The sequence below is a fragment of the Somniosus microcephalus genome, chromosome 31 (genome assembly GCF_052327205.1).
Source record: "Somniosus microcephalus isolate GS21.2 chromosome 31, FLI_Smic_1.0, whole genome shotgun sequence".
NCBI lineage: Eukaryota > Metazoa > Chordata > Chondrichthyes > Squaliformes > Somniosidae > Somniosus > Somniosus microcephalus.
Genome location: NC_141017.1, coordinates 19,212,239 through 19,356,417, shown reverse-complemented (window position 1 = coordinate 19,356,417; position 144,179 = coordinate 19,212,239).

The following is a 144,179-nucleotide window of genomic DNA, read 5'->3' as shown; positions in this document are numbered from 1 at the left end:
CCGCCCTCCCGCCAGAATCAAGCATCTACTGAGAGAGGGGCGGGGGAGAGAGGGAGAGAGGGAGGGAGAGGGAGGAGGGGGAGGGAGGAGGGGGAGGGGAGAAGGAGAGGGGGGAGAGGGAGGAGGGGGAGCGAGAGGGAGAGAGGGAGGGAGGGGGAGGAGGGGAGAGAGGAAGGGAGGAGGTTGGGGGGGATGGAGGGGGAGAGAGGGGGGAGAGAGGGGGGAGAGAGGGAAGGGGAGAGAGGGATGGAGAGAGGGATGGAGAGAGGGATGGAGAGAGGGTTGGAGAGAGGGAGGGAGAGAGGGAGGGGGAAATGGGGGAAAGCGGGAGGGAGAGAGGGAGGGAGAGAGAGGGAGGGAGAGAAGGCGGAGAGGGAGAGGGAGGGAGTGATGGAGGGGGAGAGTGGGAGAGATAGAGGGACAGAGAGGGAGGGAGATGGGGAGGGACAGAGAGAGGGTAGAAGGGGGAGGGGGAGACATTGGGAGAGAGGGAGGAAGTGACAAAGGGAGGAATGGAAGAGGGAGGGACAGAGAGAGGTAGGGATGGAAAGTGGAAGGGGGGAGAGGGAAGGACAGAGAGAGGTAGGGATGGAAAGAGGGAGGGAGGGGGCGAGGGAGGGACGGAAGAGAAGGGGGAGGGGAGAGGGAGGGAGGGAGAGAGAGAGGGATAGTGGGAGGAAGGGAGGGAAAGGAGGGATGGAGGGAAAGGAGGGAGGGGCCAGCAAGGAGCAGGAAATAAAGAGGAAATATTATGTCCATGATCCGGAGATTTCCTTTCACTTATCCCTGGATTCTAATTATCTTGGAGCTGTCAGAATCAGGAAAGTGTAAGGAGTGAGGCATATAAAGGAAAAACTGAGAACAGTTTATGTAGATAGAGTTGGGCTTATTTTGAGAAACTGGTCACAGGGGAGGAAGGATGTGACACTTTAAACTCCCAGCACTCACCCCACCCTCTCACCCGCCAACCCAATAACAGCAGAGTGAAAACAGAGAGGAAAATGATTGATTGCACTATCTATCTATCTGGCAGTGCCGTGTCCTGAGAACGTTAATGCCAGGACACGTGAGCGTTGTGTACAGTCAGCTACTGAGCGTGCTCACATAGCACCCTCGATGGGCCAATGTGTAAAGGTCCCACCTGGTGTCGGAGTCCAGGAGGAGGTCTGTGCACGTTAGCCCTCCCCAACAAGTGGTCCTGATTATTTTCTTCAGCATTCCTAGGCTGGTGTTAGGAATAAAGAGGGAATATTGTGCCCAGTATTCCTGAGATTGAAGCAATTTGCCTAGTGCCCACTCCTTTCCTTCATTCCTTCAATCCAACTATCTTCGCAGTGTCAAAATCCAGCAAGTGTAAGGAATGAGATATATGAAGGAAAAGACTGAAAATTTCCTTTATTTCTTCCTTCCCTTTCTCCCTCCATCTCCTTCCTTCCATCCCTCCCACACTCTCCCCTTCCTCACTCCCTCCCTCTCTCCTTCCCTCCTTCTCTCCCTCCCTCTCCTCCCTCACTCTCCCTCCAGCTCCCTCCCTCTTTCCTTCCCTTCCTTCCTCCCTCTCTCTCCCTCCCCCCTCTCTCCCTCCTCCATCCCTCCCACACTCTCCCCTTCCTCACTCCCTCCCTCTCTCCTTCCCTCCCTCTCTCCTTCACTCTCCCTCCAGCTCGCTCCCTCTTTCCTTCCCTTCCTCCCTCCCTCTCTCTCCCCCCCCCTCTCTCTCCCTCCTCCCTCACCCAGCGCTACGCGGAACGGCCGCGTAGCGCTCCGGCGCTACTGCTCTTTGCGCCCCACGCACCACCCCGAGAGGAAGTGGCATGCCCAAGATAGCGCTCCGCTTCCTCGCCGGGGCGGTAAGCCCAATTTAGCATCCAGGGCGGTACTCCCGCCCCTGGCGTGAAATGTGAGGCTCTAATTCGGTTACCACCGCTAAAGGGGGCGTAATGGAATTTTGCCCCCTTATACGTGTCAGCACTGACATCCCTCACTCTGATGGGCGTACAAGTGTTAAAAGTGAGAAAACAACTTTGAGAGGGGAAGAGGCCCAAAGCCAGAAGGATAGCATTTCTGTGAACAAATTCTCCAGTGAGGGTGAAAAATACTGTCAAGCTTTCCCCATTTGTTGTACTGATGATTGTTTTATGATTTCCTCCCATTCATTTTTGTAACAACAGGAGAGTCTGAACTGCTACGTGGCCACCAGTGTGAGCTCTGAAAGGAGCTGGAAATGTTTGCAGGGTCTTTGAGGAGTTCACAAAGTGTTAAGGAACAATCATTCACCCATTAGGTGTCAATGATCCAATATACCGGCAGATGCGGAGTGTGAATGCATCACAGACACCAACATTTACATTTATATACAGGAAACTTCGCGATATCCGGCACCGACGGGACCGAGCTGCTGCCGGTCTATCAAAACTTCCGGATAGACCAGCGCTAATGTTGAAGGATATGGAGGTTTTCATCTCCGTATCTGACAACAAACACTGTTGCTTAGCAACAGCTGGTAACCACTCAGCCCATACCTTGGAAGCGTCTCTGAAGCTGTTGCTAAGCTACAGAGATGCTTTCCAGAGCCTGACTGTTAAAAAAATGCGAGGAGAAGAAAAAAAACCTAACCAAAACGGCTGCTGATTTCTGCCGTTAGATCGAGGTTTCCGGACAGACAACCTCCGGATAAACCAAAGTTTCCTGTAGCGCCTTTAAAATGGCAACATTTCCTAAGGCACCTCAAAGGATCAGACAAGAACTGACACTGAGCCAAAGAAGGAGACATTAGGACAGGTGACCAAAAGCTTGGTCAAAGAGGTAGGTTTTAGGGAACTTCTTAATGGAGGAGAGGGAAGTAGAGAGGCGGAGAGGTTTAGGGAGGGAATTCCAGAGTTTAGGGCCTAGGCAGCTGAAGGCATGGCCGCCAATGGTGGGGTGAAGAAATTGGGGATGCACAAGAGGCCAGAGTTGGAGGAACGCAGCGTTTAAGGAGGTTTGTAGGGCTGGATGAGGTTACAGAGATAGGGAGGGACGAGGCTATGGAGGGATTTGAACTTGAAGGGCCTTGTGTTTTGAATGTTTCTCACAGATGGTACCACCCGTATTCTCAACCCCCCCCCCCCATCAGTTGGTTTGAACCTAGATTATTCCAGTGGCTCTGAAGAACATTCCAGAGATTTGAGCGCATAATCCAGGCTGACCCTCCCAGTGCCGTTCTGTGTAAAAGCTGCACTGTCGGAGGGGCCGTCTTTCGGATGAGATGTTAAACCGAGGCCCCGTTTTCCCCCTCAGGTGAACCTAAAAGATCCCATGGCTCTTCTCAAAGAGTCTCCCCGGTGTCCTGGTCAATATTTATCCCTCAACCAACATCAATAAGAAACCAGATGATCTGGGTCATCATCACATTGCTGTTTATGTGAATTCATTTACACCCCTGCCTGGTCTGGCTGACATATACTTGTAGTCCACACTGTGCGGTTGACTTTCAGTGCTTACAGAAGTGGCCGTGGAAGCTAATGAGCAGTACAGACAGTTACTAAGAAGGCCCACCACCACCACTGTCTCATGGCAACTGGGACGGGCAATAAACGCAGCCTTGCCAGCATTAAGGTTAGGGTTAGGATGCCCGCATCCCGCAAAAAAATATATAAAATGAGCTCGAGCAGAAGAACACTCGAGAGTATTGATACTGGAACTGTCCTTCAGAGGAGGGCGGTGCTATCCTTTTGCCGCTAGAACCCAGGGCCAATGGGAAGAAAGTCTCTGGGATTGGAACCGGAACGAGGTTGGGACAGTGCCAATCCAATTTTCCACGAGCACTCGGCTCAGCTCCAACCAGTCAACAAAAAAAAGAAAGGAAAGAAAGACTTGTGTTTCTGTAGCGCCTTTCACGACCTCAGGATGCCCCAAAGCGCTTTGCAGCCAATGAAGTATGACGTAATAAAACTCACTCCGCACTTGGTTTGAACATAAAGCAAGGCTTTAATCAACTTGTTTCAGAACATGGAGGTCTAGTTGTACTTCACTTGTTCCTTGTCTTACAAAATGTCCCTGGCAAGCTGGCGCCCACGCCCGAGTATTTATACTCCTTGGACCGCGCCACCAGCTGGCCGTCCAGCGTTATTTCATGAGTAGTTTCTTGATGATGATGAGATTTATAACAAAGTACTTTTGGAGTGTAGTCACCGTTGTAATGCGGGAAACGCAGCGGCCAATTTGCGCACAGCAAGCTCCCACAAACAGCAACGTGATGATGATCATCCGAAAGGCGGCCCCCTCCGGCCAGTGCCGCTTTTCCACGGAACGGCACTGGGAGGGGTCAGCCTGGACGATGCGCTCAAATCTCCGGCGTGGGACTTGAACTCACCAACTTCTGACGCGAGAGGCGAGGGCGCTGCGGCTGGAGGGCTCGTGCTCGGAGTTGCCACATGGAGATGGCTGGTGTTGAACAGCAAACGCCACACCGCGGGAGATGCGGGCGCTGGAGCTTGTGATCCTCTAAGATTGGGACTGAGGTGCGTTGTGAGGGGGAAGTGTGGGGAGGAGGAGTTGTTTTTTTTAACTCCGCAGCCGCTTATGCTGTGCCGACCTGGAAACGTTTGACGGGGGACACTCGGAGGATGTGGCAATTTTGTTACAAAAAGCCTCCCAAGATGGAAATACATTACTGTGGTTGTGTTACCCAGGCTCCTGAAACAGAAAGGGAACACAGAGCTTCCTCTCCCCACATCACCTTACTTTGCTGACTTTTTTCTTCCCAGTTGGGGAAATGAGAATCGGCTGTGTTGCAACATGACGAGTCAGCTGCGAATCAAATAACACAAATAAAACCTGAGCAACAGCCTTGTTGCCATAGCAAATCCCTCAAAGTTAAAGAGCCCCCGCCATTTTGAATAAATAATAATTAAAGGATCGCCTTCATTGAGGCGTTGGGGAGGGGAGCGGGGATGAAAGCAAGCTTTGGCAATCTGGGGGAAGAGCTTTATTTTCATCCATTTTCCTTCCCCTAGAAAAGAAAGACTTGCATTTGTATAGCGCCTTTCATGGCTCAGGACGTCCCAAAGCGCTTTACAGCCAATGAAACACTTTTTTCTAAAGTGTAGTCACTGTTGTAATGTGGGAGACACTACAACCAATTTGTGCACAGCAAGCTCCCACAAACAGCAATGTGATAATGACCAGATCATCTGTTTTCATGATGTTGGTTGAGGGATAAATATTGGCCCCAGGACACCGGGGAGAACTCCCCTGCTCTTCTTCGAAATAGTGCCGTGGGATCTTTTACATCCACCTGAGAGAGCAGACGGGGCCTCGGTTTAACGTCTCATCCGAAAGACGGCACCTCCGACAGTGCGGCACTCCCTCGGCACTGCACTGGGAGTGTCAGCCTGGATTTTGTGCTCAAGTCTCTGGAGTGGGGACTTGAACCCACAACCTTCTGACTCAGAGGCGAGTGAGAGTGCTGCCCACTGAGCCACAGCTGACACAAGCGGGCTGCTTGCTATTGGGTACAGATCCACAAGCAATAAATAAAGCCTCCAGTTCCTTCACATAAGCAGGGAGTGAGGCGAGGTACCAGAATCATTTCTTTTCATGGGAAGCCACACTGGAGCAGACTCGCTGAACATATGGTTGACACGGGTCTTTAAAGGGGCACTTCACAGGTGCCTGAGTGTAGAGAAAGGGGGCAATTTCGAGTTCTAGAGGGTGAGTTACTAGTCAGTTGCGATTGTGAGGTGTTACATAGAGTTTACAGCACAGAAACAGGCCATTCATAGAAACATAGAAACATAGAAGATAGGAGCAGGAGTAGGCCATTCGGCCCTTCGAGCCTGCTCCGCCATTCAACGAGATCATGGCTGGTCATCCAAACCCTAGCACCCAGTCCCTACACCGACAGCCATCCCACCCAAGCCCTATCCCCGTAACCCCGTAACCCAACTGGTCTATGCCAATGTTAATGCTCCACACGAGTCTCCTCCCACCTTACCTCATCTCACCCTATCAGCATCTCCTTCTATTCCTTTCTCCCTCATTTGTTTATCGAGCTTCCCCTTAAATGCATCTCAGCTCTTCGTCTCAACCACTCCCTGTGGTAGCGAGTTCCACATTCTAACCACTCTCTGGGTGAAGGAGTCTGTCTTGAATTCCCTACTGGATTTATTAGTGACTCTCTTATATTTATAGCCCCTAGTTTTGCTCTCCCCCACAAGAGGAAATATCTTAAACATCCGCTGTTTTTGAAAAAACTCTTTCAAACATCCCCTTCAATGTAAAAACTAAAACCACAGCCAGCAGGTTTCCTGGATTCCGGATCATGGAATAATGTGGCTTGTTACAAAACACTGAAAGGATTAAATTATGAGGACAGGTTGCATAGACGAGGCTTGGATTCCCTTGACATTGAAGATTAAGGGGTGATCTAATTGAGGTGTTTAAGGTGATTAAAGGGGTTGATAGAGAGAAACTATTTCCTCTGGTGGGGGGAGTCCAGAACAAGGGGGCATCACCTTAAAATTAGAGCTAGGCCCGCTTAGGGGTGATGTCAGGAAGCACTTCTTCACACAAAGGGTGGTGGAAATCGGGAACTCCCTCCCTCAAAAAGCTGCTGAGGCTGGGGTTCAATTGAAAATTTCACAACTGAGATAGATTTTTGATAGGCAATGGTAGGGAGGGTTACAGAGCCAAGGCGGGTAGATGGAGTTAGGATGCAGATCAGCCATGATCTAATTGAGTGGTGGAACAGTGTCGAGGGGCTGAATGGCCTCCTTCTGTCCCTACGTTACCTTGTATATAAAACAAAGGAAGTGCTAAAATAAACATCTAGCAAAACCGAGGGCTGTCTCCTGTTGTACTGTGTTCAAAAATGGTATGTTGGCCTTCGTACCGAGAGAGTTTGAGTACAGGAACAAGGATGTCTTGCTGCAGTTGTACAGGGCCTTGGTGAGACCACACCTTGAGTATTGTGTGCAGTTTTGGTCGCCTTATCTGAGGGAGGATGTACTCGCCATGGAAGGAGTGCAGCGAAGATTCACCAGGCTGATACCTGGGATGGCAGGAATGACGTATGAGGAGAGATTGGGTCAATTGGGCTTGTACTCGCTGGAGTTTAGAAGAATGAGAGGGGATCTCATTGAAACTTATAAAATTCTAACAGGACTAGACAGACTAAATGCAGGAAGGATGTTCCCGATGGTCGGGGAGTCCAGAACCAAGGGTCACAGTCTAAGGATAAGGGGTAACATAGTAACATAACATAGAGATAGGAACAGGAGTAGGCCATTCGGCCCTTCGAGCCTGCTCCGCCATTCAATGAGATCATGGCTGATCTTCGTCTGAGATCATAGCTGATCTTACCAGTTCAGTACCCCGTCCCCGCCTTTTCTCCGTAACCCTTAATCCCCTTAGCCTTCAGAAATATATCCAATTCTCTCTTGAAAATATTTATTGAATTAGCCTTCACAGCCCTCTGTGGCAGGGAATTCCACAGGCTCACCACTCTTTGAGTGAAGAAATTCTTCCTCATCTCTGTTTTAAATGATTTGCCCGCTATTTTTAGACTGTGGCCCCTGGTTCTGTGCTCCCCTGCCATTGGAAACATTCTCTCTGAATTCAGCCTGTCCAGGCCTGCCATAATTTTATATGTTTCGATGAGATCCCCTCTCAATCTTCTAAACTCCAGTGAGTACAAGCCCAAACTATTCAATCTCTCCTCGTAGGTCATTCCCGCCATTCCAGGTATCAGCCTGGTGAATCGCCGCGCACTCTTTCCATGGCAAGAACATCCTTCCGCAGATGGGGCGACCAAAACTGTACACAATACTCCAGATGCGGTCTCACCAGCACCTTGTACAGCTGTAGTAAGGTATCCCTATTCCTATACTCGAACCCCCTTGATATGAAGGCCAACATACCATTTGCCTTCTTAATCGCCTGTTGCACCTGCATGCTCTCCTTCAGTGACTGGTGCACAAGAACACCCAGGTCCCTCTGCACTTCCCCATCTCCCAATCTATTGCCATTTAGATAATAATCCACCCTCCTGTTTTTACCCCCAAAGTGGATAACCTCGCATTTATCCACATTATAGTGCATCTGCCACGTATCCGCCCATTCCCCCAACCTGTCCAAATCGCACTGTAGCCTCCTGACATCCTCATCAGAGCCCACCCCTCCTCCTAGTTTAGTGTCGTCAGCGAATTTGGAAATATTGCATCCAATTCCCTGATCCAGATCATTTATATATATTGTGAACAGCTGGGGTCCCAGGACAGATCCTTGCGGCACCCCGCTGGTCACTGCCTGCCACTCTGAAAACGAGCCGTTTATTCCAACTCTCTGTTTTCTATCCGCCAGCCAGTTCTCTATCCACGTTAATACTTTGCCCCCAATCCCATGAGCCTTAATTTTGCATGATAATCTTTTGTGTGGAACCTTATCGAAGGCTTTCTGGAAGTCAAGGTACACCACATCCACTGGCTCTCCCCCATCTATTTTACCAGTTACTTCCTCAAAAAATTCCAGCAGATTAGTCAAACACGATTTACCCTTTGTAAATCCATGTTGACTCTGTCCGATCCTTTCCCCATTTGTCAAGTGCTCCGCTATTTTATCCTTAATAATGGACTCTAGCATTTTGCCCACAACCGATGTAAGGCTTACTGGTCTATAATTCCCTGCTTTCTCTCTACCCCCCTTTTTAAATATTGGGGTAACATTAGCTACCCTCCAATCCACGGGTACTGTTCCCGAGTCAATGGAGTTCCGGAAGATGATCCTTAGAGCATCTGCTATCTCCAGGGCCACCTCCTTAAGTACCCTAGGATGTAGTTTATCAGGCCCCGGGGATTTGTCGGCCTTCAGTCCCCTCAACTTACCCAACACCATATCCCTAGAGATACTAATTTCTGTCAGCTCCTCCCTCTCATTAGTCCCTATGTTTGTCGATATTCCTGGGAGGTTATTTGTGTCCTCCTTTGTGAATACAAAACCAAAGTATGAGTTTAATTGGTCTGCCATTTCCTTATTCTCCATTATATATTCTCCCGAATCGGACTGCAAGGGACCGACTTGGGATTTTACCAGTCTTTTCCTCCTGATATACCGATAAAAGCTTTTGCAGTCTGTCTTTATGTTTGCTGCAAGTTTACTTTCGTATTCTATTTTCCCCTTCCTGATTAATCCCTTTGTCCTCTTTTGCTGTATCCTGTACTGCCCCCAATCTTCCGGTCTGGTGCTTTTTTTTGCCAGTTGATATGCCCTTTTTTTTGATTTTATGCTGTCCCTAATTTCCCTCGTTATCCACGGTTGAGTCACCTTTTTAGGTTTATTTTTATGCCAAACCGGTATAAACATGTTCTGGAATTCTTCCATTCTATCTTTGAATGCTTGCCATTGTCTATCCACTGTCAATCCCCCCAGAAACACCACCCAATCAATCTTACCCAATTCCCGTCTCATACCCTCGTAATTCCCTTTATTTAAGTTCTGGACCTTAGTCTCTGATTCAATTTCCTCACTCTCCATCTCGACTGAGAGCTCGATCATATTATGATCGCTCTGACCCAAGGGGCCTCGTACAAGAAGATTGCTGATAAGTCCCTTCTCATTGCACAATACCCAGTCTAAAATGGCCATTTAGGACAGAGATGAGGAGGAATTTCTTCACCCAGAGAGTGGTGAACCTGTGGAATTCTCTACCACAGAAGGCAGTAGAGGCTAATTCATTAAATATATTCAAGAAGGAGTTAGATATATTTCTTAAGGCTAAAGGGATCAAGGGATATGGGGAGAAAGCAGGGACAGGGTACTGAATTTGGATGATCAGCCATGATCTCATTGAATGGCGGAGCAGGCTCGAGGGGCCGAATGGCCTACTCCTGCTCCTACCTTCTATGTTTCTATGTTTCACACAGAGTCTTGACTCCCCCCACGTGGCCTGTAGGTTTGCCCCTTTGTATGAGCCCAGATAAGAGTGTATGGGTAAGCTATTTGACTTAGGGGGCGTCACAGCCAAGCCCAAGCCTATCGTCGCTCGAGGGATTACTGGACACTGATGAGGAGCAGAACTCATGGCTAATTCCTCCACCCCCCTACCCCGAGGGTTACTGCTGCCAATCAAAGGTTCCCAACTACATTCATCCCATCTCACACCGACCATGATGGGCGCCATTTAACAATTGTATTTAAGCTTCCCCTAGAAGGCTCCCTTGGCGAAGATAAAGTCTAACTGAATCATGCAGACAAGACGTTCTCGATTCCTGGGTCGGGGGGCCTCAGCTGATTCCGCCTCAGGTTTGGGGGGATTGAAAAGAAAAGACTTTCATTTATATAGCGCCTTTCACGACCCCAGGATGTCCCAAAGTACTTTACAGCCAATGAAGTACTTTTTGAATTGTAGTCACTGTTGTAATGTGGGAAACACGGCAGCCAATTTGCACACAGCAAGATCCCTCAAACAGCAATGTGATAGTGACCAGATAATCGGTTTTAGCGATGTTGGTTGAGGGATAAATATTGGTCAGGACACCGGGGAGAACCCCCCTGCTCTTCTTCGAATAGTGCCATAGATATTTTACGTCTACCTGAGAGAGCAGACGGGGCCTCGGTTTAAAGCCTCATCCGAAAGACGGCACCTCCGACAGTGCAGCGCTCCCTCAGCACTGCACTGGAGGGTCAGCCTAGGCTTCTGTGCTCAGGTCCCTAGAGTGGGAGTGCTACAATTGAGCCTCGGCAATCCTGGGTTCGAGAGGAGGAAATTGGGCAGACTTCCCATCCCAGGTGGACATCCAGGCAGTGGCCCCCCCTGCCGGAATGGGCACAAACATGGGCATCAGGTGGGGGGGCTTGGCGAGGTTTGACTGCGAAGCCCTCTGCGGCCAAATAGTCTAGACTCGCACACTCGCACTGGGCGGCGGCTGAAGGAGGAAAGTTGGAAGTGGGGGCGGGGGGTAAAAGAAATTATAGTTATCATGCATCGGCAAATATTTGCCTTTGTCCCAGCTCGGAATAAAGTATTTCCGCAGTTCCCGGGGCCTGACTTGCATACTCCTTTTAGAAACGAGCCCCTCTGTTTCGTCCAACATTTCCAGGTCGCCGGAGCAGGAGGAGAAGCTGTCAGCCAAATGTTTCATTGTGATCGGTTGCATCTGGACTGAGCAGTGTGGAACTGGCCCAGTTTCAAGCCCATCAAAGCTGTGCAGGCAGCTAACAAATCGCCTCCCTCTGGCGCAGGTAGGGGAGCTCATGTGGGTATCAGGTGCGAGCTGGGGGGAGGGACGTGTTGGGAGCGGGGGGGGGGGGGGGGGGGTCGTGCTTATTGCATTGGAGCGGACTCAGAATATCTAACGAAGCACCAGCATGAGAAGCAGGAATAATCTCCGATTGTTTCCAGTCTGTGCGGCTTAAATGGAGCCAGATGTTGGGCAGACAGCTTGACACAGATTGTTGAGATTGTTGTGGGAACGCAGGCACTTTTATTCAGCGGTTTCATCTTTTTTTGAAGGATTATATTACCCGGACCAACTTGCAAAAGTATTACCTTATCAGGAACGCCGGTCTCAAGCCAAGGTATGGGTGAGAGAGAGAGAGAGACATTTCGATATCTTGAGGTGCTACTGGATTGAACCCAATGCAATGGTGATACACAACTGAACTCCTCTTTGATCGCAAGAACTCACTGAGCAACTCCCCACCCCACCCCCAGCCCAAGATGCTACATCGAAAGACCTGCATTTGTATAGCGCCTTTCAAGACCCTGTCAGCTGTGGCTCAGTTGGTAGTCCACTTGCCTCGGAGTCAGAAGGTTGTGGGTTCAAGGGGCTTGAGCACATAAAGCTAGCCTGACACTCCCAGTGCAGTGCTGAGGGAGTGCTGCACTGCCGGAGGTGCTGTCTTTTGGATGAGATGTTAAACCGAGGCCCCGTCTGCTCTCTCAGGTGGACGTAAAAGACCCCATGGCGCTATTTCGAGGAAGAGTTATCCCCGGTGTCCTGGCCTAATATTTATCCCTCAATCAACATAACAAAAACCAGATTATCTGGTCATTATTACATTGCTGCTGTGGGAGCTTGCTCTGTGCTCATTCGCTGCCGCGTTTCCCACATTACAACAGCGACTCCACTTCAAAAGTACTTCATTGGATGTAAAGTGCTTTGAGATGTCCGGTGGTCGTGAAAGGCGCTATATAAATGCAAGTCTTTCTTTTCTCAGGACGTCCCAAAGGGCTTTACAGCCAATGAAGTGCTTTTGAAGTGTGTTCACTGTTGTAATGTAGGAAACACGGCAGCTAACGTGCGCACAGCAAGATCCCACAAACAGCACTGAGATAATAACCGGATCATCGGTTTCAGTGATGTCGGATGAGGGATAAATATTAACCAGGACACCTGGGAGATCTACCTTGTTCGTCTTCGAAATACTGCCATGGGATCTATAACAGCAACCTGAGAGGCTAGACAGGGCCTCAATTTAACATCTCATCCAAAAGACGGCACCTCCGACAGTGTAGCACTCTCTCAGTACAGCACTGGGAGCGTCAGCCTAGATTTTTGTGCTCAAGTCTCTGGAGTGGGACTTGAACCCATGACCCTCTGGACTCAGAGGCGAGTGTGCTACCCACTTTTTTTTAATTTGTATTATTTATTAACAAAAACAACAACCTGTATTTATATAGCACCTTTAAAGTAGTAAAACGTCCCAAGGCGCTGCACAGGAGTATTTTAAGACAACAAATTTGACACCGAGCCACATAAGGAGAAATTAGGGCAGATGACCAAAAGCTTGGTCAAAGAGGTCGGTTTTAAGGAGCGTCTTAAAGGAGGAGAGAGAGGTAGCGAGGCGGAGAGGTTTAGGCAGGGAATTCCAGAGCTTAGGGCCCAGGCAACAGAAGGCACGGCCACCAATGGTTGAGCCATTATAATCAGGGATGCTCAAGAGGCAGAATTAGAGGAGCGCAGATATCTCGGGGGTTGTGGGGCTAAAGGAGGTTACAGAGATAGGGAGGGGCGAGGCCACGGATGGATTTAAAAACAAGGATGAGAACTTTGAAATCGAGGCGCTGTTTAACAGCCAATGTAGGTCAGCGAGCACAGGGGGTGATGGGCGAACGGGACTTGGTGCGACTTTTGGATGACCTCAAGTTTACGTAGGGTGGAATGTGGGAGGCCAGTCAGGAGTGCATTGGAACAGTCAAGTCTAATGGTAACAAAGGCAATTTAAACATTAAAAACATTTACAACATCGCGATCATTCCATTGCATCATACAAATCCATTCCGCCGCTCTGCACAGCCATCCCTCCACCACATATTAACATCAAAAACTGAAGTTTAATTTGTCTCCCATAACATATCTGAGGAAGGATGTTCTTGCCATGGAGGGAGTGCAGCGAAGATTCACCAGGCTGATACCTGGGATGGCAGGAATGACGTATGAGGGGAGATTGGGTCGATTGGGCTTATATTCGCTGGAGTTTAGAAGAATGAGAGGGGATCTCATTGAAACTCATAAAATTCTGACAGGACTGGACAGACTAGATGCAGGAAGGATGTTCCCGATGGTCGGGGAGTCCAGAACCAGGAGTCACAGTCTAAGGATAAGGGGTAAGCCATTTAGGACTGAGATGAGGAGGAATTTCTTCACCCAGAGGGTGGTGAACCTGTGGAATTCTCTACCACAGAAGGCAGTAGAGGCCAATTCATTAAATATATTCAAGAAGGAGTTGGATATATTTCTTGAGGCTAAAGGGATCAAGGGATATGGGGAGAAGGCAGGGACAGGGTACTGAATTTGGAGGATCAGCCATGATCTCATTGAATGGCGGAGCAGGCTCGAGGGGCCGAATGGCCGACTCCTGCTCCTACCTTCTATGTTTCTGTGTTTCTGTGAGCAAGAGCTGACCTGTACATTAGGAAGGGCCCATGTTCAGCCCTGTGCCGAATTAAGTCGCGGTCCTGTAATGAGCCTGCAGTGAGCTGGGGTGGTGAGGGGGAAGTAAATCAACCAGCGTTCCTGCTCTCGACCGTTAGCTGGTGACACCTGCTGGAAAGTTGGATGAAGAGAGCATTGAGCTTGGCACTGATGTCCCCCCGCCGCCCACCTCCATGGTTAATAGTCTGCTGTCCAATCACTCACTCACAAATGGCGCTGCCATCGAGGGAGGCACGCTTAGCACTGGTCTTCAGAGGAGAAGACGATGAAATCGAAGAGTCAAGGCTCCACATTCAAACGGAAGCAATGGGCACTTTAGTCCCCCAAAGGAAATCTCCCAAGTATGACAATTGGAAACAGTTGAAAAGCATTCGTGTCCGTCTTAAAGAGCAGAGGGAACTGCTGGTGCCTGCCGTTAATCACACAGCGAGACATATGATATCATAATTATAGAGTCATAGAGTTATACAGCACAGAAAGAGGTCCTTCGGCCCATCCTGTCCGAGCCGGCCATCAAGCCCTGTCTATTCTAATCCCATTTTCCAGCACTTGGTCCGTAGCCTTGTATGCTTTGGCGTTTCAAGTGCTCATCTAAATGCTTCTTGAATGTTGTGAGGGTTCCTGCCTCTACCACCCTTTCAGGCAGTGAGTTCCAAATTCCAACCACCCTCTGGGTGAAAAAGTTTTTCCTCAAATCCCCTCTAAACCTCCTGCCCCTTACCTTGAAACTATGCCCCCTGGTTATTGACCCCTCTACTAAGGGGAAAAGTTCCTTTTTATCTACCCTATCTATGCCCCTCATAATGTTGTACACCTCAATCAGATCCCCCCTCTCAGCCTTCTCTGCTCTAAGGAAAACAACCCCAGCCTGTCCAGTCTCTCTTCATAGCTGAAGCGCTCCAGCCCAGGTAACATCCTGGTGAATCTCCTCTGCACCCTCTTCAATGCAATCACATCCTTCCTATTAGTATTCAAGCAAGGAGCTACAGGTTAAGAAGAGTCTCAGTCTTGCTAACAGGGCTGATTATTACACACGCTTCGATGTGAAGGTGCAGGGCCTCACATTCACCTTTTCCAACATGCCAGTCGACCAGCAGCCAGTATGACAGGAACGCTGCATGAGACTGTTTGGCATCTACCAATATTTCCCCGAATGAACTTGTACAGACATCCCCTCACACCAGCTCCAGTAACAAGCAACAATGTACGTCTGGGCCGACGAGCCAACTCTCCTTAAAAGGCTTCTTCAACCCCTGTCTGCATACCGCTGCGGCGTCTACTTACTTCCCCTTACAATAAATGCCTTCCTGGCAAAGGATAGCGGGATTACAAAGAATCCTGCCCTGGTAGAGGTCCCCCTCTCCCAGGTCGGAATCAGCTCGTTGCACATGCGACTGTTGTAATGTAGGAAACGTGGCAGCCAATTTTCACACAGCAAGGCTCCACAAACAGCAAGGTGATCATGACCAGGTTTTCTCTTTTGTTATTGATGTTAGCCGAGGGGTAAATGTTGGCCAGGACACCGGAGAGAACTCACCTGCTCTTCTTTGAAATAGTGCCATGAGATCTTTTACATCCACCCGAGAAAGGGTTGTGGTTTCTTTTATATTCGCTTATGGGATGTGGGCGCCGCTGACAAGGCCGGCATTTATTGCCCACCCCTAGTTGCCCTTGAGAAGGTGGTGGCAAGCCGCCTTCTTGAATCGCTGCAGTCCGTGCGGTGAAGGTGCTCCCACAGCGCTGTTAGGTAGGGAGTTCCAGGATTTTAACCCAGCAACGATGAAGGATCGGCGATATGCTTCCAAGTCAGGATGATGTGTGACTTGGAGGGGAACTTGGAGGTGGTGGTGTTTCATGCGCCTACTGCCCTTGTCCTTCTAGGTGGACGAGGTCGCGGGTTTGGGAGGTGCTGCCGAAGAAGCCTTAGCGAGTTGCTGCAGTGCATCTTGTAGATGGTACACACTGCAGCCACGGTACGCCGATGGTGGAGGGAGTCAAGGTTAAGGTGGTGGATGGAGTACCAATCAAGCGGGCTGCTTTGTCCTGGATGGTGTTGAGCTTTTTGAGTGTTGTTGGAGCTACACTCATCCAGGCAAGTGGAGAGTATTCCATCACACTCCTTACTTGTGCCTTGTAGATGGTGGAAAGGCTTTGGGGAGTCAGGAGGTGAGACACTCGCCGCAGAATACCCAGCCTCTGACCTGCTCTTGTTGCCACAGTATTTATGTGGCTGCTCCAGTTAAATTGAATGTCTCATCTGAAAGACGGCACCGCCGACAGTGCAGCACTCCCTCAGTACTGCACTGGGAGTGTCGGCCTGGATTATGTGCTCAAATCTCTGGAGTGGGATCGTGTTTAGACTTGCTACATGAATGGCTGGTGTTGAAGATTAAATAACAACAGAAAATGCTGGAAATACTCAGCAGGTCAGGCAGCATCCGTGGAGAGAGAAACAGAGTTAACGTTTAAGGTCTGGGACCCTTCATCAGAACTGGAAAAAGCTGGAGATGTAACAGATATTGCACCTGTTTAATATCTGTTACATCTCCAGCTTTTTCCAGTTCTGATGAAAGGTTCCAGACCTGAAATGTTAACTCTGATTCTCTCTCCACGGATGTTGCCTGGCCTGCTGAGTATTTCCAGCATTTTCTGTTGTTATTTCAGATTTCAAGCATCCGCAGTATTTTGCTGTTGTGTTGAAGATTAAGGCCTAGAAATTCAGTTGTTAGTGCCAGCCGCTAGCGCCTTAGGAGGAGAAGAAGTGGGGCACTAAGTGGCTAGCGCCCGGGCGCGGCGTGATCTGCGCCTCTCGCGAACTTCAGTCAAGATTTAGCGGCGGCGCAAAACCGCAGCGCCCGCTCAGCTGCGCGCGCAGATCCTGACATCATTTCATGGTGCAACGCCCTTGTTGCGCCCCGATCCGGAACTTCAGTGGCGCCCCCCTTCTGTGCGCCTGGCGCCCCCAGCGACTGGTAAAGGGGAACGGTTCCCATCCGCTGCGGGGCGCGGAGCGGGCGCTATCTAAAGGGGACTCCTCCTGCATTATAAGTGGCAGCCTTTTTGTGCCAATCCTTCTGTGTGAGAGACAGATATTTGGAGAGAGACAAAGGGAGAGAGCTTTCTGCTTTGACTTAGCGCTTGCACAGATATTCTGGCTTCAGGCCAGAGCTTTGCACTTGAATTTTACTTTCAGTGCCATAGCCTTGAGTTGCCACATATAATGGGGGCTGCAATGGGTGGAAACTTTGGCTTTCTGCATTGCATTCAAAGGGCTCAGAGACGCCGTGAGAGAGTGCCAGTCATGGCCAGATGGAGAAGGGCCAACAGGCGTCGGCACAGGAGGCCTTACCCACCCAGGGTATACAGCCAGCAGTTCTCATATCTGAACATGTCTGAGGAGCAGTGTGTTCGGAGGCTGCGATTCAGAAGGGAGGTGGTCACTGAGATCTGCCACCTGCTTCGCAGAGATCTGCAGCCACAGCTGAGGTGCAGGGCGTCTCTGTCGTTGGCAGTGAGGGTGACGGTGGCTCTCAACTTCTATGCCACCGGCTCCTTCCAATCCGCTACTGGGGACATTGCCAACATCTCCCAGTTCGCGGTACATTGGTGCATCCGTCAGATGACTAATGCCCTTTTCAGAAGGAGACGTCAGTACATCTCCTTCCCCATGACGCTGGACAAGCAGCAAGAGCGTGCAATGGGATTTGGAAGAATAGCGGGCTTCCCCATGGTCCAGGGCGCCATTGACTGCACGCATGTGGCTTTGCGGGCACCTCTAGAGAATGCCGAGGATTACCGCAACCGGAAGGGCTACCATTCGCTCAACGTCCAGTTGGTGTGTGACCACAGGCAGCTCATACCAGCTGTCAATGCCGGCTTTCCAGGCAGCAGCCACGATGCCTTCATCCTGCGCCAGGCTTCTGTGGCAGACATTTTCGAAGCCCAGGCTCACCTACGAGGATGGCTTCTCGGGTTCAAGGGCTATCCTTTGTGCACCTGGCTGATGACCCCGCTCCATGCGCCCAGCACCCCTGCTGAAGAGTGATACAATGACAGCCATCAAGCTACCAGGAACATCATTGAGCACACAATCGGCGTGCTCAAGCAATGGTTCCGCTGTCTGGACCGTTTCGGAGGAGCCCTACAGTACTCGCCTGAGCGAGTCTCCCATTTCATTGTAGTGTGCTGCATGCTACACAACCTGGCTATCCTCAGGACTCAGTCACTGCCAGCAGATATTGGAGGACCACCAGAGGAGGAGGAGGAGGAGGAGGAGCACCAAGACGGGAGGGAGGCACAAAGTGCAAGGGCCTTCCGTCGGCGGCTTATTGCAACTCGGTTCTAGGCCCCCTCTCAGAGAATGGCTTGTGCCAATGAAAGAACATGAATGGAGCCGCTCCGCAAACCCTCAGCCGGTCAAGGCAACAAATAGTTCAAAGTGCAAACATGGACAATGTGAATAAAGAAAATGTTTTATTGTGCAAACTCTGTGCCCTTCCCGCATGACAAACTAATTCAGATAAACTCCCCAAAAAACAGTCAGAGACATAACTGGCTCTCACAACCTTGAGAAAATGAAAAAAACAGTTAAACAAAAATAACCATGATCCTCGGCCTTCATATAAAAAAAAAACACAACAGTCTCGGCCTTCATATATAAAAAAAAATTCTTGGCCTTCATATATAAACACAACATTTGGCCACACCTTCTACTTTTTCCCCTGCGAGGGTGCTCTGCCTCGCTTCCATGAGTGGCCCCTTCCCGCCCTGCAGCTCCTCCTCAATGGGACCCCAGTGGCTGCAGCAAGGCTGGGGGAAGGCTGCTGAGGGTCAGATGGTGAGACGGCAAATGCCCTTGGGGGACGGCCTGGACCAGCTCCGAGCCTGGAGGGCCCGGCTGCTGACTGCTCCAACTCTGCTTGGGCGACAGCAGTCTGTCCTACGGGTGGTGGCAGCTGCAGTGGAGGAGTGACAGTGTTGGCAGCAGGAATGCTGCCAACCTGACAGAGCACAGGCACTCCCTGGTTGGCTGATACACTAGCACTCGCACGGGCCAGCACTGCAGCTGGGCTGCTGCGGCGCGGCGAGGGCCCCGGCGATGCCTGGCTGATCTAGCGAGGGTGGCAGCAGTTAGTGTCCATATGGCCCTGATCTGTGTCTGCATCAGACCAGCCAGTGAATGCAAGGCACGACTGAGCACTTGGCTGCAAGCCGCCTGTGATGCAGCGAAGTCCTGCTGACTCCTCGCCTGTGCTGCCGCGAAGTCCTGCAGACTCCTGGCCTGTGCTGCCCTGAGTTCCTGAACACTCCTTGCCAGTGACTCTATGGAGTCAGGCATCCTTGCCACTGCAGCCATGAGCTCAGTGTGCCTGCGGTCAGCCTGGGCGCCCACTTCACCAAGGAGCTGCACGGTACCTTTCTACCTAGACACAATTTAGGACTCAGAACTCAGAGATTCAAACATGAAGTGCTTTATTGGAAGGAAAGGAAGTTCTGGCAAGTTCCGAACAAAGAGAGCTAAAACTTAACAGAGAACACCCAACCATTTATCTCCTGTGACAGCGCCACCACAGGTGGGAGGAGAACACACAATACATAACATATTCCTCCCCTCTTAAATGGAAGGTCCACATTATTCCTCAACAGGTAAGTTACTTTCAATGCACTCAATGAACCTAGGGTAGAGGTAGACTGCCTCACACCCTGACTTTACCCTGGGGTTTATTCTGCCCCAGTCTTGTGGGTAAGTCACTAAGCCTACAGATCCAAGCGTCTTGGAGGCCGCCGCTCTCTGACAGGATACCGGCGGTCATCGCTGGCTTCCACAGCAGTAGGCATTGACACAGGCCTGGATGGAGAAGGTGCCTGTGTCAGTTGAAAGTCAGGAGTTTGCACAGGTGGAACAGTCTCTTTGACTTCCTGTGTTGGAGAAGAGCACTGTGGCAAAGAATGCTGGTTTGCGGTATCATCCGGAAACAGTTCAGGCCAACCAGCCGTTGGAGCCTCTGTGGCTGTCTCTGCTCCTAGCAACAGTTGATCTGTGTGTCTTCTCCAGACGACGTCCTCAGCAGTCTCAACCGTGTAAGACACAGGGCCCGTCTGCGCGATCACCGTAGCAGGAACCCATTTCGGTCCAGTGTTGTAGTTTCGAGCTAGGACGTGCTCTCCCAGATGAAATCGTCTCTCCTTGGCTCTTTTCTCTCTCTTTTGAACTTGAGCTTGTTGTTGACAATGGACAACCTGTTCTGCCCTTGGAGGTTTGAGTAAGTCAAAACTTGTCCGCAACTGCCTCTTCATCATGAGCGAAGCGGGGGAAGTTTTGGTTGTGGCATGCGGCTCGTTCCTGTAGGACAACAGGAAGCTGTTCAGACGTTGGTGGATTGAGCCCTGACCTTGCGATGCCTTCAAGGCGTGCTTCAAAGTTTGCACAAACCTTTCTGCCTGGCCGTTAGTAGAGGGATGATAGGGCGCAGACCTGATGTGTTGCACACCATTCACATGCAGGAAGGTTGCAAACTCCTGTGATACAAATTGTGGACCGTTGTCACTTATGAGTTGTTCTGGTGAGCCATAACGGCTGAACATCTCACCAAGTTTCTCAATTGTTTTCTCTGCCGTGGTAGACCTCATCACAGCGACCTCCGGCCACTTGCTACGAGCGTCCACAACCACCATAAACATCTTCCCTTCGAAAGGACCGGCGAAGTCCACATGTACTCGCTGCCACACTTCTGCAGGCCAATCCCAGGGGTGTAGGGTTGCCAGCTGTGGAACATTCCGGACCCTTTGACATGGGGAACATGTTTTGGCTTTCTCCTCAATATTCCCATCGAGACCTGGCCACCAGAAGTAGCTTCTTGCCATTTCCTTCATCCGAACCATCCCACTGTGGCCTGTATGAAGTTGTTGCAGTATAGGTTCCCTCAGAGGTGGTGGAATGATGACACGGCGTCCCCAAAGAAGACAACCTGCCTGGACGGATAGCTCATTTCTTTTTGAAATGTAAGGTTTCAAACTAGGAGAATCTCCTATCGCTCTCCCTCGAATGACATTGTCCATTACCTCAGACAGGACTGGATCGTTGCGGGTGTACCTTCGCACCTGAACTGCAGTGACAGGTGCTCCCTCCACTTGTCTAAAGTAGAAGATGTCTATTTGACGAGGCTCTGGGGGAGTAACAGGCAAGGGTAGCCTCGAGAGACCGTCTGCGTTGCCATGCAAGTCTGATTTGCGATATTTGATGTCGTATGTGTGTCCTGACAACAGTAAAGCCCACCTTTGCATCCTGCTTGCAGCGAGAGACGGAATTCCGGTGTGGGGCCTGAAGATTGAAGTCAATGGACGGTGGTCCATCAGGAGTGTGAACCTTCTCCCAAACAGGTACTGATGAAATTTTTGAATTCCAAAAACGATTCCCAAGGCCTCGCGCTCGATCTGCGCATAGTTACTCTCGACCTTGTTCAAGGTGCGTGATGCGAAGGCGATAAGTTTCTCTTCACCCAAAGGCATGATGTGGGATATGACTGCTCCCACACCATATGGTGATGCATCACATGCTAGCTGCACGGGTAGCTTTGGGTCGAAGTGTGTCAGGACCTCCGAATTCAGCAATGCTTTCTTTGCTTGGGCGAAAGCTTTGTTGCACAGTTCAGTCCATTTCCATGTTTTGCCTTGACATAGGAACTGATGTAACGGCTTCAGCAATGTTGCTAAGTCTGGAATAAACTTCCCATAGTAGTTAAGTAGCCCCAGAAATGAACGTAACTGGCTCACATTCTGGGGTGCTGGGGCCTCCACGATCGCCTTGACCTCTGGCGGCGCCTTATGCAGGCCAGTAGCGTCAATCACATGCCCCAGGTACTCAACTGAAGACTGAAAGAATTCACATTTGTCTTTACGAACTCTGAGTCTGTACTCTTTCAGTCGTTGTAGTGTCGCATCCAAGTTCAGAAGATGATCTTCCTCATTTGTCCCAGTGACAAGGATGTCGTCCAGGTAGCACTGGACTCCTGGCAGTCCACTCAAAATCTGATCCATTGCCCTTTGGAATAGAGCAGGGGCTGACGTAATTCCAAACGGAAGGCGGCAGTACCTGTATAGCCCCTTGTGTGTCACAATTGTCAGCAGCTCCTTTGATTTGTCATCGACATGCATTTGTAGATAAGCCTGGCATAAGTCTATTTTGCTGAACTTTTGCCCTCCAGCCAGGCCCGTAAAAAGATCATCAATGAGGGGAAGAGAGTACTGTTCCACAGACAGCACTGGGTTAATAGTCACTTTAAAACCCCCGCAGATTCGAACAGATCCATCCTTTTTCAGGACAGGAACAATGGGTGTGGCCCATTTGCTCACGCTCACAGGCTCCAGGACTCCATTCTCGACTAAGGCCTCCAAGTTAGCCTCAACTTTTGGCCTAATTGCATAGGGTACAGGTCGGGATTTGTGAAACTTCGGCTTGCTGTCAGGTTTAATGTCCAGTCTCACGCTGATCTTTTTCATGCTCCCAAGTTCCCCATTGAAGAGTTCTGCATGTTTGTTTAACACTGCAGTCAAACCTGACTCCCCTTTTGACATCATGCGGACTGCAGGCCAGTCCAGCGTGATTTTCTCTAGTCACGCACGTCCCAGTAGCGATGGGTAACTTCCCTTTACCACATATAGTGGCAGTTTTGCAGTCTGTCCGTTCAATTTAACTGTCACCTCAATGACGCCTCTCATGGCCACAGGTTCGCCGGTATACGTCTTTAGCACAATGTTTGTTGGCTGAAGGGTAAGATGCTTTAGCAGTTTGTTGTAAACAGTGTCTGAAACAAGGGACACAGCCGCGCCTGTGTCCACCTCCATCCGCACTGATTGTCCCTCCACCAGTGGTGACACCCAGTAGCCATTTGAACCACCTGCAACCGTCAGTATGTGCACCTCTTCCTCCTCAGAGGTGTCGCTCCCCTCTGTTTTGCTTGTTCCATCGTACTGCACTGAATGAACACTCTTTTTCCTCTCTTGTCCAAATACAGACATTTTGCTTCCATGCTTCCCAGCTCTGTCTGTTCTTTTTTTACCTCTACAGGCGTGTTCAATGTGACCCTTTTTGCCACAATTTCGGCATTCCAGCTCCGTACACCAGCAGTCATTAGCGTGATGGCCCGTTTTCCCACAACAGTAACATGTGCCGTTCCGTGCACCTTTAGGCTCAGACGACACCTTGTGAACTCTCCCTGTTGAACTCAGCTGGTGAGCTTCCTTTTCCGCCATCTCCATGGAGACACTAACTTCAATGGCCTTTTCAAGAGTAAGGTTGTCCTCAGTAAGAAGGCGCTTCTGTGTGGCTGCATTTTGCAGACCACACACAAGTCTGTCTCTAATGGTATCCTTCAGCACCTCCTTGAACTGGCAGTGTTCCGACAACCTTTTTAAAGCAGCAATAAACATCGTCACTGATTCCCCCTCCTCTTGATTCCGTTTGTGAAATCTAAATCTCTCAGCAATAACCAGAGGTTTTGGTGAAAAATGTACTCCAAGAATTTCCACTAGTTGCTTATATGTTTTAGTTCCAGGCTTATCTGGCTGCACGAGGCAGCAAAGTAAATTGAAAGTCTTCGGCCCGATTACACTCAAAAAGGTAGGCACGACCTTTTCATTTGCCACCGCATTCGCCAATACAAAATAGTCAAAACGTTCCGTATATGCGCTCCATTGCTCCACATTTTCATCAAAATCACCAATGTTTCCTAATATAGTAGCCATCTCACGTTTCAAATTAAATTTTCTGTTTACTCACTGCACCCGTAACGTACGCAGATTCATCCGCTCCTCGTTGCCACTTGTTGTGTCGGTACCTTTCTACCTAGACACAATTTAGGACTCAGAACTCAGAGATTCAAACATGAAGTGCTTTATTGGAAGGAAAGGAAGTTCTGGCAAGTTCTGAACAAAGAGAGCTAAAACTTAACAGAGAACACCCAACCATTTATCTCCTGTGACAGCGCCACCACAGGTGGGAGGAGAACACACAATAGAACACACAATACATAACAGCCACTGCAGCCATGAGCTCAGTGTGCCTGCGTTCAGCCTGGGCGCCCATTTCACCAAGGAGCCGCACCTCCTCTGCGCTCACCATAGCAGGACTGGAGGCCGCACTCACCCTCCGGGGAGAAGGCCGCCGAGCTTCCCCACCCCTCCAGCGTTGCTGCAGCTCGCTGTGCCCCGGAGCTTCACTCTCCTCAGACCCTTCCTCCCTGCTCCCCTCCAGGGAAGACGTGTCCCCATCATGGTCATGGGCTGCCTCGGCTGAGGGTGGCACTGATGGGCCGGCTTCCTCTTCCTCCTCCTCGAATTCAGAATCACTGACAGTGGCAGCTTGAGGGGCCGCCTCCTCACCTGGCGAATCAGCATCTGAAAGCAGGGAGGCACAAGAGTTGCTTTAGAGTGCGGACAGGGCGGCAGCGAGGGAGGCATGAGTGCTGCTATGCACTGCATTGGTTCGATAGTGGCAAAGGATGCTGGTGTGAGGCACAAGTGGAAAGAGAGCGGTCAAAAAGGTGACGACCTTACCATTGCTGTCCAGAACAGGGTCGGCATCTCCACTGGCGACGGGGCCAATCAGCCGGCCTGCCATAATGCGCTCCACACGCTGCTCCAGGTCGCTGAGCTCTTTCAGGTCAGGATGGCCTCCCCCGGTCTGTAGCTGCTGCCTGCGACTGTGAGCCAGCTTGCCCTGCAAGAGAAAGGACGGCCTCTAAGTACAGTGTCAAGCCCTGATTTTGCCTGCACTGCCTCCCATGGTGGAATAGCCCTGACATGGTCAAGCCCTAATCTTGCCTGCACTGCCTCCCATGGTGGAGTAGCCCTGACAGTGTCAAGCCCTGATCTTGCCTGCACTGCCTCCCATGGTGGAATAGCCCTGACAGTGTCAAGCCCTGATCTTGCCTGCACTGCCTCCCATGGTGGAATAGCCCTGACAGTGTCAAGCCCTCATCTTGCCTGCACTGTCTCCCATGGTGGAATAGCCCTGACAGTGTCAAGCCCTGATCTTGCCTGCACTGCCTCCCATGATGGAATAGCCCTGACTGTGTCAAGCCCTGATCTTGCCTATGCTGCCTCCCATTGTCGAATAGCCCTGACAGTGTCAAGCCCTCATCTTGCCTGCACTGCCTCCCATGGTGGAATAGCCCTGACAGTGTCAAGCCCTCATCTTGCCTGCACTGCCTCCCATGGTGGAATAGCCCTGACAGTGTGTAAAGTGCTGAATGTGCAAGTGATTTTCATGAGAGTCCCATAGCTCTTGGGTGAGGGCTGGGCATTGGGGCTTTGATACGCTTATCAATTACTTCATAAAAGGTGATGAGTCGAAGAAGAGATGATGAGTCGAAAGAAGAGATGAATAAGGCTTTTATTAGCTAAGAAGAGACCATGCTTCTTCGTGAGTGACTGAACAAGTCTGAACGAAACCCACACAGTGGTGGGTGGAGTCAGCTGAGGCATGCCTCCATACACAGCGCCACCCAGAGGTGGCAATATACAATACAGTGGTTTACCACATTCACCCCTTGTTTAATGTGAAGTCCGGCAGGGTGAAGGGTACTACAAGTTAAGTCTATCAGGAGGCCTTGTCTGACGTCCTGATCATCGTGGTGGCGGCGGTGGTGTTGCAGCATCCGACGTCGGGTCTGGTGTCTGGGTGGTTGGCGAAGATTCCTGGGGCTTTGGCATGCCGTCTGCAGGGGTTGGGTTGGGAGGGGTGGTGGGGGATAACAGTGGTAAGGGGGATAACGGTGGTAAGGGGGATAACGGTGGTGATTCAGGGGTACCCGAGGGTGCGAGATCTCGTATGGAGACCGTGTCCTCCCGCCCGTCTGGGTATGTCACCCAGGCATACTGGGGGTTGGCGTGTAGGAGGTGCACCCGCTCGACCAGGGGGTCCGTTTTATGCGTCCTCACGTGCCTCCGCAGTAGGACGGGCCCAGGAGAAGTCAACCATGCCGGTAGCGAGGTTCCCGATGTAGACTTCCGGGGGAAAACGAACATTTTCTCATGAGGGGTCGCATTAGTGGCAGTACAAAGCAGTGACCGAATGGAGTGAAGCGCTGCAGGGAGGACCTCCTGCCAGCGGGAGGTCGGAAGGCCCTTAGATTTTAGTGCTAAGAGGACTGCCTTCCAAACCGTCGCGTTCTCCCTTTCCACCTGGCCGTTCCCCCGGGGGTTGTAACTGGTGGTCCTGCTCGTGGCGATACCTCTTGTTAGCAGGTACTGCCGAAGTTCGTCGCTCATAAACGATGAGCCCCTGTCGCTATGTATATAGCTGGGGAACCCGAACAGAGCGAAGATGTCATTCAGACACTTGATGACCGTGGTACTGGTCATGTCTGGGCAAGGGATGGCAAAGGGGAAACGGGAGTACTCATCAACTATGTTGAGGAAGTACACATTGCGGTCAGCGGAGGGGAGGGGCCCTTTAAAATCGACGCTCAGGCGTTCGAAGGGGCGGGTGGCCTTGATCAGGCTTGCTCTGTCCGGCCTATAGAAGTGCGGTTTGCACTCGGCGCAGATTTGGCAGCTCTTGGTCATGGTCCTGACCTCCTCGATGGAGTAGGGCAGGTTACGGGATTTGATAAAATGGAAAAACCTGGTGACCCCCGGGTGGCAGAGGTCATTGTGGAGGGACTGCAGCCTATCACTCTGCGCGTTGGCGCATGTACCACGTGATAGGGCATCTGGGGGCTCATTGAGTTTCCCTGGCCGATACAAGATATCATAATTGTAGGTGGAGAGTTCGATTCTCCACCTCAAGATCTTGTCGTTCTTGATTTTACCCCTCTGCTTATTATTAAACATAAAAGCTACTGAACGCTGGTCAGTGAGCAGGGTAAATCGTTTCCCGGCCAGGTAATGCCTCCAGTGACGCACCGCTTCTACAATAGCCTGGGCCTCCTTTTCGACGGAGGAGTGTCTCGTCTCGGGGCCCTGGAGGGTCCTTGAGAAAAAGGCCACGGGTCTGCCCGCCTGGTTAAGGGTCGCGGCTAGGGCGAAGTCGGAGGCATCGCTCTCCACTTGGAAGGGGATGGACTCATCCACCGCGTGCATTGCGGCCTTCGCGATATCGTTCTTGATAAGAGTGAAGGCTGCACATGCCTCTGGTGTCAGGGGGAAGGAGGTGGCTTTGATGAGGGGCCTGGCTTTGTCTGCATAGAGGGGCACCCACTGGGCGTAGTAGGAGAAAAACCCCAGGCATCTCTTCAGTGCTTTTTGGCAGTGGGGAAGGGGTAGCTCCATTAGGGGGCGCATTCTGTCGGGGTCGGGCCCGATGACTCCGTTCTCCACCACGCAGCCGAGGATGGCCAGGCGCTTGGTGTGAAACATACATTTTTCCTTATTGTACGTTAGGTTCAGCCGTTGGGCCGTACGGAGGAAATTTGCTAGATTAACGTCGTGGTCCTGCTGGTCGTGGCCGCAGATGGTGACGTTATCCAAATAGGGGAAGGTTGCCCGCAGCGCGTTCTGGTCAACCATTCGGTCCATCTCCCTTTGGAAGACCGAAACCCCGTAGGTGACGCCGAAGGGGACCCTAAGGAAGTGGTAGAGGCGGCCGTTTGCCTCGAAGGCAGTATACTGGCGGTCCTCATGGCGGATGGGCAGCTGGTGGTACGCTGACTTAAGGTCGATGGTGGAGAATACTTTGTATTGCGCAATCTGATTGACCATATCAGATATGCGAGGGAGGGGGTACGCGTCCAGCTGGGTGTACCGGTTTATGGTTTGGCTGTAGTCGATTACCATGCGGCGTTTTGCAGTGGTTTTAACGACTACAACCTGGGCTCGCCAGGGGCTAGTGCTACCTTCGATAATGCCCTCCTTCAAGAGCCGCTCCACCTCAGAGCTGATAAAAGCTCTGTCCCCGGCACTGTACCGCCTGCTTTTGGTAGCGATGGGTTTACAGTCGCGGGTGAGGTTAGCGAACAGGGGAGGGGGGGGGACTTTTAATGTGGAAAGGCTGCAGGTGGTTTGCAGCGGGCGATTTAAAAGTTGTTGGTTGCACACTGTGAGTGGGGGGAGGGGTCCACCGTATGCTAGTGTGACACTCTTAAGGTGGCACTGAAAATCCAACCCTAGCAGGACGGCAGCGCAAAGACGGGGCAGGACTAGCAGTTTAAATTTTTGATATTCAGTGCCCCCTACTGACAGGGTCACCACACAGTAGCCGCTGATGTCCATTGACTGGGACTTGGACGCCATAGAAATGCGATGGTGCGTTGGCAGAATCGTGAGGGAGTGGCTACGTACCGTGTCGGGGTGGACGAAACTCTCTGTGCTCCCGCTGTCGATCAGGCAACTGGTGGCGCGGCCGTTTACCGCGATATCCATCATGGAGCTGGATAGATGGTGAGGGTGGCCTTGATCCAGCGTCACGGAGGCCAGTATGTGGCTTAGTGAGTCACTATAGTCATCCGCCGAGACGGTGGTCGGTTCCGGTGACGAAATGGCGGTTGAGTGCGTTGGATACGATGGCGGCGGATGCCATGCGGCCGGGGGTACACAAAATGGCGGATAAGATGGCTGCTCCCACGGCCCGCACGCTGCGCTGCTGGCTGGCTTCCCCTTGCAGGCGTTAGCGTAATGGCCTTTCTTCCCGCAGCCCGAGCAGGTAGCTGTCTTAGCTGGGCAGTGCGCTCTGGGATGTTTTAACTGGCCACAGAAATAGCATTTTTGGGCCTGGTTACTGGGCATCGAAGCAGTTCTTACCGGAGGCTGCTGTCTCGGTTGGGTCGCTGCAGCGGTTGGTGCCGGGGGCGGCGGTCCCGTGTCCCACGGTTTCGATTGCCATGTCTCGGCGCCGTTACGGGGGTATGCCTCGAGGTTTCGGTGGGTCTCCTCTAACGAGAGCGCAAGGGCAATGGCCGTCTTCAGGTCGGGTTCCTTGCTTTCTAGCAGTCTCTGCCGGGTGTGGTCTGACTGGAGGCCCCTGACGAAGGCATCACAGGCGAGTCCCTGCACGTGCTCCACAGCCGTTACCGCTTTACAATCGCAGTCTCTGCAGAGTGCCAGTAGCGCCCGTGCAAATGCCCCTACCGATTCTCCCGGTTGCTGCCTGCGGGATCCCAAGAGGTGTCGGGCGTAAATTGTGTTCACTGGGCGCGTATATTGCCCTTTTAGTAGCTCGAGGGCCGCCACGTACGTATTAGAGTCCCGGATTAGCATATATACTTGATGGCTCACCTGGGCGGTCAAAATTTTCAGTTTGTGATCCTCCTCTGTAACCTGTGAGATTGCGAGGAAGGATTCAAAGCAGCTCAGCCAGTGTTCAAACTTGGCTGATGCACCCACATCTTGAGGGTCGAGGTCCAGGCGTGGTGGTCTGAGGGCTCTCAGCAATGTCTGCTGTATCCGTTGCTGTTGTTGCTCCTCAGGTGTCGCCATTTAACTTTTAGCTAATAAAATTGATACGCTTATCAATTACTTCATAAAAGGTGATGAGTCGAAGAAGAGATGATGAGTCGAAAGAAGAGATGAATAAGGCTTTTATTAGCTAAGAAGAGACCATGCTTCTTCGTGAGTGACTGAACAAGTCTGAACGAAACCCACACAGTGGTGGGTGGAGTCAGCTGAGGCATGCCTCCATACACAGCGCCACCCAGAGGTGGCAATATACAATACAGTGGTTTACCACAGGCTTTCAGGTCCCTTTGGCCAGAAACTTAGGTGCACATGCAGAGATGAAGAGGTTGTGGAAAGGGTACTCACCCTGACAACCCGAGTGAGGTCGTTGAACTTTTTTCTGCATTGAACTGGAGTCCTGGCAACCATGCTGTTGGTGGTCACCCTGTTTGCCACCTTCCTCCAGGCTTTTCGGTACTCGCTGGGAAGCGGCCTCCTCCCACTGTCAGGGAAGAGGACAGGTCGCCTGCGCTCCACTGCGCCAACCAGTAGCCTCAGGGCACCCTCGCTGAAGCGCTGCGCTCGCTCCCTGGCCTTCTCCATTGTCCTGGGCGTTGAACTGTTGAACCAGCAATGGTCAGGCCTTGCTTCAGGGCTGCAGTGTGCAGGGCGTGTCAGCCAAACAAATCGACCCCCTTTAAGAGCTGACCGGCGCCAGCGTGTCTGCCTTCAATCAGCAACTCGCCGCACCTGCGCTGCGCCCGCCCTTGGTGTTAGCGCCTTGGCTCGCCGGCTTAGCGCCTTATGATAGTCGTGCATCGCCTGCTTTAGCGCAGCAGCAACCTCTTGGGACGATGCAACTTCAATTTCGGCGAAGGTGGCGCTAAGTTGCGCCGGGCGCTAAATTTAGCGAACGCCCGGCTGTAGCGCCCCAAACGTGGCGATACTGAATTTCTAGGCCTAAATGTTACACTGTGGGAGATGGGGTGGGGGTGGTGGGAGTATGCGGTCCTCTAAGATTGGGGCTGAGGCCTTATTGTCAGGGAAGAGTGGGAATACTGCACGGGGAATGTCAGCCTAGGTTATGTTCTCAATTCTCTGGAGTGGGACTTGAATAACAAAATGTTTTAATTTGCTGAAGGCCCCTTATCGCAAGGTGTCACCTGGTGCACATTATGATCAAGGCAGACGTTGTACTTTTGATAAATATGTGTCTGTTTGCTGTGTTCTCCTCTTCCTGGCACACACTCTGCTGAAGATCAGGCTGATTGCTAACAGGCTAGTGCTAAGTACAGTAAACCGCATAATTAAGTTAAAAGATCAAAATCAGAACCATTTGCTGAACACTATAGACTCTGTTCTCAGCTCATTCTGTGGGCTTTTTTTTTGATGTGTCAAGGGCCAGGCCCACAGCCTAGGAGACCTCCAAGGCTGCAAACTGTAGAAGGGAGGGCAAGAGTGAACCAGCGGTTCAATGAGAACAAGCTTGGGCTATGAAGGAGTGCGGGGAAGATGAAGGATTGAGGGCAGGGTTGCCACCCCTCCATGATTGCCCTGGAGTCTCCGGGAATTGAAGATTAATCCCCTGGACACTGATGTGGGCGACACCCAAGAGAACAATCATAGGGGTATTTAAGGTGATTGGCAGAAGATTCAAAGGCGACATGAGGAAAATCCTTAATACGCAGCCAGCGGTTAGGATCTGGAATGCACTGCCTGAGAGGGATTGGAGGCAGATTCAATCGTGGCTTTCAAAAGGGAATTGGATAAGTATCTGAAGGAATAAAAATTGCAGGGCCCAGGGGGAAAGGGCGGGGGGAGTGCGACTAGCTGAATTGCGCTTATAGAGAGCCGGCACGGGCTCGACGGGCCGAATGGCCTCCTTCTGCGCTGTAACCATTCTATGATTCTATGAACCTCTGCAAGAAATTGGTGTGTTTTTCATTTTATTTGAATACTTGTGTCTATTAGTTATAAAATATTGGAGATGGGAAAATGCGTTGTTTGACAGGGCGAGGCGGGCGGAGGTTGGTGGTCATGTGATGAAACCGCCAGGAATATGTCCCAATCAGAGTTAGCAACCCGAACTGAGGCAGAAAATAACTTCATGAAGAGATGGGCAGGGAAGGTAAGATGGTCTCCAGAGGGTAATTACCAGCATGACACGAGGGAGCAGGTGAGGGGTAAAGGGAGAGAGCAAATACAATGGGGTGATCGGCTCTACCAAGACTCAAACGTTCCTGTGGAACTTACCAGTGCCTAATAGACCACTGCTGATACAAATCAGGAGATCCATGAAGATCTGCAATTTTCTTCAAGACTCTTTCGTACTGGACAAAGGATGCCTTGCTCACAGTGGCCAGTTGGTATAGAGCTCTCAACACCCCCCAGGGAGCGTGCCATTAAGAAGACACAATGGGGGAAGAGTTGTGCACGCTCTGCTGTGTTATTTCAGAGGGACACGCCTGTTGAAACGTTAAACCTCCAGGACGTAGCTCCCCCCGATGGCCTAGTTGGTAATGTCAACTCCATTAAGTTATATAGACCGGAAGGTCCCAGGCTAGATCGAGTGAGCAGATCACCGCCGGGATAGCAAAGAGGATGGGTTACAAAATTGGGCTCGGTGCTTCAATGTTAGAGAAGGGAATAAATCACCCAGGGTTCCCACTCTTGAGTCTGGTGCAGTTAGTGGTCAGATTGCCTGGCGCCGACAGCCCAGGTTCAGATCTGAAACATGGCCACTGGGGTGAGGTCAGTCAGTCATAGTGGAACTGTATGCAGCAAGGCCTAGAAGTTGGCCTGCGTAGTGCCCATTTTTCAGGCGCTACGTGGCCTCCTAAGGCCCCCAAATGGCGAACAGGAAGTGCTTTGCCCGCCACACTGGGTAAAGACTAACAAAAGGCACCCTTTACCCACGCCTGAAGCAGGTGTTAGGCCCTTTCCATGTGTAAATATGGGGCATAATGCCTGCCTGAGGCCCCCGCTGAAACATTGGTTTGCCCAGAGGTAGCCGGCGCCATTGCGGGAAACCAGTCCTACTGAACACCTGCAACTAAGTCAGTAAGTAATTTAGAACATAAGTAAGATAAGATAAGAAATAAGAGCAGGAGTCGGCCATACGGCCCATCGAGCCTGCTCCGCCATACGGCCCATCGAGCCTGCTCGGCCATACGGCCCCTCGAGCCTGCTCCGCAATTCAATAAGATCATGGCTGATCTTCGACCTCAACTCCACTTTCCCGCCCGATCTCCATATCCCTTGATTCCCCCTAGAGTCCAAAAATCCATCGATCTCAACCTTGAATATACTCAAAGGCTCAGCCTCCACAGCCCTCTGGGGCAGAGAATTTCAAAGTTTCACAACCCTCTGGGTGAAGAAATTCCTCCTCACCTCAGTCTTAAATGGCCGACCTCTTATCCTGAGACTGTGACCCCCTAGTTCTGGACTCTCCAGCCAGGGGGAACAACCCTCTCAGCATCTGCCCTGTCAATCCCCCTCAGAATCTTTTATGTTTCAATGAGATCGTCTCAATGAGTGCCTTCAAGCGGAGACAATGGGAGAAGATTGGGAAAGGAAACGTTGATGGTACCAATTGAACAGAGCTCGTAAAGTAGTCATCCTGGGGATTTGTACGTCGACAGCTGATGATAGTGTGGTGATTTTTCAAAAGTTGCTTCATCACTCCGCTTGTGATGACAGATAGGAATGTGCGCAGCGTCCTGGGAATGTGGCCTGGTGCCCTTCTTTTAATTAGAAACACATTTATCAGCCTACTTGTACATACTCAGGATTTGTAACTACTCAATGACTCTGAATGTTTTGGTGTTCGTAAGCTTGTATTATTGTAGTAATAGAGGGCCCTGCAAATATGTCCCTTGGCTAGAGTAAGAGACAGCAGCTTAGAGTTTCCAATCAGCATTATTTTAACAGGTTAATGCCAATAATAGGATTTTAGGAACAGGAGCAGGCCATTCAGCCCCACATGCCTGTTCCATCATTCAATTAGATTACTCTGAACTCCGACACGGCAAGAGAGCCCCAGGTGGGCAGAGGAAACGCTTCAAGGACACCCTCAAAGCCTCCTTGCAAAAGTGTAACATCCCCACCGACACCTGGGAATCCCTGGCCCAAGGCCGCTCAAGGTGGAGGAGAAGCATCCGGGAAGGCGCCGAACACCTCGAGTCTCTTTGCCGGGAGCAAGCGGAAGAAGCGCAGGCAGCGCAAGGAGCGCACGTCAACCCAAGCACCCCACCCACCCGCCCCTTCAACCACCGTCTGCCCCACCTGTGACAGAGGCTGTAGGTCCCGCATTGGACTCATCAGCCACCTGCGAACTCATTTTTAATGTGGAAGCAAGTCATCCTCGGTCCCGAGGGACTGCCTAAGAAGAAGAGAAGATCATGGCCTAATTCTAATTTTTTTTAAATATTCGTTCATGGGATGTGGGCATCGCTGGCAAGGCCAACATTTATTGCCCATCCCTAATCGCCCTTGAGAAGGTGGTGGTGAGCTGCCTTCTTGAACCGCTGCAGTCCGTGTGGTGAAGGTGCTTCCACAGTGCTGTTAGGTAGGGAGTTCCAGGATTTTGAACCAGCAACGATGAAGGATCGGCGATATACTCCTAAGTCAGGATGCTGTGTGACTTGGAGGGGAACCTGGAGGTGGTGGTGTTCCCATGCGCCTGCTGCCCTTGTCCTTCTATGTGGAAGAGGTCATGGGTTTGGGAGGTGCTGCCAAAGAAGCCTTGGCAAGTTGCTGCAATGCATCTTGTAGATGGTACACACTGCAGCCACAGTATGCCGGTGGTGGAGAGAGTGAAGGTTTAAGGTGGTGGATGGGGTGCCAATCAAGCGGGCTGCTTTGTCTTGGATGGTGTCGAGCTTCTTGAGTGTTGGAACTGCACTCATCCAGGCAAGTTCAGAGTATTCCACCACACTCCTTACTTGTGCCTTGTAGATGGTGGAAAGGCTTTGGGGAGTCAGGAGGTGAGACACTCGCTGCCGAATACCCAGCCTCTGACCTGCGCTTGTTGCCACCGACCCTTCTTGGTTCCGTAACTCTTTATACCCTTACCTAACAAAAACCTAGCAATCGTGAAGGATTTGATAGAGTAAATAAAGAGAAACTGTTCCCATTGGCTGAAGGGTCGATAACCAGAGGGCACAGATTTAAGATGGTTGGCGACATGAGGATAAACTTTTTTACGCAATGTTCGGATTACAAATACAGGAAACTTTGTGCTATCCGGAGGTGAGCTATCCGGCAATCTGGAGCCACCGGCAAAAATCAGCAGCCATTTTTTATTCTTTTTGTTTTTTGTTGTTGCTCTGTTTAAGCAGTCAAGCTGTGCAAGGTCTGTAGCTATAGCAACAGCTTCAGCTACAGAGCTTTAGGGCCACACCCAAGTGTTTAGAAGCTGTTGCTAAGCAACAGTGTTTGTTGTCAAATACGGAGATAAGAATCTCCGTATCTCTCAACATTAACTCTGGAGAGTACGGCAGTTTTGAGGCAACGGCAGCAGCTCAGTCCCATGGGTGCCGGATAGCACAAAGTTTCCTGTACACAAATCACTAAAAGTAGTGACACAGGTTAACAAGGCCAAAAAAAAGCAAACCAGGCACTAGGGTTTATTTCTAGAGGGATAGAATTGAAAAGTAGTAAAATTATGCTAAACTTGTATTGAACCTTGGTTAGACCACACTTGGAGCACTGCGTACAGTTCTGGTCGCCATATTATAAAAAGGATATAGAGGCACTGGAGAGGGTGCAGAGAAGATTTACAAGGATGATACCAGAAATGCGAGGGTATACCGATCAGGAAAGGATGAACAGGCTGGGTCTCTTTTCTCTTGAAAAAAAGAAGGCTGAGGGGTGACCTAATAGAGGTCTTTAAAATTATGAAAGGTTTTGATAGAGTGGATACAGAGAGAATGTTTCCACTTGTGGGGAAGAACATAACTAGAGGCCATCAATATAAGATAGTCACCAAGAAATCCAAAGGGAATTCAGAAGAAATTTCTTTAACCAGAGAGTGGTGAGAATGTGGAACTCGCTACCACAGGGAGTGGTTGAAGCGAATAGTATAGATGCATTTAAGGGGAGGCTAGACAAGCATATGAGGGAGAAGGGAATAGAGGGTTACGCTGATAGATTTAGATGAGGAAAGACGGGAGGAGGCTCGAGTGGAGCATAAACGCCGACATGGACTGGTTGGGCCGAATGGCCTGTTTCTGTGCCGTATATCCGATGTAATCCTATGTATACACAGCCTGATAGTGTGCTGGAAACAGATTCAACAGTAGCCTTCTAAAGGGAATTGGATAAATACTTGAAGGAGAAAGAATTTCAGGGATATGGAGAGTGGGACTAACTGGATTGCTCTTCGAAAGTGTCAACACAGACTCGATGGGCTGAATGGCCTCCTTCTGTGCTGTACTATTCTACGATTCCATGATTCAATCTCAGTTTTGAAATAATGAAATGCCACCCACCGAAATATCTAGACCAAAGAGTTTAAACTAATGGGATGAAGCCAGTTGCTGATTATCACCCTTTCGCTTCTCTCTTCGTCCTGTAAGACATCGACTCCTTGGTTTGGCCAGGTTCTAGGAGCGCCTATCCCCCTCTGGTACTTTTTCCATCGTGAGCTTTAAGATTGACGGTATATTCAACCTGGCGGGGCATCACAGCCCAGCTCGATCCTGTCCTCGGCCAGCAGTTACCCACGTGCACCCCAGCGGGGGGGAGGGGCTCACGGGGCAGCAGTCAACAGCACTCACCCCGGATGGCTTCTTTCGGATGAGACGATAAACCGAGGAGAGGAGGACCTAAAAGATCCCACGGCGTTATTTCGAAGAAGAGCTGGGGGAGTTCTCCCCGGGTGACCTGGGGCCAATATTTATCCCTCAAACAACATCACTATAAAACAGATGATCTGGTCATTATCACAGTGTTGTTTGTGGGATCTTGCTGTGTGCAAATTGGCAACAGTGAAAACACTTCAAAAGTACTTTATTGGCTGTGAAGCACTTTGGGACATCCTGAGGTGGTGAAAGGCGCTATATAAATGCAAGTTCTTTCTGTCTATTTGCTAAATAGGTATTTTAACTTATTATTTTGTATAAAGACATGTAACAAAACAGTGCTATTTCGATCTCTGAAATCTCAGTGGGAATGTTATTGAGATCCCTCATCCGGCATTTATATTTGTCATTGCCTGGAGAATCATAGTGCTATTTATGAACAGCAGTGTTCCTCTATTTTCCTGTGTTTCCAAAAATAATCTAGCCGGGCCGCAGCCTTTAGAGGGATCGCGGCGTTTCCTTGGCAACAGCCGGTGACTGGAGGCTTTCTTCAAGATTGAGGAAACCTGGGTGAAGGGGGCAGGACAACAGCAAAGGTGAACAGGGTTTCGGGGAGGGAGATGGGCTAAAGCAGGAGGTGGGCGAAAGCAGGAGCTGGTTCAGTGGCGCCGAGTTAGGATTTTAGTGGGCCATGGGTTTTGGGAGGGGGACAAGGAGTCCCATGGTTTCTGAGGTCCTCGGAAATGAAGGCGGCAGTGCGGTGACACCTAAAACAGAATGTAGGAATTGATGTATTCCTAACTAATAACTGAGGTCGACTCAGGAGAACAATCAAACAGGTCTTTAATTTTAGATTTGACGAATTCCAGATGTAACCCCTTCACGGTTCTCTAGATATATGTGAGATGTGGTCTCTGTAGTAGACAGTATTCTATAGTCCAGTAAGGAGATCACTACTACAATGGCTTAATTCTAATTATCTTACTTTATAGTTTTAACGTCAGACAGTATAAGAAGATTACGGGTCAATGACCTAAATTAGACATTTGCATACATGAGAATGAATCTAGACATAATAAACATACATTCTCCATTTACATGGATTCAAAGGAGAATCTGTCCCTGTGTCCAAATTCGAGTGCACTCTTTCGTTGGCGCGCTTAAGTTGGAGCTCGTGGTATGTATAATGTCTGCAAGACTTACGACCCCGAACCCCTTCGTTGAATTCTCTTCACGATCACTGAATCCCACTTTGAGTTCTGGATGCAGAGCTACTAATACAAAGGGCGGCGGCCGAGTTTGGAAGCCCGGGACGGGATGCGGCAGCCATTTGCCTCCTGAGCCCTCTTTTCAGAGCTCCTGCCCTCTTTTCTTCCAGTCGCTCGCGTTTCCCGCTCGAAAAACCCGACTCCACCCCTTCCTCCTGGGGTTTCTGCCTGGAGACTGCGCAGCCTCACTGTCTGCAACAGTTGATACTGGTGCAGAATTATGGAAAGTCTGCTCTTAGTCACATTGTGCCCTTAAAAGTTCTTGCCATACCTTCACATGGGCAACTTTAACCCAGGGATTTATAACAATGATAATACAGTGTCTAAGTTAAAGATTGATAACCATACTTAGCGTACATAACATTTCCAGTGGGTATTACACAGAAAACAACAAAGATCGATGCAGGAGAGACATGGAGCAGGTCTTCACCCAACGGGGACGCCACGAGGACTGACTCGGCAGCCCCGTGGTTTGCGTCGTGACGTAATCACGTTTTCCCGTGCTTGGGTGGTCACGTGATGTGCGGCGTGACGTCATCGCGTTTACCCGCGTTTGGGTGGTCACGTGATGTGCGGCGTGACGTCATCGCGTTTATCTGCGTTTGGGTGGTCACGTGATGTGCGACGTGATGTCATCGCGTTTGCCCGCGCGCTCTTAAAGGGGCCATGCCCCGTACATGCCAAACACTATATACAAAACCCAGTAATGCCCAACACAATAGTACAGGTGTAGGCTGGTGTTAGAACATCGTTAGAGGAAATTATATACAATTAGCTTGATTAACTCAGTGGTACCGCTACAACCTGCTCATTATCACATTGCTGTCTGCGGGAGCTTGCTGTGCGCAGATTGGCTGCAGTGTCTCCGACATTAAAACAGTGACTGCACTTTAAAAAAAAAAGTATTTCATTGGCTGCAAAGCGCTTTGGCACATCCTGGGGTCATGAAAGGCGCTATATAAATGCAAGTCTTTTGAAGGAGAGGAGAAAACTGGATGAAAATAAAGCTCTTCCCACAGATTGCCAAAGCTTGCTGTTAGGCTTTCATCCCCGCTCCCCCACCCCTCCCCCCCAACGCCTCTATGAAAGCGATCCTTTAATTATTATTTATTCAAAATGGCGGAGGCTCTTTAACTTTGAGGGATTTGCTATGGCAACAAGGCTGTTGCTCAGGTTTTATTACAACAGTGACTGCACTTCAAAAGTACTTCTTTGGTTGTAAAGCACTTTGAGACATCCTGAGGCCGTGAAAGGAGCTATATAAAAGCAAGGTCTTTCTTTTTATGAGTTTTGATCTCAACAGGGTGAAGCCACAGAGCGGAGGTGGAAATAGTTGGGAACCCAAGGCGCAACGCGAACAGGAGGAACAGTTCTTGACGGAAGGGTCATCGGCCTGAAACGTTGACTCTGTTTCTCTCTCCACGGAGGCTGCCTGACCCGCTGAGCGTTTCCAGCATTTGTTGCTGTTGTGTCAGGAAAATGGGGGGGGGGCGCGGGGGTGGGGGTCAGCCCAGGGTCTGAAGTTGTGTTGAAGCCAATGCTCAGAGGAGAGGGCTGGAGAGAGCCCGGGAGGAAGTGGAGACAACCTGCTGCATGTTTCTCTTTTATATTTCAGATTTCCATTATCCCCATCGTTTCATTCTGTCAAGTCTGATTATCAAACTTATCTGACTTGAAATAAGCTTCTTGACGGAGGATGGCGAGGCTAGTGATACATCAGAGCATTTTCCAATTTCCAGACTGGAGGAGGAGAGAAATGGTGAAACAATAGGAAATAGTGATTTTTTTTTGTAACTCTGCAGAATTAAGTCATAAAACTTCTGAACCTTGAACCCAAGCCACAACTCGTGCATGTTAAAGCACTTAACTCTCCCACATAGCCCAACCTCCCCCACAACTCTCAGGATCCACCCTTACTTATGTTGCTCCCAGTCCTGTTGCCTCACTGCAACTCTCGACCTTCAATTCACTGACTCACCGAATCCCATCGGGCCAGCTCTATTCCCAGTGCAGTTGATTCACTGCCTTTTATGTCCAGATGCTGCAGCTCTGACTGTGCAAGTCAGTCACTGGGCATTTCATAGACCTACATGACGCCACATCCCTCGTTGACATCCACCCTTCGCTCTTTGATTTGGTTGAATGGTGCCTGGTTGATTGAAATGATGGAGAATTGAACAGTTCTCCTCTGCCCCTTTGTATCATTGCCCACCCTCCACCATGACTCGCTGGTGCTACAGGTTTAATGCAGTGCCACAAGTCCATGAGGGGAATTTCATTTTGCCCCTCACCACACCTTCCATGGCACTTCTACCCAGTCTGGCCATCTCCCTAGTTTGTGCTTCAGCTGTGGCTCCGTGGTAGCACTATAGTCTCTTGTTTTGGCCCAGGGCAAATTATTGATCCGGTTAGGAGATGGGTTAAGCGGTAGAAGACAGAGAGTAGGGATAATAGGTATGCACTGGAATTGGAAGGAAGTGACTAGAAACATCTCACAAGGATAGAAACATAAAAGATAGGAGCAGGAGTAGGCCATTCGGCCCCTCGAGCCTGCTCCGCCATTCAATGAGATCACGGCTGATCATCTAAACTCAGTACCCTGTCCCTGCTTTCTCCCCATATCCCTTGATCCCTTTAGCCTTAAGAAATATATCTAACTCCTTCTTGAATATGTTTAATGAATTGGCTTCTACTGCCTTCTGTGGTAGAGAATTCCATAGGTTCACCACTCTCTGGATCGTTGCTGGGGCCTCAACTATTCACTATAATGACTTGTGTAACACAACAAAGAGCCACACATCAAGTTTTGCCGATGACACAAAGATTGGCAGCAGAGTGAGTATTGTAGACGGAAGCGCAAAATTACGAAGAAGACATTGCTAGATTAAGTGAGTGGGCAGCAGAATTTCAGCACAGGTAAGTGTGAGGCCATCGATTCCGAACCAAAAAAGGATCGATCTGAATATTTTCTAAACGGTGAAAAGTTAGGAACAGTGGAGGTGCAGAGAGATTTGGGGCTCTATGTACACAAATCAATACAGTGTAAAATGTAATTGTCAGATAGAAAAAGTAATCAAAAAGGCGAATGGAATGTTAGGGCTAAAAATTGAGGGGCGCTAACTTCGCCGGGGCGCTAAAAGTGGCGCCCCGGAAAAATTAGCGTCCCTGCACAGGAAATCGAGTGGTTGCGCCCCAAGAGGAAAGCGGGGCTCTACTGGAAGCGCCCCGCATCCCTCTTGGGGTGCTGTGAATCAATATTGCGCCGTTATGTGCCGCAGCGCCACAAGTTGCGGCACGTCGCGCCGCGGTATTGCAGGCCTTCCTCCCCTTCTTAAAGGGGAGGGGCCTTGTGCAGCGCGACCTGGGGCCCAGCTGGGCCCCCGGGGATCGGGAGCGCAAGCAAAAGAGCCCGGCACGCAAGAGAAGTGCTGGACTCTTGGAGCACAGCCAGCACTCCACGGGGCGGGGGGGGGGGGGGGGTGGGGGTGGTGTTTCAGGACGTCTGGGACGGGAGCGCAGGCAGGTGCTGGCAGGCGGCCAGCAACAAAAATGGCTGCCCCGCACGTTGCCTTTAAATTGCGCCTCCCCGGCCGCAGGTACACCCCCCCTGACATAACATCCGGCGGTAAGTCAGGGGGCGCTCCCGAAGATCATGGCCGGGGCGTTGCGCACGCCGATGACGCCGTCGCCGCAGCGCGCTACCACTAGCCTCCCGCTGAATTTTGCAGGAGGCGTGGGCAGTGCCGCACCCAGGCACTAGTTGCTTTGCATCCGTTAGCGCCCTCTTAAGGCGCAACCAACTGAATTTTTCCCCCTTAGTCTTTATATTGGGAACACTAGAATGTGGTGGAAGTTGTTTTTTGCAGCTATACAAAGTCCTGGCTCGATCACATCTGGAGCGCTGTGTACAGTTCTGGGCACCACACCTTAGAAAGTATATATTGGCCTTGGAAGGAGTGCAGCGCAGATTCACCAGAAAGAAAGACTTGCATTTATATAGCACCATTGGCAACCACCGGACATCACACAGTCAATGAAGTAAAGTCACTGTTGAAATGTGGCAACCAAGTTGCACACAGCAAGCAGCAATGTGATAATGACCAGATAAATCTGTTTTTATTTTGGTTGAGGGATCAATGGTGGCCACGACACCAGGGATAACTCCCCTGCTCTTCTTCGAAATAGTGCCATGGGATTTTTTACATCTACCTGAAAGAGCAGACAGGGCCTCAGTTTAACGTCTCATCCATGAAAGGCAGCACCTCCGACAGTGCAGCACTCCACTGGAGTGTCAGCCTAGCTTTATGTGCTCAAGTCTCCTGGAGTGGGACTTGAACCCACAACCTTCTGACTCAAGAAGCGAGGGTGCTACCAACTGAGCCACAGCTGACACTGGTTAACCGTTGACGAGAGATTACACAAACTAGGCTTGTATTCCCTGGAATATAGAAGGTTAAGGGTCGATTTGATTTAGGTTTTTAGGATTTTGAAAGGAATTGATAGGGTAGATAGGGAGAGAGAAACTTCTTCTGCTGGTGGGAAGTCTAGGACAAGGGGACATAACCTTAAAATCAGAGCCAGGAGAGAAGTTAGGGAATACTTCTTCACTCAAAGGGTGGTAGAAGTGTGGAACTCTCTCCCACAGAAAGCAGTAGATGCGAGCTCAATTAATAATCGTAAATCTGAGATCGATAGATTTTTGCTAGACAAGGGTATAAAAGGATATGGAGCCAAGGCAGGTGGATGGAGTTAGGATACAGATCAGCCACGATCTCATTGAATGGTGGAACAGGCTCGAGAAGCTGAATGGCTTCTTCCTGTTCCTATGTTCCTTTCATGACCTCAGGATGTCCCCAAAGGCTTCACAGCCAATGAAGTACTTTGGTAGTGTAATGTAGGAAGCGTGGCAACCAACTTGCGTACAGCAAGCTCCCACAAACAGAAATACGAAAATGACCAGATCATCTGTTTTGTTTTAAGATGTTGGTGGAAGGACAAATATTAACCAGGACACCAGGGAGAACTCCCCTTCTCTTCGAAATACTGCCATGGGCTCTTTTGCTTTCCCCTGCGAGGGCAGACAGGGCCTCTTTTAATGTTTCATCCAAAAGATGGTACCATCTAACAGTACAGCTCTCCCTCAGTACTGTATTTCATTGGAGTGTTCGCACAGATTTTGTGGCCAAGATTCAGGAAGTCGGACTTGAAACCCCCAACCTTCATGGCACAGAAGTGAAAGTGCTGCCACTGAATCACAGTCGACATCTTAACTAAAGTTAAGTGAAGTTCGTTTATCCTTAGTCTGTATTTTGGGCCGGTTGTATTGTTTATAAGTGATGTTCCAAAAGACCAGAACACGCAGCCAAATGGAAGCTTAATTTCACACCATTCCACTGTACAATGAATTTGGCTTCCCTTTGATCATTAACAAGTGTCTGTTATGCATTCTATTTCTGGCCTCCACATTGTGTTTCAAATTAGCTTTTAAGGGGTTTATGTTTTGTGTTGCCATGACAACATACCTCAGCCTAGGGCTCAGAATGACTCCACCCTCTCCAGTCCACGAGCAAAAATATTTTTATTTTCCACAAATTTTTATGAGCCGCTTAGTCCTGAGTTGTTGCTATTCATTCGATAACCAAGGGTACTGCTGGGATCTTTGCCTCTGAATAACTGGGCTGAGACTGCTTGACCCCAAATCCGTTTAAATAGCCAATGGTAAGAGCTGGGCCTGAGTGGATCTGTGCCCCACCTGTGACAGAGACTGTAGGTCCCGCATCGGACTCATCAGTCACCTGCAAACTCATTTTTAATGTGGAAGCAAGTCATCCTCAGTTCCGAGGGACTGCCTAAGAAGAAGAAGGAGGTGGTCGGAAGTGCCTGTGTTCTCTGATGGTCACACCAGCCTCCATTGTTATTACTGTTGTTCCCATAGCTGACGGGCCGATAACCAGAGGGCACGGATTTAAGGTGATTGGCAAAACAACCAGAGGCGACATAAGGAGAAAAAATTTCAGGAATATGGGGAAAGAGCGGGGGGAGTGAAATTAACTGGATTGCTCTTCGAAAGAGCCAGCGCAGACTCGATGGGCCGAATGGCCTCTTTCTGTGCTGTACCGTTCTATGATTCTAAACAATACAACCGCTCCAAAATGATTATCAGGATGAGGCTTTGGTGACAATTGTGTTCCCTCCATTTGCTTCACTCCCCTCCCCTGAGCATTGATTTATTGGTTCACCATGTAGCAGGTTCCTTCCGGCTCCTCACCCAAGTGGCCACTCTCCATCTGTGATTATTGACAGTGATGGTCAACGATTTCTCCTCCAATTCTGGCCTCTTGCGCATCTCTGATTATAATCGCTCCACCATTGGCGGCCCTGCCTTCAGCTGCCTGGGCCCTAAGCTCTAGAATTCCCTCCCTAAATCTCTCCGCCTCTCCACCACTCTCTCCTCCTTGAAGACGCTCCTTAAAACCTACCTCTTTGACCAAGTTGTTGGTCATCTGTCCTAATTTCTCCCTGTTCCTGGGACTAGGGACAGGGTCACTGGCAAGGCTTGGAAGCTAAGCAGAGCCAGGCCTGGTTAGTACCTGGAGGGGTGACCATCAGGGAAGACCAGGTGCAGAAGGTCACGGAAGGAGCCCCGAGGAGGGGCGGTTGGTGAGAAGGTCATGGAAGGAGCCCCGGGAGGGGCGGCTGGTGAGCAGGCCTGGGCGTTGGGCTGAAGATTGTCGGACAGGAGGAATGGTGGAAATGGAATGGCGGCACGCACAGACGCAGCGGCTTTGCTTCTCCCAGGACGGTGCTATTTACGTTAATGTTAATGTTACTTGTACTGGACTCATGGGAGCTTGCAAGATCACATTTCGTTGTTCATGTACTTGTGCATTGTACAATGACAATAAAGTTGAATTATTATTATTATTATGCGGCTCAGTGTCAAATTTTGTTTGATAATCACCTCTGTGAAGCACCTTGGAATGTTTTACTACTTTAAAGGCGCTATATAAATGCAAGTTGTTGCTGTTATAAAGCGCATCTCAATGTAGAGAAACATCCCAAAGTGCTTCCTGGTTGGGGGTCTGAACCGATCAGAAAGTCAGGAAGAGTGGATGAACATGTGCTTGAAAAGATTGGTTTTAAGGAAGCATTTGAAAGTGGACTGAGATGCATCAAGGTTGAAGGGTTCAGGGAGTGAGTTCCAGAGTGGAGGGGCTTAATGACTATTGATGATAGAGTGAAGGGAGCAGGGCAATCACAGCAGATCAGAGTTGGAAGAGTAGAGGGTGTGGCGGGGACACAGGACTGGGGAGGGGTGGAGAGGGAGCGAGGGATCCGTAGATGAGGACTTGGATGTGGATGCGCTTCATCAGTGAAGGTGGGGGGAGGGGGAGGTATTCGCAGCTGAGCCTGGTCTCATCCTCACCCGTCGTACGATGGCGAGCAATCAGGAGCCAGGAACCCTGACTTCCTCCTGAACCCTGTGTCGCTTCAACCAACCCTCTGGATAAGGCTGCCGGCTCGTGCAGTGGACACCTAGTCGCTGAATTCCTTTAAGCGAGAGCTGGCCCTGTTTCTGGCTGGGGTGGAGATCACCTCATACAAAAGGTTGGCACTGTATAGAATTATCAGGGCCAGAGTGATCACCTGGACGAATTTCGAACGCCATGGGGGAGGTCGGCGAGGAACCAGATTTTTCTTTCTCCCAAATTGGCCTTGGTTTTTATCTACTTTTTCACCTCACCCAGCAGACCACGTGGTTCCGGCTGGGGCGGGGAGTGCACATGTTGTGATGCACAAGGCATGACAATTGTGTGGGACAGGCTTGATGGGCCAGAGGGTCTTTTCCTGTCCCTCATTGATCGTATCTTCATAAGCCCCCATGTTGAGACCAGCTAATACTGTTTTAACAACTTGCAAAAGTAAGAGTTGCTGAAGATTAATCTCTCACGACGTTAAACGGGAGCCCCGCGTCATTCGCGATTTGCAAAACGTTTTTCATTCCCCAGCGTGGTCTTCTTCCTCGGGTGGATATGTTGGTATCACTCTCCCCCAACAGCGCCCTCTTCCCTGGCTCTATCCTTGCCCAAGTAGACTAGTAGACAGGTTAATTTTGGGGCATGAGGCGGTCCACTGGTTTAGAGACCAGCCTTTCACCTCTAGTGCCTGAGTTGAAATCCAGTCCAGAATGATGGACTGAAGTCTCCCCTGGCTGGACCCGTCCTTATGTAACAGTGATCTGAATCCCAAGGTCAGGGGGCTGAGTACTGGATCTATTCTGATCAGGAGACATTTTTTCATGCAGCGAGTTGTTATGATCTAGAATCCGCTGCCTGAAAGGGCATTGGAAGCAGAGTCAACAGTAACTTTCCAAAGCGAATTGGATCAATAGTTGAAGGGGAATAATTTGCAGGGCTACAGGGAAAGGGCACGGGAGTGGGACTAATTGGATAGCCCTTTCAAAGAGCCGGCACAGGCACGATGGGCTGAATGGTCTCCTTCTTTGCTGTATCATTCTATCATCCTAATGAGATTGCATCTCTTGCCGCGCATGTTGTGCTCTCTTTAAATTGTGTGGAGTCTTGTTTTCCTTTATTACAGTCAATTCCACATCCAAAAACCTCAGTCTAATTACTTGCGTCTGTGACCACATGAGGCTTGGATGTTTTTCCAGCATCATGTTCCTCATATAAAAGGACATCTTTGGACCAGTTAAAGGACCCACTCTTGACGATTGACCTTGGTTTTGCCTCAGTGCTGGGAAGCATGGGTCATTGTCTCGGTCAGGTGAAATTCCTGTCTCAGCTTGATTGTGAAGAGCCGCCCAACTACAAGGCTGCTTTCAGCTCATGGGATGCGGGCGTCGCTGGCAAGGCCAGCATTTATTGCCCACCCCTAATTGCCCTCGAGAAGGTGGTGGAAATTCCAGAGCTTAGGGCCTAGGCAGCTGAAGGCACGGCCGCCGATGGTGGGGCGAAGGAAGGGGGAGGCACAAGAGGCCAGAACTGGAGCAACGCAGAATTCTCGAACCGCTGCAGTCCGTGTGGTGAAGGTGCTCCCACAGTGCTGTTAGGGAGGGAGTTCTAGGATTTTGATCCAGCGACGATGAAGGATCTGCGATATATTTCCAAGTCAGGATGGTGTGTGACTTGGAGGGGAATTGGAGGTGGTGGTGTTCCCATGTGCCTGCTCCCCTTGTCCTTCTAGGTGGTAGAGGTGGCGGGTTTAGGAGAAGCCTTGGCGAGTTGCTGCAGCGCATCTTGTAGATGGTACACACTGCTGGCACGGTGTAACATAAGAACATAAGACATAAGAACATGTAGGAGCAGGAGTAGGTCATTTGGCCCCTCGAGTCTGCTCCGCCATTCAATAAGATCATGGCTGATCTGGTGGTGGATGGGGTGCCAATCAAGCGGGCTGCTTTGTCCTGGATGGTGACGAGCTTCTTGAGTGTTGTTGGAACCGCACTCATCCAGGCAAGTGGAGAGTATTCCATCACACTCTGGACTTGTGCCTTGTAGATGGTGGAAAAGCTTTGGGGAGTCAGGAGGTGAGTCACTCACTGCAGAATACCCAGCCTCTGACCTGCTTTTGTAGCCACAGTAATTATGTGGCTGGTGAAGTTTCACAGAACAATAACAACTTGCATTTATATAGCATCTTTAATGTAGTAAAATATCCCAAGGTGCTTTACAGGATCAGACAAAGAATTGACACTGAGCCAGAGAAGAAGACATTAGGATGGGTAACCAAAAACTTGGTCCAAGAGGGAGGTTTTAAGGAGCGTCTTAAAGGGGGAAAGAGAGGTGGAGAAGTGGAGAGGCGGAGAGCGTTAGGGAGGGAATTCTAGAGCTTAGGGTCTAGGCAGCTGATGGCACGGCTACCAATGGTGGGGCGAAGTAAGGGGGAGGCACAAGAGGCCAGAATTGGAGCAACACAGAGTTCTCGGAAGGTTGTCGGGCTGGAGGAGGTTACAGAGATAGGGAGGAGCGAGGCCGTGGAAGAGAAAGGACCTGGGGGGTCGATCCCTATGTATGCTGAGTTAACAGCCTTCCAGATAAATGGGGAATTAAATTTAATAGAGTGTGAGGTAGGTCATTATGGTAGGAGGAATAAGGAGGCTACCAATTCCTTGGAAGATAAGAAACTAAACAGGGTGGAGGAGCAGAGAACTGGGAATACAGATGCATAAATCACCTGACACATCAAGACAGGTTGATGAGCCATAAAGCGTGCAAACTAAGCACTGAGGTTTATTTCTAGAGGATTAGCGTACAAAAGCATGAGATAATGTTCAATTTATATCGAAGTTTGGTTAGACCACACTTGGAGTACTGGGTGCATTTCAACAAAAAGGATTCATTTCAACACCAACATGTAGATCTTCAGATTTGCGCCGTTGGGCTTAGAGACCAAGATAACCCGAAGAGCGTCACTTGAGAACACGAACAGTTTTCAGCAAGATTTCGTCTTCCACCCTCATCAAAACTGCCGGGGGCTCAGATTTATTTTTCTTGATTCGAACTCACATTTTTCTAAAAGGCCTCTTAAGTTGCCAAAGCTTTTCAGGATCTTTTATTGCCTTCGACCTGAGGCCTCCAGGGTTTCGCAGGACGTCGGTGTAACCTAGTCCTGTCCAAACACCGAGGAGATGGAACGCCATTCAGGACGGCTTTGTTGCTTCCCTCGCTGTTATGTTGGCGTTTACCCGCTGCCCGCACACGTTGGACTGGAACTCGAGCTGAGGCGCGGTGCTGGCTTATTTTCTTTCCACGCGCACCGTGGCGCCAATTGGCAGGGGCAGCCGCGATTGGCGTTCAGAAAGTAAACAGGGGCAGGCGCGACGGGGACATTGCTTCCTGTAGAAGAGCCGATTAGGAGGCCAAGAAACGGCGGAGGCGGAAAGCCGGGTCCCTGCTGACCGTTTGTTCCTAGAGGGCAGCCACGGATGTTTACTTACTGCTGTGGGGCACGGCCAAGCGCGGACTGCTAACCATGCCGAGTTGGCAAAGGGGAACCCGTCAACGCCAGCACCACCTGCTGTTTAATATTCTCCATTCATGCACCGAGGTCCACAAAACTGGCCCCCCGTAAAATTTGCAGCTGAGAGACAGAGGCACGAGAAGGCACGGCCGCCAATGGTGGGGTGAAGGGAGCGAGGGATGGACAAGAGGCTAAAGTTAAAGGAACGCAGAGTTTTCAGAGGGTTGTAGGGCTGGAGGAGGTTACAGGAGATCAGGAGGGAATGAGACCATGGAGGAGGAAGTTCCTCGGGTCGATTTCTATGTGTACTGAGTTAACAGCCTTGCAGAATGGGTGGATAAATGGGGAATTAAGAGCAACAATTTATATAGCGCTTTTAAAGTAGTAAAACATTAAGGGGGAGAAATTCGGTATTGCCCCATTTGGGGCACAATTATCGACTGGGCGCAAAGTTTAGCGCCTGCCGCTAATTATCGCCTCCGACTGCAAACTTGGCTTCTATCGCCCCTGGAGGTGATTGGAGCGCTAAATCAGGCACTACACACCTCTCTTAAGGTGCTAACGCCGAGGAGCGAGGCGCTACCTCAGAGCGCTGGCGAAGCTCATGTGATGTCAGTCAGCAATGGAACACAGACACACTGGTGCCGGCCAGTTCTTAAAGGGGAGGGCCGATCTTGCTCTCCAGCCACACCCTGCTCATTGCAGCCTTGAATCTCGGCCTGGAGAGACCTGTACATCAAATCTGCTGGAAAGAACAATGGCGAGGCCCAGGGAAAGATCTCAGAGTGCAGCCCCCATAGTCTCTTCTAAATCGATGCAAGAAAGGTCAAATCAAAATGAATCTGCAAAGTGCTGCTCAGCACCCAAAACTCCTTCACACAGCGTTGAATCTCTCCAGAAGTCTCTCTCTCTCAGAATGCGTGGTACAAAAATGTCGGCGACAAAAAAAGGCAGGAAGCGGCCGCCTTTAAATAGCGATCCCCCAGTCCCTTCCCGACTGCAAAACGTTCCCCTCAACCTGTCGTTGCTAGCGGCAGGCGGTAAGACAGGGGGCGCCACTCAATATCTGGTCCGGGGCGCTACCGGGGCATTGCACTCTCGACTGACGTCACGATCTGCGGGCGCAGGAGATCATGGCGGTAGTGTTTAGCGCTGCCGCAAAATGCCTGGTCAATTGTGCGAGCGGCGCAAACATCGCTGCGCCCGGGCGCGAGTTGCTTTGCGCCCCATTAGCGCCCTCTTAGGGCACTAACGGGAGGCGCAAAGCAACCAAATCTTTCCCCCTAGATATAGTGTGAGGCTGTGCATTTTGATAGGAGGAATAAGGAAGCCACTCATTCCTTGGAAGGTAAGAAACTAGATGGGGTAGAGGAGCAAAGAGATCTAGGAATACAGGTATATAAATTGACAAAAGTAGCAACACAATTTGATAAGGCCATAAAGAGCGCAAGGGTTCATTTCTGATTTCCGGTATGGAATTGACTTTGTCGTAAAGAGTACAAGACTCAACACCAACTAAAGACAGGGCAACAAAATGCGCGGCAAGAAGGATGCAGTCACATTCTTGGTACCGCTCCAACTTTAACATTACCCTGCATAAGGGTAGCTCAGCAACAAGGCAAAATGGAAATACTTGATCGACTTCCAACAGTGCAGACATTAATACTCAGCCCCTTGACCTTGGGATTCAGATCACTGCTACATAAGGACAAATAAGCAGCAACGGCTGGGAAAATTGTTGGATAAGCGGAGACTCTCCAGGAATCTTGGTCACGTTTGTCACAGTTGATTGTTTCAGTTTCTCACAAGGTCCGCTGTTGTCTCTTCTGTCAGGCTCCGAGAGAGCCCGACTCGTGCTCCCGGACTCAGTTACTATCCAAAGCCAAGCAAGGTAGTGGAGGAGATGATATCGGGTCATAGAGGGTTAAGTTATGAGGACAGGTTGCATAGACTGGGCTTGTATTCCCTTGAATATAGAAGATTGAGGGGCGACCTCTCCGCCTCTCCACCTCTCTCTCCTCCTTTAAGACCCTCCTTAAAACCTACCTCCTTGGCCAAGCTTTTAGTCACCTGTCCTAATATCTCCTTACGTGACAAATTTTTTCTGATAACACTCCTGTGAAGCTCTTTGGGATGTTATACCGTGTTAAAGGTGCTATATAAATGCACGTCGATTTTCTGGTTGCATTTATGCAACATCTTCAAATAGGGAATCAAATAGGGAATTCAGAAGAAACTTCTTTACCCAGAGGGTGGTGAGAATGTGGAACTCGCTACCACAGGGAGTGGTTGAAGCGAATAGTATCGATGCATTTAAGGGGAGGCTGGACAAGCATATGAGGGAGAAGGGAATAGAGGGTTACGCTGATAAGAGTTCGATGAGGAAAGACGGGAGGAGGCTCGTGTGGAGCATAAACGCCGGCATGGACTGGTTGGGCCGAATGGGCTGTTTCTGTGTTTTATATCCTGTGCAATCCTATATACTGTAATCCTATTAAGTGCGCGGGACCTCCCAAAGTATTTAAAATGTTAAAAGGGATTCGATAGGGTAAATAAAGAGAAACTATTTCCTCTGGTGGGGGAACCAAGAATGGGAGGACACCATTTTAAAATTAGAACCAGGCCATTTACAGGAAACTCTCGATTTACCGGCACCTAAATAACCGGAAATCTCTGTTAACCGGCAAAATTCAGGAGTAGGTTCCGGTAAGTTTTACTGCATATTAGTGGCCATTCCTGGATCTGTGGCCGTGTAACCGGGGTTCCTGCACTTGTTGCTAAGCAACGGACGCTTGGTCTGTGGTCAGCGTTCTTGCACCTGTTGCTAAGCAACAGGGAAGCCTGGATTTGTTGCTGTGTACGGGGCTCTCGTACCTTTTAACTATACCTCTCTGTAATCCGGACTTTTTGATAAACCGGCACCACGCCGGTCCCGTCGGTGCCGGATAAAAAAGAGTTTCCTGTAGTAGGAAAATATGGAAGCACTTTTTCATACAAGGGGTGATAGGAATGTGGAACTCTCTCGCCCAAAGGGCTGTGGATGTTGGGGGACAATTGGCGCTTTCAAGACTGAGATCGATAGATTTACATTCAGTGTCAGCTGTGGCTCAGTGGGTAGCACTCTCTCGTCTCTGAGTCAGATGGTTGTGGGTTCAAGTCCCACTCCAGGGACTTGAGCACAAAAAGTCTAGGCTGACACTCCCAGTGCAGTGCTGAGGGAGTGCTGCACTGTCGGAGGTGCCGTCTTTTGGATGAGACGTTAAACCGAGGCCCCGTCTGCTCTCTCAGGTGGATGTAAACGATCCTATGGCACTATTTCGAAGAAGAGCAGGGGGAGTTCTCCCCGGTGTCCTGGCCAATACTTATCCCTCAATCAACATAACAAAAACAGATTATCTGGGTCATTATCGCATTGCTGTTTGTGGGAGCTTGCTGTGTGCAAATTGGCTGCCGTGTTTCCTACATTACAACAGTGACTACACTTCAAAAAGTACTTCATTGGCTGTAAAGTGTTTTGAGATGTCCGGTGGTCGTGAAGGCGCTATAGAAATGCAAGCCTTTCTTTGTTGGTAAGGGATATGGAGTTGAGGTGCAGATCAGCCATGATCTGATTGAATGGCGGAACAGCCCAAAGGGGCTGAAATAGTGGCCATGGGATCTTTTACATCCACCTGAGAGGGCTGACGTGGCCTCGGTTTAAAGTCTCATCCAAAAGACGGCACCTCCAGCAGTGCAGCACTCCCTCAGCAGTGCACTGGGAGTGTCAGCATAGATTATGCGCTCAAGTCCCTGGAGTGGGACGTGAGCCCCACACCCTTCATGACTCAGAGGTGAGAGTGCTACCCACTTAGCCACGACCGACGCACAGAAGCCAAAGCTGTGACTTTTTCTTTAATGTGTGGCTTAATGCTGCAGTGTGCGGTGTGTTCATGCGCACAGCCCACAGAGCGGATGGGAGAGGTAAACCTGGAAATGATCACGTTGTAGGAATTGCCAAATTCCTATCTAAGAACTGAGGTCGACTCAGGCGATCACATAAACAAGTTTTAATGTAGAACTAACGAGTTTAAACAGTTTGTCGAGACCGATACAGGAGAACCACGAAAACAGGTCTTTGCTGGTCGGAGGCTCCACGAGGACTGCCAGGGCGGTCCCGTGGATGGCGTCATGACGTCATCACATTTCTCCCACGCTTGGGTGGTCACGTGATTAGCGGCATGACGTCATTGCGTTTACCCGCACTTTGCCGCAGCCTTAAAGGGACCGCGCCCCATGCATGCAAACAGCATGTACAAACACAGAAATCACTAACAGACTGGTACAGGCTTAGGTTGGAGTCCTCGTTAAAGGGAATTATGTACAGTTGTTCAAAGTCCCTCAGTGGCTCTGCCACAGCGTGCATTAATGAGGAGCGTGCTCAAGAATGTTGAACAGAGGAGGAAAGAGACCCCTTGGAGCAGCCGGCATGGGTTTAGAAGTTCAAGAGCCAGCCTCACGGGTCGGCTCGCATTCTTTGCCGCCAGTTGTGGCTCGGTGGGTAGCACTTTCACCTGGGGGTCAGAAGGTCACATGGCTCAAGCCTCGCTCCAGCGACCAGCACATAATCTGGGCTGACGCTCCACTGCAGCGCTGAGGGAGTGCTGCACTTTTGCAGCCGCCGCCTTTCAAGTGAGACATAGGATTTACAGCACAGAAACAGGCCATTTGAGCCAACCACTGTTTATATGCCGCACATGTCCCACTCGATTCACTTCTATTTCTTTCTCCCTCGTGTGCTGATCTAGATTCCGCTTAAAGGCGTCTGTGCTGTTCGCCTCAACCACTCCCTTGTGGTAGCGAGTTCCACATTCTCGCCACTCTCTGGGTAAAGAAGCTTCTCCTTAATTCCCTACTGGGTTTGTTAGTGACTATCTTATATTAATGGCCCCTGGTTTTAGGCTCCCCCCACAAGTGGAAACAAAAAAACCTCAAAAATTCCCTTTAAGCAACATCCCCTTTAAGTAGGGCGGCGAGTGAGAGATTTTGTACTTCACTTGTGACTGCAGTCTGCACAGTTCTCCAGGAATTAACTGTGCTGACACACAGCAATTTAAAATCTGGCCACTACTAATCCAGGAGGACATGCCCATGACATCAGTCGAGGTCCAGTTCCCCTTGACCCTCCCACGCTTGTCTCTGGAAACGTTTTTGTTTAACTGAGATGAGCCTCCTGTTGGTTTAATAGCGGCAGTTTACTCTCTCCATGCTCCTTGTTTATCCTGCATGTGGTTAGATTGACGTCTCCTCTTGTCTTGCATAATTATCCGCACAATTGTGCGCAATCCATTGGCCACTTCTGTGGTACCTGCTGTTCTTCGAGTGGGCATAGCTAGGCCTGATAAGGGATGCAGCAAGGAACTGTGGGATAAGCAAGATGTCTTTAGAAACACAACAAGATATTTAGAACAGAGATAGGGAAATGGTTGACCTCAGCATGATGGGAGGGGTGGGGGCTGTCAGAGGTACCCTCTCCCTTGTAATTGGACAATAGGATGGGTAAAAATGATTGACACCTGGTATCCACCAGCCCATCAAATAAGGTATAAAAATGGGTGACCGAGAGAGGATGGCAGGCAGTTAGGGGCGAGGGCTTCTCCGAGGTGGATGCATGCTGGCTACGGCCTAACACCTTGGTCAAGTTTAGCCTCTGAGGTGGATCGATGCTGGCCAACGGCCTAACACCTCCAACAGCTCGAGGGACGACCCAACGGAAGAGACCACTGCCGCAGACTGCAGGAATCCACCCAATCCGAGACCACCATACTGCCTTACCGTCCGTCCATCCATCCGGTCGTTTCATTCCATTCTGGGGCCGTAGATCGCCCTCATCTGTTACGGGTTGTATGTCTACTGATTCTATTTCAATCGCATGTAATATCTGATTATGCGTTAACTGTAGCTCTTTAATAAAACGCCTTACAACTCCTAAGACCCTTTGGGTAATCTGTGTGTGACCTGTGTTCCAAGCTCTTACACGGCTTGGCCATGGCTCAGTGGGTAACACTCTCATCAGCTTAGGCTGTGGGTTCAGGACCCACTCCAGAGATTTGAGCACAAAAATCTAGGCTGAAACTTCAGTGCGGAGCTGAGGGAGCTCTGCACTGTTGGAAAATGCCATCTTTTGGATAGGTTGTTAAACTGAGATCCCACGGCACTATTTCAAAGAAGAGCAGGGGGAGTTCTCCCCGGTGTCCTAGCCAATATTTATCCCTCAATCAACATCACTGAAGAACAGATGATCTGGCCATTATCACATTGCTGTTTTTGGGAGCCTCCTGTGCGCAAGTTGACTGCCACGTTTCCTACATTACAACAGCGAATACACTTCAATAAAGTACTTTGTTGGCTGTAAAGCGCTTTGGAACGTCCTGAGGTTGGGAAAGGCGCTATAGAAATGCAAGTCTCTTTTTCTCGCAACACCAGGGACTCAATTCCTGTTCCAAGTCACAAAGTTGTGGGGGGAAGCGGGGGGTGGGGGGGGGTGGCGGGGTGGAGGAGGGGAAGTAGGGTTGCCAACTGTGGTTGGACACATTCCTGGAAATTTCATCACATGACCTCTCCACCTCGCCCGGTCAAACAGCTATTTTTTTCCCCATTACATAGGATTACACAGGTTATACAGCACAGAAACAGGCCATTCGACCCAACCAGTCCATGCCGGCATTTATGCTCCACTCGAGCCTCCTACCGTCTTTCCTCATCTAAATCTATCAGCATAACCCTTGTCATAAATCGCAACTTCTACAAGAAGTAACTCAGGAAGTACTACTGAATGATAGCAAAATACTGCAGATGTTGGAAATCCAAAATAACAACAGAAAATGCTGGAAAAACTCAGCAGGCCAGGCAACATCCATAGAGAGAAATTTGAGTTGACGTTTCGGGTCGAACCCTTCTTCAAAACTGGGAAGAAAAGAAAATAGATGGAAGGCAGGGCTGCGATCAGACAAAAGATCGCAGCCTTCCGGACTCAATATCGAGTTCAACAATTTCAGATCATAACCTCGGCCCCTATTACATTTTTCTTGTAATTTTTCCACTCCTTATCCCCCCCCCCCTTTCCTTTTGTTTCTCTCTCACACCTGGCAGCTATCTCTTGCCCTGCCAGTACACTTTACACCTAATCTCAGCCTATTACCATCTCGTCTAGCTTCTAATACCTTTTATTGTCTCTTTTACTTCTTTTGTTTCTTTCACTTCTTTTGTCCGATCGCAGCCCTGCCTGCGATCTATTTTCTTTTCTTTCCAGTTTTGAAGAAGGGTTCGACCCGAAACGTCAACTCAAATTTCTCTCCGCGGATGTTGCCTGACCTGCTGAGTTTTTCCAGCATTTTCTGTCGTTATTAAGTACTACTGAACAGCAAGCTGAGGGCGCCGCCCGAGGAGTATAACTACTAGGGCGTGGGCCCAGCTTGGCCAGAGACAGTCTGGAAACAGGAAGCTAGTGACTACTAACTAGACCTCCATGTTTTGTTACAGGTCGTTTAAAGCCTTGCTTTATGTACAACCAAGTGCGTCGTGAGTCTTTATTACGTCAACCCTCTATTCCCTTTTCCCTCATGTGCTTGTCTAGCCTCCCCTTAAATGCATCCATACTATTCGCTTCAACCACTCCCTGTGGTAGCGAGTTCCACATTCTCACCACTCTCTGGGTAAAGAAGTTTCTTCTGAATTCCCTATTGGATTTCTTGGTGACTATCTTATATTGATGGCCTCTAGTTATGCTCTTCCCCACAAGTGGAAACATTCTCTCTGTATCCAGTCTATCAAAACATTTCATAATTTTATAGACCTCTATTAGGTCACCCCTCAGTCTTCTTTTTACAAGAGAAAAGAGACCCAGCCTGTTCACCCTTTCCTGATAGGTATACCCTCGCACTTCTGGTATCATCCTTGTAAATCTTCTCTGCACCCTCTCCAGTGCCTCTATATCCTTTTTATAATATGGCGACCAGAACTGCACACAGTACTCCAAGTGTGGTCTCACCAAGGTTCGATACAGGTTTAGCATAACTTCCCTACTTATCAATTCTATCCCCCTACAAATAAACCCAAGTACGATAGCAAAATACTGTGGATGCTGGAAATCCGAAATAACAACAGAAAATGCTGGAAAAACTCAGCAGGCCAGGCAACATCCGTGAAGAGAAAATAGAGTCAACGTTTCGAGTCAAACTCTTTGTCAAGACTGGAAAGGCACAGGAAATGAAATAGATTGAGAGGCCAGGCTGGGAGAGCAAACACGAGAAGGGAAACTGAAAGTAATGAAGATGAACAAGGTTGAAGAGCCAAATGGAGATCCCGTCGAAGAGAAGAGCAGAACTTCTTCAAGGTAGGCATTCCTAGAAGAGGTGTGGCAGTGAACCAAACACTAGTACGATAGCAAAATACTGCGGATGCTGGAAATCCGAAATAACAACAGAAAATGCTAGAAAAACTCAGCAGGCCAGGCAACATCCATGGAGAGAAAATCAAATCAAATCAAATCAAATCAACTTTTATTGTCATTGTTAGTGCACAAGTGCAGTACAACGAAATGTAGGCTTGCGGCTCCCGAGAGTGTACATTTAGATTAAGACATTTAAACATTCAACATACATTTGGCTTGTAATACATTAACATAAACATAACCATAATAAAGTGCATTGGCAGATGTGCAGGCTTTAGAGTTTATTTATGGAGTTCAGTCGGATGACAGCCCTGGGAAAGAAGCTGTTCCTAAATCTGGTCGTACGGGTGCGAATGCATCTGTAGCGTCTCCCAGATGGCAGGAGGGCGAACAGACTGTGGCTGGGGTGGGAAGGGTCTTTGATGATGGACCGTGACCTCCGTAAACAGCGTTTCTGGTATATGTGCTTTATGGTCGGTAGCCGGGTGCCGGTAATGCGTTGGGCAGTTTTGACTACCCGCTGCAGGGCTTTCCGGTCATAGTAGCTGTGATAAAAATGATAACTTCCGGGAAGTTATGTCATCACTTCCTGTGAACTATGAACTATGAACTGTGTACATACCTCACTTCCTGTCATATGTCACTTCCTGTTGGACTGGTATAAATACTGGTCTGTTCAGTATTGTAAGAGGCTTCTACCAGAGGCATGGTAAAGACCTCTCTTGTGTACATAGTGTGTTTATAAGTTACTTAAAGCTTACTTTAAAGTTACTTGATGGTAAGTCTCCTTTTTCTTACATCAATTTAAGTAACTTAGTATTTACACTGACAAATACTAGACCTTCAGACAAACTCGGAAGTTAAGGATCCAGGGAACCACCCATCATGGAGAAAATCCTTAGACCTATTCGTCTGGACTTGGACCCGAATACACCAGCAGCTGGCAGGGTATGGAAGCATTGGTATCGTACTTTTGAGAATTTTCTGGATGAATGTAAAGCAGATGCTCCTGCTAAATTGAAGATACTTGTCAATTATGTGACCCCAAAAGTGTTCGAATATGTTGATGAATGGGATAATTACGAAGAGGTGATTCGGGCACTTAAGAAACTGTATGCGAAGACCCCAAATGAGGTCTATGCTAGACATCTACTGGCCACAGCCCGACAAGGGCCAGGGGAATCAATTGACGAATTCCTGCAAGAACTTCGCAGGCTCAGCGTAGATTGTAACTTTCAGGCAGCCTCAGCTGAGCTGTACCGCCAAGAAATGATTCGTGATGCTTTCATCTGCGGGATTGCCTCTCCATTTATACGCCAGCGTCTACTAGAAAGTAAAACACTTGAGCTACAAAAAGCTTTTGACCTAGCTTGTTCACTGGATTTGGCAAAGAGAAATGCAGACCTCTATCAGCTGCCCAGATCTCGATCTGCTGCTGTAGCTGCAACCAGACAATTCAAGCGGTCTCAGGTGAACCCTATCATGGGGGAATCTAATTCTGATAATTCTGATGAAGAAGAGGAGGACGACCCCACTTTAGCAGCCTCTTGGCAATCTAGGAAGGAATGCTTCTTTTGTGGAGATGCTTTTCACCCTAGGAAAACCTGCCCTGCTCGCAATGCAATCTGCAGTTATTGCAGGAAAAAAGGACACTTTGCTAAAGTTTGCCTATCAAGGGCCTCTACGAGGGCCAATCCAGCTAAGGCCTACCGAACTGCCCCAATTAGGGCCTATCAAGATGCTCCAGCTAGGATCTATCAAGCTTCCTCTCGAGCTCTCTCCCGAAGAAGCACACCGAGAGTTTTAGCCACTCTCTGTGCAATGACACCAATTACAGCTGCTTGCCCACAGAACCTGTCTCATGCAGCCACAAAAATTTCAATTAAAGGGCATACCTTAGATGCCTTAATTGACTCAGGAAGTACTGATAGTTTCATTAAGGAACAGATTGTTGCGAAATTGAAACTACATGTCTTCCCATCGGACCAGGCAATTGCGATGGCCCAGTCATCACTTAATACCAGAATCTCCGGCTTTTGTGTTGTTGATATGACACTTCATGGTCGTATGTATCCCTCCACCCGACTTTCGGTGCTCAAGGACTTATGTAGTGATCTCCTCTTAGGGCTGGACTTCCAAAAACAGCATAAGAAACTCACCATTGAGTTTGGTGGATCCAAACCCGGACTTACTATTTCTAATATACCGTCTAAATTACCATTGTGTGCATTATCAGCAGCTTCACTGGATGAACCCTCATTATTTGCCAGTATTCCGCCTCAATGCAAACCGATAATAACGAAATCGCGGCGCTTTAATCAGGAAGACCAATCTTTTATTGCGGCTGAAATCTCTCGACTTCTAGCAGAGGATATCATTGAACCATGTTCGTCGCCCTGGCGGGCTCAAGTCGTCATTGTCAAGAACCCTCTAAAACCTCACAAACAGCGACTATGCATCGATTATTCGCAAACCATCAATCAATATACCGACTTGGACGCCTACCCATTGCCACGCATTGATGATATGGTTAATAAACTGGCCGAATACAAAGTGTTCTCAACTTACGATTTAAAAAGTGCCTATCATCAGTTACCCTTGAAGGTCTCAGATAAGCAGTACACAGCCTTTGAGGCTAATGGATGGCTGTACCAATTTCGTCGCCTCCCATTCGGGGTTACTAATGGAGTGGCTGTCTTTCAATGGGCAATGGATGGCCTGGTTAAGCAGGAAAACCTAAGGGACACTTTTCCCTATCTTGATAACATTACCATTGCAGGTCACGATCAACAGGAACACGACTCCAACCTCCAAAAATTTCGGGATGCCCTCCATCGCCGTAATTTGACCCTGAATGAATCCAAATCTGTTGAGTCACAACTGACCATCAACATCCTTGGCTACTGCATAGGCAATGGTATCATTAAGCCAGACCCAGAAAGACTTCGCCCGCTCCAAGAGCTCCCGTCACCTAAGAATCCGGCTTCTTTACGTCGGGCTCTCGGTCTGTTTGCATACTACGCTAAATGGATTCCTCATTTTTCGGACAAAATCCAACCCTTGCTGCATGCTAGATCATTTCCACTGGGAACAGCGGCTGTTGCAGCCTTTAACCTTCTCAAAAAACAGTTGGAGAAAGCGGCTCTTCACTCCATTGATGAGAATCTCCCTTTCGTGGTTGAATGTGATGCCTCGGAGGTGGCGATCTCGGCTACTCTGAATCAGGAAGGTCGTCCTGTAGCATTTATGTCCAGGACCTTACAAGGTGCCGAGCTACATTATCCTCCGGTTGAGAAAGAAGCCACAGCCATCATAGAGGCAGTACGGAAGTGGAACCATTTTCTAGCTCGCCAGCACTTTACATTGATCACGGACCAACGATCAGTCGCCTTCATGCTCGATAATCGAAAACGAACCAAAATTAAGAATAATAAAATACAACTTTGGAGGATGGAACTGGCCTCTTTTGGTTATACCATTCTCTATCGGCCTGGCAAGGAGAATGTGGCCCCGGACACCCTCACACGGGCATTCTGCTCCACTATGTCATCCTCCACTCTCATGGATGTCCACAATGGTTTGTGTCATCCTGGCGTTACGCGCATGCTACATTTCGTACGATCACGGAATCTCCCTTTTTCCACTGGAGATGTAAAGAAAATATGCTCAGAATGCCGGCTTTGTGCGGAATTAAAACCTCAGTTCTTCCGCCCCTCAGATGGTATACTCATACATGCAACCCAACCGATGCAACGACTTAGCATCGATTTTAAGGGCCCAGTGCCCTCTTCAACTCGGAACACATATTTGCTCACCATGATCGACGAATATTCACGTTTTCCGTTTGCCTTCCCCTGCTCCAATATGCTGGCGTCCACAGTAATCTGCTGCCTTGAGCAGGTATTTTCTCTCTGTGGCATGCCAGCTTATATTCACTCAGATCGGGGTCCATCCTTTATGTCAAGGGAACTCAAGGACTACCTCTCAGAACGGGGAATTGCTACAAGCAAAACAACACCATACCATCCCATCGGAAATGGGCAGGTAGAGAGGTATAACGGTATCATCTGGAATTCCGTACGTCTCGCTTTAAGATCTCGGGGCCTACCAGACCAGCAATGGGAAACAGTGCTTCCGGATGCATTGCACTCTATACGGTCCCTGCTTTCTACAGCCACAAATACTACACCTCATGAGCGGTTCTTTGGATTCCAGCGTCGCTCATCTCATGGGACATCACTCCCGTCATGGCTAACTACTCCTGGACCTGTATTACTCCGAAGATACGTTCGGACGTCTAAAAATGACCCTCTTGTAGACGAGGTCGAACTAACCGATGCCAACCCCACCTATGCAAACATACGATATTCCGACGGCCGAGAATCTACCGTATCATTACGGGATCTGGCTCCCTGCCCACCAGGACCTAGTGGGACATCGGGTGATGGCATTTCACCAGGAAACTCTTGGGACCTATCGGGTACCCCTCTCCAGGATCCTGATCAGACACCAACTAGCTTGGTGCCGGTAGAACCCCGTGCTCAAGGTTGCGACCCTCCCAGTACCGCGCATGAAAGTACTGATCCACCACAGACCAGCTCTGCACCTCCCTCTGAACAGAGGCAGTCCGACTTTGAACCTATTGGGGCTCGTACTCGAAGCCATGATCTCCCCGACCCTTCACAGGGCAATCCAGGCCACACAGACTCTGACCAATGGCCAACCGCATGTAAGCGGACCAGCGACCCTCTACGACGGGAATCCAAACGGGTGCGACTCTTCCTTGTTCGGCGGCTGCGGACCAAAAGGTAGACCACAGCCTCCTAATCCTGCAGGAGGGAAGAATGTGATAAAAATGATAACTTCCGGGAAGTTATGTCATCACTTCCTGTGAACTATGAACTATGAACTGTGTACATACCTCACTTCCTGTCATATGTCACTTCCTGTTGGACTGGTATAAATACTGGTCTGTTCAGTATTGTAAGAGGCTTCTACCAGAGGCATGGTAAAGACCTCTCTTGTGTATATAGTGTGTTTATAAGTTACTTAAAGCTTACTTTAAAGTTACTTGATGGTAAGTCTCCTTTTTCTTACATCAGTAGCTACAGCTGCCATACCATACTGTGATACAGTTTGTCAGGATGCTCTCTATTGTGCAGCGGTAAAAGTTAGAGAGGATCAGGGGTGACAGGTTACATCCCTTCAGCCTCCTTAGGAAATATAGGCGCTGCTGGGCCTTCTTCACCAGAGAGGAGGTATTGAGGGACCAGAAGAGGTCTTCCGTGATGTGGACTCCGAGGAACTTAAAGCTGTCCACCCTTTCCACCACAGCCCCATTGATGTGGATGGGGGTGTGACTTCCGCCTTTAGACTTCCTGAAGTCCACAATGATTTCTTTGGTTTTCTTGATGTTAAGGGCCAGGTTGTTATCGGCGCACCACTTCACGAGATGCTGGGCCTCCTCCCTGTAGGCTGACTCATCGTTGTAGGTGATCTGGCCTACTACCGTGGTATCATCCGCAAACTTGATGATGGTGTTGGAACCATGAACAGCCACACAGTCGTGGGTGAAGAGGGAGTAGAGGAGGGGGCTCAGCACACATCCTTGTAGGGCCCCCGTGTTCAGGGTCGGGGGGGGGAGGTGTGGTTACCTAATTTTACAGACTGGGGTCTGTTTGTTAGGAAGCCCAGGGTCCAGTTGCAGAGGGAAGTGTTCAGGCCAAGAGTTTGGAGTTTGGTGGCCAGCTTGTTGGGGACGATAGTGTTGAATGCTGAGCTGTAGTCTATGAACAGCATTCTGATGTAGGTCTCCTTACCATCTAAGTGATTCAGTGCCGAGTGTAGAGCAGTTGTGATTGCATCCTCCGTTGATCTGTTTGCACGATAGGCAAACTGGTGTTGGTCAAGAGAGGCGGGAACACTGGCTTTGATGTGAGCCAGGACCAGTCTCTCGAAACACTTCATTGTGATGGGTGTGTTAGAGTCAACGTTTCGAGTCAAACTCTTTGTCAAGACTGGAAAGGCACAGGAAATGAAATAGATTGAGAGGCCAGGCTGGGAGAATGCTTGGCTTGTATTTTTAATGCCCTTGCTAACCTGTGTCGCAACTTTTAGTGATTTGTGTATTTGTACTCCGAGATCCCTTTGTTCCTCTACCCCACCTAGACTCGCTCCTTCCAAGTGATAAGTGACCTCCCTATTCTTCCTGCCAAAATGTAGTATCTCACATTTATCTGTGTTGAACTTCATTTGCCAATTATTTGCCCATTCTGCAAGTTCATTAATGTCCTCCTGTAATTTGCTGCAGTCCTCCTCAGTATTGACTATCCCCCCAATATTTTTTAGAACTAATAAACAAAAGCCTTCGAAGGAAATGAAAAAAGCACACAATTTTTTTCTAACGCCCGTGTGATTTTTTTCACCCGGGTGTTGCTTGCAGTCGCGTCTTGGAGATTAACTTTTAATTCCTGGATTGGCAATTCATTTTGTTTCAACACAGCTAGCACAACAATCGGGCCTCCTGGCAATTAAACAGTTTTGCTTCAACACATCACCACAAAGAATTTATCTGTGTTTATCTTTCTGAGATACAAATCAAGCTTCCAAGAACTGTTCATGCCTTCAAGCCATTTAAATACCATTTCAAGGCTCATATAGAAATTGCCAATGTTAAGCAATCGCATGAGCCTGGTGTCCCAGTCTTTTTTCTCTCTAAGTGTTTCCTGATGCATAGCCTCCTGGGCCTGGCCATGGCTCAATTAGTAGCGTGCTTGTCTCGGAAACTATCAGATTGTGGATTCATGTCCCACTCTTGACGTTTAAATGTGAAATCGGATGGAATATTGAGATAAAGCTGTCTTTGGATGAGACATTAAACCGCAGTTCAGCGAAGGTTCACGAGGTTGATTCCTGAGATGAAGGGGTTGTCTTATGAGGAAAGGTTGAGCAGGTTGGGCCGATACTCATTGGAGTTTAGAAGAATGAGAGGGGATCTTATTGAAACATAAGATTCTGAATGGACTTGATAAGGTAGATGCAGAGAGGATGTTTCCCCTCGTGGGGGAATCTAGAAATCGGGTCATAATTTCAGAATAAGGGGAAACCCTTTTAAATCGGAAATGAGGAGGAATTTCTTCTCCCAGAGGGTCGTGAATCTTTGGAATTCTCTTCCCCAGAGAGCTGTGGAGGCTGGGTCATTGAATATATTTAAGGTGGAGATAGACAGATTTTTGAACGATATGGGAACCAAGGGTTATGGGAAGCGGGCAGGGAAGTGGAGTTGAGGCCAAGATCAGATCAGCCTTCTTCTTCTTCTTCTTAGGCAGTCCCTCGGAACTGAGGATGACTTGCTTCCACATTAAAAATGAGCTCGCAGGTGGCTGATTAGTCCAATGCGGGACCTACAGTCTCTGTCACAGGTTGGGGCAGACGGTGGAGTCGGGCAGCCATGAAATGATTGAATGGCGGAGCAGGCTCGAGGGGCCAAATGACCGACTCCTGTTCCTACGTCTTATACTCTTATGAGCCCCACCTGCTCTCTCAGGTGGATGTAAAAGAACCCGTGGTGCAACTTTGAAGAGGAGGGGAGCTTTGCAGTTCATCCAATACTTAAAAAAAGATCTATTAATGGGCTATTATCCCCATTAGCTGCCTCTCTCTAATGGTGGTGGATACATCTGTGACCCTTGACCTCTGCCCTTTGTTCTCCTCCTTCCCTCTGTGGTATGGTCACTCTTATAAAAGTCCTGTCCTGCAATCCCGTCTCAGTTCTGCTGAAGGCTTTCTGTCCGAAATCTTAGCCTGGTATGCTGTGTAGTTGCTGTTTTTCCTGACATTATTTCTGTTGTGTCCGTGTGTTAATAGAGACACTGAAGACAGGAGTTGGTTTCACAGGTGTTTACTGAACAAAGTCTGGAGGGGAACTACTTGATATAACACAATATACAGGCTTATATAGCCCGAGTGGCCATTACCGGCATTACAGTACACAGGGGGCTCTTAAAGGCACATACACTACAATTCCTCCCCTTTTAGCCAACCAGTGCATAATATTTTAAGTAATCATTAATTACATGTTACAAGAAAAATAATCTACACATTGCTGCAGTTAATTAATTATAAGTCAGTCTCTCTGGAGGCTTCCTGACTCGGTCCGGATAACGCCTCGGTGGTGTAGTAGTTTCTGGTGGTGTAGTAGGTTCTTTTGGCAAGGCTGATTCGGCTTGAATGCCAGTGTCGGGTTCATCGGGTTCCAGTATCACCAGATCGGAGGTAGATATGGGGATCTCTACTTCATCATTAGGCGTATAGAGTTGTGGTGTAGGTTGTCCCTTTTCGGATGACTCTATGATTTGGTCAGCATGGCGCCTTATTATGCTTTCTCCGATGTCCACGGTATACATCAGTGGTCCTAGTCGTGTGCAGATAGTTCCAGGCTGCCATTTCTCGGTACGGTAGTCCCGGGCCAAAACTTGTTGACCTATCTGGAAGGTTCTAGTTGGCCTTTCATTCATGCCTTGAAATTGCCGGTTCTCCACGTCCCTTCTGATGTTTGGCTTGATCAAATCCAGCCGGCATCTTAGGCTTCTATTGAAGAACATCATGGCGGGAGTTTGGTTTGTAACCATATGTGTTGCATTCCTGTATGCAAACAAGAAGTTATCCACCTTGTGCTGAAGTTTTGTGTCTTCATTACCCATGGCCTTTATGGCCTTCTTGAAGGTCTGGACAAACCTTTCAGCCAATCCATTGGTGGTGGGATGGTATGGGGCGGACGTGTAGTACTTAACCCCATTGTTTTTGAAGAACTTCCTGAATTCTTCGGACACAAATTGCGGCCCATTATCAGAACAGATCTGTTCAGGCAGCCCATTCCTGGCAAATATGGTCCTTAATACTGTGATGGTTTTTTCCGTGGTGGTGGAGGACATCTTTATTACCTCCGGCCACTTGGAGTGTGCATCAACCGTGATTAAGAACATTGAGTCCATAAATGGACCAGCAAAGTCGATGTGTACCCTTTGCCAGGGAGATGAGGGCCACTCCCATGGATGTAGAGGGGCTTGTGGTGGAGCGTTTTGGACCTTCTGGCATCCTAGGCAGCTCTTGGTCATTTCTTCGATGTCTCCATCGATACCTGGCCACCATACAAACGCCCTGGCTAGGTTCTTCATTTTCACTCCACCCAGATGCCCCTCGTGAAGCTCCTTTAGAACTTTATCCTGGAGTTTGGGTGGAATCACCACTCTGCATCCACACATCAAGGTTCCTCGGCACACTGACAGCTGTTCTCTTCTTTGCGAGAATGCTGGCAACAGTGGTTCGCCATATGCTGGCCATCCCTTCACTGTTAAATCGTAGACTCGTGAGAGAGTCGGGTCATTTCTAGTTTCCCTTTCAATGGCAGAATTTGTTACTGGCAGACGTTCGACTATGGTAGAGTGGAAAATCTCCACTGGGTCTATGGTAGGTGCTTCTTCTACCGTTGGCAACGGTAGGCGCGATAACCCGTCAGCATTCCCATGCTGTTTTGATCCTTTGTATTCTATGTTATATTGGTGTGCCCCTTGAAAAAGGGACCACCTCTGTAGCCTTTGCGCTGTCATAATGGGAACACCCTTTTTAGGGTTGAATATGGAGATGAGGGGTTGATGGTCAGTCAACAAGGTAAATTTTTGTCCGTGTAGGTAATGGTTGAATTTCTTCACTCCCCATACCAGGCTGAGTGCTTCCCTGTCGATTTGGGCATAGTTACGCTCAGCTGAGTTCAATGAGCGTGACACAAAAGCTATCGGCCGTTCCGAGCCATCAGGGAATTTATGCGATAATACTGCTCCTACGCCGTAAGGGGATGCATCGCACGCCAGTCTGATTGGCAGTGATGGGTTGTAATGAGCCAAAACTTCTTTGGACGTGATTAAGTCTTTGCATTTATGGAAGGCACGTTTACAGTCTTCGCTCCATTTCCAAATTACTCCTGTTTATAGCAGTTCATTAAGAGGGTGCAGAAGAGTTGATAAGTTCGGTAAAAATTTATGATAGTAATTTATTAATCCCAGGAACGACCTTAATTGTGAAACATTTTCAGGTGCTGGGGCTTTTATGACGGCTTCAATTTTTTCAGGTGACTTATGCAACCCTTCCTTATTAATTATGTGGCCACAATATGATATTTGATTCTGGAAAAATTCGCACTCGGGGCGATTTGCTCGTAGGCCCCGTTCTCTCAGCCTAGTGAGCACCTGCTCCAAATTGGCAAGGTGCTCGTTGTCGTTTTCTCCTGTTTCAAGGATGTCGTCTAGGTAGCATTGAGTCCCCGGAATCCCTTGCAGGACTTGCTCCATAGCTCTTTGCCAGATAGCTGGAGCTGATGCTACTCCGAAAACCAGTCGATTGTACTGGTACAGGCCTTTGTGTGTATTTATCGTGAGATACTTTTTAGAGGCCACTTCAACCTCCATCTGTAGATATGCCTGTGCCAAGTCAATTTTGGTGAAACGTTTCCCTCCGGATAGTGAGGCAAAAATATCTTCTATCCTCGGAAGAGGATACTGTACCGTGTGAAGGACCGGGTTTACAGTCACCTTGAAGTCTCCACAGATGCGAATTTTTCTCTGTTCTTCAGATTTATCCTTATTCAACGCTTTCTTCATGACTGGGACAATGGGTGTTGCCCACTCGCTCCAATCTATTTTGGATAATACGCCTGCCCTTTCCAAATTCTCCAGCTCTGCCTCGACTGCTGGACGAATTGCGTATGGCACCGGTCTTGCCTTAAAAAACTTGGGAATTGCCGCATCTTCCACTTTTATTGAGGCGGTGATGCCTTTCAAGGTTCCTAGTTTCTCTTGAAACACTTCTTTGGCGTTGGCCAAGATGTCTTTTAATCGTTCAGGTATGACGTCATCATCGTTTTTTTCCTTACTGGTCACCGTCAGTGCTTGAATGGAGTGCCAGTCTAAACGTATTTTCCTGATCCATTCACGTCCCAACAGCGGTGAACCACCATCTTGTAGAACGTATAAATACAACTTTTGTATTTCCTTGCCGTTGTATACAACAGGCACCCTTATTTTTCCTTTGGGGTATACTTTCTGCCCCATATATGTTTTCAAGATAATGGATGTGTCTTTTAAAGGTATATGCGGAAATAGCCGGTCATAATCCCATCGATTTATGATGGTCAGAGCTGATCCTGTATCAAGCTCCATTTTAACTGGGGACCCTGCTATCGTGAGGGTAACCCAAATGGTCTGGTAATCTTCTTTGGCAATTACATTATGTAATTTGAGACAGCTTAGTCTCTTGTTTTCGGAGTCGCTATTGCTCTTCTGGTCTTTGGAGCTACTGTCCGTCATCATTTGTACCTTTCTGTACTTTTCTTTATTGATTTTTTTTTTCCTGTCCGTGGATTTTTTTTGTCCAGATCAGCATACCCGTGCAATGTGTCCAATCTTTCTGCATTGCCTGCATGCTTTGTCCTTGAACCAGCAGTCCCTCTGGTCATGGGTGAATCTGCCGCAGCGATAACATCTCTCGAAACCCTGTGTCATTTCATGGGTGCCGAAGTCCTGTGTCTTTTGCTGTATCTCTGCAGCTCCTCTTGCGGCTGCTTCGTATGATACAGCCATACTGAAAGCCTTGTCCAGTGTTAAATCTTTTTCAGAAAGCAGCCTTTTCTGTGTTCCTTCACTTAGGAGACCGCAGACGAATTTGTCTCGAAGATAATCTGATAGTCCTGCCCCGAATTGGCAGTGCTTTGATAGCTTTCTTAATTCGGTGAGGTAATCAGCGTTACTTTCATTCTTGTGTTGATTCCTCTTGAAGAATTTGAATCGTTCCGCTATCAGCAGCGGTGTTGGGTTTAAGTGCTCCTGTAGGGTATCAACAATTTCTTTAAAATTCTTGTCCTTTGGTTTGGCTGGAGTGATTAAGTTTCGTAACAGCCCGTATGTCTTTGCTTAGATTTAGAAGTACTGACGCTTTTTTTTCATTTTCTATTCCATTTGCGGTGCAATATACCTCCACTCTTTCCACATATGTGGTCCAATCCTCTATCTCGTTATCAAAAGCATCAATATTGCCAGACTTACGCATCCTAGAAAAAAAATGGCGCTTCCCGCGCTTTTCTTTCTTTTCTGCAGAAAAGATATGGCGCTTCCCGCGCTTCCCCGCCGCTGCTGCCGATGACAACGCTGTTTCCCGTGGGTTTCCCTTCTTTTTATTTATTTATTTACAGTTGGAGACTCATTCCCGCCGGACTCTCTCTCTAGGTCTGAACGCCGACCTGCTTGCAGCGCCGGCCGTCTCCCCAGTGCTCCCTCCCCGTCTGTTACTGCTCGCCTCCGCCTTCGCTGCTTGGCCTAGCTGCAGAGCCAGCCGCTGGAGCCCCAGTCTGACGCCCAGGAAGGATTATTGCAGTACCTGCCACCAGCTTGGCTAGCTGGTGAAACCACAGCTTTTTCTTTTTCTTGATTTTCTTCAACTTTGGACGCCAGAGGAATCGATGTCCTTGAGGTGCTGCCAAATTGCAGGTAAGTCTGTTTCCAATTCGTCACCACTGTTGTGTCCGTGTGTTAATAGAGACACTGAAGACAGGAGTTGGTTTCACAGGTGTTTACTGAACAAAGTCTGGAGGGGAACTACTTGATACAACACAATATACAGGCTTATATAGCCCGAGTGGCCATTACCGGCATTACAGTACACAGGGGGCTCTTAAAGGCACATACACTACAATTTCCGTTGTGCGGTGTTAGCCGTGGCTAAGTGGGGAACACGCCCGCGTCTGAGTTAGAAGGTTGTGAGTCTCACTCTAGGGACTTGAGACCATAATCCTGGATGACACTCCCGGCGCAGTACCGAGGGAGTGTTGCACTGTTGGAGGAGCCGTTTTTGCATGAGATGTTTGGCTGCCCATGTTCTAACTCGCATCAAGTCCTGTTCGCCCATCGCCCCCTGTGCTCGCTGACCTACATTGGTTCCCGGTTAAGCAGCGCCTCGATTTCAAAATTCTCATCCTTGTTTTCAAATCCCTCCATGGCCTCGCCCCTCCCTATCTCTGTAATCTCCTTCAGCCCCACAACCCCCCCGGCCCCCCCCCCCCGAGATATCTGCGTTCCTCTAATTCTGCCCTATTGAGCAACCCTGATTATAACCGCTCAACCATTGGTGGCCGTGCCTTCAGCTGCCTAGGCCCTAAGCTCTGAAATTCCCTGCCTAAACCTCTCCGCCTCGCTACCTCTCTTTCCTCCTTTAAGATGTTCCTTAAATCCGACCTCTTTGACCAAGCTTTTGGTCACCTGCCCTAATTTATCCTTGTGTGGCTTGGTGTCAAATTTTTTGTCTTACAATATTCCTGTGCAGCGTCTTGGGATGTTTTACTACGTTAAAGGCGCTATTTAAATATAAGTTGTTGTTGTTGTTGATGTTAAACCAAGGCCATGTCCTCCCTCAAAAGTGGATGTGAAAGCTCCCATTGCTCCATGTCGATAAAGAACAAGTGAGTTCTCATCGGTGTCCTGGCCAATATTTATCGCTCAACTAACATCATTAAACAAATTATCTGGTCAATATCTCATTGTTGTTTGTGGGATCTTTCTGTGCGTAAATTGGCTGTCGCGTTTCCGACATTACAACAGTGACTACATGTCAAATATGCTTCTACGGTCTCAGTACGTCCAAAAGATCATGTCCATTTTGCCTCTGGGTCGTTCTCATCCTCTGTCATCGAATTACAGTATGCAGACGACGCTTGTGTCTGCGTTCACTCGGAGGTCGAACTCCAAACCATCGTCAACACCTTCACCGAAGTGTATGAGAGCATGGGCCTTACACTAAACATCCGTAAGACAAAGGTCCTCTACCAACCTGCCCCCACCACACAGTACTGTCCCCCGATTATCAAAATCCACGACAAGGCCTTGGACAACGTGGACCACTTTCCATACCTCGGGAGCCTACTGTCAACAAGTGCAGACGTCGACAACGAAGTCCAACACTGCCTTCAGTATGCCAGTGCAGCCTTTGGTCGCCTAAGGAAGAGAGTGTTTGAAGACCAGGACCTCAAACCCGGCACTAAGCTCATGGCCTACAGAGCAGCAGTGATACCCGCCCTGCTGTATGCCTCAGAGACATGGACCATGTACAGCAGGCACCTCAAAGCACTGGAGAGGTGCCACCAATGCTGCCTCCGCAAGATCCTGCAAATCCATTGGCATTATAGGTGCACCAACGTCAGTGTTCTTGCTCAGGCCAACATCCCCAGCATCGAAGCTCTGATCATGCTCGATCAGCTCCGATGGACGGGTCACATCGTCCGCATGCCCGATACGAGACTCCCAAAACAAGCGCACTACTCAGAGCTCCGACACGGCAGGAGAGCCCCAGGTGGACAGAGGAAACGCTTCAAGTACACCCTCAAAGCCTCCTTGAAAAAGTGCAACATCCCCACCGACACCTGGGAATCCCTGGCCCAAGACCGCACAAAGTGGAGGAGAAGCATCCGGGAAGGCGCCGAACACCTCGAGTCTCTTCGCCGGGAGCAAGCGGAAGCCAAGCGCAGGCAGCGCAAGGTGCGCACGTCAACCCAAGCACTCCACCCACCCGCCCCTTCAACCACCGTCTGTCCCACCTGTGAGAGAGACTGTCGGTCCCGCATTGGACTCATCAGTCACCTGAGAACTAATTTTTAATGTGGAAGCAAATCATCCTCGGATCCGAGGGACTGCCTAAGAAGAAGAAGTCCAAAAGCATGTCACAGCCAATGAAGTGCTTTTGAAGTTGTAATTTAGAAAACACAGCAGACAATGTGCACACAGCAAGCTCCCACACACAAACAGCAATGAGATAAGCTGCCAGCTTTGGTGATGAGGGTTGTTTTGGGTACGGTAGCATAGTGGTTATGTTACTGGACTAGTAACCCAGAAGCCTGGACTAATAATCAGGTGGTGTTCAAATCACCACCACGGCAGCTGGGGAATTTAAATTCAGTTAATTAAATAAATCTGGAATTAAAAAAAAAGCTAGTATCAGTAATGGTAACCATATAACTATCGGACTGTTGTAAAAACCCATCTGGTTCACTAATGTCCTTCAGGGAAGGACATCTGTCGCCCTTACCCGGTCTGGCCTATATGTGACTCCAGACCCACAGCAATGTGGTTGACTCTTAACTGCCCTCTGAAATGGCCCAGCGAGACACTCAGTTGTAACAAACCGCTATGACAAAGTCAGCATTGTGGGAGTACCTTCACCACAAGGACTGCGGCGATTCACGAAGGTGGCTCACCACCATCTTCTCGAGGGCAATTAGGGATGGGTAATAAATGCTGGCCTTGCCAGTGACACCCACATCCCATGAACGAATAAATAAAAAATAAAAAAATGTTGGTTGAGGGATAAATGTTGGCCAGGACACCGGGAAGAACTCCCCTGCGTTTCTTTGAAATAGTGCCATGGGATCGTTTACATCCACCTGAGAGAGCAGACGGGGCCTCGGTTTAACGTCTCATCCGAAAAAAAATGGCACCTCCAACAGTGCAGCACTCCCTCAATATTGCTCTGGAGCATCAGCCTAGAAGTTGAGCACAAGTCTCTGGAGTGGGACTTGTACCCAAGGCCTTCTCCACTCAGCGGCGCGTGTGCTGCCCACAGCCGACACTTGGCCGTGGCCTCTATCAGGACAGTCGTTGAGGATGCTGAAATGGGCCTCTGCATTCCCGGGCTAAGGAGAGGGTAATCGGGTTTCAGGTCCCGATGTCTAGCCGGCTTGAGATTGCGTGCATGTGGAGGACGACAGGCTCAGGCTTGGCTGGTGACGCGCTCCGCAGTCGAATAGCCAACCTGTTGACACTCACTGTCAAGGCTCACGCATGAAGACTGGGCACTTGGCTGAGGTGCTGGCAAGTGCTTGTGCCTTCAGTGGAGAAAGATGAGAAAACTACAGCCAAAACGTGGCAGAAACAATAAAATTTCCCGAGAACATTATAAAGAAAAACTGAAACCAAACGTCGTCATGGTGAGGAAAGTCCCTTGGTGTGACCTCAAGTTCAATGCTCAGTTATCCTTTATATTCCCTCTGTACACGATTCTCAGGCCTGGCCTAAATCAAGCAAAAAGCCAGTTTTTTTTAACTTAATTTTTCACGAATTTCCTTGAACCAACTATACTTTGTGCTAAGTACCAAGCTCCTATCACTCCCTTTCCTCACCAAATTCCCTTGGATCCCCATGCCCCATGCTTCTCTTTTGAAATTCTGCCACTTCCCTTCCTTCCCCTCGCCCACCGGGCCAAACTTCCTCTAAGGATCCCCCCCTGCCCTAGCCCTGAACTTGCATCTTTCCCCAGTTTCTCTCCGATCTCCCCTTCTTGACCTCTCCACGCTCATCTGGTCCATGAGACCCACTTCCTGCTCCCTCGACCCTATTCCCACTAAACTGCTGACCACTCAGCCTCCTTTTCTGGCTCCCATGTTAGCTGACATTGTTAACGGTTTTCTCTCCAGATACCGTCCCACTCCACCGTCTCTGAATTGACGCCTGCTTGTCCGACATCCCGTACTGCATGAGCAGAAATTTTCTCTGTTTAAATATTAGGAAGAAGGAAGCCATTGTCTTCGGTCCCCGGCACAAACTCCGTTCCCCAGCCATTGACTCCATCCCTCTCCCTAGCATCTGTCTGAGGCTGAACCACACTGTTTGCAACCTTGGTGTCATATTTGACCCTGAAATGAGCTTCCGACCACATATCCGCAGCATAACTAAGACCGCCTATTTCCACCTCCGTAACATCGCCCGTCTCCGCCCTTGCCTCAGCTCATCTGCTGCTGAAACCCTCATCCATGCCTTTGTTACCTCTAGACTTCACTATTCCAACGCACTCCTGGCTGGCCTCCCACATTCTACCCTATGTAGACTTGAGGTCATCCAAAACTCGGCTGCCCGTGTCCTAACTCACACCAAGTCCCGTTCGCCCATCACCCCCTGTGCTCGCTGACCTACATTGGCTCCTGGTTAAGCAACGCCTTGATTTCAAAGTTCTCATCCTTGTTTTCAAATCCCTCCATGGCCTCGCCTCTCCCTATCTCTGTAACCTCCTGCAGCCCCACAACTCCCCCAAGATATCTGCGCTCCTCTAATTCTGCCCTCCTGAGCATCCCCGATTTTAATCGCTCAACCATTGGTGGCCGTGCCTTCAGCTGCCTCGGCCCTAAGCTCTGGAATTCCCTGCCTAAACCTCTCCACCTCTCTACCGCTCTTTCTTCCTTAAAACCTACCTCATTGACCAAGCTTTTGGTCATCTGCCCTAATTCTTATGTGGCTCGGTGTCAATTTTGTTTTATAACGCTCCTGTGAAGCGCTGTGGGATGTTTTACTACGTTAGAGGTGCTATACAAATACAAGTTGTTGTTGTTGTTGTTGTTGAAATGCCCACCCTTGTTTTCAAACCTCTCTACAGCCTTCCTCAGTGATTTCATCCCTCATTCCCTCCACTCCTCTAACAGAGAACTTCTCCTCATCCTTCCCTCCCTCCACTTCATTAATGTTAGGCTTCTCCTTGTTCCTCACTCCCATTACAATGGGCTTTACCTTATCCCTTCCCCCTTCCCCCACCTTCAGTGACCACTTGTTCAGCCGCTATACTCCTACCCTCTGGAATTATCTACCCACTCAGTTGCCACATTTTCTGCTTTCTAACCTTTTTGACCATCCTTTTTTGACTGTGTCATCGAGTTCCCTATCTCAGCCAACCGAACCCCTCACCTTTCCCCACGATTAGTGTCCTGAGACATCTTCCTGCACATGAGGAGCGCTATATAAATGCTAATTGCTGACACGGAACAATCTGTTAGAGTTTTCTACTGATATTGCCTCCCTATTTATTGAAGATTTTGACCTAGCGACGATGAAGGATCGGTGATATATTTCCAAGTCAGGATTGTGTGTGATTGGAGGGGAACTTGGAGGTAATGGTGTTCCCATGCACCTGCTGCCCTTGTCCTTCTAGGTGGAAGAGGTCATTGTTTTCGTGATGTTGGTTGAGGAATAAATGTAGGCCGATGTAATGTATTATCACATGGTTTGTCACATGGTTTAGTATGCGCATGCTCAGTTCGCTCTGGCCTAGTAAACAAGCACATGGACCAGCAACCCATCCTGTCTCTGTCTTTCATTTGTTCCACCCACATATATTACATTTTGGCGACGAGAATGGGATCCCAAAGCCATTTTTAGGGATTATGGAAGGACCCAGTGTTCAACATTTGAGTGAACAAGTTTAAGGTGAATTTGTGACACCTAAACTGAATTTTTTGCGATGTTTTACTGTTAATGCTGGTGCAGAATCGTCTGTGCTTCGCATTTGTGTGTGTGTATACACAGCAACAGCAGTGTTGATTCTCACAGGTACACAGGTAGCGTGCTGAGTCACTATTCCACAGGATCAGGACAATCATGGCCGCACCTATGGGATTCATCGGAAGGCTGGGCATGTATGACCAAGCCTGCAAACCATTCAGTTCTTACATTGAGTGGATGGAGATGTTTTTTAAGGAGAAAAAAATTATTGAGACCGAAAGTGCAGATGAGAACGTTCAAGCTCAAAATAAAGTAATTTGTGAATGAGAGAAAGCAATGTTCCTAATGGAGATCGGGCCAGATGTCCACGGAACGTTGACAAACCTACTCGTGCCAGGGAAAGTGAAGGATGCGTCGTTTGAAGACATTGTCGAGAAATTCGAGGACCATTTTGACCCAAAGCTGTTAGAAATAGCAGCGAGCTATAAATTTGGTACCAGAATCCAAAAACTAAGGGGGAGAAATTTGGTACCTTAGCGCCTCCATTTGGCGCAGTTGTGCCGCGGTGAGGCGAATCCAGTGACGCACGCCAAATCCGGCATCCCCGTAGCACTGCCGCTATGAGTTACCACCAGGGACCTCAGCGCCAGGCAGATCGTGACGTTAGTGAGTGTGCAACGCTCACTGGGCGCCCGATCTGCAAAATTGATTATCGTCCCCCCTGCCTTAGAGCCTCGCCCCAACAATGGCAGGGAGAGGAAGCATGAAGCAGGCGGATGGCAGCTCCAGGGGCGCTACTTAAAGGGATCAATTGCAGCTGTCAGGTTCGTGCTGTTTCACTGCTCCCTTGTCAGTTTGAGATTGTGCAAGAGTTTAATTCAGTCATTTAAAGGTTGTTTAGTCTCCGGAGTGTTGTGGCTAGTAACAATTAGTTACATTTATTCTCACAACATATCGGGCCAGTAATTCCTGTCCCAACGCGTGAGTATGGTCGGGGTACTCACGCGTCTGGCCGGAGGAAATGCCGGTTTTCAGCATGCACAGCACATGCGGGGAAAACCGGCATTTCCTGCCCTCTGAACGAAGGGGTTCAGAGGCAGAATGCGCGCGACTGCACAGGCAGTGTGTACGCAGTAAAATTCCTTTTTTTTTCCAGTGTTGCGCGTGTGTAAAGGCCTCCGGTCTTTACGCAAGGAAAAACAAGACGTAAGTATTTAGTTTTTCAGGTAAGTGGGCTTTTAGTACAATGTAGAAATTTTTTTTCCACAGGTTTGTTATTTTTAAAGAATTTACAGGATGGTAAGTTTAGTTTTAGACCACATTTTTAAAAATTAATTTTTTTCAAAAAATTGATTAATTGTTTAAAACATTTTTAAAAACTTATTTATAGTTATTATAATCAGTGGGGTGTTTTTTAAAATTTTATTTAAAGTTAAAGTAGTGTTTTGGCAGCCCATTCTTTTCATGAGTTTGACAGCTCTTACTGTCAAACTCATGAATGAGTTTCCCCTCCCCTGATTGGCTGCACAGTGCTCACCTGATCCCAGCCGGCACATCGCACTAACTACGCCGCTGGATCAGGTAAGCACATCGCGCCGACAGCTGAACCGGGCCAGTGACAGGAAATGCAAGCAGGCCCGGGCTTCAGATGTCGGCGCGCAGGGTGAGTGCACATCGGGGGCTTGCACGCGCGGCAAGCACCCGATCCTAATTTCAGGGCCATCAAGTTCTACACTTGGTTACATTAATGGGGGCTGTACTGACAGTCGACCTCACCCTCCAGGATCTACAGCAGAGGGAGCGCAGGCAGCGAGAAAGATAGCAAGATGTGGCCAGAGGGAGGAGGAGGGCCATCAGGGCTCTCAACAGGAGGTCTTACCCTCCGAGGTTATTCCGACAGCACTTCTCCTACCTCCAATTAAGCCAGGAGCAGTGCACTAGATGTGGCAACTCTTCCTTCACTTGACTTCACCCTCCAGCACCATTCCTGCCACCGGTGGGTTTCCCCATGGGAATTCTCCTATCTGAAGCGTTTGGGAGGAGAAGAGGAGGGAGCCACAAGGGAAACAGTTGGAGGGAGAGCTTTAAATTCATCTCATCTGTGGCTCAGTGGGCAGCACACTCACCTACTAAGTCAGAAGGTTGTGGGTTCAAGCCCCACTCCAGGGACTTGAGCACATAAAGCTAGGCTGACACTCCAGTGCAGTGCTGAGGGAGCGCTGCACTGTCGGAGGTGCCGTCTTTCAGGTGAGATGTCAAACCAAGGCACCGTCTGCTCGCTCAGGTGGATGTAAAAGATCCCATGGCACTTTTCTGAAGAAGAGCAGGGGAGTTCTCCCCGGTGTCCTGGCCAATATTTATCCCCCAACCAACATAAGATAAACAGATTATCTGGCCATTATCACTTTGCTGTTTGTGGGAGCTTGCTGTGTGCAAATTGGCTGCCGCGTTTCCTACATTACAACAATGACTACACTTCAAAAAGTACTTCATTGGCTGTAAAGCACTTTGGGACGTCCGGTGGTCGTGAAAGGTGCTATATAAATGTAAGTCTTTCTTTTTTCTTTCTATGAAATTCATCTGGCCAGTGAATGCGCAGCTCAATGAATCTGATGTCACCTCCATCCTTAGCCATAATTGTGCGAGAGGGATATGAAGCAGCTGTTTAGGGAGGACACATCATTCAGAGCTGAATGGCTTCCGCTGACTGTTGAAGCTGAGTGAGTTCAGAACATTGGAAACAACAGGACTTGGAGGGCCTGTGTATTAGAGAGAGGGAGTATCCAGCCCACACAAAATATTACCGCTGCAGAAATGCCTTCGAATTTCCTTTCCGCACTCTTGCTAGGAAAACATCTTCTCAGAGCTGGCACTGCCCTGGTTGTCTCATTCAGGTGGCCGTACTTAGTGAGACCCAGCACTCGCCATATTTAGCCGATACGCACTGGCTGTGCCCACGTCACGCCTTGCAAAATCTACCCCCTCCCTCCATGTCTGAGCCCAGGCCGCAGCTCTTTAGCCACAAGGGTCATCACAGTCAACGCCATTATGGTCCTCACCCCTTCCGTTTTCGCACCACTGGATTGTAAGGAGGGGCCAGAAAGCTTAGGCCATTGTAGCCAGGAGTGCTGAGGTGAGTTGAAGCATCTCTACCACTGCCTTTAGCTGAGATCAGCTACCTCAGTGTTTGTGTGAGTATCATATTGGGCAGTGCCTTTACCCTGCGACTCACTGGGGAAGGCGCTAAGCTTCAGCTTTCCCATGATTGATCCAGCAATGTGGGCGTTCGTAGGTCAGCTCAACCCTACTTAAACTCCCTCTTCAAATAGTCATACAATGTTCGCCGTCTCCTGTCTCTCCCCTCCTCCAGCGACTCCCATTAATGCCTCCGCTTAGAGCTCAGTAATGCCACTGGGTTGCCGGCCACTGCACCCTTCCCGGGACGTGATCGGTAACTGTCTATCAGCTGATGAGACTTTGCCATCTCCCAGTCTCCGGGCAGAAGGGCCCCTTTGTGACCTGAAACTATGACTTTAAATGATACTGGGTCTTAAATGGTAACTGCTTGACTCCCAAATACTTGACAACATGTCTCCAGCTATTTTGTGGGAATTCGCGGATATTAAATCATCCACTGTGGTATTTTAAAAGCTTTTATAAAAATAGCAATGCAGTTACGAACACGTAATGGCCATTTGACCAAACAAAATCAACCCCAACTACTTACCTTCTCTCCATGTCAATAAGGATTGATCTAACCTGGAACTCCCTCCCTAACAGCACCGTGGAAGTTTATTCACCTCAAGGACTGCAGTGGCTTGAAGTGGGGAAGGAGTTACAATAACATCACTGGCAGCTCACAGAATGGTGCAAGAGAGACAGTTGCTAACATGAAAGACCATATCCATAAGGTGTGGTCAAGATAACTGACCTTTGAGACTAAAAACAACTCAGTTGAGGCCTTGGGCTGGATTTTCCAAGCCCCGAGGAGGTGGGCATGGAGGTGGTACAGCACGCAAAATCGGAGAAAGTGGGGGCGGGTGGCAAACACGCCTCCATCCCGCCTCCGTGCCCTTTTGCCAGGAGGCGGGAGGATGTGCAGCTTCAGGTCCCGTCTCCTGGAGGCGGGAAAGGCTTTTAATCCTTTTAACTGCCTGTTAACAGGTAGTAAACAGGCAGAAAAGGGGATTAGTGCCATTTTACCTTCACAAGTGAAGGCTTCCCGACCTCGGAGAACCCCGCCGGATTGGAGGAGACGTGGAGGAGGTCTGCGGCGGTCGGAGGCACCTGGAAGTAAGGTGTAGAGGTGAGTGATGGGTGCAAGTGTGGAGTGGTAAGTATGCAAGGTGAGTGATAAGTTTAGAAAAGTGTTCACTTACCTTTTTTTACTTCTGTAGCTTTTAGCCGCGCTGGATCAGGAGAGCGGACATCCACCTTGTCAATTTCAGGTAATGGCTGATGAACCCTCCGATCCATCAGGCATCTTAAATTTACTTTTTTACAATGTTTTTTCAGTCCTCACTACAAAAACGAATCAAACTCAAGAGAATGTCAGTGTTTGACAGCTTCACAGAGCTGTCAAACACTGTCATTTCTTCTTTCAAGAAGTCTTGACAGATAGCACGTCTGACGTTGACATGATCTGTCAGTGACTTCTTCCCTAATTGGCTTGCTGAGCCCGCCGGGCGGGCTTAACAAGCTCAATCAGGGGAAAATCCCTCTGAATGGTCAGGCGAGGATGGAGGTGGGAGATTGACATGACAAGCAGCAGTCCCGCCTCCAGCTCGCCTCCATTGACAAAATTCAGCCCATGATGTCGAGCATTTCAGCTGCCCTGAGGGTTTTATTATCTGGGTAACAATGCTTCCAAGTTATCTTTTAATCAGTGTTCAGCAGTTTGGGCTAATAATTGAGTATGCAGCTTACACATGTTCACCTTAGGACATGTAACCCAATCCGTGAAGGTGCATGCGGGCCAAGATCCAATTAGGTTGCAGGAATGAATTGTGCATGAGGCTGCCATGCTTATTTGAATGTATAAAAATGTAGGGCTTACTATAATAATTTGGAAAAGTCTGGCTAAAGACAGAGCAGACTGCCTCCCCACCGGTGTAATAAAGACAACTTGACCATCGATCTGAAAACCTTGTGTCGAGTGTTGGTTTAAAATACTCCACATCAAGTTCAAGAAGGCGGCCCACCACCACCTTCTCAAGGGCAATTAGGGATGGGCAATAAATGCTGGCATTGACAGCGACGCCCATATCCCAGGAACCAATAAAACAAAATGCTAAATAATAAGAGAGCAGGATTGGCCCAAGCTGTTAATTGCATTTTTTCAAAGAGCCTTTGCTCCAACTTCAATATTATTGGCTAACCTCTTTGCTCAAACCCCAGCTAGATGTTCAAACCCCAGGTAGATGTCGTCAAACTCTTCTATACCAACCAGTATTACCCCGAGAAACAGTGCCAGTTATTATTAAAACCAACACCATTTAACCTTGCAACTGGTATGGCTGGAGTCTACATCCAAATGGTTCGAAATGGGTTTTGCACTGAAAGAAATTATATTTGCACCCAATGTTCTGAGGTTGCCTCATTGGTCTCAAGTATAGAATTGGATGGGAGCAATGGCACACTGGTGCTGGGAAGTTGCGTGCAACTGAAATTTAATGAGATGGGAACAATTAACGTGGAGCGTCTCATTGGAGCAGGGGGTGGGGGGGGGGGTGCAGCAGGAGACAACATTACTTCCAGCCTTAGAAGACGTTCAGAAGGCTTCTCAGCCCATCGGCAGCTTTTGCCAAGGGTGAAGGGAGAAGTGGCAGGCAGGCCATGAAGGGAACGGAAATTCAAGGTGCAGACATGGGTGTGTAGGCCAGTGTTGGAGCAGTCCAGTGTCCTTCCTCTGTTTGAAGGCTGCTGAATCATAGAATCATAGAATGGGTACAGCACAGAAGGAGGCCATGCGGCCCGTCGAGCCCGTGCTGGCTCTCTGCAAGAGCCCTTCAGCTAGTCCTACTTCCCCTGCCCTTTCCCCGTAGCCCTGCAAATTTTATCCTTCAGGTACTTATCCAATTCCCTTTTGAAAGCCACGATTGATTCTGCCTCCACCACCCTCTCGGGCAGTACATTCCAGATCCTAACCACTCACTGCGTAAAAAAGTTTTTCCTCATGTCGCCTTTGGATCTTCTGCCAATCACCTTAAATCTGTGTCCTCTGGTTCTCGACCCTTCCGCCAATGGGAACGGTTTCCCTCTATCTACTCTGTCTAGACCCCTCATGATTTTGAACACCTCTATCAAATCTCCTCTCAACCTTCTCTGCTCTAAGGGGAACAACCCCAGCTTCTCCAGTCTATCCATGTAACTGAAGACCCCCATCCCTGGAATCATTCTCGTAAATCTTTTCTGCACCCTCCCGAAGGCCTTCACATCCTTCCTAAAGTGCGGTGCTCAGAATTGGACACAATACTCCAGTTGAGGCCGAGCCAATGTTTTATTAAGGTTCATCATAACTTCCTTGCTTTTGTACTCTATAAGGGGAAAATTTTGTTTGATTTGCATCTCCCTTTAGCGCCCTAATTCAGCGGGAGGTTAGCGGCGGCGGGAATCGTTAGTGCCCCGCAGCGTGGCGCCTCCGGCGATGACATCATCGCCGTGCGCAGCACCCCGCTCACACTCCACTCACGCCCCCGGTCGCGATCTTCGGTAGCGCCTCCTGACTTACCGTCGGACGCTATGTTTGACAGGGTCAAGGGGGACCTACCTGCGGCCAGGATGGCGCAAATTAAAGGGGAGGGGGCGGGCGGCCATTTTTGTTGCTGGCCACCTCCCAGCACCTGCCCCCGTTGCCGTCCCTGGCCTCCTGTGCAGCGCCCCCTCCCTGCGGGGTGCCGGCTGTGCGCCGTGATATTTTGCCGGCACTCCAATCCCTGGTGGCCCAGCTGGGCCCCGAGTCGCACTGTGCAAGGCCCCTCCCCTTTAATAAGAGGAGGAAGGCCTGCAGTACCGCGGCGCGGCGTGCCGGTGCGCGTGGCGCTGCGGCACAAAGTGCCGCGATATTCACTGGTAGCACCCCAAGAGGGAGGGGGAGCACTTCCAGTAGTGCTCCGCCACCCTCTTGGGGCGCTACCAGTGAATTTCGGGTGCCGGGGCGCTAACTTTTTGTGCCCCGACGAAGTTAACGCCCCAAAGGCGACACGACCCAATTTTGCCCTGTATTTCTCTATTCATGAAGTCCAGGATCCCGCATGCTTATTTTAACTGCTTTCTCAACCTGCCCTGCCACTTTCAACGATTTGTGCACATGTACCCCCAGGCGTCTCTGTTCATGCACCCCCTTTAGGATTGTACTCTTTAGTCTATATTGCCTCTCCTCATGCTTCCTATCAAAATATATCACTTCGCACTTTTCTGCATTAAATTTCATCTGCCACATGTCCACCCATTCCACCAGCCTCTCTATGTCTTCTTGAAGTCTACCACTATCCTCCTCACTGTTCACTATACTTCCAAGTTTTGTGTCATCTGCAAATTTTGAAATTGTGCCCTGTACACCTAAGTGCAAATCATTAATATATATCAAGAAAAGCAGTGGGCCTAGTAATGACTCCTGGGGAACACCACTGTATACCTTCCTCCAGTCTGAAAAACAACTGTTCGCCACTACTCTCTGTTTCCTGTCACCGAGCCAATTTCGTATCCATGCTGCCACTGTCCCTTTTATTACACGAGCTTCAACTTTGCTGGGAAGCCTATTATAGAAACATAGAAACATAGAAGATAGGAGCAGGAGTAGGCCATTCGGCCCTTCGAGCCTGCTCCGCCATTCAACGAGATCATGGCTGATCATCCAAACCCTAGCACCCGGTCCCTACACCGACAGCCATCCCAAACAAGCCCTATCCCCGTAACCCCACGTATTTAATCCCCCCTAACACTAAGGGCCAATTTTTATCATGGCCAATCAACCTAACCCGCACATCTTTGGACTGTGGGAGGAAACCGGAGCACCTGGAGGAAACCCACGCAAACACGGGGAGAATGTGCAAACTCTGTGGCACTATGTGGCACTTTGTCGAACACCTTTTGGAAACCCATGTACACCACGTCAACCGCATTGCCCTCATCAACCCTCTCTGTTACCTCATCAAAAAACTCAATCAAGTTGGTTAAACACGATTTACCTTTAACAGATCCATGCTGGCTTTCCTTAATTAATCCACACTTGTCCAAGTGATTGTTAACTTTGTCCCTGATTATCGTTTCTCTAAAAGCTTCCCCACTACCGAGGTTAAACTGACTGACCTGTAGTTTTTAAAAATTCTTTTATGGGATGTGGGCGTTGCTGGCAAGTCCAGAATTTATTGTTCATCGCTAATTGCCCTTGAGAAGGTGGTGGTGAGCCGCCTTCTTGAACCGCTGCAGTCCGTGTGGTGAAGGTGCTCCCACAGTGCTGTTAGGGAGGGAGTTCCAGGATTTTGACCCAGCGACAATGAAGGATCGGTGATATACTTCCAAGTCAGGATGGTGTGTGACTTGGAGAGGAACTTGGAGGTGGTGGTGTTCCCATGCACCTGCTGCCCTTGTCCTTCTAGGTGGTAGAGGTCGCGGGTTTGGGAGGTGCTGCCGAAGAAGCCTTGGCGAGTTGCTGCAGTGCATCTTGTAGGTGGTACACACTGCAGCCACGGTGCGCCGGTGGTGGAGGGAGTGAATGTTTAAGGTGGTGGATGGGGTGCCAATCAAGCGGGCTGCTTTGTTTTGGATGGTGTCGAGCTTCTTGAGTGTTGTTGGAGCTGCACTCATCCAGGCAAGTGGAGAGTATTCCATCACACTCCTGACTTGTGCCTTGTAGATGGTGGGAAGGCTTTGGGGAGTCATGAGGTGAGACATTCGCCGCAGAATACCCAGCTGTTGTGTATGTACCTTTAAGAGAATAACTGGTCTCAGACTGCAGTACCGGCAGTGACCACCCCTGTATAAAAGGCGCTAGAGAGCCTCTGTTTGTTAGTTTCACTATTGACTTCCACCAGTAAAGACTTGTTTGTTTTCACTCCTGCTGGTCCGTGTCTCAATCATTCACGGACTTAACACTGGCGACGAATAAGAAACGAACTTACCTGCAACTCAGCAGCACCTCAGACGACGTTGTTGAAGGTCGGAGCCAGAAGAAAGAAAAAAAAATAGAGTCCAAAGAAACTCGGGAAACGGGCGTCGACCATCAATCATCGGTTTGAAAACTTGCAGGAGAGACTGTCCAGAGCCAGGCTGGGTTCCTCGGTCTGTGGTTTCCCAGCTAATTGGGCTGGTGGCAGGTAGTGCTCTGATCCTTCCTGGGCTGCGGCGGGCTGAAGCTCGATCGGATGGCTTTTCAACGGGGCCGGGCAGCGAGTTGGGAGGCAAAGAGAGAGAGAGAGGGTGGAGCACACAGGGCGCGGCTGGTGCTTCGAAGCCGGGCAGCGTTCGGACCTAAGAAGAGGGAGGGAAGTGTCCCAGAGGGTCCGCTCCACGACGGGAAAATAATAAAAGAAAAAGAATCAATATTAAACGCGCAAGAAACCGTGGAAAGCAGCGCTAACAACAGCGGGGAAGAAGGCAAAGCGCGGGAGACGCCACTTTGTTAAATCGGGGAAGAAGGCAAAGCGTGGGAGGCGCCATTTTAGATTTGCAAGATGCCGAAGACTGGCTGTATCACTGCTTTTGATAATACATTAGAGGACTGGACCACGTATGTGGAAAGAGTCGAGGTATATTTCGAGGCAAACGAAATAGCGGAGGGGAAAAAGGCATCGATATTGCTAAACATAATGGGCGCTAGAACGTACGGCCTATTGCGGGACCTGATTACTCCAGCCAAACCGAAGGCGAAGAGTTTTAACGAAATTGTTGCTGTCCTACAGGAACACTTAAACCCTGCACCGCTGTTGATAACAGAAAGGTTTAAATTCCACAGGAGCACTCAGCACAAAGATGAGAGCAATGCTGAGTATCTTACGGAACTACACAAGCTATCAAAGCACTGCCAGTTCGGAGCAGGACTGGCAGATACCCTACGGGACAAATTTGTCTGTGGACTCCTGAGTGAAGGAACACAGAAGAAGTTACTCTCAGAAAAAGAGCTGACGCTAGATAAGGCTTTCAGCGTGGCAGTATCGTATGAAGCAGCAGCCAGGGGAGCTGCAGAAATTCAACAAAAACCACAGGAATACGGCACCCATGAAATGACACGGGGATTTGCAAAATGTTATCGCTGCGGCAGAACTAACCATGACCAGAAGGACTGCTGGTCCAAAGACAAAATATGCAGACAATGCGGGAAGATTGGACACATTGCACGAGTTTGCAGGTCTGGGAAGAAGACCAGCGACAACAAAAAGGCTACTAAGGAACCATACAAGAAAGTACAAAAGATGACGGACAGTAGTTCCGAAGATCAGATGAGCGATAGTGAATCCGGAAACAGGAGACTAAGCTGTCTCAAACTTCACAATGTAATCGCAAAAGAGGATCACCGAACCATTTGGGTCACCCTCACGATAGCAGGGTCCCAAGTTAAAATGGAATTGGATACAGGATCAACGCTAACCGTCATGAATCGACGAGACTACGAGCGGCTATTTTCACACATACCCTTGAGAGAGACATCCATCGTCTTGACGACGTATACGGAGCAAAAAGTATACCCCAGAGGAAAAATAAGGGTGCCTGTCGAATACAATGGCAAGAAAATATGGAAATTGTATCTCTACATACTGCCAAATGGTGGACCACCGTTATTGGGACAGGAATGGATCAGGAAGATAAACTTAGATTGGCATTCCATTCATGCAATGACGGTGGATGGTAAAAAAGATGAAGACGTCACTCCTGGACGATTGTCAACAATCTTAGCTAATGCCAAAGAGGTATTTCAACAAGAACTGGGCACGCTTAAAGGCGTAAGCCTCGATAAAAATAGAAGAGAATGCAGTTCCCAAGTTTTTCAAAGCAAGACCGGTACCATATGCAATTCGCCCAGCCGTCGAGGCAGAGCTGGAGAATCTGGAGAAGGCGGGCGTGTTGTCTAAGGTCGACTGGAGCGAGTGGGCGACACCCATCGTTCCTGTCATGAAGAAAACGTTAAGCAATAAGCCCGGAGAGCCAAGGAAGATTCGCATCTGTGGGGATTTCAAGGTGACGGTGAACCCTGTCCTTCACACAGTACAATATCTTCTTCCAAGGATAGAAGACATCTTCGCCTCACTGTCTGGAGGGAAGCGTTTTACAAAAATTGACCTAGCACAAGCATATTTGCAGATGGAGTTTGAAGAGTCCTCTAGGAAGTATCTCACGATAAACACTCACAAAGGTCTTTACCAGTATCATCGATTGGTATTCGGAGTAGCATCGGCTCCGGCGATATGGCAAAGAGCGATGGAACAAGTCCTGCAAGGGATTCCGGGGACTCAGTGTTACTTGGACGACAACCTTGTAACAGGTGAAGATGACAGTGAACACCTTAACAACCTAGAACAGGTGCTCACTAGACTACGGGAACATGGGCTGCGAGCCAACCGCCCCAAGTGCGAATTTTTTAAGAAACAGATATCGTATTGTGGCCACGTGATTGATGAAGAGGGGTTACATAAATCCCCTGACAAAATTGAAGCGGTTGTTAAGGCCCCAGCGCCTGAAAATGTGTCTCAACTGAGGTCATTCCTCGGGTTGGTGAATTACTATCATAAGTTTTTGCCGGATTTGTCGACAATTATGCACCCACTGAACGCCCTGCTACGAACGGGGGTAGCATGGAAATGGAGCGATGATTGTAAGCGTGCTTTTCAGAAGAGTAAGGACTTAATCACTTCAAGGGAAGTATTGGCTCACTACAACCCAGCACTGCCAATCAGGCTGGCGTGTGATGCGTCTCCCTACGGCATTGGGGCGGTACTGTCACATAAATTCCTTGATGGTTTAGAGAGGCCGATAGCTTTTGCGTCACGCTCGTTAACTTCTGCCGAGCGTAACTACGCCCAGATTGACAGAGAGGCCCTCAGCCTAGTGTGGGGGGTGAAGAGGTTCAATCACTATCTGCACGGTCAAAAATTTACTCTACTAACCGATCATCAACCTCTTGTCTCCATTTTCAACCCTCAGAAGGGCGTACCGATAATGACGGCACAACGGCTGCAGAGATGGTCCCTTTTCCTAGGGGCACACCAATATGACATCGAGTACAAAGGAACTAAACAGCATGGAAATGCTGATGGATTGTCACGCCTACCTTTGCCGATGGTGGAAGAAGAAGACCTTGCAGTGGATCCAATGGAGTTATTCCACTCGACCATAGTCGAATGTCTCCCTGTGACGAATGCAAACATAGAAAAGGAAACACGGAATGACCCGACACTATCACGGGTCTATGATTTAACGGTGAAGGGATGGCCAGCACATGGCGAACCACTGCTGCCAGCATTCTCACCGAGAAGAGAACAGCTGTCAGTGTGCAGAGGAACCTTGATATGTGGATCCAGTGTAGTAATTCCACCTAAGTTGATGGATAGAGTACTCAATGAGCTTCATGAGGGTCATCTGGGTGGGGTAAAAATGAAGAACTTAGCCAGAGCGTTGGTGTGGTGGCCGGGAATCGATAGAGAAATCGAAGAGATGATCAAGAGCTGTGCAGGATGCCAGAAGGTCCAAAACGCCCCACCACAATCTCCTCTGCATCCATGGGAGTGGCCCTCATCTCCATGGCAACGGGTGCACATTGATTTTGCTGGTCCCTTCATGGACTCGATGTTTTTAATTGCGGTGGATGCACATTCAAAGTGGCCAGAGGTAATAAAAATGTCCTCAACCACCACAGAAAAAACTATCACAGTTTTACGAACCATATTCGCCAGGAATGGGCTGCCTGAACAGATTTGCTCTGACAATGGACCACAGTTTGTGTCTGAAGAGTTCCAGAGGTTCTTAAAGAACAATGGCGTTAAGCATTACACATCTGCCCCATATCATCCAGCCACTAATGGATTGGCCGAGAGGTTTGTCCAAACATTCAAGAAGGCTATCAAGGCATAGTGGCATAATGGGGGGGGACGGTGGCATAGTGGTTAGCACTGTTGCCTCACAGCGCCAGGGACCCGGGTTCAAATCTGGCCTCGGGCGACTGTCTGTGTGGAGTTTGCACATTCTCCCTGTGTCTGCGTGGGTTTCCTCCGGGTGCTCCGGTTTCCTCCCACAGTCCAAAGATGTGCGGGTTAGGTTGATTTGGCTATGATAAATTGACCCTTAGTGTTAGGGGATTAAATACGTGGGGTTACGGGGATAGGGTGGGATATGTGTCGGTGCAGGCTCGATGGGCCGAAATGGCCTCTATCTGCACTGTGGGGATTCTGTGATACTGTGAAGGCAATGTGTAATGAAGATATACCCCCACAACACAAGGTGAACAACTTCTTGTTTGCCTACCGGAATGCGACACATGCGGTTACCAACCAAACCCCAGCCATGATGTTCTTCAATCGAAGACTACGATGTCGCTTGGATTTGGTTAAGCCAAACGTCCGAAGAGATGTGGAGAACAGGCAGTTTCAGAATATGAATGAAAGGCCGACCAGGAGTTTTAAGATAGGTCAACCAGTTTTGGCCCGGGACTACCGCCCTGAGAAATGGCAGCCAGGAACGATTTGTACATGGCAAGGACCTCTCATGTATACCCGTGGACGTTGGAGAGAACATTGTAAGACGCCATGCTGACCAGATTCTAGAGTCAATGGAAAACGTCAACTCCACACCACGATCTGATACACCTGGCAATGAAATCGACGTACCAATTGCAGCTACCGCAGAATCGGTGATATTGGAAGCAGATGAACCAAACAACGACATAGATCTCGACTCAACATTGCCAGAAGAACCTGATACCCCAAAGAGGCGTTATCCAGACAGAATCAGGAAGCCTCCTCAAAGACTGAACTTATAATTGCTTAAACTTAACCAATGTATCTAGCAACCGTGATTGTGATTGTAATTAGTTATCATTTAGTTGTTAAATGAATGTTATGTACTGTTTATCTAAAAGGGGAGGAATTGTTGTGTATGTACCTTTAAGAGAATAACTGGTCTCAGACTGCAGTACCGGCAGTGACCACCCCTGTATAAAAGGCGCTAGAGAGCCTCTGTTTGTTAGTTTCACTATTGACTTCCACCAGTAAAGACTTGTTTGTTTTCACTCCTGCTGGTCCGTGTCTCAATCATTCACGGACTTAACACCAGCCTCTGACCTGTAGTTACTGGGTTTATCCTTACACCCTTTTTTGAAAAAGGCTGTAACATTTTCAATTCTCCAGGCCTCTGGCCCCACCCCCGTACCTAAGGAAGATTGGAAGATTATGGCCAGTACTTCCGCGATTTCCTCCTTAACCTCCCTCAGCATCCTAGGATGCATCCCATCCGGTCCTGGTGACATATCAACTTTAAGTACAGAGTGGAGGTGGTGATGATGCTGCATGAAGTGGTTACAGTGAGGGTAGATGACTTGTAACACTCCACAGCACCTTCCCCAAGGGTCAGCACTGTAGTACTCCGTTGAAGTGGTGGAGTCAAGCTTCAGGTCAAAGCTGACCGTGACCATCACTGGTCATACCTGCCTGTGCTGCATGGTAGTTGCCATAGTTCTTTCAGTAGATGGCACAATCCCTATGGAGGCATCTTCCTACGTTGAGTGACAGGCAGGTAGGCTTGCAGGATATGCGCCGTGGCATCTTGGTGAGTGCGGTCAATCAGGGTGCGTTGGGTGTTGGTCACCCCTGTCATGCCTTCTTTCATGCAGCGCCACTCCCAAGCCTATTACCTCTACCACCTAGAAGGACAAGAACAGCAGATGCATGGGAACACCACCACCTCCAAGTTCCCCTCCAAGTCATACACCATCTGTACTTGGGCATATATCACCGTTCCATCACAGTCGCTGGGTCAAAATCCTGCAACACCCTGCCTCATGGCACTGTGGGAGTACCTTCACCACACAGACCGCAGCGGTTCAAGATTAGGGTCACCACCACCTTCTCAAGGGCAACTAGGGATGGTCTTTACAGCGACGCCCATATCCCAAGAATGAATTTGTTTAAAAGCATGATATACTGTGGTTAGGGTACTTCCGAGGGTGCATCCAACGTGACAATTAATCGGGTATTCATGCATCCTAGTAGTGCCATTAATTCTGCTGTTTCCAGCTTCCTTTGGGAATGGGAACCTCTGTCTACATTAACGTCTGCTAAAGAGAAGTACTGTAAGCAGTTTTAAATGCCTTATTTACTTAGACTTGGCTGACATAAATGGTGACGACAAAGGGTGCTCGCTTTAGTGAACCAGAACCGTTTATTAAACACACACAGCGTGCATTATACAAACTTGGACAGTAAATACTTGGTTGAAATACAAGCTTTACTTCCCGTACAACCAAGGACGCGGAACATGCTGATGTGAAAGGCTTCGCTGGACAACCTCTCTCCTTTGAAGTCGTCTCTTCACTGTGGCTTGGGGTCTGGAGGTTAACCTTCTTATACCTTTTTTCAATAGGCCTTAGTCACATTCCTCGTTGATGGCTGTCTGGGCTTCACTTTGCTTAGTTGGTGAGCAGATCAATGTGTTCGAATCTCATGATTAGGTTCCATCTCCTCAGTCTCTGTGTACGGTGCCTTCCAGACAGAAAGCATCGAACAGCAAGCGTAGTTACAAAGCCGACTCCGTAAGGCCATTAACAAAATCTGGCCTTAAAGACAGGGCCTTTGTGTAAGACAGAAAGCATTAACTTAACAAGCACATTTATAATGGTCCAGGAAGTAAAGCCATTAACAAACTGGCTCTTGAGACGGCTGCCTCAGCGAAGATATTAACCCTTTACAGTACACGTGCCTCTGTTGTCGATGCGGGTGTGTGGGCGCCAGTGTGCGGGCACAGAGCAGCTGTTGCACAGCCTGAATTCCCTTGGTATCGCTCGGCAACCTCTTCTTTTTTTAAGTGACTCAGTTGGGAGAATTCCCACTGGGAAACCTATTAGTGGCAGTGATGATGCTGGTGGGGGACAAAATAATAAAGGAAAACTTTTGGCACAAAAGCTCGTGAGATCCTAATAGAAAACAAAAAGGAAACATCAAAGAACAGTCAACAAAATGGCTGAAGCGCGTTGACCTTAACACCAGTGCCGCCTTTAAATTAGTTTCTATCTGCTTACCGCTACCTACTTACCGCACAGAAAGCCAGGCTGACACGCCCAGTGCAGTGCTGAGGGAGTGCCGCGCTGTTGGGGGTGCCGTCTTTCGGATGAGACGTTAAACCGAGGCCCTGTCTGCTCTCTCAGGTAGCACTATTTCGAAGAAGAGCAGGGGGAGTTCTCCCCGGTGTCCCGGCCAATATTTATCCCTCAACCAACATAATAAAAACCGATTATCTGGTCATTATCACATTGCTGTTTGTGGGAGCTTGCTGTGTGTAAATTGGCTGCCGCGTTTCCCACATTACAACAGTGACTCCACTTCAAAAGTACTTAATTGGATGTAAAGCGCTTTGATCGTGAAAGGCGCTATAGGAATGCAAGTCTTTCTTTCTTTCAACCCTGGGTGTTGCGTTTAATAATGTGAATCGTGCACACCAGAACAATGGAAATAGTGTGCACAGCATAATTGCTCCCAAATTAATATTCCTCGCCCCTGGAAATGTCTGATAGGAAAATTAGGTAGCCATCTAGAATAATGGATTTTTTTCCTGCTTTTCCGATTGGGCTTCAACCAGAAAATCCATGGTAGGGTATATTTCCAGTCCCAACATTTCCCCATTAAATATATTTCCCATGACTGGCTCTTCGCCAGTTATTGTTCACATTAATATTCCCTTTCCCATTATACAGATCTCCTTCCTTAAGGCGGTGGAAGGCTGGAGAGATTTCCTAATCCCGAGTAGAATTGTCGGAACAGTTAGCCTCCAGAGTAATCTCCAGAAATGGAGTCAGAAGCTTTCCGTGCCAGCGTAATGTGACACCGTGCTGAAAGAGTTGTTTCTGAGAACCTTTCTTTTGCTTTCCTCACACGAAGTACAACCAACGATCCTGCCTCAGGTGGACTACAATGCTGTCCAGAGGAGAGAGCGAGAAAGAACTTGCATTTATGTAGCACCTTTCACGTCCTCAGGACGTCCCAAAGCGCTTCAAAGCTGATGAGTTACCCTTGAAGTGTCAGGGGTTTGTGCGCAGCGAGGGCCTACTATCAGAAGGTGAGAAGTGACTGGTTCACCAATGTTGGTGGTGTTGGTTGAGGGATAACCGTTGACCAGGGCACCAGGAGAACTCCCCGTGCTCCTCTTCCGCTCCACATCCATATGAACTGGCAGACGGGCCCTCGGTTTAACGTGACATCTGAGAGACAACACCTCCGACAACACAATGCTCCCTCTTGTACTGCCGGGGTGTCTTCTTCTTCTTCTTCTTCTTAGGCAGTCCCTCGGAACCGAGGATGACTTGCTTCCACATTAGAAATGAGTTCTCAGGTGACTGATGAGTCCAATGTGGGACCTACAGTCTCTGTCACAGTTGGGGCAGACGGTGGTTGAAGGGGCGGGTGGGTGGGGTGCTTGGCTTGACGCGCGCTCCTTGCGCTGTTTGCGCTTGGCTTCCGCTTGCTCCCGGCGAAGAGACTGGAGGTGTTCGGCGCCTTCCCGGATGCTTCTCCTCCACTTTGTGCGGTCTTGGGCCAGGGATTCCCAGGTGTCGGTGGGGATGTTGCACTTTTTCAGGGAGGCTTTGAGGGTGTCCTTGAAGCGTTTCCTCTGCCCAGCTGGGGCTCTCTTGCCGTGTCGGAGCTCCGAGTAGAGCGCTTGTTTTGGGAGTCTCGTATCAGGCATGTGGACGATGTGACCCGCCCATCGGAGTTGATCGAGCGTGGTCAAAGCTTCGATGCTGGGGATGTTGGCCTGAGCGAGAACACTGACGTTGGTGCGCCTATCCTGCCAATGGATGTGTCCAACTGTTGATTATGAGCTCAAGTCCTGGAGTGGGGTTTAGCCCCAAAACCTTCTGAGTCAAAGTTCCAATTGAGAAGAGGCCAAAGGGTTGAGCGTCCAAACTAAGCGTGTAACGTAAGCATGTGTATGAACAAAGTGAGCTCCACACACACTTGGCATAAATTACCATGCCTTCAGTCACCTCCTTGCTTGGTGCCCATTCCATCGGTTTTGATGCGCTTGCGATATTTTGGTCTTTTATGTACATTATTTTGCCGAAATCTTTCGAGTAGACGGAGGTGATGAGGAAGGAGTCAGCAGTAGCTCAGTGGGTAGCACGCTCACCTCCAGGTCAGAAGGTCCTAGGTTCAAGTCCAGAGCCTCAAACACATAATCCAGCCTGACCCTCCCGGGCCATGCACCGAGGGACTGCTGCAGTCAGAGATGCCGTCTTTCTGATGAGACGTTAAACCGAGGCCCCATCTGCTCTCTCAGGTGGACGTAAAAGATCTCATGGCACCATTTTGAAGAAGAGCAGGGGAGTTCTCCCCAGTGTCCTGGCCAAAAGTCATCCCTCAGCCAACGTCACTAAAAGCAGATTAGCACATTAATACAAAATCAAAATACTGCGGGTGCTGGAAATCTGAAATAAAACCAGAAAATGCTGGAAATACTCAGCAGCTCAGGCAGCATCTGTGGAGAGAGAAACAGAGTTAACGTTTCAGGTCGATGAAACATAGAAACATAGAAGATAGGAGCAGGAGTAGGCCATTCGGCCCCTCGAGCCTGTTCTGCCATTCAATGAGATCATGGCTGATCATCCAAATTCAGTACCCGGTCCCTGCTTTCTCCCCATATCCCTTGATCCCTTTAGCCTTAAGAAATATATCTAACTCCTTCTTGAATATTATTTAATAAGTTGGCCTCTACTGCCTCATGTGATAGATTCCACAGGTTCACCACTCTCTGGGTGAAGAAATTCCTCCTCATCTCTGTCCTAAATGGCCTACCCCTTATCCTTAGACTGTGACCCCTGGTTCTGGACTCCCCCGCCATCGGGAACATCCTTCCTGCATCTAGTCTGTCTAGACCCTTCGTCAGAACTGGAAAAAGCAGGAGATGGAACAGGTTTTTAAGCAAGTGCAGGGGCAGGAAAAGGGGGGAGAGGAGGAAAGAACAAAAGGGAAGGTCTGTGACAGGGTGGAAGGCAGGAGAGATTAAGAGACATTAAGAGATCACATTGCTGTTTGTGGGAGCTTGCTGTGTGTAAATTACCATTTCCTAAAAACAAAGTGTTTTTTTTTCCTCAATAAAAGACTGCCTGCGGTGTAATTAAATATCGTTGGTCAGAGGCATGGAGTGAGAGCATTAGTGTTACGGAGTTTTGGATTGTGTCATAAACCTCAAGAATGAGTTTCAGGTAGGCCTTAAAGGAATGCGAGAACGAGCGATTGCATTCCTGCGCTGTAACACACCCCTCTGAGCAGCTGTGGTTTTATATAAAATTTAATTAACTTTCCATACCGCATGTTGACGTTTCTTCACCCAGGCCTGCTCACGGTGGGGATGTGCCACATCGTTAATAGTTGTTGTGAAGGATTGTTCTTTCTGAGAACTGATTATTCACCCCACAACCTTCCGCGATCTCTGCGCTCCCTCCGACTCTGGCCTCTTGAGCATCCCCGATTTCCATCGCTCCGCCATTGGCAGCCGTGCCTTCAAGCTGCCTGGGCCCTAAGCTCTGGAATTCCCTCCCTAAACCTCTTTGTCTCTCTCTCCTCCTTAAAACCTCCCTCTTTGACCAAGCTTTAGCTCACCTGTCCTAATATCTCCTTATGCAGCTCGGTGTCAAGTTTTGTTTGATAATCGCTCCCGTGAAGCTCCTCGGGACGTTTTAGTACGTTAAAGGTGCTATATAAACGCAATTTGTTGTTGTTTCTTTTTTGCCGATATTGTCGCTTTGTCTCCTCCAGGCACACGCCAGCCGCGAACTTCGTTCATATCCGCTCCTGGAGACACGCGTAACCGGGGGGCGCGGCCAATCATGCGGCCTAAAAGGTCGCGGAATTTTGAGGGGGCAAGCCAGTTACAGGCGCAAGGGCAATACGCCCAAATCTCCTCGCTCCTTCACAGGCCTTCATCGATCTCTCAACCTGATCGCATCCCCGCCCATAATACTGATCCTGCCCAAAGTTACCGAACCTCGTTCACGAACCCTACCCCGCAATCACTCTCGCTCAAAGGCTCTCTTCAAATTACCACCAGATTTTCAGGCACAGCATCAGAGTCATTTTTTTCTGGTGTGTTATTGTAAGTTTTTGAGCGTTTAAAAAAAAAATTCTCCTTACTGAGAGCTGCTTTGTATTTTCTGTTCCTTTGAATGGATTTTTATGGAATAAGTAAGTTACATTAAAACTTGAAAAGCTTCCCCGAATGCAGGTTCTTAAACCCGCTGTGTGTGAATGATGGTCCAATGAGTTGGAACCTTCACTTTCATACTCAATGAAGAGAAATATACGGTGTGAGTTCGAAGCTGTCCTCAAGCCCTGATTGTTTACGGCCATTTTACGTTCGGCCGTATCCTAATGGGGCTCGGAGGAATTTTGAGTGTAACTTGACATCGGCAGAATGGCCGCAAGACTGGGACCATTTTCGGGTCTAACTTCCAGGTCGCGCCCACGGAGGACGTTCCAGGCTGGTGTCTCTGATTGGGCGCTGGCTGCCCCCTGTAACTGGCCCAGCTGCCCATTCTTCATCTGGAAGTCAAAGTAGTGAGTGTCGGCAGGCCGCTCGACTGCTGTGGGCATCACACGGGGACACATACACACACAAGTGCGCAAACACACACACAAAAGTGTGCAAACACACACAAGTGCACGAACACACACACACGTGGACACGCACACACACACACACACACAAGTGCGCAAACAGGACACACACACACAAGTGCGCAAACACACACACGTGGACACACACACACACGTGGACACACACACACAAAAGTGTGCAAAGACACACACGTGGACACACACACACAAGTGCGCAAACACACACACGTGGACACACACACACACGTGGACACACACACACAAAAGTGTGCAAAGACACACACGTGGACACACACACAAAAGTGTGCAAAGACACACACGTGGACACACACACAAAAGTGTGCAAACACACACACGTGGACACACACACACACGTGGACACACACACACAAAAGTGTGCAAAGACACACAAGCGCGCGAACACACACACACGTGGACACACACACACAAAGTGCGCAAACACACACACACATGGACACATACACACACAAGTGCACAAACACACACACACACATGTGCGCACACACTCACATATAACAACAACTTGTATTTATACAGTGCCTTTAACATAGTAAAACGTCCCAAGGCGCTTCACAGGATCGGAGAGAAACTGGAGAAAGATGCGAGTTCAGGGCTCGGGCACACACACTCTCATCCAAGCTGGGATCAGAAGTTATCGGGATCGGAGTTATCCCTGGTGTCCCGGCCAATATTTATCCCTCAACCAACATAACAAAAACAGATTATTTGATCATTATCCCATTGCTGTTTGTGGGAGCTTGCTGTGCGCAAATTGGCTGCTGCGTTTCCCACATTACAACAGTGACCACACTTCGAAAGTACTTTATTGGCTGTAAAGCGCTTTGAGACGTCCGGTGGTCGTGAAAGGCGCTATAGAAATGCAAGTCTTTCTTTCTTTAATTCTTTCTAAAAACCCTGATGTTTGCCCCTCCCTCCTCCAGGGGCACTGAGGCTAGTTTTAGCCGTCCTGCTGCCCCCTCAGTCTGGCCCAGACCGGGACCTGAACACACACACACACACACACACACATCTCCTTTGTCTGTTGGTAAACATTGTGGCCTAGAAATTCAGTGGGCTGCGCCACCAGTTAGCGCCCAAAGAGGGCACTCAGTGGCTTTAGCGCCACTGGCCACACCTCCCGCGATATTTAGCGGGGCGCTAATGGCGGCGTTAGCCTGCAGCGCTGCGCCACCACCGATGACGTCATCGGTGTGCGCAGCGCCCCGCTCCCGCCCCGATGACCATATTTGGTCGCGCCCGCCTCTTTAACGCCGGTCGCAAATAGCGACCGGTACACAGGGGCCTACCTGTGGCGGTAGTGGCGCTAGTTAAGGTGGAGGTGCGGGCGGCCGCTTTTTCGGCGGCTGCCTGCCAGCACCTCCGCCCCCGGCCTCCTAAACCCCCCCCCGCCCCGCGGCATTGCCGGCTGTTTCCCGAGAGCCCGGCACTTCTCCTTGGTGCCGGGCTCATTTGCCGACACTCGCTAGCGGGGCTCACGCTGTTGCAGGCACCTCCCCCTTAACAGTGGGAGGAAAGCCTGCAGTACCACAGCGTGCCGTGCCGCAGCGTGTGGCGCTGCGGCCCTTAGCGCGCCGATATTCAGGGTGAGCGCCCCAAGCGGGGCGCGGGGAGCCTCGAGTAGCGGCCCGCTTCCGTTTGGGGCGCAGAAACTGAATATCGGGATGGCGCAAGTGGCTCCGCTCGCAGTGGTAATTCCGGCGCCCAGGCGAGCTTGGCGCCCCAAACGGCGCCCAACTGAATTTTTAGCCCTCTATTTCTAAATGAGGCCTCACTGCTGTTAAACCCAGTGCCTTGGGTATTTTGACTCCACTGAGACAGACTGGCATCGGAATAAACTGGACTTGGAGTCTGACAGGAAGACAAAATCCCCTCCAGCTGTCCGTCTGTGCAAAAGCCGCGGGGTCTGATTCATGAGGCACATGACTCCTACATAACTTTCCGAATCAGTTGAAGACTTTCCTTTGGCTCTGTTTCTCGTGATGTCTTTTACAAATTCCCAGCAGAGTCGGAATCACAGCTACTGTAGAGAGAAAAAAGAACTTGCATTCATGTAGTGCCTTTCACAATCCCAGAACATCCCAAAAGGTTTTACAGTCAATGAAGTACTATTTGGGGGGGAAAATTGGGTATCGCCCATTCTGGGGCGCTAATATTGGCCGGGCGCCAAGTTTAGTGCCCGGCGCTAATTATCGCCTCCGACTGCAAAATTCTCCTCTATCGCCCCTGGCGGTGATTTGAGCGCTAAATCAGGCGCTACACACCTCCCTTAAGGCGCTAACATCGGGGAGCGAGGCGCTACCTCAGAACGCTACCCAAGCTCAGGCGTTGTCCGTTACCATGGAAGCCAGACAGACTGGCGCCATCCAGTTCTTAAAGGGGAGGGGCCATCTTGCTGGCCAGCCACTCCCTGCTCATTGCAGCCTTGAATCTCGGCCTGGAGAGACCTCGAAAGCAATTGTGTTGGAAGCACTAATGGATAGGCCCAGGGAAAGAGCTCGGCGCTTAGGAACCTCAAAAGTGGTGCTGAGGGCCAAAACTCCTTAGGGCAGCGTTAAAACCAAAAATTGTGCTGACAAGAAAAGGCAGGAAGTGCCCGCCTTTAAATAGCGCTCCCCCAGCCCCTTCCCGACTTGAAAACGTTCCCCTCTATCTGTCGTTCCTAGCGGCAGGCGCTAAGGCAGGGGTCGCGATTCAATATCTGGTCTGGGGCGCTACCGGGGCGCTGCACGCTCGACTGACGTCACGATCTGTGGGCGCAGGAGATCGTGGCGGTGGTGTTTAGCGCCGCCGCAAAATGACTGGTCAATTTTGCGAGCGGCGCTAAAATTGCCGCGCTCGGGTGCTAAATTCCTAGCGCCCTGTTAGCGCCCCCCAGAGGCGCTAAGCAACCAAATTTCTCCTCTTTGAAGTCTTGTAATGTAGGAAATATAGCAGCCAATTTGTGTACAGCAAGATCCCACAAACAGCAATGTGACGATGACCAGATAATCTGTTTTTTAGATGTTGGGTTAAGGGATTAATATTTACCTGGGAAGAACTCCCCTGCTCTTCTTCAAAATAGCACCAGGGAATCTTTTACAAGAGAGCAGACGGGGCCTCAGTTTAATGTCTCATCCAAAAGACAGCACCTCCGACAATGCTGCACTCCCTCAGTACTGCGCTGGAGTGTCAGCCTGGATTTTTTCGCTCAAGTCACATGGAATGGGATTTGAACCCCCAACCTTCTGACTCAGAGGTGAGAGCCATGGCTGACAGGCGGGGTGGGGAGTAAGTCCTGTAGCATTATGGCAGCTGTTCACTTGCATCAATCCTGAGCCCATATAGAGGATAAAACCCAAAATGGGACAACCAAAGAAAACAGCAAGGGAAGGAGGAACTTTTTTAAGTGTGTGGAACAGATTACTGGCATGGCAGGTGGAACAAAAAACCTGATTGGGTTTCAAGGAGGAACTACAAGAAACTTTTTTTATCCGGCACGGACGGGACCGACGTGGTGCCGGTTCATCAAAAATTCCGGATAACCGAGCGCTATAGTAAAAGATAGGGAGAGCTGATAGCTCCGTGTAAAGCAACAAACCCTGTTGCTTAGCAACAAGTGTAGAGCAATGGCCACAAGTTCCAAGCGTCTCTGTAGCTTAGCAACAGCTGCAGCCACACCCTTGCACAGCAACAGACGGAGGAAGGCAAAGACAATATGAAGTAAAACCTACTCCTGAATTTTGCCGGTTAACCGAGATTTCCGGTTATTTAGGTGCCGGTAAATCGAAAGTTTCCTGTAGACAGATTCGTGTCAACAAATGGGGTTTAACAAAAGAACATAATAAATAGGAGCAGGAGTAGGCCATTCGGCCCCTCGAGCCTGCTCCGCCATTCAATAAGATCACAGATGATCTTCCACCTCAATAAGAGCAGGGAGGTTATGATGGAGCTGTACAAAACACTAATTTGGCCACAGCTGGAATACTGTGTGCAGTTCTGGTCGCCACACTATAGGAAGGATGTGATTGCATTGGAGAGGGTGCAGAGGAGATTCACCAGGATGTTACCTGGGCTGGAGCGCTTCAGCTATGAAGAGAGACTGGACAGGCTGGGGTTGTTTTCCTTAGAGCAGAGAAGGCTCAGGGGGGACCTGATTAAGGTTTACAAAATTATGAGGGGCATAGATAGGGTAGATAGAAAGGAACTTTTCCCCTTAGTAGAGGGGTCAATAACCAGGGGGCATAGTTTCAAGGTAAGGGGCAGGAGGTTTAGAGGGGATTTGAGGAAAAACTTTTTCACCCAGAGGGTGGTTGGAATCTGGAACTCACTGCCTGAAAGGCTGGTAGAGGCAGGAACCCTCACAACATCCAAGAAGCATTTGGATGAGCACTTGAAACGCCATAGCATACAAGGCTACGGACCAAGTGCTGGAAAATGGGATTAGAATAGACAGGGCTTGATGGCCAGCGCAGACACGATGGACCGAAGGGCCTCTTTCTGTGCTGTATAACATAGATACATAGAGATAGGAACAGGAGTAGGCCATTCGGCCCTTCGAGCCTGCTCCGCCATTCAATGAGATCATGGCTGATCTTCGTCTGAGATCATAGCTGATCTTACCAGTTCAGTACCCCGTCCCCGCCTTTTCTCCGTAACCCTTAATCCCCTTAGCCTTCAGAAATATATCCAATTCTCTCTTGAAAATATTTAGTGAATTAGCCTTCACAGCCCTCTGTGGCAGGGAATTCCACAGGCTCACCACTCTTTGAGTGAAGAAATTCTTCCTCATCTCTGTTTTAAATGATTTGCCCGCTATTTTTAGACTGTGGCCCCTGGTTCTGTGCTCCCCGGCCATTGGAAACATTCTCTCTGAATTCAGCCTGTCCAGGCCTGCCATAATTTTATATGTTTCGATGAGATCCCCTCTCAATCTTCTAAACTCCAGTGAGTACAAGCCCAAACTATTTAATCTCTCTTCGTAGGTCATTCCCGCCATTCCAGGTATCAGCCTGGTGAATCGCCGTTGCACTCTTTCCATGGCAAGAACATCCTTCCGCAGATGGGGCGACCAAAACTGTACACAATACTCCAGATGCGGTCTCACCAGCACCTTGTACAGCTGTAGTAAGGTATCCCTATTCCTATACTCGAACCCCCTTGATATGAAGGCCAACATACCATTTGCCTTCTTAATCGCCTGTTGCACCTGCATGCTCTCCTTCAGTGACTGGTGCACAAGAACACCCAGGTCCCTCTGCACTTCCCCATCTCCCAATCTATTGCCATTTAGATAGGCCTAGAAATTCGGTATAACCGCGTTTGGGGCGCTAGTCCTGGCGTTGCGCAAAGTTTAGCGCCAGGCGCAATTTAGCGCCACCTAGCACGATATTGGGTTGCAGCGCCCCTAAAGGTGATTGCGGCGCTAAATCAGGCGCTGCATGCTACTCTTAAGACGCTAACCCGGCGGCGCAACCCAATTTCGCGGCGGCGGGGTGCAGCGAGGGTGCTGTCAATAATCACTTTCCCTGAGATACAGTGGCGCCGGCCAGCTCTTAAAGGGGCAGGTCAATTGGCATCACCAGACACACTCACTGCCTTGTAGGCCCTCAAAGCGGTGGGAGCCTACCTGTGGCGCACCAGCCTAGCAAGACATGGAAAGGGTGAGGCAGAGGGCGGAATGCCTCACTGATGGGGCATTGTATGCTTTGGTTGGCGCAGTGGAATCAAGGCCAAGGAAGATGGTCGGAATGTGATTTATGTTTTGGACAGTCTCCCGGGTGTGAGAGGCAGTTATGTGTCAGTGTATTCGTTTTGCTTTCTGTTGCCATAGCTTTCTCATGTTTGAAGGAACCACATTTTGTGTAATGAAACACTTTCTTCATTTACAATGGCCATGCCTGCTATTTACATGCATCTTGCCCTTCACAGGCTTGGGGGTATCAGACCGGTTCCATTCCTGTTCTTGGAATGGCAGCAAGCATTCCGTGAGAGGGGCCTAGAAGCTACTTCTGATCAGCCTCTGATGCGCAGCCTGAGAAGAGCCGCTCGCGTAGAAGTTCAGGACAGCAGCCATCTTCTCAGCCGCCGACAGAGATGTCCTGCACCTTATCTGAGGCTGCAGATCTGGCTGAAGCAGCTGGCACAGCTCAGTCACCACCTCCTTTCTAAATCGCAGCCTTCTGACACACTGCTCCTCCGGCATGTTCATGTAGGAAAACTGCTGTCGGATAACCCCGCCAGCTTAAGGTATGCTGTGGCGACGTCTGTTGGCCCTCCTCCGCCTGGCCATGCCCGCCCCCCTCTCCCTGCGTCTCAGTGCCCTTTCCAGATGATTCAGCAGCAGGACGTTCCCCTCCAATGCAGCCCCCATAATAAGTGCCCACAGGAAGGCTCCCCGTTGTCAAGGCTCACCAACAGCAACCTGATGGTCAGAAGGCTGAAGATCATCTGCCTGCGCTGGCTCAGTGGTCAAATGGCTCTCAGTGTGCAGCTCAGCAACTCTTTGTAGCTCTCGAGGAAGTTGTACTCCAAAAATGGCTGCTGCTTTTAAACCACACCAGTCCCCTTTAAATAACGCTCCTCCAGCCCGAGAGCGACTTGGTAAGGTTCCAGGTAAGTTGTCACTATTAGCGCCAGGCGCTACGGAGGGGGGCGCCACTGAATTTCCAGTCCGGGGCACCCAAAAGGTGTTGCACACTCAAATGACATCATAATCAGCCTGCGCCCATGAGCGGGCGCTAAGATTTAGCGCCGGCGCTAAATGCATGCTCAATATGGGGCGAGGCGCCTTGCGCCCGCCCGGAAATTGGCTAGCGCCCCACTTCTCGGCCTCTTTAGGCGTTAATTGGTGGCGCTATCAACCGAATTTCTCCCCCTATGACTCTAAGGCCTAGAAATTCAGTTGTTAGCGCCAGCCACTAGCGCCTTAGGAGGAGGAGAAGTGGGGCGCTAAGCGGCGAGCGCCTGGGCACGGCGTGATCTGCGCCTCTCGCGAACTTCACTCAAGATTTAGCGGCAGCGCAAAACCACAGCGCCCGCTCAGCTGCGCGAGCAGATCCTGACGTCATTTCATGGTGCAACGCCCTTGGTGCGCCCCGAACCGGAACTTCAGTGGCGGCCCCCTTCTTTGTGCCTGGCGCCCCCCAGCGACTGGTAGAGGGGAACGGTTCTCAGTCACTGCGGGGTGCGGGGGATGCTATTTAAAGGGGATTCCTCCTGCATTATAAGTGGCAGCCATTTTGTGGCAATTCTTCTGTGTGAGAGGCAGATATTTGGAGAGAGACAAAGGGAGAGAGCTTTCTGCTTTGATTCAGCGTTCGCACAGGTACTTCTGGCTTCAGGCCAGAGCTTTGCACTTGGATTTAACTTTCAGTGCCATAGCCTTGAGTCGCCACATATAATGGGGGCTGCAGTGGGTGAAAACGTTTGCTTACTGCATTGCATTCAAAGGGCTCAGAGACGCCGTGAGAGAGTGCCAGTCATGGCCAGATGGAGAAGGGCCAACAGGCGTCGGCAGAGGAGGCCTTACCCACCCAGGGTATACCGCCAGCAGTTCTCATAACTGAACATGTCTGAGGAGCAGTGTGTTCGGAGGCTGCGATTCAGAAGGGAGGTGGTCACTGAGATCTGCCACCTGCTTCACAGAGATCTGCAGCCACAGCTGAGGAGCAGGACGTCTCTGTCGGTGGCAGTGAAGGTGATGGTGGCTCTCAACTTCTATGCCACCGGCTCCTTCCAATCCGCTACTGGGGACATTGCCAACATCTCCCAGTTCGCAGTACATTGCTGCATCCGCCAGGTGACCAATGCCCTTTTCAGAAGGAGACGTCAGTACATCTCCTTCCCCATGACCCTGGACAAGCAGCAAGAGCATGCAATGGGATTTGGAGGAATAGCGGGCTTCCCCATGGTCCAGGGCGCCATTGACTGCACGCATGTGGCTTTGCGGGCACCTCTAGAGAATGCCAAGGATTACCGCAACCGGAAGGAATACCATTCGCTCAACGTCCAGTTGGTGTGTGACCACAGGCAGCTCATACTAGCTGCCAATGCCCGCTTTCCAGGCAGCAGCCACGATGCCTTCATCCTGCGCCGGACTTCTGTGGCAGACATTTTCGATGCCCAGGCTCACCCACGAGGATGGCTTCTCGGGGACAAAGGCTTTCCTTTGTGCACCTGGCTGATGACCCTGCTCCGTGCGCCCAGCACCCCTGCTGAAGAGCGATACAATGAGAGCCATCAAGCTACCAGGAACATCATTGAGCACACAATCGGCGTGCTCAAGCAACGGTTCCGCTGTCTGGACCGTTCCGGAGGAGCCCTACAGTACTCGCCTGAGTGAGTCTCCCATTTCGTTGTAGCGTGCTGCATGCTGCACAACCTGGCTATCCTCAGGACTCAGCCACTGCCAGCAGACATTGGAGGACCACCAGAGGAGGAGGAGGAGGAGGAGCACCAAGACGGGAGGGAGGCACAAAGTGCAAGGGCCGTCCGTCGGCGGCTTATTGCAACTCGGTTCTAGGCCCCCTCTCAGGGAATGGCTTGTGCCAATGAAAGAACATAAATGGAGCCGCTCCGCAAGCCCTCAGCTGGTCAAGGCAACAAATAGTTCAAAGTGCAAACATGGACAATGTGATTAAAGAAAATTTTTTACTGTGCAAACTCTGTGCCCTTCCCGCATGACAAACTAATTCAGATAAACCCCCCAAAAAACAGTCAAAGACATAACTGGCTCTCACAACATTCAGAAATTGAAAAAAATAGTTAAACAAAAATGACTATGATCCTCGGCCTTCATATAAAAAACAAACACAACAGTCTCAGCCTTCATATATAAAAAAAACATTCTTGGCCTTCATATATAAACACAACATTTGGCCACACCTACTTTTTCCCCTGTGAGGGTGATCTGCCTCGCTTCCACGAATGGCCCCTTCCCGCCCTGCAGCTCCTCCTCAATGGGACCCCAGTGGCTGCAGCAAGGCTGGGGGAAGGCTGCTGAGGGTCAGATGGTGAGACGCCAGATGCCCTTGGGGGACGGCCTGGACCAGCTCTGGGCCTGGAGGGCCCGGCTGCTGACTGCTCCAACTCTGCTTGGGCGGCAGCAATCTGTCCTACGGGTGGTGGCAGCTGCAGTGGAGGAGTGACAGTGTTGGCTGCAGGAATGCTGCCAACCTGACAGAGCACAGGCACTCCCTGGTCGGCTGATACACTGGCACTCGCATAGGCCAGCACTGCAGCATGCGCAGCAATCTGCTGAAGCACAGACTGCTGGGCTGCTGTGGCGCGGCGAGGGCCCCGGCGATGCCTGGCCGATCCAGCGAGGGTGGCAGCAGTTAGTGCCCGTGTGCCCTGATCTGTGCCTGCATCAGACCAGCCAGTGAATGCATGGCACGACTGAGCACTTGGCCGGAAGCCACCTGTGCTGCCGCGAAGTCCTGCTGACTCCTCGCCTGTGCTGCCGCGAAGTCCTGCAGACTCCTTGCCTGTGCTGCACTGAATTCTTGCAGACTCCTGGCCTGTGCTGCACTGAATTCTTGCAGACTCCTTGCCTGTGCTGCCCCGAATTCCTGAACACTCCTTGCCAGTGACTCTATGGAGTCAGGCAGCCTTGCCACTGCAGCCATGAGCTCGGTGTGCCTGCGCTCAGCCTGGGCGCCCATTTCACCAAGGAGCCGCACCTCCTCTGCGCTCACCGTAGCAGGACTGGAGGCCGCACTCACCCTCCGGGGAGAAGGCCGCCGAGCTTCCCCACCCCTCCCGCGTTGCTGCAGCCCGCTGGGCCCCGGAACTTCACTCTCCTCAGACCCTTCCACCCTGCTCCCCTCCAGGGAAGACGTGTCCCCATCATGGCCATGGGCTGCCTCGGCTGAGGGTGGCACTGATGGGCCGGCTTCCTCTTCCTCCTCCTCGAATTCAGAATCACTGACAGTGGCTGGCTTGAGGGACCGCCTCCTCACCTGGCGAATCAGCATCTGAAAGCAGGGAGGCACAAGAGTTGCTTTAGAGTGAGGACAGGGCGGCAGCGAGGGAGGCATGAGTGCTGCTATGCACTGCATTGGTTCGATAGTGGCAAAGGATGCTGGTGTGAGGCACAAGTGGAAAGAGAGAGGTCAAAAAGGTGATGACCTTACCATTGCTGTCCAGAACAGGGTCGGCATCTCCACTGGCGGTGGGGCCAATCAGCCGGCCTGCCATAATGCGCTCCACATGCTGCTCCAGGTTGCTGAGCTCTTTGAGGTCAGGACGGCCTCTCCTGGTCCGTCGCTGCTGCCTGCGATTGTGTGTCAGCTTGCACTGCAAGAGAAAGGACGGCCTCTAAGTACAGTGTCAAGCCCTGATCTTGCCTGCACTGCCTCCCATGGTGGAATAGCCCTGACATTATCAAGCCCTGATCTTGCCTGCACTGCCTCCCATGGTGGAATAGCCCTTACAATGTCAAGCCCTCATCTTGCCTGCACTGCCTCCCATGGTGGAATAGCCCTGACAGTGTAAAGCCCTCATCTTGCCTGCACTGCCTCCCATGGTGGAATAGCCCTGACAGTGTCAAGCTCTCATCGTGCCTGCACTGCCTCCCATGGTGGAATAGCCCTGACAGTGTCAAGCCCTCATCTTGCCTGCACTGCCTCCCATGGTGGAATAGCCCTGATAGTGTCAAGCCCTCATCGTGCCTGCACTGCCTCCCATGGTGGAATAGCCCTGACAGTGTGTAAAGTGCTGAATGTGCAAGTGGTTTTCATGAGAGTCCCATAGCTCTTGGATGAGGGCTGGGCATTGGGGCTTTCAGGTCCCTTTGGCCAGAAACTGAGGTGCACATGCAGGGATGAACAGGATAGTGGAAAGGGTACTCACCCTGACAACCCGAGTGAGGTCGTTGAACTTTTTCCTGCATTGAAGTGGAGTCCTGGCAACCATGCTGTTGGTGGTCACCCTGTTTGCCACCTCCCTCCAGGCTTTTCGGTACTCGCTGGGAAACGGCCTCCTCCCACTGTCAGGGAAGAGGACAGGTCGCCTGCGCTCCACTGCGCCAACCAGTAGCCTCAGGGCACCCTTGCTGAAGCGCTTCGTTCGCTCCCTAGCCTTCTGCATGGTCCTGGGCGTAGAAATGATGATCCAGCAATGGTCAGGCCTTGCTTCAGGGCTGCAGTGTGCAGGGCATGGCAGCCAATCAAATTGACCCTCCCCCTTTAAGATCTGACCGGCGCCAGCGTGTCTGCCTTCAATCAGCAACTCGCTGCACCTGCGCTGCGCCCGCCCTCGGTGTTAGCGCCTCGGCTCGCCAGCTTAGCGCCTTATGATAGTCGTGCATCGCCTGCTTTAGTGCAGCAGCAATCTCTTGGGGCGATGCAACTCAATTTCGGCGAAGGTGGCGCTAAGTTGCGCCGGGCGCTATATTTAGCGAACGCGCGGCTGTAGCGCCCCAAACGTGGCGATACTGAATTTCTAGGCCCATAACTCCACTTTCCCGTCCAATCCCCATCTTGATTCCGGAGATGAGGGGGTTGACGTATGAGGAAAGGCTAAGTAGGCTGGGCCTCTACTCATTGGAGTTCAGAAGAATGAGAGGCGATCTTATCGAAACATATAAGATTGTGAGGGGGCTTGATCAGGTGGATGCGGGGAGGATGTTTCCACTGATGGGTGAGACTAGAACTAGGGGGCATAATCTTAGAATAAGGGGCTGCCCTTTCAAAACTGAGATGAGGAAAAACTTCTTCACTCAGAGGATAGTAAATCTATGGAATTTGCTACCTCAGAGAGCTGTGGAAGCTGCAACATTAAATAAATTTAAAACGGAGATAGACAGTTTCCTAGCTGATAAGGGAATAAGGGGTTATGGGGAGAGGGCAGGGAAGTGGACGTGAGTCTAGGTTCGGATCAGCCATGATCCTATTGAATGGCGGAGCAGGCCCGAGGGGCCGTATGGCCTACTCCTGCTCCTACTCCTTACTTCTTCTTATGTTCTTATCCTTTGATTCCCCTGGAGTCCAAAAATCTATCGATCTCTGTCTTGAATATACTCAACGACTGAGCCTCCATAGCCCTCTGGGGCAGAGAATTCCAAAGATTCACCACCCTCCGAGTGCTGAAATTTCTCCTCATCTCAGTCCTAAATGGCCGACCCCTTATCCTGAGACGAAGACCCGTAGTTCTAGACACTCCAGTTTAGTGTTACTGGAAAGGCACCAAGACATCAAAATCATGAGGGGTCTGGGCAGAGTAGGTAGACAGAAACTGTTCCCATTGGCGGAAGGGTCGAGAACCAAAGGACTCAGATTTAAGGTGATTGGCAGAAGAACCAAAGGCGACATGAGGAAAAACTTTTTCAGTCAGCGAGTAGTTAGGATCTGGAATGCACTGCCTGAAAGGGTGGTGGAGGCAGATTCAATCGAGGCTTTCAATTTGGAGTTGGATAAGTACCTGAAGGAAACACATTTGCAGGGCTATGGGGAAAGGGTGGGGGGAGTGAGACTAGCTGAAGTGCTCTTGCAGAGAGCCGGCACGGGCTCGACAGGCTGAATGGCCTTCTTCCGTGCTGTAACCATTCAATGATTCTAAGGGAATACTGTGGATAGCTGGGTTAGATGGGCCGAATGCCTTCTCCTGCCTGAAATGGTTACTACGGCTGCAAGCCCACGAAAAGCACCAGACTGCAGGATGGTGGCACCAGTGGAAATGGGGGTCAGAGGAATGGTGTCCTGATTCGACAGACCCCTGCAGCCACTCAGCCCCTGCTTTCCTGCCCTACAGCACTGTACCAATCTTCCCCTATATTCCCGCTTCTCCCTGCATTCATCCTCTGTCTTTCTGCCCTTATTGTCCTCGTGATTCCCTGAACGTGGCACCCTCCATTCCCCAGTGCGTTACCCCTGCTTTACATTAGGCTTCAGTCCTCAGTACGGTTTCAGTGCAGATGCCATTTCTATTCTCAGACACCGTACGCTGCCTGATGTTATTTTCCAGTCAGGTTTTTGCGGGTATGCTGGTAATCTGAAAGCTTCACGCTGTTTGCTCTCAGAGTGGCACTTTCAGTGGAACGGATACTATCTCCCTGTGTCAACCCAACCCATCAATAGATATGGTAGCGATCTGTGCGTACTTCACCAAAAATGAACAGGATATTTGTAGAAAGTTGAACAATAGTGCAAGCCAAGCTTATGATTGAAAGTTAGAAACACAGAAGATAGGAGCAGGAGTAGGCCATTCGGCCCCTCGAGCCTGCTCCGCCATTTAATGCGATCATGGCTGATCATCCAAATTCAGTACCCTATCCCTGCTTTCTCCCCATATTCCTTGATCCCTTTAGCCTTAAGAAATATATCTATAAATATATCTATAGATGTTTAAATGTTTGCCATTGCCTATCCACCATAAACCCTTTAAGTAACGTTCCCCAATCCATCCTAGCCAACTCGCGCCTCATACCATCATAGTTTCCTTCATTTAAATTCAGGACCCTAGTCTCTGAGTCAAATACTTCACTCTCCATCTTAATGAAGAATTCTATCATATTATGATCGCTCTGCCCCAAGGGGCCTTGCACAACAAGATTGCTAATGAATACTTTCTCATTACATAATACCCAGTCTAAGATGGCCTGATCTCTACACTGTCCCATCAAACACTCCCAAGGCAGGTACAGCACGGGTTAGGTACAGAGTAAAGCTCCCTCTGCACTGTCCCATCAAACACTCCCAGGGCAGGTACAGCACGGGTTAGATACAGAGTAAAGCTCCCTCTGCACTGTCCCATCAAACACTCCCAGGGCAGGTAAAGCTCCGGTTAGATACAGGGTAAAGCTCCCTCTGCACTGTCCCATCAAACACTCCCAGGGCAGGTAGAGCACGGGTTAGATACAGAGTAAAGCTCCCTCTACGCTTTCATAGAAACATAGAAACATAGAAGATAGGAGCAGGAGTAGGCTATTTGGCCCCTCTAGCCTGCTCCGCCATTTAATGAGATCATGGCTGATCATTCAAATTCAGTACCCAGTCCCTGCTTTCTCCCCATATCCCTTGATCCCTTTAGCCTTAAGTTGAGGTGTATATTCCTGTTTCTCCGTTCAATAACTTTCGCAAAAAAGCAGGCAATGTGAGCGTGAAGGAGGAGATGTTCCCTCAACGCCAATTGCGGTCCCCGCCACACACTCCGATTCCTCGCCACCGACTCCCATCCCTCTCCTTGGTCATTGTCGGAGGCTGAACCAGGCAATGCTCAGCCTCCATTTTGACCCTGAGCTGAGCCTCCGACCCCATATCCGCGCCATCACCAAAACCACCGGCTTCCGTAATATCGCCCGTCTCCGCCCCTGCCTCAGCTCATCTGCTGCTAAGACTCGTCCATGCCTTTGTTATCTCCCGACTCAACAATTCCAATGCATCCCATCTTTCACCCTCCGTCAGCTTGCGTTTATCCAAAACTCTGTTGTCGGTACCCTAATTTGCATCATGTCCCATTCATCCATTACCCCGGTGCTCACTGACCTACATTGGCCCCCCGGTCCAACAACGCCTCGAATTTAAAATTCTCATGTCCCTCCATAGCCTCGTCCCTCCCGAGCTCTGAATCCTCCCCCGCGATCTCTGCGCTCCTCCCCTTCTGGCCTCTTGCGCATCCCCGATTTCCATCGCTCCACCATTGGCGGCCGTGCCTTCAGCTGCCTGGACCCTAATCTCGGGAATTCCCTCCCTAAACCTCTCCACCTCTCTACCTCTCTCTCTCTCCTTCTTTAAGATGCTCCTTCAAACCCTACCTCTTTGACCAAGCCTTTGGCCACCTGTCCCACTATCTCCTATGTTGCTCTGTCAAAATGTGTCTGATCGCACTACCTATGAAGCACCTTGGGACCTTTTCACTACATTAAGGGTGCTATACAAATGCAAGTTGTTGCTGTTGTTTCTTAAATCCTCTTTTCAGGGTCTACGTTGCTGCTCTTCCGATCTTATTCAAAGTTGCCGATTCCCTCTTGGCTATAGCTACAGTGAGCCATCTGGCCTATGGAACCTTACCCATGTCATCATGCTTCATGGGTGAGCCAAGACTGCGAGCGTTGGCAAGATATTCAACCACGGCGTGTGGTCGCAACCCAACAGCCACACATTCCAGCGGTGATTGGGAGCAGGGGCCCTGGCAGATATTTTTGCTCTCCATAATTCAGGCACTTCTGAGGCCACCCTGGCTAAGACCTCCTCCCAGTTCTGTGTGACCTGGCGGTACCCCCGGGTGGCGGTTATGCCACTGGGGGGGCTTGTGACAAGCGGGTTTCCTGTTTGATTTGAGCACAGCAGTCGAATGCCCAGAAAAAGATTTCTTGCAAATGACAACGAACTTGCCAGCTTCAGCAATACTGGTGAGGATCAAGCCCAGTCAGGACATCTGCATAACCGGCCCCTCCATCTCGCACCCACCAGTGTGCTCGCTCCTCCAGTCTTATTGCTGCAGCATGCTGACCTCTACTGCGCTGACCCTTAATGGCCACTGCTCCCTCCAGCCCCTGACGTTCCTAGATCCAGTGTCCCGCCCCCTTCCAGTGTATTGTCCCTCTCCAGTGTACTGCACCCCCCCAGTGTACTGCCCATATCCAGTGTACTGCCCCCCTCAGTGTACTGCCCCCTCCAGTGTCCTGCCCCCTCCAGTGTATTGCCCCTCTCCAGTGTACTGCCCCCCCAGTGTACTGCCCCATCCAGTGTACTGCCCCTCCAGTGTACTGCCCCCTCCAGTGTACTGCCCCTCCAGTGTACTGCCCCCTCCCCAGTGTACTTCCCCCTCCAGCGTACTGCCCCTCCAGTGTACTGCCCCCTCCAGTGTACTGCCCCCTCCAGTGTACTGCCCCTCCAGTGTACTGCCCCTCCAGTGTACTGCCCCCTCCAGTGTACTGCCCCCTCCAGTGTACTGTCGCTCCAGTGTACTGCCCCCTCCAGTGTACTGCCCCCTCCAGTGTACTGCCCCTCCAGTGTACTGCCCCCTCCAGTGTACTGCCCCCTCCAGTGTACTGCCTCTCCAGTGTACTGCCCCCCTCCAGTGTACTGCCCCTCCAGTGTACTGCCCCTCCAGTGTCCTGCCCCCTCCAGTGTACTGCCCCTATCCAGTGTACTGTCCCCTCCAGTGTACTGCCCCTCCAGTGTACTGCCCCCTCCAGTGTACTGCCCCCTCCAGTGTAGTGCCACTCCAGTGTACTGCCCCCTCCAGTGTACTGCCCCCTCCAGTGTACTGCCCCTCCAGTGTACTGCTCCTCCAGTGTACTGCCCCCTCCAGTGTACTGCCCCCTCCAGTGTACTGCCCCCTCCAGTGTACTGCCCCTCCCCAGTGTCCTGCCCCTCCCCAGTGTCCTGCCCCTCCCCAGTGTCCTGCCCCTCCCCAGTGTCCTGCCCCTCCAGTGTACTGCCCCTCCAGTGTACTGCCCCTCCCCAGTGTACTGCCCCTGCGGGGAGGAGCAGGGGAGTTCTCCCCCGGTGTTCTGGCCAATATTTATCCCTCAGTCAGCGTCACTGAAACAGACGATCTGATCATCATCACATTGCTGTCAGTGGGATCTTGCTGTGCTCAAATTGGCTGCCGTGTTTCCTACATTACAACAGTGCCTCCGCTTCAAAAAATGCTTTGTTAGGTGTGAAGGGCTTTGGGACATCCGGTGGTCGTGAAAGGCGCTGGAGAAATGCGACTTCATTCTTTCTTTCGGAGTGGAGGCAAGCTGGCAGCCTTGGCATTCGTTGGCAGCCTATTGGGTCTCGCTGCTTCACCCGCGCATTCCTGCCAGCTGCTGTGCCCGTCGGTGTTGAGTGACGGTCAGCAGAAATGTTGAAAATCAGTCATTCTTAATGCTTCTGAGTGTTGGACCCAGCATCAGACAAATGGCAGCTGGGATGTTTCTCTGGCACTCTGAGCACAAGGACTGGGCAGAGCGCCCGTCGGCACATGTGCAGTCTGGCTTTCAGAACAAAAACCCTCCTCCCAATAAAATTCTCTCTGGCCTTGTCGGAAAAGGGTCATGTTGTTACTGGAGTCATTTATAATCCCAAAACAGGCAGTTTGATAGGCAGACCTTCAGTCCAAGGGGCCATCTTGGCATAGGCTGTAAAAAAACTGCTGTTTAATGAGGTCGCCACCCCTTCGAGGCCTTTTTTAATGAGAGTGCCTCCTCATTAGAATCCTTCTTAATGACGGAGCCTCTCCATCAGGACTCCTCTTAATGAGGGAGCCTCTCCATCAGGACCCCTCTTAATGAGGGAGCTTCTCCATCAGGACCCTTCTTAATGAGGGCGCTTCTCCACCAGGAGCCCTCTTAATGAGAGAGCCTCTCCATCAGGGCCCCTCTTAATGAGGGCGCTTCCCCATCAGGACCCTTCTTAATGAGGGAGCCTCTCCATCAGGACCCCTCTTAATGAGAGAGCCTCTCCATCAGGACCCCTCTTAATGAGGGAACTTCCCCATCAGGACCCCTCTTAATGAGGGAGCTTCTCCATCAGGACCCCTCTTAATGAGGGAGCTTCCCCATCAGGACCCCTCTTAATGAGGGAGCTTCTCCATCAGGACCCTTCTTAATGAGGGAGCTTCTCCATCAGGACCCCTCTTAATGAGGGAGCTTCCCCATCAGGACCCCTCTTAATGAGGGAGCTTCCCCATCAGGACCCCTCTTAATGAGGAAGCTTCCCCATCAGGACCCCTCTTAATGAGGGAGCTTCCCCATTAGGACCCCTCTTAATGAGGGAGCTTCTCCATCAGGGCCCCTCTTAATGAGGGACCTTCCCCATCAGGAGCCCTATTCATGAGGGTGCCTCTCCATCAGGACCCCTCTTAATGAGCTGGCGTCCCCATCAGGACCCCTCTTACTGAGGGAGCTTCCATATCAGGACCCCACTTGTGTCAATCACAGTTTAAACATTTTATAATCATAAAATGCAGAAGTGTACTTGCAGCTGCTGAATTTTAGATGCTGTGAGGTGAGCCCCCCCTCCGACCCCAAAAGACAGCAAGTTGCGCACAGCTTTCAGCCTCCAGGGATGTCTCATGGGGAGCGGTTATAGTTGGACAGACAGTACCGTGCGTTCTCCCTTATCAGCACTCAATGTAGAAGCACAGCATCTAACAGCACGGAAGGAGGCCACTCGGCCCATCGTGCCTGTCCCGGCTCTTTGAAAGAGCTCTCCAATTAGTCCCATTCTCCTGCTCTTTCCCTATAGCCCTGCAACTTTTCCTTTTCAATCTTTGAAGGTGGCAGGAACAGTCGATAAAGCTGTTAAAAAAGCATACGGGAACCCTTGCCATTATAAATAGGCGTAGTGTACAAAAGCAAGGAAGTTATGCTAAAACTTTATAAATCACTGGTTAGGCCTCAGCTGGAGTGTTGTGTCCAGTTCTGGGCAGCAACACTTTAGGAAGGATGTCAAGGCCTTGGAGAGGGTGCAGAGAAGATTTAGAAACAGAAGATAGGAGCAGGAGTAGGCCATTCGGCCCCTCGAGCCTGCTCCGCCATTCAATGCGATCATGGCTGATCATCCAAATTCAGTACCCGGTCCCTGCCTTCTCCCCATATCCCTTGATCCCTTTAGCCTTAAGAAATATATCTAACTCCTTCTTGAATATATTTAATGAATTGGCCTCAACTGCCTTCTGTGGTAGAGAATTCCACAGCTTCACCACTCTCTGGGTGAAGAAATTCCTCCTCATCTCAGTCCTAATTGGCTTACCCCTTATCCTTAGACTGTGACCTCTGCCTTAAGTGGAGATTTAATAGAGGTGTTCTCTCTGGTTCTTTTGCCAATTACCTTAAACCTGTGTCCTCTGGTTACCGACCCGCCCACCAGTTTCTCCCTATTTATCAAATCCCCTCATAATTTTGAACACCTCTATTAAGCCGCCCCTTAAACTTCTCTGCTCCAATGAGAACGACCCCAGCTTCTCTAGTCTCTCCATGTAACTGAAGTCCTGCATCCCTGGTACCATTTGAGTAAATCACCTCTGTACCCTCTCAAAGGTCTTGTCATCCTTCCTAAAGTGTGGTGCCCAGAACTGGACACCATACTGCGGTCTAACCAGTGACTGATAAAGGTTTAGCATAACTTCCTTGCTTTTGCACTTTATGCCTCTCTTTATAAAGCCAAGTCTCTCCACATAACTAAAGTCCCTCATCCCTGTAGTCACCTGTTCTTTTGTTGACTGTGCCATTTTCCGGTTTCCTCACCGGTTTAATTCCTAATTAATGGCTCTTTGCATAAAGATATTAAAATAAATGCAAGCTTTAGTTAAACCTTAAGTTGAGGCCTAGTGGTTAGGCTTTGGGTTTGCCAATCAGGAAATTCCTGGCTTGACATTCCCGCCACTGAACATTCCTCTGCAAGCCAGTTCCTGAAGGAGGGACTCACCACACATGGGCTGGAAGTCTAACCAGCTGCCAACTGGGTAAAATTGCAGGGGCCCTGTTTGACTGCGTTACTCGCTCGGCGGGGACTTCAGAGTCCTGTGCCCAGTTCTAGGGGAGAGAGAGAGAGAGAGAGAGAGACCTGGCCCTTGGAAAGAGGTGGACAGTCCCTTTCTGGTCAGACATCGATCAAAAGTTGGCTGCAGAGGGTCTCCCTCTGGCCTTGTGAGAAAAGGCCTCAAGTTTGAACTCTCAGCCTATGTTTTCTTTTATTTATTTGCTTATGGGATGTGGGCGTCGCTGGCAAGGCCAGCATTTATTGCCCATCACTAATTGCCCTTGAGAAGACGGTGGTGAGCCGCCTTCTTGAACTGCTGTCCTTTGTGGCGGTTTGGTACAACTGAATGTCTTGCTAGACCATTTCAGAGGGCGGTTAAGAGTCAACCACATTGCTGTGGGTCTGGAGTCACAAATAGGCCAGACCGGGTAAGGGCAGCAGATTCCCTTCCCTCAAGGACATGAGTGAAGCAGATGGGTTTTTACGACAATCCGATAGTTTCATGGTCACCATTACTGAAACTAGCCTATGTTGAGTTAAGTAACAATTGGCCTCAGAGCCCTTAGATTCAGGAAATGGGGGGGGGCTGAAAAAAATTGGCCACTCCTGACCGTTATTCGGCGAGAGGACAAGGTCGGGATAAAGCCCAGCCGTGATGCTTTGCCTGGTTGAATAGGCTGCCAACACCCACTTTTCAGCCGCCCGTGAATAATGTGCCCCTTGTGAAGGCACTGCCAAAGGAAACAGCAATCAAGGATAGATAGAAGAGGAGAATGTATGTACAAAGGAGGGAGTATATCTCACCACAGACACGTGCGGAGGTGATTCACGGTTCTATTCATAAAGTGATTTCCCCTATGCAAAATCCCAAGAGGTTAATATCAAAACAAAATTAGCAGTAGAAAAGTTCATGCCTAAATGTAACAGGCCAAATTCTCTGCCCGCCCCGGTCCTTTCTCTCCCTGTATTTCTGCTGAGGGTTAAAACTTGACTCAAAACATCCTGGTTAGCAGGTTCCGTGAACAATGGACCATTTCCGCAGGTGCAGGTGTGAACCGGTGTTAAAATTAGTACGTCCTCTGCAGAAGGTTTGCGAAGATGAGAGAATATTCACCAATGGCCCTGTGTAAGTACATTTGGCCAGCTGAGCTCTGGTTTCCTGGAGGGCGGAGTGGGTAGACACTGAGGTCAGGGGCAGCTTTGAGTCTGCTTCGGCCTGTAATGTCACTGAAATCCATCTAATTTTTGTTCAACTTTCTCCTCTAGTTGCTGACTCGTGCTTTTAGTGGTACCTTAATGGCCAGTCCCTCTTCATTACCACAGCCAAGTAGCCATTGCTCATCTGTGATCCTAGAAATTGGGTGTTAGCTGGATATTCGACCGTGGAAGCCATCACAATTCTACTGCTTTTTGCCTGTTGTCTAAAAACACATGCAGAGTGCGCACACACACTCACACACACTCTCACACACACTCTCACACACGCGCACACACACTCTCACACACGCGCACACATACTCTCACACACGCGCACACACACTCTCACACGCGCGCACACACACTCTCACACACACTCACACTCTCTCTCACACATACATACTCGCACACACACACCTACACACATGCACTGACCCACACTCTCATGCACACTCCCACACACACTCGCACATATACATGCTCACATGCGCACACACATATGCACTCACCCAGACTCTCACACTCACTCACACACACACACGCATGCTCGCATGCACACACTCACATACACACACACGTACTCACCCGCACTCTCACCCACACTCACACACACACTCACACTCACACACACTCACACTCACACTCACACTTTAGCGCATGGGGCATTGAATAATGACAAAGGAACACGAATCTGGGATTGTTTTATATCATTGCTCGCCTATTAACACGAGCCAACAGATGCAACTCAAATCCATCTCTTTTTGTTCAACTTTCTCCTCTAGTTGCTGACTCGTGCTTTTAGTGGTACCTTAATGGCCAGTCCCTCTTCAGTACCTCAGCCAAGTAGCCATTGCTCATCTGTGATCCTAGAAGATGGGTGTTAGCTGGATATTCAACTATGGAAGCCATCACAGTTCTACTTGTTTACTAGTCTTTGTGACTGAGTAATACACTAGTGGGGAACTTACCCAGGGGGCCATTGTAGGAACTATAGTCCAAAAGTTTATACTGTACCAATAAGGAATTAAAACTTTATATAAATAATGTAGTAAAGGGAACTCCCTAATTATTCCTTTTGACATATTGTAAATCTTTGGAATTCTCTACCCCGGGGGACTGTCGATGCTTAGTCATTGAGTATATTCAAGGCTGAGATCGATAGATTTTTGGACTCTAGGGGAATCAAGCGATTAGAAACATAGAAACATAGAAGATAGGAGCAGGAGTAGGCCATTCGGCCCCTCGAACTCCGCCATTCAATGAGATCATGGCTGATCATCCAAATTCAGTACCCTGTCCCTGCTTTCTCCCCATATCCCTTGATCCCTTTAGCCTTAAGAAATATATCTAACTCCTTCTTGAATATATAGGCCCCGATTTTCTGGCAGCTGTCGGGCGGCTTTTCATGCGGCCGGGGTCCGAAAATCGCGGAAAAAGCGGGTCGGGACCCCCCGCCTGATTCCCCGCCCCGTCCGACTTTTGGACCGCTGTTTCTCCATCACCCGCTTTAGCCCCGGCCGCCGCTGGCGGGACTGCTCGTCGGAGCACTAGTCACCAATGATCACCTTGTTAAGGGAGATTTTCTGGGGCCGTTGCGACTTTGGGGCTTTCCCCACCTGAAACCCGCCTGCGGGGAACCCCGCCGATGAGAGCTGGCGTGAAAACAGCTGGCTTGCTTGCTTGCAGCAGCAGGTCGCTGAGGGCTGAAGAGATTTAAAGAGGCAGCATTTGCAGGCTGCAGGACCTTGTTGATCAAGGCTTGGGGGAACTATTTGAAGCCTTAGGAGCAGCTGCAGAAAGTTGGAGCCTCACAAACTTCTCCAGTGTGAGCTCCTGGGAAGCCCCTCTCACCACCCTAACTCAGCGCCCCCTCAACGGAGGCATCTGCCAGAAGTATGGGCGGCCTTTGGTACCTTCCCTTCCTGGCATTAGAGGATCTCCAGCAGCAGAGGCGGCAGCAGCAGAACCAAGAACAGCATGATCAGCAACAGGAGCGCCAGGCTGCTGCTCACTCACCTGAAGCTGCACAGGCCAGAAGGGGCCAGCGCTTGGAAGTGCCTTGAGAGCACCTTGCTGCGCTTTAGGGGGCCAGTGGGACCCGTTTCTGCACTGGCAGTCCTACTCAGAAGGACTTCCATGAAGATCTGGTTTCTCTGTTCAACAGATGGCCAACGCTCCTCAAGAGATGTCATTCTCTTATGAGCACTCACCATGTTTTCCGTACCCTGGCGAGTTATCTCCTGTATGGAGGTTGCCAACCTTTCCATGGTGATGCGTTCATGCGCCAATGACTCCACAAAGGCTCTGCTCATGGTCGCTATGGACTCCTCCATTCGCTCCACACTCGCAGCGACCCTGGAGACAAAACCTGCCAGAGACTCCTGCATCTGTGCATGGAGATCCATCACCTCTTCTCTTGCGGATGGACCCAGAGGCAGAGGGTCGACATGCAGCGCAGCTGAGCTGAGCTGGCAGAGTCCTGCGCCCTCCGACGAGGACTCTCCACTGCTGTCCCTGTCTCCAGAATCTGCTGAGGCTCACTTGTGAGCTGTGAAACACCAGGTGACAACACTACTCTCTGTCCCGATGGTCCCCCCGAGGTGTGAGTGTCTGCGCTGGTGCTGGGTGCGCTTACTTCTGCTGACGCTGCGCCCTCAGAGGTTGGAGCTTCCTCTGAGGAGTCTGGCTGCACAGCCTCTTCCTCCTCCACAGTGAGGACGGGGGCTCTGGATGGTACTGTGGGGGAGTAAAGGAAGGAGTTAGAAATGTAATGCCAAGGTTCTTCTGGTGACTCCCAGAGAGTTGGCATCTGCTGACACCTGCATCCATGCAGCATTGGTCTCAGTGGGAGGCCTCTTCCTCCCTGACCTAGGGAAGAGGACCTCCCTGTGGGCCCTAACCCCATCCAATAATGCCTGCAGTGAAGCCTCGTCGAATTTGGAGGCAGCTCGGGCTCTGGCACTGGCCACAGCTGCTGCAGGCTCCTTATGCCATCCTGTATGGTTCGTTTGGAAGCCTTCAGAGGATGCAGTGCTTGCTATGGATCTTGAAAGCACCACGAATGATGACATCATACTGTGGGGATTTCTGACTCGAATTGAACAATTAGCAAGGCTTCCCACATGCTGGGAATTAATTGGCCACTTGAGGGAAAATTGCGTGGAGCTGGCTGACACTTTTTTATGTGTGTCAGAAACTCCACATTCGGGGAAATCCGACCATTCCCCACACAAGCCGAAAATCGGGGCCATAGAGATCGGGCGGGAAAGTGGAGTTAAAGTCGAAGATCAGCCATGATCTTATTGAATGGTGGAGCAGGCTCGAGGGGCCGAATGGCCTACTCCTGCTCCTAATTCTTATATCCTTACATATTGACTTAGTTCAATCAATATATAATATATTTGTACAATGATAGAAAATAACGAATATGCAATGTGCTCCCACAATGCTCGGTCACCTTACTGGATTTAAACAAGGTGCCTTGTAAATATCCTCCAGTATTTCGCACTTTTTAACCTCAGCAAAGGCCCTCGTCGCTCTCCTTTTAACAGAGCTATCTGTTGTTTCAGATGTCTCCCAGGTGTCAGCCTCTCTCAGTGGGCCCCACTCCAGAGACACGAGCACATAATTGAAGCCGACACTCCAGTGCAGTGCTGAGGGAGTGCATGCACTGTCGGAGGTGCTGTCTTTTGGATAAGATGTTCAACTGGATAAGATGTTCTGCTCTCTCAGGTGGACATAAATATCCCATGGCACTATTTCGAAGAAGAGCAGGGGAGTTCTCCCTGGTGTCCTGGCCAATATTTATCCCTCAACCAACATAACAAAAACAGAATATTTGGTTAATATTATATAATGGGCCAGAACTTCGGGTCCCCACGGGTGAGTACGCGCTGGGTACTCACGCGGAGGCCCAACGAAAGTTCCGGTTTTGTGCATGCACTGCGCATGCGCGGGAAACCGGAGCTTCCGTTCCCTTAAAGGAAGGGGTTCACAGGTCGAACGCGTGCGCCGGAGAGGCAGCGCGTATGCCTGGAACTTCCGTTTTTTTTACAGGTTTCTCCGGGAGGGTAAGTCTCCAGCAGCTACGCTTTTAAAAAGCAGTCGCAAGGCCTGCTGTTAACAAGGTAAGTGGTGAATTAAGTAAAATTAAAACATTTTTTCCACAGGTTTATTATTTTTAAACACTTTAAAGAAAGGTAAGTTTATTTTTAGCCCCGTTAGAAAATGTAATTAATTTTTTCAAAAATTTAAATTATTGTTTAAAATAGTTATTTTATGTAATTTCTAGTTACTTTAAAAATGTGATTTTTAAAAAATTTTATTTGAAGTTTTAGTTATGTTTTGAGGCTGAACTCTATTCATAGATTTGACAGCTCTTCCTGTCAAATCTATGAATACAGATTCCCTGCTACCATTGGCTCTCCATGGCCCACGTGATCCCAAGGGACGCTTCGAACTAACTGCGTCCCCGGGATACGCAAGCACTGCGCGCCGGCAGTTGGAGGAGGCCCAGGATCGGAACCCCACGCAGGCCCACAGCTCAACGGCTGGCACGCTAGGTAAGTGCAGGTCGGGGGCTTGCACCCGCGGGAAGCCTCCGACCCGAATTTCTGGGCCAATTTAATTATCACATTGCTGTTTGTGGGAGCTTGCTGTGTGCAAAATTGGCTGCCGGGTTTCCTACATTACAACAGTGACTACATTACAATGAAGACTTTTGTTTGCTACTTATTAAAATGTGTTAACAGACCGTGCATGTGCCACACTTACACTGCTGACCTGCTTCTAGTTCTCGTGCTCCAACAACGTGTGTCGGATCCTGGCTCTCTGAGTTTACACTGAGAGATGCAGAGAGGATGTTTCCCCTCGTGGGGAAATCTAGAACTCGGGGGCACAGTCTCAGAATAAAGGGTCGCCCTTTTAGAACTGAGATGAGGAGGAATTTCTTCTCTCAGAGGGTCGTAAATCTGTGGAATTCTCTGCCCCGGAGAGCCGTGGAGGCTGGGTCATTAAATACATTGAAGGTGGAGATAGACAGATTTTTGCAAGATAAGGGAGTGAAGGGTTATGGGGAGCGGGCGGGGAAGTGGCTTTGAGCCCGAGATCAGCCATGATCTTATTGAATGGCGGAGCAGGCTCGAGGGGCCAAGTGGCCTATTCCTGCTCCTATTTCTTATGTTCTTATGTTAAGACACTTCACAGGAGTGTTATCAAACACTGAGGCACGTAAGGAGATAATAGGGCAGATGGGGTTATGGGGAGCGGGCGGGGAAGTGGCTTTGAGCCCGAGATCAGCCATGATCTTATTGAATGGCGGAGCAGGCTTGAGGGTGTTACGTCCGTGTGTAATTGAGGCATGGACTGCAGGAGTTGGTTATAACAGGTGTTTACTGAGTGGAGACAAAACTGGAACTACTATACAAAGTTACTACACAGGTTTATATACGGGGGTGCTCACTACTGGTACTGCAGTATACAGGGGCTGCAGAATATCGTTCCTTCTTCAAAGTACATACACTACAATTCCTCCCGTTTTAGCTAAACAGTACATGACATTCGATTAATAACTAAATAACATATTTACAATTACAGTTGCTATATACATTAGCTGAAGTTAAGCAATTATAAATTCAGTCTTTGAGGAGGCTTCCTGATTCTGTCTGGATAACACCTTTTTGGGGTATCAGGTTCTTCTGGCAAAGTTGATTCGGGATCAACATTGTTGTTTGGTTCGTCTGCTTCCAATATCACCGATTCTGAGGTAGATGCAATTGGTACTTCGGTTTCATTACCAGGTGTATCGGATCGTGGTGTGGATTTGACGTTTTCCAGTGACTCTAGAATCTGGTCAGCATGGCGTCGTACAATGCTCTCTCCAACGTCCACGGTATACATTAGAGGTCCTTGCCGTGTGCAGATCGTTCCTGGCTGCCATTTCTCTGTGCGTTAGTCCCGGGCCAAAACTGGTTGACCTATCTTAAAACTCCTGGTCGGCCTTTCATTCATATTCTGAAACTGCCTGCTCTCCGCATCTCTTCTGATGTTTGGTTTAACCAAATCCAAACGGCATCGTAGTCTTCGATTGAAGAACATCATGGCTGGAGTTTGGTTGGTAACCGCATGTGTCGCATTCCGGTCGGCAAACAAGAAGTTATCCACCTTGTGTTGTAGGGGTATGTCTTCATTACACATTGCCTTGATAGCCTTCTTGAATGTTTGAACGAACCTCTCAGCCAATCCATTGGTGGCTGGATGATATGGGGCGGATGTGTAATGCTTAACACCATTGTTCTTTAAAAACCTCCGGAACTCTTCAGACACAAACTGTGGTCCATTGTCGGAGCAAATCTGTTCAGGCAGCCCATTTCTGCCGAATATGGCTCGTAAGACTGTGATAGTTTTTTCTGTGGTGGTTGAGGACATTTTTATTACCTCTGGCCACTTTGAATGTGCATCCACCGCAATTAAAAACATCGAGTCCATAAATGGACCAGCAAAATCAATGTGCACCCTTTGCCATGGAGATGAGGGCCACTCCCATGGATGTAGAGGGGCTTGTGGTGGGGTGTTTTGGACCTTCTGGCATCCTGTACAGCTCTTGGTCATCTCTTCGATTTCTCTATCGATTCCCGGCCACCACACAAACGCTCTGGCTAAGTTCTTCATTTTTACCCCTCCCAGATGACCCTCATGAAGCTCATTGAGCACTCTATCCTTCAATTTGGGTGGAATTACTACTCTGGATCCACACATCAAGGTTCCTCGGCACACTGACAGCTGTTCTCTTCTCAGCGAGACTGCTGGCAACAGTGGTTTGCCATGTGCTGGCCATCCCTTCACCGTTAAATCATAGACCCTGGAGAGTGTTGGGTCATTTCGTGTTTAATTTTCTATGTTTGCATTCGTCACAGGTAGACATTCGACTATGGTCGAGTGGAATATCTCCACAGGATCCACTGCAGGTGCTTCTTCCACCATCGGCAACGGTAGGCGCGACAATCCATCAGCATTCCCATGCTGTTTAGTTCCTTTGTACTCGATGTCATATTGGCGTGCCCCTAGGAAAAGGGACCACCTCTGTAGCCGTTGTGCTGTCATTATCGGGACGCCCTTCTGAGGGTTGAAAATGGAGACAAGAGGTTGATGATCAGTTAGTAGAGTAAATTTCTGACCGTGCAGGTAGTGATTGAACTTCTTCACCCCCCACACCAGGCTGAGGGCCTCTCTGTCAATCTGGGCGTAGTTACACTCGGCTGAAGTTAACGAGCGTGACGCAAAAGCTATTGGCCTCTCTGAACCATCAAGGAATTTATGTGACAGTACCGCTCCAATGCCGTAGGGAGACGCATCACACGCCAGTCTTATCGGTAGTGATGGGTTGTAGTGAGCCAATACTTCTCTTGAAGTGATTAGGTCTTTACACTTCTGAAAGGCCTGCTTACATTCATCGCTCCATTCCCATGCTACTCCAGTTTGTAGTAGGGCGTTCAGTGGGTGCAGAATTGTGGACAAATTCGGCAAAAACTTATGGTAGTAATTGACCAATCCGAGGAATGACCTCAGTTGCGATACATTTTCAGGCGCTGGAGCCTTAACTACCGCTTCAATTTTGTCAGGGGAATTATGTAACCCCTCTTCATCAATCACGTGGCCACAATACGATATCTGTTTCTTAAAAAACTCGCACTTGGGGCGATTGGCTGGTAGCCCATGTTCTCTTAGTCTAGTGAGCACCTGCTCTAGATTGGCAAGGTGTTCACTGTCATTTTCACCTGTCACTAGGATGTCGTCCAAGTAACACTGAGTCCCCGGAATCCCTTGCAGGACTTGTTCCATCGCTCTTTGCCATATCGCCGGAGCTGATGCTACTCCGAATACCAGTCGATTATACTGGTAAAGACCTTTGTGAGTGTTTATCGTGAGATACTTCCTAGAGGATTCTTCAACCTCCATCTGCAAATATGCTTGCGCTAGGTCAATTTTTGTAAAACGCTTCCCTCCAGATAGTGAGGCGAAAATATCTTCTATCCTCGGAAGAGGATACTGTACTGTGTGAAGGACTGGGTTCACCATCACCTTGAAGTCCCCACAGATGCGAACCTTCCTTGGCTCCTCAGACTTATTGTTTAACGTTTTCTTCATGACAGGAACGATGGGTGTCGCCCACTCGCTCCAGTCTACCTTAGATAACACGCCTGCATTCTCCAGATTCTCCAGCTCTGCCTCGACGGCTGGGCGAATTGCACACGGTACCGGTCTTGCTTTGAAAAACTTGGGAATTGCATTCTCTTCTATTTTTATCGAGGCGGTTACGCCTTTAAGAGTTCCCAGTTCTTGTTGAAATACCTCTTTAGCGTTAGCTAAGATTTTTGACAAGCGTCCAGGTGTGACGTCGTCATCCTTTTTACCAGCCACAGTCAGTGCCTGAATGGAGTGCCAGTCTAAACTTATCTTCCTGATCCATTCACATCCCAATAATGGTGGTCCACCATCTTGCAGTATGTACAGATACAATTTCTGTATTTCCTTGCTGTTGTATTCGACAGGCACCCTTATTTTCCCTCTGGGGTATACTTTCTGCCCCGTATACGTCTTCAAGACAATGGATGTGTCTTTCAAGTGTATGTGTGAGAATAGCCGCTCGTAGTCTCGTCGATTCATGACGGTCAGGGTTGATCCTGTATCCAATTCCATTTTGACTTGGGACCCTGCTATCGTGAGGGTGACCCAAATGGTTCGGTGATCCTCTTTTGCGATTACGTTGTGAAGTTTGAGACAGCTTAGTCTCTTGTTCCCGGATTCACTATCGCTCTTCTGGTCTTCGGAACTACTGTCCGTCATCTTTTGTACTTTCCTGTACTGTTCCTTAGTAGTCTTTTTGTTGTCGTTAGTCTTCTTCCCGGACCTGCAAACTCGTGCAATGTGTCCCATCTTTCTGCATATTTTGTCCTTGGACCAGCAGTCCTTCTGGTCATGGGTTGTTCTGCCGCAGCGATAACATTTTTCAAATTCCCGTGTCATTTCATGGGTGCCGTATTCCTGTGGCTTTTGCTGTATTTCCACAGCTCCCCTTGCTGCTGCTTCATACGATACTGCCACGTTGAAAGCCTTATCTAGCGTCAGCTCTTTCTCTGAGAGTAGCCTCTTCTGGGTTCCTTCACTCAGGAGTCCACAGACAAATTTGTCCCGTAGGGTATCTGCCAGTCCTGCTCCGAACTGGCAGTGCTTTGATAGCTTGCGTAGTTCCATAAGGTAATCAGCATTGCTCTCACCTTTATGCTGAATTCTCTTGTGGAATTTAAACCTTTCTGCTATCAGCAGCGGTGTAGGATTTAGGTGTTCCTGTAGGATATCAACAATTTCATTAAAACTCTTCGCCATCGGTTTGGCTGGAGTGATCAGGTTCCGCACTAGGCCGTACGTTCTTGCACCCATTAAGTTTAGTAGTACCGATGCCTTTTTCTCATCGGCTACTTCATTTGCCTTGCAATATACTTCGACTCTTTCCACATACGTGGTCCAGTCTTCTATTGCATTATCGAAGGCAGTGATATTGCCAGTCTCCGGCATCTTGGAGATCTAAGATGGCACCTCCCGCGCTTTGCCTTCTTCCCCGATTGAACAAAATGGCGCCTCCCGCGCTTTGCCTTCATCCCCGCTGGATTAAGATGGCGCCTCCCGCGCTTTCTGTCTTCTCTGCCGCTACTTGCGCTGTTGCTGGCGTTTTTATGCCTTGATGGTGATGCCCTATGGTCTTCGTGCACTTCCCCCCCCCGCGCTGCTGCTAACGCCGCTCTCCGCGGTCCCCGTGGCAAACTGCAGCTCCTCGCGGCTTTCTGCGCTTCTAACTTCTTTTATTTTAATTACTGTTCCCGTCGTCAGAGCAAACCCTACAGGACACTTTCCTCCCTCTTCTCGGGTCTGTACGCTGCCCGGCTTCGTAGCACCAGCCGCGCCCTGTGTGCTCCACCCTCTCTCTCTCTCTCTCCTCTTCCCGACAATGCTGCTCGGCCCCGTTGAAAAGCCACCCGATCGAGCTCTAGCCCGCCGCAGCCCAGGAAGGATCAGTGTACTACCTGCCACCAGCCCGATTAGCTGGAACACCATAGACTGGATAACCAAGTCCAGCTCTCGACAGCCTCTCCTGCAACTCTTCGAATTCAATGAATCAGAGGCGGTTGCCCACGGTCGACGCCCGTTTCTTCTGTTTGTTTGTTTTTTCTTCTGGCCTCGACCTCTAACAACTTCGCCTCAGGGATGGATCCCCATGAGGTGGTGCAGAACTGTAGGTAAGGTCGGGTCTGTTCGTCGCCAGTGTTACATCCGTGTGTAATTGAGGCACGGACTGCAGGAGTTGGTTATAACAGGTGTTTACTGAATGGAGACAAAACTGGAACTACTATACAAATTTACTGCACAGGCTTATATACGGGGGTGGTCACTACTGTTACTGCAGTATACAGGGGCTGCAGAATATAGTTCCTTCTTCAAAGTACATACACTGCAGAGGGGCCAAGCTCTTATATTCTAGGTGCGATAATGTAGTATTCAAACACAGGCCTTTATTTTACAGTCACACACGGTCGCAGACTCTGGGATCAGCTTCCTGTTAACGAACCCCCATGAGATACAAGGATCTTCATTCATTGCATTTGACGCCTACGGACCTTGGCAGCTGCTCGCCGAATGAAGGCCCCAGTGCTTTCAACGATTTCCTGGATCTATGGAGCGTCAATGCAAGCGAGGTCAAAGGCCGTGTTCTCATTGCTTCTGGCAGGAACAGGCAGTGAATGAAGGCGCAAGCAAGAAATGGTACTATTTGACTGTGCGATTCCATACGTGGGCAGTCCCCGTTTGGGAGATAGACGGTCCAGCCAAGAGCAGAATTCACCTTGTGATCATTCATAGTGCAAAGGATGACTATCCCCTGAAGAACAGTCAGCTGAGAATCACAGTTGATGGGAAAATTTGCCCTGTTTAAAGAGGACTTTGATGAAGTGATAATATGCATAGGGAATGCCGATTTAGGACTGAGCAGTCCAGCTTTTGTTTCAAGCAGGATTTACATGAATTCCTAAAATTTAGGCCCCAGGCACCAAGGCCAGGATTATCCATTTCTTACATTGCCTGTGCCTGTGGCTCCCACTCAGCCGTGGCTCTTATCTCCGAGTCTAGAAGGTTGTGGGTTCAATTCCCACTCCAGAGACTTGAGCACAAAAATCTACACTCCACTGTAGTACTGAGGGAGTGCTGCACTGTTGGAGGTGCCAGCTTTTAGATGAGACGTTAAATCAACGCCCCGTCTGCCCCTCTCTCAGGTGGACATAAAAGATCCCACGGCGCTATTTCGAAGACACGCATAGAGTTCTCCCTGCTGTCCTGGCCAATGTTTATCTCGCCACTGAAATATGTTCGGCTAGAAATTCGATTGCCCGCGGGATCATCCCGCGCCCGTTCAAAGTAATGCAGGGAGCACGCCAACTTCGTGCTGCCTGCGAATTAACATGATTGTGGCTTTTGCTGAACGCGCTGTTGAGTGTAGCAGGGGGCCCACGTTTGTGTGCGGCCAGCACCAATTAAAGCTAGCCTGCACTTCTTAAAGGCAGTCTGCACCTCTTAAAGGGGAGGAGCATTCTGGCTGCAGCAGGTGGTATTTACTGGCTGGGGAACAGAGTTTGAGTAGGGAAAAGTACAACTGATGGCACAACAGGGGGGACAGCACGCACCAAGGTTCTCAGATGCAGCACTGGAGGCCTTGGTGTAGGAGGTGGACAGGAAGAGAGGGCCCTTGTTTCCACAGGGGGCCAGAATCCGGCCTCGGGTGACTGTCTGTGTGGAGTTTGCACATTCTCCCCGTGTTTGCGTGGGTTTCCTCCGGGTGCTCCGGTTTCCTCCCACAGTCCAAAGATGTGCGGGTTAGGTTGATTGGCTATGATAAATTGACCCTTAGTGTTAGGGGGATTAAATACGTGGGGTTACGGGGATAGGGTGGGATATGTGTTGGTGTAGGGGTTACGGGGATCGGGTGGGATATGTGTCGGTGCAGGCTCGATGGGCCGAAATGGCCTCTATCTGCACTGTGGGGTTTCTGTGATTCTGTGATTCTGTGAGACCCTCGAGGCAAATTCGGAAAAGGCAATGGGAGCAGATAGTCATCGCTGTCAATGCCAGCAGTGTAGCCCCGAGAACCTGGACGCAGTGCAGGAAGAAGTTTAATGACCTCACACGAGTGGTCAAGGTCAGTGAATTCATCTTCAAAACCCATATCCCACCACCAGCCTCACACACTGCTCAATCACTCACCTACCAACAATCTCTACCAAACACGACTCATACCTCACATTCATAGCTTCACCTCACCCTCACACACTTACTACTGCTGCCAGCCTCACACCCACCTCTCACAGCTTGCACACACTGTCAGCTATTCAACCATGACAGGCAGATCACCCAAACAGATTGCACCGCACTCACTGACACACTTCCCTTTCTCTTGCAGGACAAGGTGGCTCACAACCAGAGGCAGTAGGACCTAACCGGTGAGGGGCAGGCCCCCCTGTATAACCTTACCCCGATGAAGGAGCCATTGCTAACCATTATTGGGAGGGCCATTGCTGAGTCCGTGGCCAGCGGCGGGGCTGAAACAATACAAGATGACAGTATCCTCATACGTAATCCTCCTTCTCTCATCCCACTTCCCCCTCACCTCACAACCTCTTCTGATTTGCAAGCTGTACATGGTGTAAAGCATGCACCTCTTGCTTTCCCTCCTCCACCTCACCACAACCTTACCATTGTGCCTTTCTCCAGGCACTAGTGGAGAAGCAGGAACTGGAAGAGGAAGAAGGCAGGGATGCAGAAGACACAGCACCGTCACCCAATTTCACACTTCTAGCCACCAGCTCAGAACCCCCCCCACCCCCGCCCGCCCACGTATTTTAGAGGATTGTTTAGACACGGGATCTGCACGTGGTGAGGCACTGGGCACCAAGTGGCTGGCAGCCAGGGCAGGGGGAAAGGGTAGCGCAGGTGCCAGCTCCCCGGAGGGCGAGGTCGCACACTGGTTCTGCTGTGGAGGATTCAGACGAGGAATTCACTGGGATGGCCTACAGAAGAAGGCTGATGGGTATGCACATCAAAATGCTTGGTGCACTGGCAGCCCTACCAGCGAGCCTGAGTGCAATGTCAAGGAGCATGGAGGAGTCTGGCACCAACCTTGCACAGGGCTTTGCACAGAGCTTGGAGCCCATGATTTCCAGCGTGGAAGTGATGGGCAACTCCATTAGCGCACTGGTGGACCCAACCATCAAGCAGCGTCCAATGGCTGATGTCTCAGCTTCCACTGCAGCACAAGCAGAAGCCATCCAAGGTCTCTCAGTGCTGCAGTAGAAGCTTAGACGTCTGAAATGCAAGCTCAGACTGCTCTTATGCCTGCTCAGCTTGCTGCCACGCAAGTTCAGACTACTGTCTTTGTTTACCAGTGTGGAAAGGGGCTTGCAGGGTGTCACAGCAGTCCAGCAACAAACTATCCTTCAACAGATTAATAGGATTCAACAGCAAAATACTGCGGATGCTGGAAATCCGAAATAACAACAGAAAACGCTGGAAAAACTCAGCAGGCCAGGCAACATCCGTGGAGAAAGAAACAAGAGTTAACGTTTCTGGTCGAAACCCTTCTTCAGAACTGAGAAAAAAAAGGCAGAAAATGAAACAGATTAAAAGGCCAGTTTGGGGGCTGGGAAATGGGGGAGGGGATGAAAGAACAAAAGGGAAGGTCGGGGAGAGGTGAAGAGACATTAAGAGATACTCAAGACGAGACCAGATGGTAATAGGACAGGTAAAGAGACAAAGGATGGCTCGAGATGAAGTGTGAAATGCGCTGGCAGAGTGAGAGACAGCTGCCATGTGGGAGAGAGAAAAAGGAAAAGGCACAAACCAAAAGTGTGGATAAAAAATATATAAAAATATAATAGGGGCTGAGGTTATGATCTGAAAATGTTGAACTAGATATTGAGTCCAGAAGGCTGTAAAGTGCCTAATCGGAAGATGAGGTGCTGTTCCTCGTCTTGAATATTTCTTAATGTCTCTTCACTTCCCTTTTGTTCTTTCATCCCCTCCCCCATTTCCCAGCCCCCAAACTGGCCTTTTAATCTGTTTCATTTCCTGCCTTTTGTTTCTCAGTTCTGAGGAAGGGTTTCGAGCTGAAAGGTTGACTCTGTTTCTCTCTCCACGGATGTTGCCTGGCCTGCTGAGTTTTTCCAGATTAATAGGATTGTTGAGTCACTGCCCCGGGGAGGGGGGCGGGCGTGGTACGGGGGGGTGGGGGAGTGGCAGTGGCTCCGTGGAGCATGAACCTGCTGTCCTCTCTCAGGATGACAGCAGTCGTCCTCTCGCCACGGTCACTCCACCAGCACCCTTGCTGTTGCCTGCCCCGCTGCCGCCCATGCCGAAGTCTACAGCCGGACCTTCTAGGTCCAGAGCTGCTCGAGATCGCCCGGCAAGGCCACCTGCAGCCATGCCCACTGAAAGCCAGCAGCCTTCCACCAGCCCTGCTGCAGCCACTGGGGTAGCACTTCGCAGGAGCACTAGGACAAGCAAAGGCACACGGAAGACAGGCACTAAGGGAATGCACAAGGGTGATTAGTTGACTTTGTTATCTAATATTGGATAGATTTATGTGTAAAGTTCATTTGGAATGTTGCTTTTGTGGTGGCTTTTATTTCAGCATTTTGGCCAAGAGGACGCTGTGATGGTCTGGAACAGAGGGGTGATAAGGTGTGTGACTGGGGTTGTGTTCAGTGGAACTGTAGCCAAATGAGGTGATTACAGACAGCCTCACCGGAGACAGGATGTGCTGTTGCCTCCTCCCTTCCTCCTGCTCCTCCTCCTCTTCCTCCTCATCCTCTTCCTCCCCCTCTTCCTCCTCAACCTCTTCCTCCCCCTCTTCCTCCTCATCCTCTTCCTCCCCCTCTTCCTGCTCATCCTCTTCCACCCCCTCTTCCTCCTCAACCTCTTCCTCCCCCTCTTCCTCCTCAACCTCTTCCTCCCCCTCTTCCTCCTCAACCTCTTCCTCCCCCTCTTCCTCCTCATCCTCTTCCTCCCCCTCTTCCTCCTCATCCACTTCCTCCCCCTCTTCCTCCTCAACCTCTTCCTCCCCCTCTTCCTCCTCATCCTCTTCCTCCCCCCTTCCTCCTCATCCTCTTCCTCCCCCTCTTCCTCCTCATCCTCTTCCTCCCCCTCTTCCTCCTCAACCTCTTCCTCCCCCTCTTCCTCCTCAACCTCTTCCTCCCCCTCTTCCTCCTCAACCTCTTCCTCCCCCTCTTCCTCCTCATCCTCGTCCTCCCCTTCTTCCTTCTCATCATCTTCCTCCTCCTCTTCCTCCTCATCCTCTTCCTCCCCCTCTTCCTCCTCAACCTCTTCCTCCCCCTCTTCCTCCTCATCCTCTTCCTCCCCCTCTTCCTCCTCATCCTCTTCCTCCCCCTCTTCCTCCTCATCCTCTTCCTCCTCCTCCTCCCTTCCTCCTGCTCCTCCTGCTCCTCCCTCCTCCTCCTCTTCCTCCTCACCGTCTTCCTCTTCCTCTTCCTCCTCATCCTCTTCCTCCCCCTCTTCCTCCTCATCCTCTTCCTCCTCCTCCTGCTCCTCCTGCTCCTCCTCCTCTTCCTCCTCATCCCCTTCCTCCTCCTCTTCCTCCTCATCCTCTTCCTCCTCCTCTTCCTCCTCATCCTCTTCCTCCTCCTCTTCCTCCTCATCCTCTTCCTCCTCCCTCTGCGAACAGCTTGTCCTCTTCCTTGCTGCCTCTGCTCCATCTCCCTGTCATGCGGCAGGCCTAGGGGAATGATAACGACAGCCCCCATGACGGGGAGCAAGTGGTCTGACCAGAACCCTCAAAGTCAGAACGGCATTTTCAACACAAAACAGTACCCGTAGCACCGAAAAATTGGGCTCAACTGAGCCAAATTTCTAGCCCATCATAAGGTTAATAGAGGGCTTTCCTTATCGCAATGGATACTGGGAGAGCCCGACTGCCATCTGTGCGAAGAAAACATTTGGAAATCCTGTTGTTGGGTTGGGCTATGAGGAGAGAAAGAGAAATCAGGAAAAAGGGAGAGAGAATCAGGAAATGAAGAAAAGGAAAGACAGTAAAACACGATAAGAGGGAAAAGGAGGAAAGAGATCAGAATACAGTGGGGTAGAAATTTGTTGGCGCCTGGTTTCGGGTGTGTTGACGGTGAGGTGCCCGAGCCCCGTGCAGAATTAGGCCTCAGGCCTCAAGTAAATAATCTGGGACAGCTGCCGGCAGCTGCCGCACCGCCTCAGCTCGCCCGTCGACGGGTCCGACTCTCGGAGCCACCTGCCTCGACGGCAGGTGAGTGCCGAGAGGAGGGGGAGGACAGCGGAGGAGGGCTGGCGAAAGTCACCTTTACCGGTGGTGGCCAGTTCCTAGGCCGCAGCCTCGCCAGGTGAAGGTGAGCGGATCAGGTCCGGCTCCTGCACCACTCCACACCAGTTTCCCAAGGGGGTCCTGAAACAGGCGATCGGCCCCTCGTTTACAGACATAAGGGGGCCTGACGACTGTTTTAGGCGGCCGCCAGGGACGCCTGAAAAATCACCTGACTTCTTTCAGGCGTCTTTGGGACGCAGGACGTTGGTCCCCGTAACTGGGCCTCGTCGCCCCCCGTTTCATGCCCGCAAAATGGCCGCCGGGAGTTCCAATTCCCAACCCCATTAAATCCACTCAGCAGTTGCTTGTGGCCCACGTGACAGGTGTAACTTGTCACTTTTGGCCATGTTTTATGCGGCCGGGGGCGTTTGGCCTCATGTATTTTTGACTTGTGTCAAGAAATCTCACGGCCCGAGGATTCTGGAAGTTGACAGCTGCATGTCCGCTCGCTCCAGCGACCCCGGAACTCACAGTAAGGGCGAGGGCTTGGCTGCAAGCGCACCAGGGCGACTGGCCACGTTCTGGTAGCTGGAGAGTGCGCAGGGCTCAGGAGGAATCGCAGCTGGGCCCTGTTTACAGCCTTATCCTTCACACATTTTTGCTTCACAAGCCTCGATTAGGGGCCAAGGCCCATAAATCAGGTCAACACCAAGGGTTGAAAGGAGAAGGTGAGGTAACTCGGGAAATTATCATTAGGCCACGCCAAGTTTGGATTTTAACAGCTTGTAGATCGTCGGAGGAAACTAAGACTCGGATAGGCGAGGAGTTTTATAGTTCAGAGGTCATGGGAAAGAAGTGTTAGAAAGAATGGGTGAGAAATAAAGACTGAGAAAGAAAGACTTGCATTTCTATGGCGCCTTTCACAACCTCAGGATGTCTCAAAGCCCTTTACTGCCAATGAAGAACTTTTTAAAGTGTAGTCACTGTTGTAGTGCAGGAAACACAGCGGCCAATTTGCGCACAGCAAGCTCCCACAAACAGCAACGTGGAAATGACTAGAGTGTGATGGAGTAAGGAGTGTGATGGAATACTCTCCATTGCCTGGATGAGTGCAGTTCCAACAAGACTCAAGAAGCTCGACACCATCCAGGACAAAGCAGCCCGCTTGATTGGCACCCCATCCACCACCTTAAACATTCACTCCCTCCACCACCGGCGTACCGTGGCTGCAGTGTGTACCATCTACAAGATGCACTGCAGCAACTCGCCAAGGCTTCTTCGGCAGCTCCTCCCAAACCCGCGACCTCTTCCAACTAGAAGGACAAGGGCAGCAGGCGCATGGGAACACCACCACCTCCAAGTTCCCCTCCAAGTCACACACCATCCTGACATGGAAGTATATCGCCGATCCTTCATCGTTGCTGGGTCAAAATCCTGGAACTCCCTCCCTAACAGCACTGTGGGAGCACCTTCACCACACAGACTGCAGCGGTTCAAGAAGGCGGCTCACCACCACCTTCTCAAGGGCAAATGGGGATGGGCAATAAATACTGGCCTTGTCAACGACGCCCACATCCCATAAAAATGAACAAAAAAAAGATCATCTGTTTTCAGCGTTGGTTGAGCGCTGATTATTGGTCAGGACACTGGGGAGAACGTCCCCCCCTTGTCCTTTTCCATAAAAGCTGTCACCATCAGGAGAGCTTCAGCGGAACAGCCAAGCACCCTTGCCAAAGCAGCCCTCTCCCAGTGCCAGCCTCAGCAGTATTGTTCCAGCCAGTTCAGCCGTCAGGCACAAGAGCTGGCACCGCATCAGTGCAGCTGCAAATTAGCCAGAATCCGTTAGGCTAAACTCTCGGTTAGGGTTGTACCTGTCATCTCTCACACGGTGCCCACTCACGCACACCCCTCCACCCCCCGCCCCTCTGCACCAACATCTTCTATTTCACATTTGTCAGTCCTTCTGTCAACGGCCACGACTACATAGAAACATAGAAACATAGAAGATAGGAGCAGGAGTAGGCCATTCGGCCCCTCGAGCCTGCTCTGCCGTTCAATGCGATCATGGCTGATCATCCAAATTCAGTACCCTGTCCCTGCCTTCTCCCCGTATCCCTTGATCCCTTTACCTTTAAGAAATATATCTAACTCCTTCTTGAATATATTTAATGAATTGGCCTCCACTGCCTTCTGTGGTAGAGAATTCCACAGGTTCACCATTCTCTGGGTGAAGAAATTCCTCCTCATCTGAGTCCTAAATGGCTTACCCCTTATCCTTAGACTGTGACCCCTGGTTCTGGGCTCCCCCACCATCGGGAACATCCTTCCTGCATCTAGTCTGTCCAGTCCTGTCAGAATTTTATAAGTTTCAATGAGATCCCCTCTCATTCTTCTAAACTCCAGCGAGTACAAGCCCAATCAACCCAATCTCTCCTCATACGTCATTCCTGCCATCCCAGGTATCAGCTACATTCCAGCGCTTGACCCTTGCTCCGTCTCACACACATGTAATTGGAGTTGCTGCTTTCTGTGAAGCGTTAACCTTGCTTCACCTGGCTCGCACAATCTTTCCACTCGAGTTCTCCACCAGTCGGCAGCTCTTAGCTCCCAGCTCTGGGGCGGGTGAAGTCGAAACCGTCTGATCCTTAGTTTGAAAAATCAAACACGTCTAAAACTCGCTTGCCTCCGTGCTACTGACTTTTACGTGCCTGTGACACCTTACAGTTCCCCTGTTCTGCGATGGCGCCATCTTGCCCACCCCACTCCGCCTTCCCCCTCAGTGTTCTCTCTGCTTTGGAATCAAAGGGGTTCCATAATCCTGTGCTTCGAGCACACTGGTAAGTGTCTTTATTGGTGGCACTTGGTCCATTGATCTCCTGGACTGCTTTTGATTGCCTGAGTTAGACTATCCCAGCTGACGCCTCAGTTGAGGGTCCTACAGTTGACCTCAACAATAACAACAACACAACTTGCATTTATATAGTGCCTTTAACTTAGTGAAATGTCCAAATGCACTTCACAGGAGAGCGATTATCAAACAAAATTTGACACCGAGCCACATAAGGAGATATTAGGATAGCAAAATACTGCAGATGCTGGAAACCCAGCTTCGACCTGAAACGTTAACTCCGTTTCTCTCTCCATGGATGCTGCCCTGGCCTACTGAGTTTTTCCAGTGTTTTCTGTTGTTATTAAGAAGATATTAGGACAGGTGACCAAAAGCTTGGTCAAAGAGGTAGGTTTTAAGGAGCAACTTAAAGGAGGAAGGAGAGGCGGAGAGGTTTAGGCAGGGAATTCCAGAGCTTAGGGCCTTGGCAGCTGAAGGCACGGCCACCAATGCTGGTAAAATCAAGGACGAGCAAGCGGTCAGAATTGGAGGAGGGCCGAACTCTCGGAGGAGATTACAGAGATAGGGAGGGGGTGGGCGAGGCCATGGAGGGATTTGAAAACAAGGATGAGAATTTTACAATCGAGGCGTTGCTTTACCAGGAGCCAATGTAGGTCCGTGCGCACAGGGGGTGATGGGTGAATGGAAACTGGTGCGAGTTAGGACACGGACTTCAGTGCCCCGAGCTGAGGGGACAGATAAGAAAGAGCTCTCACGGCCTGCTCGCTAACCAATGACCTACGACGAAAAGCGTGCGTGCGTGTGTACACTGCTTGAGGATCGCGTTTGGCCGCGATGCCATCCATGCCTGAATAGCCCACTGACCCTCACTCTCTAGGACCACACGTGAAGAATGGTCACTCGAGCAGGCATCGGAAGGAAATGGCACCCATGGAACTGCCCCGTGGCACGAGGCAGCAGTCTTCAGGAGAGGCCTCTCCTTTCCAGATGCTGGCCTCTTCAAGGCTCTTTGAAGTGGGATCGGCTGATGGCACCTCACCATTCATGAGGAGCTGGCAGAGAGTGTGGCCAGCTGCCAGGGCCCTATTTATTAACTGTAAATGTAATGCACTGTAGGAGTCTACGTACTCCTAGCAAAAAATACTGAACTCGGAGAGGTTCAACAGAAAAGGTTTAATTGTTGAGGCTGCATGCTGAACACAAAATGGAGTCAGAGGCTACACAAAGTACAACTCTCTTTCATCAGTGCACAGCTTCGACCGCTCCTCCCCCGCTCTGGGCTTAACTATGTTGCAGATCGAGTTTCTTAAAGGTGTGATCCTTCTTAAAGGCATGACGCCTGATTTATAGTCTATGGACCGGAAAGCGGATTGTGTCCGTTCTGTGATCGGTACGCCACAGCACCATCCTCAAATGGATCACATCTGGCCCAGCATGGCTAACCACGCAACCCTGGATACAGACCCGAGGAGTCTGGCGATGAACTGGAACCTAAGATGAAAGTAAACAGCAACTTGGCGTTATGTTCCAGCAGATCAGGTGACCGAAGGGGCCCCATGATCCAAGTGGAAGGGGTAAGGCTGAGTTTCTTTCAGTCCATATTGCCTTCAAAGATCAGCAAAGTATCTTTCTCCTTTAAACTATAACATCCAGATGTGCATCTGGACAACAAGGTGTCAGCCATGGCACAGTGGGTAGCACTCACTCTCGCTTCTGATTCAGAAGGTTTGTGGGTTCAAGTCCCCACTTCAGAGACTTGAGCGCAAAATCTAGGCAGTACTGAGGGAGTACTGCACTGTCAGAGGTGCCATCTTCCTGAAGCGACATTAAACCAGGTCTGCCCTCTCAGGCGGACATAAAATATCCCATGGCACTTTTTTGAAGAAGAACAGGGGAGTTGATCCTCTATCTCAAAACCATATTCCCACTCTCTCCCCATACCCCTTGATGCCTTTTGTGTCTAGAAATCTATTTATCGCCTTCTTAAATATATTCAGTGACTTGGCCTCCACAGCCTTCTGTGGTAGAGAATTCCACAGGTTCACCACCCTCTGAGTGAAGAAATTTCTCCTCATCTCAGTCCTAAATGTCCTACCCAGTATCCTGAGGCTGTGACCTAGTGTTCTAGATCCCCCAGCCAGGGGAAACATCCTCCCTGCATCCAGTCTGTCTAGCCCTGTCAGAATTTTATACGTTTCAATGAGATCCCCTCTCATTCTTCTAAACTCTAGTGAATACAGGCCTAGTCAACCCAATCTCTCCTCATACGACAGTCCTGCCATCATCCTGGTGAATCAACCGCTCCAACCTCTTCCACCATCTCTTCTCCATGGTTCACCTGCAAGGCACCTCCAACTTGTCCCAAAGTAGCCTGCAATGGCTTCTCTTCCCACCCCACATGGTCACCCCTGGAGTTCCATTTTTGATCCCTTCCCATTCTTCATCTGCATGCTGCTCCCCATTATGGGGTCAGCTCCCAAATATATGTTGGTGAGAACCATCTCTGCCTGTTGTAGAATCATAGAAGGATGCAGCACAGAAGGAGGCCATTTGAAAGAGCTCTCCAATTAGTCCCACTGCCCCGCTCCTTCCCCATAGCCCTGCAAATCAAGTGACCGCCAGCAGGCCATTCGAAGCTGGTCCTGACCTCCTGCCACATCTACATGTGTCCTTTTGCAGCGGTGGTCACTGGACGGCGATCATGAACAGGAATCCCGGGGCTGATATTTATTCTCCTTGGCCCAGGGGGTGGGGCCTTCCTCACCTAGACCCAGACTGAGATCAGTGAACTCGGCACGGAACAGGGGTCAAGCTTGGCGCCCCTTTGGTCCGAGCGGCACAGCTAATTGCTACCATCGTCAACTCCACAGGAGCCGGGCCTGCCCCCCCTGCTCAGGCCTCACGAAAGGAAAGCTTCAATTATTTTAGTAAAGTCTCCCGTGGATTCAGGGAGGAGCAGCAGTGCTCCTCTCAGCTACACAGCACTCCTGACAGCCGCTGAACAAGGGCGAGCTGCCTGTGGTGGCGTCACAGGCACCGAAGGCCCGGCCAGATTATTTGAGGCCTGAGGCCCAATTTCCCCAATGACACGCCCCAACCAACGGTGCTAGAAAACAGCTTACGTGAACGTTCATCTCACTTGTGCTGCCTTGCTGCCTTCAAAATGGCTGCCACGTATCAAATAGGATCGGCACTCCAAAGATATTCATTGTTTATCATGAGATGTTAAACCGAGGCCCCATCGACCCTCTCAGGAGGAAGTAAAAGATCCCCTGGCACTGTTTCAAAAAGGCGTAAGCAGAGTTCTCCCCGGTGTCCTGGCAACCAATGTCACAAAAAACAGATTATCTGCTCGTTATCACATTGCTCTTTGTGGGAGCTTGCTGTGCGCAATTTGGCTGCCACATTTCCTACATCACTACAATGACTCCACTTCAAAAGTGCTTCATTGGCTGTAAAGTGCTTTGGGACGTCCTGAGGTCGTGAAAGGCGCTATAGAAATGCAAGTTCTTTTTTTTTGTTGAGATATTTTTGTCTGACGCGTTAAGGGGCTAAATAAAAAAAACAGTCCTTCTTTTAAAAGAATGCACTTTCCGTGGAGAAGCAAAAAAAAATGTTTTAATATTTCTTTAGTCACTTTGGGGCTTTTAGCTGCTGGCACTGACAGGAGATTGGCTGGGACAGAAGTCCAATCAGGTTGTGATGTGAATGAGAGATAGACAATGCTCTATTGTCCAGTTATCTGAGTTTCTCTGTTTGAAATGTCTTGCTGTGCCATCTGTAAGGATTCTATGTGAAGAGCATTTAGCCAAACTCAATTACTCCTGGTCATGGGTGGGCATGAGCCCACAGCACAGAAATGTCTGTAATTCAACAATAATTGGCACATAATTGGCCGCCTTATTCTGAAAGGCCGTGGGTTAGTTGCTGTGGAAAATGTTACACTTGGTTCTGAGATTCGAGTTGAGGGACAATTTGGGGCAAAATAGAGGCTCTAATTTACATCAAATCCACGTTGTACCTGCCCTGGGAGTGTTTGAGGGGACAGTGTAGAGGGAGCTTTACTCTGTATCTAACCCATGCTGTACCTGGCCTGGGAGTGTTTGATGGGGAGAGTGTAGAGGGAGCTTTACTCTGTATCTAACCCATGCTGTACCTGGCCTGGGAGTGTTTGATGGGACAGTGTAGATGGAGCTTTACTCTGTACAGAGTGGAGCTATAGCAGGGGGTGATTTACAGCCAAATACAGAGAAAAAAACAAGGCAGAGCAAATATGCGAAGGCAAAAGGGAATATGGCAGGGCTGGAAGGCATTTATTTTAATGCAAGGAGTCTTGCAAATAAGGTGGACGAACTGAAGTTGTTGTTGAACACATGGGAGTACGATATTGTTGCTATCACGGAGACATGGTTGAGGGAGGGTCAGGACTGGCAGCTCAATATTCCGGGGTATAGAATCTTCAGGCGAGACAGAGGGGGGTGTAAAAGGGGAGGGGGTGTTGCAATATTAATTAAGGAGTCAATTACTGCTGTAAGGAGGGATGATATATTAGCGGGTTCCTCTAATGAGGCCATATGGGTAGAACTTAAAAACAAAAAGGGAGCAAGCACTTTGCTGGGAGTGTACTATAGGCCCCCAAACAGTCAGGGGGAGATAGAGGAACAGATATGTAGGCAAATCTCAGAAAAGTGCGAAAATAATAGGGTAATAATAGTGGGGGATTTCAACTTCCCCAATATAAATTGGGATAGTCAGAGTGTGAAAGGCTTAGAGAATGCAGAATTCTTAAAGTGCATCCAGGAGAGCTTTTTGAGCCAACATGTAGAAAGTCCTACAAGAGAGGGGGCGATACTGGACCTAATTCTGGGGAATGTAGCCGGGCAAGTGGTGGAAGTGTCAGTAGGAGAGCATTTTGGCGACAGTGACCATAATTCGGTGAGATTTAAGGTGGTCATGGAAAAAGACAAAGACGGCCCGGAAATAAGGGTTCTAAATTGGGGGAAGGCCGATTTTAATATGATAAGGCAGGATCTGGCCAAAGTGGACTGGGAGCAGCTACTTATAGGAAAATCCACATCAAGACAGTGGGAGACTTTCAGAAGGGAAATAGAGAGAGTACAACGCCAACATGTTCCTGTAAAGGTCAAGGGTGGGACCAACAAGCAAAGGGAACCTTGGATGACAAGGGATATACAAAAATGCAGTAGAAATAAAAGGGGGGCTTTTGGCAGTTACAAAAGACTAAAGACGGAAGAAGCCCTAGAGGAGTATAAAAAGTGCAGGGGCATACTTAAAAAAGAAATTAGGAGGGCGAGGAGGGGCCATGAAATAACACTGGCGAGCAAAATAAAGGAAAATCCTAAGATGTTTTCTAAGTATATTAAGGGCAAGAGGATAACCAGGGAAAGGGTAGGGCCCATTAGGGACCAAAGTGGCAATCTGTGTGTAGAGCCAGATGATGTAGGCGGGGTTTTAAATGAATTTTTTGCATCTGTGTTCACTATGGAGAGAGACGATGCAGACATAGAAATTGGGCAAGGGGACTGTGACATACTTGAACATATTAGCATCGAGAGGGAGGAGGTGCTAGCGGTTTTAGCAGGCCAAAAAGTGGATAAATCCCCAGGCCCGGACGAGATGTATCCCAGGCTGCTGTGGGAGGCAAAGGAGGAGATTGCAGGGGCTCTGACACAAATTTTCAGAACCTCTCTGGCCACAGGGGATGTACCAGAGGACTGGAGAACAGCTAATGTAGTACCATTATACAAGAAGGGTAGCAGGGATAAACCAGGGAATTACAGGCCAGTGAGCCTAACATCTGTGGTAGGGAAATTATTGGAAAAAATTCTGAGGGACAAAAGTAGTCTCCACTTGGAGAGGCAAGGATTAATCGGGGATAGTCAGCATGGCTTTGTCAAGGGTAAATCATGTCTGACAAATCTGATTGAATTTTTCGAGGGGGTGACTAGGGGGGTGGATGAGGGAAATGCTGTGGATGTGGTTTACATGGACTTCAGTAAAGCTTTTGACAAAGTCCCGCAGAGGAGACTGGTCAAGAAGGTAAGAGCCCATGGGATCCAGGGTGCCTTGGCGCGTTGGATCCTAAACTGGCTGAGTGGCAGGAGGCAGAGGGTGATGGTCGAAGGATGCTTTTGTGACTGGAAGCCTGTGTCCAGTGGGGTACCTCAGGGATCGGTGCTGGGTCCCTTGTTGTTTGTGATCTACATAAATGATTTGGATGAGAATGTAAAAGGTATGATCAGTAAGTTCGCAGATGACACGAAAATTGGTGGGGTGGTAAATTGCGAGGAGGAAAGCCTCAGGCTACAGGACGATATAAACGGGTTGGTCAGATGGGCGGAAAAGTGGCAAATGGAATTTAACCCTGAAAAGTGCGAGGTGATGCATTTTGGACGGACAAATAAGGCAAGGGAATACACAATGAGTGGTAGGACCCTAGGAAGTACAGAGGGTCAGAGGGACCTTGGTGTACATGTACATAGATCTCTGAAGGCAGCGGAACAGGTAGATAAGGTGGTTAAAAAGGCATATGGGATACTTGCCTTCATTAGCCGAGGCATAGAATATAAGAGCAGGGAGGTTATGATGGAGCTATACAAAACGCTGGTGAGGCCACAGCTGGAGTACTGTGTGCAGTTCTGGTCGCCTCACTATAGGAAGGATGTGATTGCTTTGGAGAGGGTGCAGAGAAGATTCACCAGGATGTTACCTGGGATGGAGCGCCTCAGCTATGAAGAAAGACTAAACAGGCTGGGGTTGTTTTCCTTGGAGCAAAGAAGGCTGAGGGGGGACCTGATTGAGGTGTACAAAATGATGAGGGGCATAGATAGGGTAGATAAAGAGGAACTTTTCCCCTTAGTAGGGGGGTCAATATCAAGGGGGCATAGATTCAGGGTAAGGGGCAGGAGATTTAGAGGGGATTTGAGGAGGAACTTTTTCACCCAGAGGGTGGTTGGAATCTGGAACTCACTACCTGAAAGGGTGGTAGAGGCAGGAACCCTCACAACATTCAAGAAGCATTTGGATGAGCACTTAAAATGCCATTGCATACAAGGCTATGGACCAAATGCTGGAAAATGGGATTAGACAGGACAGGGATGGATGGGCGGCGCGGACACGATGGGCCGAAGGGCCTCTTTCTGTGCTGTAAAACTCTATGGGCTAGATTTTCAGTATAGGCAGTTTTGGGGCGCTAACTTTAGCGCCCGCCCGAAGTTAGCGCCCGCCCCAAAGTAGCGCCCCGTTGCCGGGAATTCAGTGGCTTCGCCCTAAGAGGTTGGTGGAGCGCTAAAAGAGGCGTTCCACTACTCTCTTTAGGCGCTAAGCCGGCGGTCCAGAGGGATAGCGCCCAGGCGGGGCGCAGCACGGGTGCGGTCATTTTTGCACTGACAGCAGACCCCGTGGTGCCGGCCAGCTCTTAAAGGGGGAAGGGACGAATTGGTCTGCTGCCACGCCCTGCACACTGCAGCCTTGCAAAGAGGCCTCAACACTACTGCTCAGCCCCAGGGAGTCATGGCAACGCCAGAGAAGGCCCGTCAGCGTGCCCTGCGCTTCTCAGAGGGTGATCTGGACATAATGGTCACAGCTCTGGAGGTGAGGCGCAAGATCTTGTTTCCAGAGAGTGGGAGGAATCCAACCCACCACGACTACACCAAAGCCTGGAAGCAGATCGCCCAGAGGGTGACGTTCACCGGCGAGGCCCCCAGGACCCACAAACAATGCCGTAAGAAATACAACGATCTGACCAGGATTGTGAGGGTGAGTAGCCTTTCCAGTCTCCTCCTCATTCTTGCATGTACACCTGACATGATGGGCAAAGGGACCTGAAAGTCCTATTGGCCAGCCCTCAGCCAGCAGCATTGGGACAGTCATGAGCATCAAATGGCCATTCGGCACTCTCCACTTTGGCCAAGCTATTCCACCATGGGAGGCAGTGCACACTACATCAGGGCTTCACTCTGTCCAAGCTATTCCACCATGGGAGGCAGTGCACACTACATCAGGGCTTCACTCTGTCCAAGCTATTCCACCATGGGAGGCAGTGCACACTACATCAGGGCTTCACTGCGCACTTACAGCCCGTCCTTTCTCTTGCAGGCTAAAGTAGCGTTTAATCGCCAGGCCCGTGCCGGGGTGGCCGCGCCAAGCTGCAGAAGCTCACTCGGCTGGAGGAGCGCGTGTGTGTGCTCATGGGAGCCCGTGTGATTGTCCCCACAGCGTGCGGTGTATCCGACCCTCCACTGCCCGGCAATGGTAAGGACCTCGCCTTTTGGCCCTCTCGCGTCGCACTGGCCCATCCGAGCTACCTCCTTTGCCACTGTCCCACCAATGCGCTGAATCCCACCAGTCCTAACTCCCTCGCTGACGCCGTCTCCTCACTCTGAAGCTACTCTTGTGCATTCCTGCTTTCA